General features: G+C 45.7%; 1 protein-coding gene across 2 annotated transcripts; it reads left to right on the top strand.

Annotated features, from left to right (window-relative positions):
* The first annotated feature begins 8,181 nt into the window (after positions 1-8,181).
* PTPRA (protein tyrosine phosphatase receptor type A) lies at positions 8,182-115,532 on the top strand. Of its 2 annotated transcripts, XM_044295421.1 has the most exons (24): positions 8,182-8,529; positions 47,873-47,958; positions 78,088-78,166; positions 80,440-80,817; positions 81,873-81,896; positions 83,101-83,185; positions 84,789-84,862; positions 85,064-85,200; positions 92,969-93,059; positions 93,577-93,653; positions 93,962-93,998; positions 94,118-94,215; positions 94,995-95,114; positions 95,565-95,731; positions 97,199-97,334; positions 97,525-97,674; positions 98,853-98,946; positions 99,181-99,257; positions 108,464-108,598; positions 109,707-109,832; positions 110,669-110,820; positions 110,909-111,044; positions 113,614-113,726; positions 114,349-115,532. In XM_044295421.1, exons 3-23 carry the CDS (start codon positions 78,094-78,096, stop codon positions 113,686-113,688), a joined length of 2,442 nt encoding a protein of 813 aa, XP_044151356.1. In that variant the 5' UTR covers positions 8,182-8,529; positions 47,873-47,958; positions 78,088-78,093; the 3' UTR covers positions 113,689-113,726; positions 114,349-115,532. The 2 variants fall into 2 exon arrangements, with proteins under 2 accessions (XP_044151356.1, XP_044151350.1); XM_044295415.1 differs by lacking the exon at positions 114,349-115,532 and having other exon boundaries at positions 113,614-114,158.
* The last annotated feature ends 28,647 nt before the right edge of the window (positions 115,533-144,179 follow it).

Consider the following 144,179-nt stretch of genomic DNA (forward strand, 5'->3'; position numbering starts at 1 on the left):
CACACAGTAGAATATCCTGCCAGATTGACAGGTATGGTAATCACCGGTGGAGAATAGAGACTGCCCTTTTACCATGGTACCCACCTATGGATAAACTTAGCAACCTGCCTATAGAGACTGTCCTGTTACTATTGATAACCGCCAAACTCTGTGCTACCATCCTGTGCGTAAGCATCAAGTATAGGTTCTCTCTGAGAGACTGTGTGCTCATTGCCTCAGCCTGAGTAAAACGGCTGTCCATGTCAGTCACTGCGCCATCCTAAAGCGGGGTACTGTGTAATGGTCATAGATCACGCCCATAAGTTTCTGACTCTCCTAAAGGAGTCCTCCCATCTCAGCCTTTATGTCGTCAGACGTCGTATTTGACGGTCAGAGGTGGAAACAATCAAGCGGTATGCTGTTTCCGTAACTTCCATAAAGGTATAAGGGAACTCCCAATTTACAGAGACAATGTAGCACAGACCACTGTGGTGTTTCTGTAACCCCTCGGCTTAGATGGGAATACCCCTTTAATTACAGGGTTTGTCCCACGATAAATATTCTACAGTTTTCAAACCAGTGCATTGATCTGAATACTTTTGTAATTGCATGTCATTATAAATTTAGCATAGCCACTGAGTTAATTAATTAAATCTATCTGTATGGCGCCACCTGCTGTTTGTTTTTTTTCTTATTTCTTTAAACTGCTCACAGAGATGGTCGCACATGCTCAGTTTCATCCGACAACTGCCTCCTGAGCTGTGATAGGTAGAGCATTGACACGCCTCCTGAGCTGTGATAGGGAGAGCATGGACACGCCCCCTTAGCTGCAGCAGAAAAGACACTCCCCTTGAGCTGTCAGCTTGATATAAATCTATCAGAACAATGAATGGGGAGATCTCTGGACGCATGTGAGGTACAGGGCTGGTTCTAGCTTTGTTAGAAGGAGATTGTCATGTCCTATATGATGTCTGATTTTCATTATTTACATTACTCATGGGAGAACCCCTTTAAAGACTTTTGGCCTCTGCAGCCAAAATGGTGGGATTCCTAGAAGGGGCTGCAGCTGCTATGTGATAGAGGTGATACTATTCACTGGCGGGGGCAAGACAGATCCGGATCGCTCTCCTTTCTAGATCCTGAGATATGTTGTGTTGCCTCCTGTGTTGTGTACACACAATGTAGCCTCTGTCGTGTGTGTGTGACCGCAATGATGACACAACAAGATCTCAAGTCTCAATATCAGGATGACACATCCATTACACTGGTGGTGATTATTTTTAAGTGTGCCGATATCTTCTACAAGGTGCGCTGGAAAAAGTATGACAAGTGTGGGGGTGCTCAGCTAAGCATGCCCACTACACAACCCCACTCAAGATGAGTTTGCTATCTCGTTGACACAGTATAACCATAAGACCACCAACCTCATCGACTGAGCAGATGGCAGCTAAGTGTCCTTCTATTGGGTGGTGTTCTCCTTTAAAAAGACACCTGCCTGACGACATATTACACATAGTTTAGATCGGTATGTATCGGGTCACGTTCATTGCTCTGTATAAAAATTATCAGAGAAAGCTTCCGAACTGGAAAGATCTGCTCAACCAACGGCACCATTACATACTCTGCCTGCCATGATATATGTATATACTATACTATGCATAGAATAATAATAATCTTATTTCTATAGCACCAACATATTCCGCAGCGCTTTACAGTTCACGCTTGGCGTGATATGTGTATATAGTATGTGTAGTATACAGGGATGTATAGTCTTATGCATTGTTTCATACCCCATGGGTAAGAATACTCTGCTGAAATAGCTCCGTGTCCACCATGCGTATTTCTAATCTTGATTTTTATTTTATTCACGTATATAGCGCCAGTATATATATTCTACAGCGATGTACAGAGATTGCCATCACTCCCACCTTGTTAAAAGGGCATTTCCATCTAGCCATATCTGTGTTTGGATTGGAAGTACATAGATGAGGTAAGCTAATGTATAGTAAGTGCCCAGACGGGCAAGGTGATTGGTTGTGTGTATGTCACGCACATGTGGATGCATAAAAGTGAGTAATGAACGCTCATGCCTCTGACTTGTGTTGGACGGAAAATAAAAACTGTTTGGACTTTTAATCCCTGAAATTTGGGAGCCTGTCATTGATGACCCCACCGTGGGCAAACGGACGGCGTAACTGTATCGGTGTAATATACCAAGCATGAAAATGCTCTCATTGACAAATAAAATCCTGCACCAAGAAGGAGTTGTTGGAATGAAATGAGACTTCCTATGTGTGATGTAATGATTACAATATAGAGGAAAAGAGGTTATTTCATATTGTATCCAGGCTACAGACCGTATATCTTCTTGTATCTAGGCTAGAGGCCGTATCTCATCGTGTATCAAGACTAGATCCTGTATCTCATATTGTATCCAGGCTACAGGCCGTATCTCATCTTGTATCCAGGCTAGATGCCGTATCTCATCTTGTATCCAGGAAAGAGGCCGTTTCTCATCTTGTATCCAGGCTAGAGGCCGTATCTCATCTTGTATCTAGGCTAGAGGCCGTATCTCATCTTGTATCTAGGCTAGAGGCCGTATCTCATCTTGTATCCAGGCTAGATGCCGTATCTCATCTTGTATCCAGGAAAGAGTCAGTTTCTCATCTTGTATCCAGGCTAGAGGCCGTATCTCATCTCGTATCCAGGCTAGAGGTCGTATCTCATCTTGTATCCAGGAAAGAGGCCGTATATCTTCTTGTATCTAGGCTAGAGGCCGTATCTCATCGTGTATCAAGACTAGATCCTGTATCTCATCTTGTATCCAGGCTAGAGGCCGTATCTCATCTCGTATCCAGGAAAGAGGCCGTATATCTTCTTGTATCTAGGCTAGAGGCCCTATCTCATCTTGTATCCAGGAAAGAGGCCGTATATCTTCTTGTATCCAGGCTACAGGCTGTATCTCATCTTGTATCCAGGCTAGATGCCGTATCTCATCTTGTATCCAGGAAAGAGGCCGTTTCTCATCTTGTATCCAGGCTAGAGGCCGTATCTCATCTTGTATCTAGGCTAGAGGCCGTATCTCATCTTGTATCTAGGCTAGAGGCCGTATCTCATCTTGTATCCAGGCTAGATGCCGTATCTCATCTTGTATCCAGGAAAGAGTCAGTTTCTCATCTTGTATCCAGGCTAGAGGCCGTATCTCATCTCGTATCCAGGCTAGAGGTCGTATCTCATCTTGTATCCAGGAAAGAGGCCGTATATCTTCTTGTATCTAGGCTAGAGGCCGTATCTCATCGTGTATCAAGACTAGATCCTGTATCTCATCTTGTATCCAGGCTAGAGGCCGTATCTCATCTCGTATCCAGGAAAGAGGCCGTATATCTTCTTGTATCTAGGCTAGAGGCCCTATCTCATCTTGTATCCAGGAAAGAGGCCGTATATCTTCTTGTATCTAGGCTAGAGGCCCTATCTCATCGTGTATCAAGACTAGATCCTGTATCTCATCTTGTATCCAGGCTAGATGCCGTATCTCATCTTGTATCCAGGTTAGAAGCTGTATCTCATCGTGTATCAAGACTAGATCCTGTATCTCATCTTGTATCCAGGCTAGATGCCGTATCTCATCTTGTATCCAGACTAGAGGCTGTATCTCATCTTGTATGCAGACTACATGCCGTATCTCATCTTGTATCCAGATGATGCTGTATCTCATCTTGTATCCAGACTAGATGCCGTATCTCATCTTGTATCCAGGCTAGAGGCCATATCTCATCTTGTATCAAGGCAAGATGCCGTATCTCATCTTGTATCCAGGCTAGAGGCCGTATCTCATCTTGTATTTAGGCTAGAGGCCGTATCTCATCTTGTATCCAGGCAAGATGCCGTATCTCATCTTGTATCCAGACTAGAGGCCGTATCTCACCTTGTATCCAGGCTAGAGGCCGTATCTCATCTTGTATCCAGGCAAGATGCCGTATCTCATCTTGTATCCAGGCTAGAGGCCGTATCTCACCTTGTATACAGGCTAGAGGCCGTATCTCACCTTGTATACAGGATAAAGGCTGTATCTCATCTTGTATCCAGGCTAGAGGCCATATCTCACCTTGTAGAGGTCCTAGACCAGTGATGGCTAACCTTGGCACTCCAGCTGTGGTGAAACTATGACTCCCAGCATGCTCCATTTATTTCTATAGAGTTCTGAGAGCAGCCAAGCAAGGGGGGCATCTTGGGAGTTGTAGTTTTACCACAGCTGGAGTGCCAAGGTTAGCCATCACTGTCCTAGAGCCTCCTTCCATTGTTCAGTTTTCCCCCAATAGTCTTCTCCTTTAATATTGTAATCTTTATAGTTATCATTACATCACACATAGGAAGTCTCATTCCATTCCAACAACTGCTTCTTGGTGCGGGATTTGTTCTCAGTGAGTGCATGTTCATGCTTGGTATGTTACACCTGTACAGTGCCGCGCATCTGTTTGCCCGCAGTGGGGCCTTCAATCACAGACTCCCAAATTTCAGTGATTAAAAGTCTAAACAGTTTTTATTTTCCATCCCACACAAGTCAGAGGCATGGGCGTTCATTACTCACTTTTATGCATCCACAGCTATGCACTTCCAGTACAACGACAGAGAGATCAGGCTTTGCACGGCCTCCACAGGTCATGCAGTTATCCCCACAGTATTCAGACTGGCAGCTACACCTGGGTTCATCTCTGGCTAGACGAAAGTGTGTACAGTCGTGGCCAAAAGTTTTGAGAATGACACAAATATTAGTTTTTACAAAGTTTGCTGCTAAACTGCTTTTAGATCTTTGTTTCAGTTGTTTCTGTGATGTAGTGAAATATAATTACACGCACTTCATACGTTTCAAAGGCTTTTATCGTGCTGGAAAATGCATTGTTCTTCACCAAACTGTTGGATTGTTGGAAGAAGTTGCTGTTGGAGGGTGTTTTGGTGTCATTCTTTATTCATGGCTGTGTTCTTGGGCAAAATGAGTGAGCCCACTCCCTTGGATGAGAAGCAACCCCACATGAATGGTCTCAGGATGCTTTACTGTTGGCATGACACAGGACTGATGGTAGCGCTCACCTTTTCTTCTCCGGACAAGCCTTTTTCCTGATGCCCCAAACAATCGGAAAGAGGCTTCATCGGAGAATATGACTTTGCCCCAGTCCTCAGCAGTCCATTCACCATATTTTCTGCAGAAGATAAATCTGTCCCTGATGGGTTTTTTTGGAGAGAAGTGGCTTCTTTGCTGCCCTTCTTGACACCAGGCCATCTTCCAAAAGTCTTCTCCTCACTGTGCGTGCAGATGCGCTCACACCTGCCTGCTGCCATTCCTGATCAAGCTCTGCACTGGTGGCACTCCGATCCCGCAGCTGAATCCTCTTTAGGAGACGATCCTGGCGCTTGCTGGACTTTCTTGGATGCCCTGAAGCCTTCTTAACAAGAATTGAACCTCTTTCCTTGAAGTTCTTGATGATCCTATAAATTGTTGATTGAGGTGCAATCTTAGTAGCCACAATATCCTTGCCTGTGAAGCCATTTTTATGCAACGCAATGATGGCTGCACGCGTTTCTTTGCAGGTCACCATGGTTAACAATGGAAGAACAATGATTTCAAGCATCACCCTCCTTTTAACAGGTCAAGTCTGCCATTTTAACCCAATCAGCCTGACATAATGATCTCCAGCCTTGTGCTCGTCAACATTCTCACCTGAGTTAACAAGACTATTACTGAAATGATCTCAGCAGGTCCTTTAATGACAGCAATGAAAGGCAGTGGAAAGTTTTTTTTGGGATTAAGTAAATTTTAATGGCAAAGAAGGACTATGCAATTCATCTGATCACTCTTTTATAACATTCTGGAGTATATGCAAATTGCTATTATAAAAACTTAAGCAGCAACTTTTCCAATTTCCAATATTTATGTGATTCTCAAAACTTTTGGCCACGACTGTACTGGAGTGGGGAGGGAATGACAAGTCCCTCTACCAAAACCTACCAAACATTTCATAAAAGTCCAGGCCGATACATACGTTAAACAAAAATGCCTTAGCAAACTACACTTTGCTGAAACCACCCGGCTTTCCTGGATTCTTGTACCTCACCCATCTGAGCATTGTGGGTGAGATATCCACCCCCTCCAGTACTTTACTATATATATATATATAGTTATTCTTCCTCCTGTATACGCCCTTGGTTCCTCCCTCATCCTCTTGATGCTATCGGTCATCTTAATAATGGGAATGTGATTTCCTCCATTGACTATAGGGGGCACGGTGTACCTCGCGCCTCACCGATGTGACTGTTTTCTATTACATTTCCTATGAAATGACGTCTCCATTGTTAGGGGGTGATGAGTGTGGCTCGATGTCATATAAATAGATGATCCACTCGCCGGCTCAGTGACTTCTCCTCCGCCGGCTCATGGTCGGCTGTAATATATTACATATTTCATGACTGTCAAGAAAAGCCCACCCTTATACTAATAGGCAGGAAATTGGACTTCCTCCTTAGGCCTCATGCACTCGACCGTTGTTGTGTCCCGTGTTCATTGTTTTGTTTTCCGTGATTTTCTGCGGACCCATTGACTTTCAATGGGTCCGTGGAAAACTCGGCTAATGCACCGTTTGTCATCCGCGTCCATGATCCGTGTTTCCAGTCCGTGAAAAAAATATGACCTGTCCTATTTTTTTCACGGACAACGGTTCGCGGACCCATTCAAGTCAATGGGTCCTTGAAAAAACACGGAGGCACACAAGATTGTCATCCGCGTCCGTTTTTTTCCTATCATTTGCATGGCAAACTTGACTTAGATTTTTTTTTACTTTCCTTCATGTCTGGTGATCCTCCAAAAATAAAGGAAGACACATGGAAACAAAAACGGAAACGAATCACGGAACAACGGAACCCCTTTTTGCGGACCGCAAAAAAATACTGTTGTGTGCATGAGGCCTTAAAGGAGAAGACCGGCCTCCCCACCTTTCTGCCACGTGGATGGTGAGCACGGTTTTATGCTGCTCCAGTCCTGAAACTACTGTAGTTTCATCTCCTGATCCACTGTCATCAGCACCTTCAAACTAATTTTTATTTTATTTTTTATCTCAATGTCTCTAAAATGATAAGTAAAGCAATGTTGTAATAGGTTTTCATTAAAAATTCCCTATCGTTTTTCTTGTACAGCCTCTAAAAGATTATTCATCTCCATGGCAACAGACTACAAACAAACCCTGTGTAGTCTGACCCTGCAGTCGTACCTCCTTCCATGTGTCCTCTACCTTAGAGTAGCGTCAGGGGTGCCTGAGGCGAAAACTGCAATGGCACCCCCCCCTCCCCAATGCCAATTTCCTAACCTAACCCCATGGCCCTTCCGCTGCCCCCAACTTGCCCCTACCGGGTGCTGCCTGAGGCGATCGCCTCACCTGGCCTCATGGGTGGTGCGCGCGCCCCTGAGTAGCGTATGACAGAGAGAAGTGGCTATGACTGCAGGAGCAGACTACACAGGGTTTGTTTGTTGTCTGTTACCATGGAGACACGCAGGTCTGTGTATGAGCTGTAGAGATCAGACAGCATGTTGTGGCCATCAGACGCCATAAACGTCAGGCTGGGTTCATACTGTGTTTTATCCTTCCTTATTCCAAAGTATACCCCCCCGGGGGGAGCTAAAATGCAGCGTGTACCCGGCCTAAAGGGGAATTTCACGCCGCCCGTCCGGCTTCCATCATGGTGTCCGTCGTTTTACTAGACAAAAGCGGCTTATGACCAGAAAGTTGTCTGTATAGACACGCGGTTTATAGCCGGCCTAGCCCACCATCGCTCCTTAGAGTTGCAGCTGCCAGCTGTGAAAGGGGGGGCACCTGTAGTGACCAGGGATGCCAGCGGGGGCGGTCACCACCTCACACACACATAAACTGCAGGATAAAACAGAACAGACTGGATCCACAGCAGAGCTGAGAGGAGCAAACAAGCTAGTGATTGTGACAGGATGCTGCTGATGTGTGGGAGTGCAGCTGGGGACGGGGGCGTGGTCGCAGGAGTGATTGACAAGCCGCGCAGCTGGGGAGAGGGGCGTGGCCGGGAGCGACTAGATGGGCCGCGCCGTTTAGGAGGGGCGTGGTCCGGAGCGGCTGGCGAAGCCTTGGAAAGGGCGTGGCCGGGAGTGATTGGGCGGCGAGAAGGCGTGTCGGGAGGGGGTGATTGACAGGCGCTGCTCCCAGGATCGCTGTGTGCACGGCTCGCCTCCCTTCCTCTTTTCTGTGCACAGGCATCATGGCGGATCACACAGGGCTGTAGCAAGCACACCCTCCCGCATACCCCCTTCCCACCCTACCCCACGGGCCCTAAGTGGGGGGCCACCATGAGGCTGCACTAGCTCTTTGCGCCGCCAGGATTCGGGTGTCGTTGCAGCCGCCCTTCCATTGCTGGATTGTAACTTCTCCGGGACGGGATCGCGTACACCACCCTGGAGGGAGGAAAACAAGGCGCCCCTGGATCCCCGCACCAGATCCCCGGATCGCTCGATCCCCTCCCGATACTGGATCCCCGAGGGTAAGATGCTGATCATGGAGGACGTGTTTTCTTGCAGTCATGATATTGGGGGGCGTCTAGAGATATTGGGGGGTGCAGAGTCCAGTCTGTTGTACATTGCATAGGCGACGACCTGTGCTGAGTTACAGATGTAGCAGAGCTGGATGTGTCATGTTGCATTATGTATCTGGTGCTCATGTTACTCTGTGCTGCTGGGAGGGAAAGAGCTTGGATTCTGCATGTCAACAAGGGGGAGACCCCTGCCCCCCCCCCCCCCCCCCCCCAAGGCCTGGGCTCTGTTAACCCCTTCCCTGCCTGCCCAGTCTTGCTCTTTCCACTTCTGCTCGCTGATCCCTGGGGTCATTTGCAGAGACGCCCTGTTTTCCGCCTGTACATTTTTTTCGCTTTACTTAATATTTTTTTAGTTTTTTTTTTTTTTTCTTTTTTCTTGTTCCATGCGGCGTCACCGTCCATTAAATGTTAAAGGACACTTCCCGGAAGAAATGTGTGGTGAGGATGATGATGCTGGATGAGCCCAAGTCATGATGTCCCTTTAATGTCCTTTATTTCTATGGTGCGAGCAAAAATATGGCCGGAGTGAGGAGGGTGAGGGAACCCTGACCCCTGCAGCTTACAATCTAACCCCCCATATAAATAATTCCCCAACCTTCCAAGCATGACCGGGATGATGGGTGTTGTCTTTTCCGCCGTCCTGTTGTGTAAAGGAATTGATAAGTAGATCTTCGAGCACATTCGTGTATTTGCCGCCTCCTCCTCCCCCGTGTTTTGGGTGATTAATTAAAGGGGCGCACTGCTTTCCTGGGAGTCCGAATAGCAAATCTGTCTTCTTTCTCCCATAGCACGGTGTAAGTAGTTGTATTATCTGGTCAGTGTTCCGGGAAAGTTGGGTGACTGATCTGACTAAGAAACGTAAACTGAGATACCCCCCCCCCTAATATAAATAACTTAACTAACTGGGGTCTTAATAAAGCTCATGCGTGTATTCGCTGTAGACACTTGCTCCGGCAATCTGTATGCAATCGGAAACTATTTGTAGACGAATCCGGATGCGGATCCGTCTCACACATGCATTGCAATACCGGATCCGTCTCTCCAGTGTCACCTGGAAAAACGGATCCGGTATTTATCTAGGTTTTTAAAGGTCTGCGCAGGCCGGAAGACCGGATCTGTCAATGCAGCAATTTTAATGCCGGATCCGCCACTAATACATTCCAATGGAAAAAAATGCGGCATTCCGGCAAGTGTTCAGGATTTTTTGTCGGAGAAAAAAATGCAGCATGCTGCGGTATTATCTCCGTCCAAATACCGTAAAAGGACTGAACTGAAGACGTCCTGATGCATCCTGAACGGATTGCTCTCCATTCAGAATGCATTAGGATAAAACTGATCATTTTTTTTCCCAGTATTGAGCCCCTAGGACGGAAATCGGTGCCGGAAAACTTTGACCCAAGTGTGAAAGTAGCCTCATCTGTGTTTCTGTTTCTTACTAAAAGAACTGTGTGAAAATTACAGGGGCACTCTGCTTTCCCAGGAGTCTGAATAGCAAATCTGCCTTCATTCTCCCATAACTTGGTGTAAATAGTCCAATTAGCAGTTTTGTATTCTGGGAAAGCTGGATGAGCCATATCAGCATGGCTTCGTGAGGGATCGGTCATGTCAAACTAATTTAATCAGTGTCTATAGGAGGTATCTTTAATATTTATTAATGATCTTGTAGAAGGCTTGCACAGTAAAATATCACTTTTTGCAGATGACACTAAACTGTGTAAAGTAATTAACATGAAAGAGGACAGTATACAATATATATATATATATATATATATATATATATATATATATATATATATACTACAGAGGACAGTATTCTGCATATATACTACAGAGGACAGTATACTGCTACAGAGGGGTCTGGATAGATTGGGGGTTTGGGCAGATAAGGTTTAACACTGACAAATGTAAGGTTATGCACATGGGAAGAAATAATGCAAGTCACCTGTACATACTAAATGGTAAAACACTTGGTTAGTCTACTTTCACACTGGTGTTTTGACTTTCTGTTTGTGAGATCCGTTCAGGGCTCTCGCAAGCGGTCCAAAACGGATCAGTTTGCATTCTGAATGGAATGGAAAAAGAGTTTGTCTCCATTCTGCTTTGGAGGCGGACACCAAAACGCTGCTTGGTTTTAGTGTCCGTCTGATGAAACTAAGACAAACGGATCCTTCCTGGCACACAATGTAAGTCAATGGGGGACGGATCCGTTTTCACTGACACAATCTGGCTCAATAGCCGTCTTGGCTATGTTAAAGATAATATAACCGGATCCGTTCTGAACAGATGCAGACGGTTGAATCATCTGAACGGATCCGTTCACGACGGATCCGCACGAAACGCGAGTGTGAAAGTAGCCTAAGGCCTCATGCACACGACCGTTCTGTTTTTTGCGGTCCGCAAATTACGGATCAGCAAAACACGAGTGCTGTCCACATCTTTTGCAGCCCCGTTGAAGTGAATGGGCCCGGCTCGGATGTGGACCAGCACAACGGTAGTGTGCATGAGGCCTAACACTGACATGGAAAAGGACCTAGGAATTTTAGTGAACAGCAAACTTAGGGCTCTTTCACACTTGCGTTGTTCTGTTCCGGCATAGAGTTCCGTCGTCGGGGCTCTATGCCGGAAGAATCCTGATCAGTTTTATCCCAATGCATTCTGAATGGAGTGAAATCCGTTCAGGATGCATCAGGATGTCTTCAGTTCAGGACCGGAACGTTTTTTGGCCGGAGAAAATACTGCAGCATGCTGCGCTTTTTGCTCCGGCCAAAAATCCTGAACACTTGCCGCAAGGCCGGATCCGGAATTAATGCCCATTGAAAGGCATTAATCCGGATCCGGCCTTAAGCTAAACGACGTTTCGGCGCATTGCCGGATCCGACGTTTAGCTTTTTCTGAATGGTTACCATGGCTACCAGGACGCTAAAGTCCTGTTTGCCATGGTAAAGTGTAGTGTGGAGCAGTATACTTACCATCCGTGCGGCTCCCGGGGCGCTTCAGAGTGACGTCAGGGCGCCCCACGCGCATGGATCACGTCATCCATGCGCATGGGGCGCTCTGACGTCACTCTGGAGCGCCCCGGGAGCCGCACGGACGGTAAGTATACTGCTCCCCCGCTCCCCACTACTACTATGGCAAGCAGGACTTTAATAGCATTCTGGCTGCCATAGTAACACTGAACGCATTTTGAAGACTGATTCGTCTTCAAATGCTTTTCAGTTTACTTGCGTTTTTCCGGATCCGGCGTGTAATTCCTGCAAATGGAGTACACGACGGATCCGGACAACGCAAGTGTGAAAGAGCCCTAAGCTGTAGAAACCAGTTTCAGGCAGCTGCTGCCAAGGCCAATAAGATAATGGGTTGTATCAAAAGGGGCATAGATGCCCGTGATGAGAACATAGTGCTACCACTTTACAAATCACTAGTCAGACCACACATGGAGTACTATGTACAGTTCTGGGCTCCTGTGAACAAGGCAGACATAGCAGAGCTGGAGAGGGTCCAGAGGAGGGCAACTAAAGTAATAACTGGAATGGGGCAACTACAGTACCCTGAAAGATTATAAAAATTAGGGCTATTGACTTTAGAAAAAAGACGACTGAGGGGAGATCTAATTACTATGTATAAATATATCAGGGGTCAGTACAGAGATCTCTCCCATCATCTATTTATCCCCAGGACTGTGACTGTGACGAGGGGACATCCTCTGCGTCTGGAGGAAAGAAGGTTTGTACACAAACATAGAAGAGGATTCTTTACGGTAAGAGCAGTGAGACTATGGAACTCTCTGCCTGAGGAGGTGGTGATGGTGAGTTCACTAAAAGTGTGCTGGAGTCCTCTCCTGCATAATGGAAACCGGACGGATCCGCTATGCAGGCCATAGACTTCTATCATAACGGAATACCTCTAAAGGCATTCTGTCATGTAATTGCTTTATGGTCCGTAGTAACGGAATCCATAGTGCAATTCAGTAAATACCACAACTCAAACACAAACTTCTAAATTTGAAATTCGCTCATCCCTAGTCTTGTGTATGGAAGCAGTCTCTGAATGTGGTTCCCATGTTGCCATAGCAACCAAAGAGCCCTGGTTGCTATGGTCCGCCGGGCCAGCGCCGAGGCCCTGGTTGCTATGGTCCGCCGGGCCAGCGCCGAGGCCCTGGTTGCTATGGTCCGCCGGGCCAGCGCCGAGGCCCTGGTTGCTATGGTCCGCCGGGCCAGCGCCGAGGCCCTGGTTGCTATGGTCCGCCGGGCCAGCGCCGAGGCCCTGGTTGCTATGGTCCGCCGGGCCAGCGCCGAGGCCCTGGTTGCTATGGTCCGCCGGGCCAGCGCCACTAAGCTTTGTTACATGGGTTTGACATGTCAAGGTACTTAGTAACTACATGGCTTCTAGGGCCCCATCACAGAAGAGTGAGACCCCACTATAGCCTTCATTATAGGCCATGGCTACCGGATTTTCTGCCATGACTACTTTTAAAATGGCGTTCAGATGTAAATCTTTCTAATATTTCCCTTAGGGCTCGTGCACCCAATAATAGGGCTGCCATAAGAATTCATGCTGTTCCATGTGAATATGACATTCAGTATTTTTTTTTAAAGCGCCTTACGGCCATGTTCACGCACGTCCGACGTGGAATCCGTGACAAACTTCTGTCTCTACCACAGGTTTGCGTCGGCCATGCCGATTTCTGTCACGCGGACGGCCAGTTATGTGAATTTTGTCACGGACTCCGCAGCGGGTGACATGGCGACCAGCCATAAAGTGATCACGGCGGGAACCTAGTCACTGTCTGATGTAAGAACTACTCTCTGGTAGTTGGGTAACATGCGGCTGAGAGGAGTTAGTTTCTCAATATTGTGCCGCTTCTCCATACGAAACATAAAGAAATATAGCCTGCGTCTGTTGTACTACAACACCCAGCAGACCATGACTGTTACCATTAGCCATGTATAGTCACTGTAAGGCCTCTTGCACGTGAACGTATGCGCCCCGTTGCCGTATTGCGTACCGCATTTGCGGATCCGCAATACACGGGTGCCGTTCCTTGGGCATTTTGCATTACAGATGCGGACCCATTCCCTTAAATGGGTCCGCAAATCGGAATGGTGCGGAACCGAAGCACAACGGAGTACTTCCGTGGGGTTTCGTCCCGTACTTCCGTTCCGAAAAAGATAGAACATGTCCTATCTTTTTGCGGAACGGCCGGATCACGGACCCATTAAAGTGAATGGGTCCGCTGCGGCTGCCCCATGGACTGTGCTCGTGCATTGCGGCCTGCTTTTTGCGGGCCGGAGCACGACCACGGGGCGCACACGTTCGTGTGCAAGAGGCCTAATATAGGTGGTGTTGCCCATAGCAACTGCGTGTCTCTGACAACTTGTTGCTATGGGCAACAGAAAAACCCCCACCCCCTCTCTGTGGTTTAACCAGCGTCATATGCGGCGGTCAATGTGATGGCGGAGATGGCGGCACTCTCCGTCACATCCCACATTGCATCAGTTTGTGGTTTATCAACAGGAAATGTCTTACTCAACCGTCGGCACCTCTGATGCATATCGATAAAGTTTTTTTGTATTTTTTTTTTTTTGTAATTCTAAGCATCTACGTCTCACAGCTGGATGTTTGTTACAGTGACGAACGGTCCGCAATACAGCGCCAGCCCGGATCGCTGTCCTGCTCTGATAACTTTGTTACAGTGTGTCAGTGGCGGTAAAAGTGTCTGACGTCCCGGCTGTTTAGCTGGCAGAAGACTGTCTAGTCTGGATGCACTTGTAGCAAACCCTCTGCTGTGAGCAGTTTTAACGGTACGTTTAGTGGCTGTGGAAAAAAAAAAAGATGCAATAAATCTTCCCCTAAAATGTGTAACCAGAAGTTCTGACCTGAGGTTTGGGGTGCTTTTACATGGATGTCGTTCGCTGCCAAAAGGGTGTTCCCTTCCACAGGATACAGCATAAATGATAGGTGCGGGCCCTATCTTAAGAATGGGGCCCCGTCTTACGGGAACGGAGAGGTGGTCGCGCATGTGCTTCTCTCTTCATTCAGTTCTATAGGACTTCCAGAAATATGAGCAGAGAGTTCAGAGGTCATAAGGAAGAGAATGGAGAGGTGGAGGGGCACGCCTCATTCAGAGAGGGGGCTTGCGGTCAGTCCCAGTGATCGGACGGGTATCGCTTATTGTGTGTTAAACATCTAGAGCAGGCATCCTCAAACTGCGGCCCTCCAGCTGTTGTAAAACTACAACTCCCACAATGCCCTGCTGTAGGCAGATACCTGTAGGCTGGTCAGGCATGCTGGGAGTTGTAGTTTTGCAACAGCTGGAGGGCCGTAGTTTGAGGATGCCTGATCTAGAGCATCTATTCTTATCTATGCTGTGCCATTCCTCTATTATTCCTCCTAGAAGATATGAATGCAGTACTAGCCCTTTTGAAAAGAAGGTCCAGCTGTTAAGGGCTGTGCGCCTGTACAGTCGGACACTGCCTGCACCGATTAGGTAGTGTCCGACTGTGCAGGGACACGCCCCTTAACCGGTAACGGCCTTCGCAGACTGCTAGTAATTCATTCATAATTTATAGCAGGAATAATAGAGGAACACAACATAGTTATATGAATAGATAAGGAGACATGTCAGGAGAGGCGACAGGTTCTCTTTAAGGAGAACCCCGCGGATAAAAAAAATAAAAATAATACGTTCCGGTTCTACCGCCCTCGTTACAGTGTGTCAGTCGGTATTTTCTTTTCAGGATTTTTCACAGCCTTTCTAGATTGAGGAACTGCTGTCTATGAAATGAAAGCCCTGGACCGTGCAGCAGCCTCGTCGTCTGCAGCAGTGACACTTCACCGGACTTCTCTGGGGGGGGTCTCTCTCTGGTGCGGTGGGCTTGTGGTGTGGAAAGCTGATGTGGCTGATAACAGCGAGCAGATAGCTGACGGCAGATACCGCCTATTTACAGACGCTGCTTCTGTTGGTCACATGAATGGCAGCTGACTGGCATTGTGTACATACAGTGTTCTCTCTAGATGGAGATAGGAATCCCCGGCACTTCTGACAATCAGCCTTTGGGTTGTCGCATCCCTCCCCCGCTCAGGGTGGTCTCTTCATCTGCCCCCATATAAGACGTCCTCTTCAGTTTGCCCCCATTGAAGTTTTTTTTTCCTTATTTCTGCTATACTTCGTGTTTCTATCTCTGCTAGCAGTCAGTGAATGGAAGCATCCTTGTTTTACATCCTCTTACGGACCCAATAGTTTGCTCAGCTGAGGGTCTGTTGCAGTTGTATCCTGTCTAACCAATCCAATGGCATGCACACAACCGTATATATTTTGCAGTCGCCAAATATGTACACCGACCGCGTTTGCTCAATATGAGAAATGCCCAGGACGTGTTACAGAATTTGCAGGGCAGGGTCACGTCTGTATTTTTTGCGCCCCCCAGAGAAATGAATGGATCTGTGTGCGGTCTGCAAAAAAAAATATGCGGATGGGTCGCGGATGAAAAATACTATTGTGTGAATGAGGCCTAAAGCAACAGAAATCAGAGTTTTGATCCAGCCAGCCTGGTGCTCTTGACTGGATACAATTGAAACAAACCCTCAGCTGTTCACATGGGTTTAGGCGCCATTTCCGTCCTGAAATCTGCGTTCCGTTCACACCTGGGGATTTTTTTTTCTCTGCAGATTTAATTCCACGTCAGGAGGGGGGGGGGGGGGTTACTTTTTGAAGTGGAAACCACCATCAGGTAGTCCTACGTAATTTATCACCGTTTAATCGATCTCATCCGCCGTTGAATTCGTGACCTGGTATTCTGTGAATGCGATTTCTGGCGCGGATTCCTTTGATTTTCTTCCAGCGAGTATTTTAGGCCGTGCGAACATGGCTTTAGTTGTGTCAGGTTTCTAAAGGTTTTCAGCCTCTGGATGTAGTCAAGAATGTTCCTATTGACTGACAGCAAGCAGTGATCTTGGAAACAGGGATCAATTGTAGCGCACAGTATCTAACTTTGTTATACAGTGATTTTCAATTTATTAAAATCCACAATGGCAAATCCGGGGCGTGTCCTCCATGTGCAGCTCGTCGGCCTGAGCTGCTTTCCTCCTGGGAGGAGTAGTAGTCGTCGCAGAACCACCAGTCTAGGCAGGAGGATTAGCTGAGGGGTTTCTGCGCAGGAGATGCAGCTTCACCAGGCGACGATCTGGTACAATAGAGGTCCGCTCCGCCGACTATTAACATGCGCAACGCGTTTCGTTGGAGGAGAACATTCCTGTTTCTATAGAGTGTGGATGTATGGACTCTTGTGTGCAGTGTCCTATGGTGTAACCAAGGGCATCACCGGGCCGGCGCGTCCACGTCAAAAGCCCATTCATCTCTGCTGCTATAAATCATGGAGGAGAAACGAGGGGATTAAAATATGGCGCGTAAAACAGAAGCAGTACTGGGCGTGAGCCGGGAGGCCACAAGTACCCTGGAATACGTGTTGTGTTTTTATGAAATTTTTTTGTGGACCGTATATGCAGAACCATTTATTTCAATGGGTCCGCACAAAAAACGGAAGTTACTCCTCATGCATTCCGTTTCCGTATGTCTGTTCCGCACAAAAGTGGAACATGTCCTATTATTGTCCGCTTTATGGACAAGGATAGGACTCTTCTATTAGGGGCCAGCTATTCCGCAAAATACGGAATGCACACGGACGTCTTCCATATATTTTGTAGATCCGTTTTTTGGGGGACCGCAAAACACATACGGTCGTGTGCGTGAGCCCTAAATTTTAGCTTCTAGACAACCCGTGGAAGGGAGATCGTTTCACTGTGGCTTACCGTTCTGTCGCGCCGCCGATTCTGCAATTTGGGCTTTGCTCATGTGACCTCTGTTCCGCCTCTTCTGCTGACATGTTGACCCGATCTGCTCATCCGCATAATGTACATACAGCTGAACAGGAAGACACAGGAGCAGATCCAGTCGAGACATCAGCGGAAGAGCCCAAAGCCAGCGTCTGGCGGTCATGTGAGCGCCGCCTACGGTGCAGAATTGGCGCAGTGACGGAACAGTAAGACGGGTAAGTGGTGGAGAAACGAGCTTCCTTCCAGAGCTTTTCTGAAGCTAGAATTTAGTCAAAGCCCGGAGAACCTTTTTTAATTATAGCTGAACTGCAATACCGCACACGACCCATGGACAGGGGCGGCGCTGTTTCCAGTCCTGGGTCCTGGACCACCCTTTCAAAGGCCAAGTCCAGTTACCACAAAATGTTTTGTTGAGCGGCCCGACCTGTCCTAATCTTAAAAATTTATATTCAAATTATTTTAATAAATGAAATAATGAAAAATCTATCAGGACCGTTTTATAAAAAAAAAAATTCCTAATTCTTTCCCATCATGCATCATTCTGGGTGAAGTTTAGTTGTGTCATCACCTGACAGCAGATGGGTTAATGGGGGGGCGGGGGGGAATTGTTGTCATGGAGATGACGGCCACGGCGTGGACACCGTACTGTTACAGGACTGCAGTTATTTGTTCACCTGGTTTTGTGTTTCTTTGAAATCCCTGACACGAGGCAGAATTATTGAGAAGCCATTTCTGGAATAGAGGCGGCTGAATGTAAGCGGGCAGTCAGCACTGCGGGCACGTTCTGGCTGGGCGGCCTGCACACCGCTCGGCTGGGGTTGTCACCTGGCGGTATTGCTCACACGCAGAGGAAATGTCTCCTTTGCTTCATACATTACCTACTGATATATAATGTACTAGAAAGAGCCCCCGACGCTGCCAGAGTCTGAAGTATCGGCCGGTTTGTGTGTTTATTACAATTGTTCAAAGGGTGCCCAGGAGGCCGATCCGTGCCCTCGTAAAATTGCTAGTAGTCCTGTATACCCTGGCGGTTACACACTGTTATTATTTTATGTTTAACTGTCCTCCTTAACGGGGACCTCCACAGCGCCTCGTCCCCATAACGGGCACCTCCACAGCGCCTCGTCCCCATAACGGGCACCTCCACAGCGCCTCGTCCCCATAACGGGCACCTCCACAGCGCCTCGTCCCCATAACGGGGACCTCCACAGCGCCTCGTCCCCATAACGGGGACCTCCACAGCGCCTCGTCCCCATAACGGGGACCTCCACAGCGCCTCGTCCCCATAACGGGGACCTCCACAGCAAATTTGTGGCGTTGTAATGGAAACCTGATGTAAAACTGTGTATGTCAAGACTGAAGGACCTGTGAGCTTCTTTTGGCCAATAAGGGTCATGAGACCATGTGTGATCAGTTAGGCTATGAGTGAAGGACCTGTGAGCTTCTTTTGGATAATGCAGGTCATGTGGTGATGCCATATTTGCATTTTTGGGGAATATCTCAAGAACGGTATGTCCTGGAGAGCTGAGAACTTCACGAAAACCTTCCCAGACACCCGATGTACCTATTTGCCACATATATGGTGTCTTCTGGCGTCTGGATGCCTATAGAGGACAGACAGATTGTGGGAGCCAAACCTTCTGATCATCAGTGGTCACCTTCTGGCTGACCATCTTACTTGTATGGGGGTGGAGCGCTTCCCGGTTCTTCCCTGACTGCAGATTTCAACATCCTGAGTGTGCATGTGGTGGCATGGGAAAAGATGGCGGCTCGCTGGCAACTGTGTAATGTGTAACTTAAACCTGTGACCCCATGCTTGTCAACGTTTGAGCTGGTAAATTTGTGTTGGAACACCCCAACCCACCCGTTAATGTGCGGGGCTTGCATTATCCCCGCCCATCTTTTGCCCCAGGACAGCCCGAATTTTCTAGGAGTCCCTGCAAATTTGGGACAGTTGGATGGAAACTATGGTGCGCAAATTTGGCGCATCTTCTTACAGTTTGTGCGTCGCGTCAGAGGATCAGAGTGACCTTACAGCGTTTTTGGACCATCACCACAGCGGAAATATGACCAAAGTCTTGGACCCTCCATAATAGGGGGGGTAATTAAGTATCAAGCGGCGGCCATTTTGAAGAATGAGGATGTCACACTTAGATGGATGATGGACGTGGTCTCCCAACCCCCAGGACCTCCATATCACTTAGTAGCGGAAGTGTACTGTATATTAGCATTTATCAGGACCTCTCAAGGACCCTCCTGCCTCCGTCTTGACCAGGGGTCACTGTGAGAAGTCTCTTTCAGACACGGTGCCCGTACTGATGGATCCTGTGTGGACAGAAGACTGGCACCCCGCGCCGGGCACAGACGTTCATAGCGATTGTTTGGGATGCGGCAAAGAATGGGAACTGTAGTAGGAAGGAAGGGAGTTTTTCTGTCTTGTACGCGGGGCTCTGCGGCCCGGCCGGGGGAATAACATCATCTGTGAACAGTTTTAGCCTATTCTGGATGACACCAGCTAGTAGGTCAGCGACTATGGTGGGGGGGGGCATGACTAAACATAGGCCGGGATCCCGTTTGAAGATGGCAGGCCTGTAATTTTCTGGTTACTCTGTGGTTACGTTAGCAGAAACACACACCACAATGACATGTTTGGTGGCCGCGTCCACAGCTCCGCTTTCCTACTTTCACGGTATGAGGAAGGAAAACACCGGTCCTGGTAAACATGATGGATAGCGCATGTATGAAAGTCAACTGGCGACCAGTCGCCCTGTTGCTTTTAATTAATTGGTTGTCATGGGCAACAATTTTTTTTTTGTATATGCTTTATAAAGCACATTCGAAGAAAAAAAAAATGTTGTCCCTGGCAACCGGAGTCTTTGAAGGATATCAACAAATGGGCCTTGGGTATGAACGTGGAGTGGTTTCCCTTGCTACCAATCAATCTCGGCTTTTATTTATTTTTTGGGCGGAGTTGATAGGCAAATGAAATATGATTGGTGTTGGTTGCTATGGGAAACCGGGCCTATTGAACCTGCTGCTGAAAAAAAGGCAAGGAATTTCCCATAGCAACCAAGTAGATTGAAGATTGTGGTGTTATAGGATGTGATTGGTTGCAATAAGTCTTATGTCTCAGGAAAAGATAGCCTTGTTGCCTATAGCAACAGGGATCTGACTGGTTGCTATGGACAGCCTTTTCATTTCTTTACATGTATAGGTTGCTATGGGCAACCAGGCCTGTTGAGCCTCAATAATAATAACTGACCGAAGGCGAGAGGTTTCCCATATAGCCAGCAACCTGATTGTAGATTGCATTGTTCATCGATTGGTTGCTGTGGACAATTCCTCTAATTTGTCAGCATTTTTTTATGGCTTGAGGTACAGTGGCCCAGATTTACGAATGTGTCAGCGCCAAAGTTTTGTCTGAAGTGGGGCAAATTGGCGGACCTGGAGTTTCTACACCTTTTTCTCCGATTGTAATCGGGAATTGCCGTTCATGCAGTTTTCTGATATATTTGTAGCAGTCTTATGTGCCACTTTTGAGACTACTGTTCGTTAGAAGTTTCTCACCGTTTTTCACCAGCTCCCTGTGTCTCCATGGTAACAGACAACGAGCTAGCCCTGCGTAGTCAGTTTTGTAGTCCTACTCGCTTCTTCCTAACGTGCAGCTGGTACAGGGGACAAATGGAAGGGAATGTGACCGCAGCATCAGACTGCACGGGGTTGGTCGTCTTTTATCATGTGGAGACACATTGACTTGCAGACCTAAAACGGGAGAAGTAAAAATAAAAAATTAGGCACATCACAACAACCTTCCCCCACTCCCCCTCCCCGATGCCAACCCGATGATCAACTGAGAAACCCCTGCGGTTCTTGACCACTTTCAGGTCCTGAGCATACCCCACTGTGTAACGCCCATGTGGAACGAGGTTGTCAGGATTATTCTAGATGTATTTCGAGGGACGTTACATTAGTTTTTGTGTAATAGTAAACTGTATGCTACGTCGGGGAGCGCACGTGGCGCCAGGTACAGAGGCGTTTCCGTAATCCATGAGCTCAGGTTTCCATAACTTGTCCCTTCTTAAAGTTGTTCCCTAAGGCAAAGGTAGTCGCTAAGTGTCGTAATTGCCTCTAAGAACTTAAGACGCTGAAATTAGTAAAGCTCCCCCCCCCCCCCCCCCCCTTAGGCCCACAGATCATAAGACGCCAGACAAGAACAGGTTGTGTGGCACAGAAAGAGCGTGTCCCCTTCAAGAGGAAAAAAAACTCCCTTTTATAGTAGTCCTCTTCTGTGTCTGTTTCTGAGAAAGCTGGGTGACAATCAATAGGGCTGTCCTCCAAGTGGACAGTGGTGGTCACCATTGGGATTAAGCCATGTTCACACGTAGGATTTTGAATGGAGCTAAACCGCCAATGGACACCCAACTGCGGCTTCCAGTGGCGCACGTCCTGACTCCGTGCCAACAAAGGACACGCCCAGTTGCAGCTTTAAATCGCCAGGAGCGCAATAGGACAGAACACTACATGTTTTGGCGCATTCCGTATTACGGATTCAATGTGGTTTCCATTCAACAAATCAAATATATATATCTAAGAAAAAAAAATCTAATAATAAAAACTTAAGACTAGATCTGAGTGCTGATGTTTCACCTCTGCTATTTTGTTTCTGCATGTGTTCCTCTACTCCGCAGCTGTGCGCGCGGATTCCGGCCTCGCCGCCGCTTTCCCCCGTTCCCTGTCATTTCCCATGTCTCTGGATTTACCGCATGCTTGCTGAGTTGTGCTCGCCTAGATGCGTACGGCTTTATCTGTCCGGACACGGAGCTCCCCGCTTCCAGGGTCTGACATTTGCTGCAAGTCGGAGAACAGACGCGCTGTCACAGCTAGTATTATCTGCACGCTCCATGGGCCTGTGAGCCTGGAGGTGCAGGAGCGTGGCCTGGAAACGCGCTGTGTGCGGAGAGCGACAAGTTTTAGTTTACATTGTTCGTATTGTCCAAAAAATTATCAGAATCATTCTTGTAGATAGGAGCAGTATTATAGTAGTTATATTCTTGTACATAGGAGGCAGTATTATAGTAGTTATATTCTTGTACATAGGAGCAGTATTATAGCAGTTATATTCTTGTACATAGGAGCAGTATTATAGTAGTTATATTCTTGTACATAGGAGCGGTATTATAGTAGTTATATTCTTGTACATAGGAGGCAGTATTATAGTGGTTATATTCTTGTACATAGGAGGCAGTATTATAGTAGTTATATTCTTGTACATAGGAGGCAGTATTATAGTAGTTATATTCCTGTACATAGGAGGCAGTATTATAGTAGTCATTATTGTACATAGGAGGCAGTATTATAGTAGTAATATTTTTGTACATAGGAGGCAGTATTATAGTAGTTATATTCTTGTACATAGGAGGCAGTATTATAGTAGTTATATTCTTGTATATAGGAGGCAGTATTATAGTAGTCATTATTGTACATAGGAGGCAGTATTATAGTAGTAATATTTTTGTACATAGGAGGCAGTATTATAGTGGTTATATTCTTGTACATAGGAGGCAGTATTATAGTAGTTATATTCTTGTATATAGGAGGCAGTATTATAGTAGTCATTATTGTACATAGGAGGCAGTATTATAGTAGTAATATTTTTGTACATAGGAGGCAGTATTATAGTAGTTATATTCTTGTACATAGGAGCAGTATTATAGTAGTTATATCCTTGTACATAGGAGGCAGTATTATAGTAGTTATATCCTTGTACATAGGAGGCAGTATTATAGTAGTTATATTCTTGTACATAGGAGGCAGTATTATAGTAGTTATATTCTTGTACATAGGAGCAGTATTATAGTAGTTATATTCTTGTACATAGGAGCAGTATTTATAGTAGTTATATTCTTGTACATAGGAGCAGTATTATAGTAGTTATGTTCTTGTACATAGGAGGCAGTATTATCGAAATGACTTAAAGGGAACCTGTCACATGGATTTTGTCTATAGAGCTGAGGACATGGGTTCCTAGATCGCCGCTAGCACATCCGCAATACCCAGTCCCCATAGCTCTGTGTGCTTTTATTGTGTAAAAAAAACGATTTAAGGCTACTTTCACACTATCGTTCGGGGCTCCGCTTGTGAGTTCCGTTTGAAGGTTCTCACAAGCGGCCCCGAACGGATCCTAATACATATGCAAATTAACCTGAGATGAGTCCTGTCCCTGACTCCTCTCACGTACAGGACTCATTTCAGGTTAATTTGCATATGTATAAAATCGTTTTTTTTACACAATAAAAGCACACAGAGCTATGGGGACTGGGTATTGCGGATGTGCTAGCTGCCATCTAGCAACCCATGTCCTCAGCTCTGTACACAAAATCCTGGTGACAGGTTCCCTTTAATAATTTGTCTTTACATTTCTTTTCACAAATGATCAGATTATATAAAACAGTTTTGACTGGTTTTCCTTTTCTTAGTTACCACCACTGTTTGCATACTGGGGCATGCTGAGACTTGTAGTGTCACCAGTCACTGCCTGCCTGAAGTGGTTAACCATATCTTTCTGCTTGATTACCGGCAGTCAGGACGGTTGCCAGACGTCTCTCTTTCTGCAAGATGTCTTTATCCAGTAATTACATAACCGCCGCTGTGCTGTTATGATGATCATATTGGAGCTGGTTGTTACCCACTTCCTCACCCACTCTCCAGTTATATACCCAGGCTTGATGCCAGCATGCTGACCACTAACCCCAGCATGCAGCGTGTGCTTTGCCTGTGCTGTTGGTTCGCTACTTGCTATTCCGTGTTTTATACACTTAGTCTCGCCGCCGCGGCCTTCTGACGGAAAGATGACTATAGTATAATGTATAGCTGGTAGATTGATTAATACAAATGAAGCTCAAATACCTACACCCTGTTGCAAAAGTCCTAGCACCGTCTCCTTTATGATGACTGATTGCCTAATGCTACACCATGTTGATTCATTTTTCCGTCACATTATACACTGCTCGTTTCCATGGGTATGACGACCCCGCCATCCAGCAGCGGCGGTCGTGTTTGCACAATATAGAAAAAAGCACCAGTTTATGTGAGCTCCCATGGTCCCGCCCACCAGAGAGGCTGGCGCTTTTTTCCTATAGTGTGCAAGCACGACCACCACTGATGGATTGCAGGGTGGTCGTAACTATGGAAACGACCGGTGTATAATGTGATGGGAAAAATGAATCCAACCAGCAAAGGAGGCAATATGGACAATCTCAATACATTAGACAGTGCTTTGAAATAACTTTCTCTACATGATAAATGCCATTTGCTGAAGTGAGTCGACCCTTTTAATTTTACTGAGTAGAATGCCGTAACTTCAGTTGAGACTGACACACATGAAGATCAGTAGGGGAAAGGCGTTGGGGATGAAGAGTCTTGTTGCCATACATATGTATTCAGATCCTGGAGCAAGTCTAGAATGTGTAGGCCCAATTGCAAAAGTTTTGGCTCCCCTTCTTCTTCTTTTTGGTTGCTAATTGTCGATTTTACATCTTTTTCTGCTAATTTTTGACACTGAAATTCCTAGGCCTGAGGAGGGAATGGCTTGGAGGTGCACAGGAAAGCTGACTGCCCCTGACAGCGGCCATGCTTCCATGTTGTGGGCGGTGTGTTACCCCCTCCCAGGTGCAGCAGTGATGGAGGGTAACACGTCCTAGACCTCATGTCCCTCTCGTTTGGAGAATTCGCCGTGGAAAATCTGTGCAGACGGCAGAGGAAGTATTTCATGTGCGAACACTTGTCCGGGGCTGGGGAGCAGATGCTGGCGGGAGGCATGAAAAGCCTCAGTGTGCGCCGGCAGCTGAATGTCTGGATGTGATGAGACGCCGCATGGTGATCATTCCTCTGGATATAGCGCAGTCTCCCACCGCCGGGCCTCTATACAGCCCCGGGAGTGAGAACTACAACTCCCAGCAGGCTGTTGCGTGTCTTTGTACGGGTTATTGTCACATTTCACTTGCTCCACGGATATAGAAGTGACGCCCCCCCCCCCCTTATCTTTTGTTGTATTTATGACCCCACAATACCCGTAAAAAAATATGTAGTTCTGTACCTGGCACGCCCGTCTGCCCGCACGCCCTTCCTGGCTTTGAGCAGTATTCTTCCAGGTCACATTATTTTTGTACTGCATTAGCGGGTAGAGGAGAGAGAGAGAGAGAGAGAGAGCTGGAAGTGGATGAAGAGGAAACCATCAGAAAGCAGGCACTTGAGTATCAGTCGTTTTTAGAATGGACGAGATGTAGGGATTTTCCGCCGCACATTTCGCCCTCTGCATCGCTGAAGAGTAAAATTCCCCACATAAATTGTCTGCGGGTTTGAACACCGCACTACAGGTCAACTTCCGCTTCCGCTTAGTAGGCCCAAGGGCGCATTCACACGACCGGGGTTTGGTTCCGCAAAAAGGTGCGGACCCATTGACGTAAATGGGGCCGCAAAAGATGCGGACGGCACACCGTGTGCTATCCGCATCCGTAAGTCAGTTCTGTGGCCCCGCAAAAATTTGCGGACAAGAATAGGCATTTCTATAATGGGCCGCCCGTTCCACGATTCGCGGACTGCAAAACGAGCCCTAAAGGGCTCATGCACACGACCGTATGCATGTTGCGGTCTATAAAACACGGATCCGCAAAAGATAAGGATGACATCCGTGTGTCACCCGTATTGAATCATTTTGTGGTACGGACATCCGGAAACGGAATGCACACAGTCCTTCCCGTTTTTTGTTTTTGCGGACCGATTGAAGTGAATGGTTCTGCATGTGGGCTGCAAAGAAAACTGAATGGAAATGGGAAAAAAAAATAAGTTGGTAAGAGCCTTGGGCCTTAGGGCCTGACCTCTCTATCCCCCCCCCCCCCTCGCACAGGAAGCCGCCCGCATCCTCGCTGGTCCCAATCAATATTCCTTTGCCATGTAAATTAGATTAGGGCCTTTCATATTTATAAGCAGCGGCTCCGGAGGTTCCTGCACAGATCTACTGCGTCCTCTGCCAGATGTTTAACCCTGGCGTACCACACACGAAAGGCTTAGATACACAGCAGCCGCAGACCTGGTGAAATATTGCTTAATGGAATTTACTAGTCGTACATGATGGGGACTGTAGTCATGTAGGGTCCTCTGAGACCGTATCGCATGTGCCAGCTTCGGATACGATCACATTTGACAGGCTTGGATTAATGAGCTCAGCGAGCTGTATCACACGGGATGGTTTGGGGTACACTGGGTCAGCTGACTGTATCACGTATTAGTGTCTTAGATACACTGGTCTGTATCACACATATGGGATTAGATGCACCAGCTCAGCTGACTGTATCATGCACGATGGGCTTGGATACTCTGGTTCAGCTGACTGTATTCTATATCATAGTCTTAGATACACCTAGAATATATGACATGTTACAGGCTTGGATACACCAGCTCAACTGACCATGTCACACGTGATGGGCTTGGATACAGCTGAGTGTATCGCATATGATGAGCTTGGATCTACTGGCTTACTGATAGTATCAAATACTCCTAAATAGTTTCACACAAACAGGCTTAGATACACCAGCTCACGAGCACCTCGACCCTGTAGGTTTTCTGCAGCAGACTGTATGGTGGGCTTGGATACATAGGATCTGCAACTGTATCACACATGATAGGCTTAGATATAGAGGCTCAGCAGACTGTATCACATATGATGGGCTTGGCTACACAGGCTCAGCAGACTGTATCAAATATATGCTTATATATGGGATCTCTGCAGACTGTATCCCACATCACATGAGCTTAGATATTGGAGCCCAGCAGACCGTATCACACATGATAGGCTTGGATACACAGGTTTAGCAGACCGTATCACACCGGGGCTTAGATATAGGTGCTCAGCAGACTGTATCACACATGATGGGCTTAGAGACTGTATCTCACTTGAGAAGCTTAGATTCTCCGGCTCAGCAGCACAGTGGCCATTAAAGGGTGGCGGCTGGGGACGTACAATGTTCCTATCCCTTTAAGAACACAGAACATTTCTTGGAAAGGTGCCGCTGAGTGGATCGTGACTAACGGAACGTTTTACGCCTCCAGATTAGTAACGTGGAACAAGTGATATACACAGCGCAGAGTGTCCATGTATTGCCTCCAGACTGAGAGATTTTACCTGCGCTGACACACTGTAGCAAATCCTCAGGACAGATTTCCTCTTCTGATATGTTTAGCTCACAGAATGTTGTCTGCACTGATGCATTGTAACAAAACCTCAGCTGTGTGAACAGAACTAGGTCAGTCTATTTCTGTTCGCTGACAGCTAGCAAACGTATTCCTTTATTTGGCTCCCACAGGGTTGCTTAGACTGTAAACAGTTGTAGCAAACCCTCAGCTGTGAGAAGTTTTAGGCCTGTACGGTATTTCAGACTCAATCATGGCGGCTTTTCTCCAGATTGCCCCTTGACAACCTATTTTAATGTGTTGTGGTTGCCGGTTGCCATGGAAACGCTGTGACTCACGCGTTGGGCCTCGAATCGAATAGTGAAGCAGCCTCACTGAAAAATGTCCTTGTTGCCCATAGCAACCAAATAGAGCGCACGTTTCAGTGAAATTGAAACTGAACTCTGGTTGCCGTGGGCAACAAGGACTTTTTGTTTTGATGCGTGAAACTTTATTTGTGTCTATGCTGACGTGGTGTCCGTGTGATTGGGGGATGTTGGTGGCATCTTCATTCAGGCTGATAGGCCCTGCGGCATCCATGAATCATCTCCCGGTGGACACTGACAGGGATTGCTCCTCTGTCCAGTCATTGTAGGATGTTATTCACTTCCCCCTCCTCGGGATGACGGGGCCGGAGCTGAGGAAAGCCCTGGTAGATGAGGCAGCCTGATTCACAGCGTGGGGCTGTAGGTGTCCATTATCGCATGGAGATGGCTCCTGTCATTACTGCAGGAAGTAAGTGCCCCCTCCGGTCACTGGAGGTCAGTGGCCTTGATTGAGGTCCCCGCTGACCACCTGGAAATATTCCTGGGGAAAGAATGCGTATGAATGGCGGAGGTGCGGTGGAACAGAAGAGGGATTGAGGCCGCGGCATCTAAAAATATTTACAGGTCCGGAAACGACATGTAGACCGGGGAAGTGGAAAGTAAGATGTGTAAGGTAAAAAAAATATCATTTCTGCATGGATGTTGTGGATTGAAAAAATGTATAGTAATATCTAAAAATATCGAATAATTATATAGTAAGGCCTCTTTCACACGGGCGAGATTTCCGCGCAGGTGTAGTGCGTGAGGTGAACGCATTGCACCCGCACTGAATCCGGACCCAATCATTTCTATAGGGCTGTGCACATGAGCGGTGATTTTCACGCATCACTTGTGCGTTGTGTGAAAATCGCAGCAAGCTCTATTTTGTGCGTTTTTCACGCAACACAGGCCCCATAGAAGTGAATGGGGCTATGTGAAAATGGCAAGCAAGTGCGATTTTTCTCGCATGGTTGCTAGGAGATGATCGGGATGGGGACCCGATCATTATTATTTTCCCTTAGAACATTGTTATAAGGGAAAAAAAATAGCATTCTGAATACTTAGTAAAATAGCGCTGCAGGGGTTAAATTTTTTTAATCTTTTTTTTAACTCCCCTTAAAGGGAGTCTGTCAGCAGATTTACCCCTTTTTAACAGTTGCCATTATGCTGTAGCCGCAAAACAGACGATTAACACAGTACCTTGATACGCTTTGGTGGACTTTTAAATCTGCCAAAAACGAACTTTGATGAGGGCTCGCAAGTGCCCAGGGCGGAGTCCACCGTGTTGGAGCCCAGGCAGCTCTGCCTCTTCGGCTCTTATCCCCGCCCAGCCTCCTCCTCTGCTCGCCTATCTGTTGTCTCTCCCCCTCAGCGAGATCCCGCGCCGATGCGATAACTTCCTTGGCCGGGGCATGCGCACTGCAATGCCCATTGCTGACACGGCATCGCAGTAGCTTATGCGCATGCCCCGACCAAGGAAGTCATCGCGTCGGCGCGGGATCTCGCTGAGGGGGAGAGACAACAGATAGGCGAGCAGAGGAGGAGGCTGGGCGGGGATAAGAGCCGAAGAGGCAGAGCTGCCTGGGCTCCAACACGGTGGACTCCGCCCTGGGCACTTGCGAGCCCTCATCAAAGTTCGTTTTTGGCAGATTTAAAAGTCCACCAAAGCGTATCAAGGTACTGTGTTAATCGTCTGTTTTGCGGCTACAGCATAATGGCAACTGTTAAAAAGGGGTAAATCTGCTGACAGACTCCCTTTAATCCACTTGCCCGGCTTCTCTTCTTTCTTCTTTGCTGTGCAGGAGGAAAAGGACCTGTGGTAACATCACTGCGCTCATCACATGGTCCGTCACATGATCCATCACCACAGGTCCTTTTCCTCCTGCACAGCAAAGAAGAAGAAAGAAGAGAAGCCGGGCTGCGCGAACAAGTGCATTAAGGTGAGTAAAATTAATTTTTTTAAACCCCTTCAGCCCTATTTTACTAAGCATTCTGTATTATTTTCCCTTTATAACCATGTTATAAGGGAAAATAATACAATCTACACAACACCGAACCCAAACCCGAACTTCTGTGAAGAACACCAAACATGCAGATTTTTCTCATGCACGTGCAAAGCGCATTAAAATGTTTTGCACTCGTGCGTAAAAATCTTGCATTTTCCCGCAACGCACCCCCATCTTTTCCAGCCCAAATCCATGACGCCCTTGTGAAAGAGGCCTAATTCATATAATTTTTTTGCTGCATTCGTCTTTGCTCGCCCCTTTTCCCTTTCCCCACTGACTGTCCAGGATTTCGATACTGATGGCTTATCCTTGAGTAGACCATTGATATACGTTGTGTAGTGGACAGAGCCGGTGACTGTAGCAGTGCTGCTCCTATTAAAGTGAATATGAGCGGTGCTGCAGTTACCAGCTCCGTCCACTACACAAAGTGTGGCGCTGTGTAGTTACAGCACCAGATCTACTTATCAGCAGGAGTGCGAGATTTTAGACCCCTGTCCATCTGATATTTCGATGGCCTATCCTTAGGATAAACCAACAGTGCCAAAATCCCGGACAACCCCTTAAACGGGTACTTTCAGAAAAGTTGGCAAAACTCCACCACAGACTTTGCAGCAAACCTGTGGCAACAACACAACCGTGAGATTGCTGCAGATTTCACACAAATCCAAATTGCCTTACGGCTCCTCTGGGGCGGTCACCCAGCTCTCCTGGTATCCTGATGGGGCTCTCTGCACCAGTCTCTCAGGAGTCGTTACTTTACGGAATTGCTTTTCGAGCAGTTTCCTGTTCTTCTCCTTCGTGGCCCATCACAAGCACCGTAGTTTAGATAGCTGTGCAGTTACTCATCATGTAATGGACCTGCCTTCTCCTCTTCCCACCGTGCTCAGCTGGCGTTGTGCCCACGTAGGAGTAGTCTCTGGCGGTGTGCTCACAGAGATACGCGGGCTGCGCTGCTCCGTCCCTGACCCTGCCTATACACATGTGCAGGAGCGGCCATATTCTGGAGGAGGTTGCAGCATATTCCAGGTATTAAAGGGGACAGGTCACCGCAGCCAAAAAATGCTAAGATTTAATTTTCTATTGGTAGAAGGTCTGGACTGCAGGCGGCCATTTCAGCCCTCTGACTATTCTTCAGTGCCGCCATCCTGTTGTGATGTTTACAGTATGCGGTTTAGCTTGGTCTTGCTAACATATGCAAGGCCTCTGCTGAACGAGACGGTTATATACTGTTTAGCGTTAATTGTGCCTTTCCAGATGTGTACACTGCCCACACCATAGGCAGTAATGCAGCCCATACCATCAGGCTTCTATACTGTGCGCTGATAACAAGCTGGATGGTCCCTCTCCTCTCGAGTCCGCAGTACACGGCAACCATGGTTTTTTAAAAATAATTTCAAATTTTGATGCATTTGACCACAGATCATTTCTCATTTTGCCTCAGTCCATTTTTAGTGATCTTTGGCCCAGAGAAGGCGGCACCGTTTCTGGCTTGTGCTCACACATGGCTGCCGCTTTACATCATACAGCTTTAAAGGGGCTCTCTAACTTTGGCATATAGCATTTATTATTACCAGGCAATTACTAATGTATTGTAATTCTCTATATTGCCTCCTTTGCTGGCTGGATTCATTTTTCCATCACATTATACACTCCTCGTTTCTATGGTTACGTCCACCCTGCAATCCATCAGCGGTGGCCGTGCCTACACACTATAGGAAAAAGCACTCCCACTGTCCCGGCCGCCAGAGAGGCCACCACTTTTTCCTACAGTGTGCAAGAATGACCACCGCTGATGGATTGCAGGGTGGTCGTAAACCATGGAAACGAGTAGCATATAATGTGATGGAAAAATGAATCCAGCCAGCAAAAGAAGCAATATGGACAATCACAATACATTAGTAAGTGCATTGTATTAACTTTTTGTACATAATAAATGCCATTTACTGAAGTGAGAGGACCCCTTTAACTTGCTTTTATGTGTTGCACGGTGTTCACAGACAACAGTTTCTGGAAGTGTTCCTGAGCCCCTGCAGTGATTTCCAGCCTGTTTAAAGGGGTTGTCTCATCATGGACAATCGCTAGTATATGCCCCCATTGTCTTATAGTTGCGGGTCCGCACCTATATCGAGAACGGAGCCTCGCAAGGTAGTGGCTGGAGGACTCCGGTCCGGCCACCACCAAGCCTGCTCCCCATAGAAGTGAAAAGGAGCGTACCGCGCATGCGCGGCCCCCGCTCCTATTCATTTCTATGAGGCCGGCGGAAGTAGCCTGGACAACACTCTGCTATTTTCACCGGCCCCATAGAAAATGAATGGAGGGCTTCTGCGCATGTACCTTTTACACAGCGTCCCTCTCAACTTGTACTGGATTTGGGGTTGTATATACCATGTACATCAGTGGCACACTGTGCTGATAGTTTGCTACAATGTATCAGTGCAGGTAGAATGTGTCTCTGGAGTCCGCGCTGTTTAGCTGAGGAGGCATGGCCCTGACTGGATGCAGAGGCTTGAGGTTGTCAGACAGAATGGGGGTCATTTGTTATGGCCGTCTGGCGTGAAATGAGTCCAAAGAGCGACTATTTTAACGCCCCTGCGACAGTACATTTTTACACCATGCTGGGGCCGGCCCGGACTACTTTACTACTTCAGGTGAAAGGGTAGACGAAACACTAGGCCAGCATGGGGCATAGACGGCTATGTATGCATATATAGGGCCTGGTTTATGACAAGGCGTATATTATATGCAATATAATATAGATATATGGCAGTGCAGGGGGCACAAAAATAGCCGCTCTATTCACAGACAGAAAGCAGAGATCTGCACCGCATTAACCCTCAAAATATATTAGTGTGCGAAACGATTAATTGTGTAATGATTCAGCTTTACAACCTCAGCTCTGCTACATATATTACAACTTTGAGGCCTGCATATAACAGCACCCCGCAGCATAGTGCTGCCCCCCCCCCCCCCCCCCCCGATATTTTCTCACCCTTGGTTGCCCCTGGATCCCGCACTGGTGGTCCCATCACGTACAGGTGGTCTGTAGGAGTACGGCAGCTGGGAGATATGACGCTTTCGCTGCAGCGACTGCCAATATTCCTGGAACACGGGCCCTTGTCTGTTCCCCGCCGCGCTCGGCGTCTTCCTGTTAACGCTTCAGTAGTGGGGGGATCGGGGGTGATATCATGTATCGTGTGAGATCCGCTGCATGTTATGTTGCTGTTGAATTTGGGAAATATTACCGCCACACAGTGCACAGCCTAGTCGTGTCTACTAGTTAACCCTATACTGTATCTTTCTGAATATAAGACGCCCCACAGGAAAACCGAAAGGGGTGAAAGGTGAGCCGGAGGGGTGAAAGGTCACCGACAACCGGGTTTGTTAATCTTAGAGCAGGAATCGGCAACCTTCTGCACTCCAGCTGCTGTGAAACTACAACTCCCAGCATGCAAACATGCTCTGCTGCTCTTCTAACCCCCACAGAAGTGAATGAAGCATTCTGGGAGTTGTAGTTTCTGAACAGCTGGAGAGCCGGAGGTTGCTGATCCCTACCTTAGTGTCACGAGACGGATAGCAGTGGAGCATGTCCTCATTACACGCACAGCTCTGCGGCGCCCACGTTGTACGCGCTCACAGCTCTGCGGCGCACACGTTGTACACGCGCACAGCTCACAGTCCCGTCCATGTTCTGAAGGTTCAGCCTCCATCCTGCTGGCAGTGGTCACATAGACCGGGGTCAGGCAGGGTGCAGATGTATGGGTGCTCTGCAGGACCATGACTGAAGCAGTCGGGGAGGTCTGGCACTGTCTTATAGTCCAAAAAATACGGTAATATTAGTTTTTTTTAATCCAGGGGCTGCTCTGTAGTACTAAGGAGGTAGATTGCTGCGGCAGAAACCTTCACATCTGTCAGCAATACAGACCATAGCTCCGCCCCTTGACCAAAACCCCGCCCCATCCATAAACGTGATCTACTAGTGGGGAGAACAGTAAACAATTGTGATGTGGCCTTTTTGAGTCTTTTGTGAGTTTTGGTGATTCATGTCTCTTTAGATAAATAAGATTTATTTATTTTCTTATTGATAGTATCCCTTTAAATGTCTCAACGTTACCTGTCATTTTTCTGAATCTCAGGACGGTGAGTGTTTTTGTATGGACTCCTTCAAAAATTGTATTCCTCGCCATTGCTGGCCCGTCGCCTTCAGAGCCTTTGTTTAGTCTGTGTGCAAATCCCAGAAAAGGAAAGGAAGCTTCAAAGAATCAGATGTATCTCCAGATGGATCAGGAGGTGGTCACACTGGTAATGGGGCGAGCGCTCAGCCCTCCTCGTTTCCTGCTGGTTTAGGCAAGACAAAATCTCATTCTCAGGCCCATATGATAGACATTTGAAGATTTGTAGGGGTATTTGGAGTTTCCCTTGGCAGCCGTACCCGCCCCCCACCCGACCGATCACTTCTCCAAGTCACGGAAAGATGTAAACAGGATCCCAGTTATCGCCATCCCCTGATGTATCCCATTCATTTCTACTGTATACTGCAATCCTCTGTAGTTCAGGACTGTATCACCTGAACTACTATAATACTGCTCCTATGTACAAGAATATAACTGCTATAATACTGCTCCTATATACAAGAATATAACTACTATAATACTACCTGCTATGTACAAGAATATAACTACTATAATACTGCTCCTATGTACAAGAATATAACTACTATAATACTGCTCCTATGTACAAGAATATAACTGCTATAATACTGCTCCTATATACAAGAATATAACTACTATAATACTGCTCCTATGTACAAGAATATAACTACTATAATACTGCCTCCTATGTACAAGAATATAACTACTATAATACTGCTCCTATGTACAAGAATATAACTACTATAATACTGCCTCCTATGTACAAGAATATAACTACTATAATACTGCCTCCTATGTACAAGAATATATCTACTATAATACTGCTCCTATGTACAAGAATATAACTACTATAATACTGCTCCTCTGTACAAGAATATAACTACTATAATACTGCTCCTATGTACAAGAATATAACTACTATAATACTGCTCCTATGTACAAGAATATAACTACTATAATACTGCTCCTATGTACAAGAATATAACTACTATAGTACTGCTCCTATGTACAAGAATATAGCTAGTATAATACTGCCTCCTATGTACAAGGATATAACTACTATAATACTGCTCCTGTGTACAAGAATATAACTACTATAGTACTGCCCCTATGTACAAGAATATAGCTAGTATAGTGCTCTTTCTAACCCATCTTCTACTAGTCACAGATTGAAGGATCTGATTGGCGGCGGTTCGTTACCTTTTATGATACCGTCTTTTGGTGCTGCGTGGTTAACCCCGCGCTCGTCCTTGTTTTTCTCGTCTATTGACACTGTTATGGTTTCCACACCCACGCTCCTCTCCTTCCTCTCTAGAAGTCCTTGGCTCTGTGTGCAGACAATAAGCAGATTGTTAGCCCGGACTGGCGTGATCGCTGTCAATGATGGGAAAGTGCACGGCTACTCTGTGTAATACGGTTCACTCTCTGTCATCCGCTCCCTTTCCTTCACAATTTCATCACTGACTCTTCAAAAAGAAAAAAAAAAATTCCTTTTGGTGCTGACGCCCAACCGCATCTTCCCCTATGTAATGTCTGTGTGATTGAGCAGTGCCCAAAGACCTGGGATCTAGGAGGGCTCCCTGGACGCCCATGCTGCAGGGATGAACTAGCAGCATCTGGTTCCTCTGCTTCTTAGCTGTGGAGCGTCTCCATGGTAACAGACTACAAACAAACTCTGTGCAGTCAGATCCTACACTTCATCTGTCTTCTACTTCTTGGAAACGTACATTTGGTAGATTAGCTAGAAGTAGGGTGCAGATACTGTGTCAGGGGATATCGCGACGGGATCAGACTACACAGGTTTGTTTGTAGTCTGTTACCATGGAGACGCATACGCCTGCCTAGTTTACTGGTACATGTAGATTGTGAATTGGGTGCAGAAACCGCACTGGAAATCTGCAGCACATCCATGAAGGTTGAATTCGTCCTGAAAGGTGTTGGCCAGGATTAGAGAAAAGACTCTGCTTTCTTCTCCCCCGAGAAGTAGCGCCACACTTTGTCCATTGGCTGTATCTGGTACTGCAGCGTATTTTCGTTCTATTAAATGGAGATGGACTGCAATACCGGACACAGAACATGGATAAGTCTAGCGCTATTTCTGGGGAAAAAAAATTAAAAATCCTGGTACACGCCTTTAAAATGGGTTCCAACCTTTATAATAAAAACTGTAAAAAAAAAAATTCAATTTTTACGCCCAGAAATTTATATTTTGGAATTCTATTTTAGGCGAGGAATGTCATGTAGGGGACCTTGGATATGCTACTCTCTTGTCCCCACCCTTCATTTGTGCCAGCATAGAACAAGATCTGTGTCTGACAGACTGGTTGCTAGAGACACCATGCTTAACAACCACAGTAATGTCAGTAGTCGTTAGGCAGCAGATCACTAGTAACTAGCGTCTTCATCTCTAAAAGAGGTTTTCTGGTAAAAAAAAAAACAGCAGCATGGCCTCTGTTTCATACTTAACTGCTCCAAGCCGCTCCAGTCCTCCATGCTGCCTCCGCTCTCCCCATCTACCAGTCCTCCATGCTGCCTCCGCTCTCCCCATCTTCCAGTCCTCCATGCTGCCTCCGCTCTCCCCATCTTCCAGTCCTCCATGCTGCCTCCGCTCTCCCCATCTACCAGTCCTCCATGCTGCCTCCGCTCTCCCCATCTACCAGTCCTCCATGCTGCCTCCGCTCTCCCCATCTACCAGTCCTCCATGCTGCCTCCGCTCTCCCCATCTACCAGTCCTCCATGCTGCCTCCGCTCTCCCCATCTACCAGTCCTCCATGCTGCCTCCGCTCTCCCCATCTACCAGTCCTCCATGCTGCCTCCGCTCTCCCCATCTACCAGTCCTCCATGCTGCCTCCGCTCTCCCCATCTACCAGTCCTCCATGCTGCCTCCGCTCTCCCCATCTACCAGTCCTCCATGCTGCCTCCGCTCTCCCCATCTACCAGTCCTCCATGCTGCCTCCGCTCTCCCCATCTACCAGTCCTCCATGCTGCCTCCGCTCTCCCCATCTACCAGTCCTCCATGCTGCCTCCGCTCTCCCCATCTACCAGTCCTCCATGCTGCCTCCGCTCTCCCCATCTACCAGTCCTCCATGCTGCCTCCGCTCTCCCCATCTACCAGTCCTCCATGCTGCCTCCGCTCTCCCCATCTACCAGTCCTCCATGCTGCCTCCGCTCTCCCCATCTACCAGTCCTCCATACATCTAGCTGGCTATGGACATGGTCGCATGGACCGTTCCAACCGATGACTGGCTTTGGCGGTGATGTGGCCACAAGCAGCATGTCACCGCTGTAGCCAATCATTGGCTGGAACAATGCATGTGACCATATCCATAGACAGCCGGATGTAAACCGTGCAGGGACCAGAAGACGGGGAGAGCAGAGGCAGCATGGAGGACTGGAGCGGTATGGAGCAGGTAAGCATTAATCTTCTGTTTTAGGGGCTGTGCTGCAGGATCTTGTTAAAATAATAATTTTTACCGCAAAACCCAATTAAAGGGTAGGAAAACCTTCAGGGTACTCTTTTTTTGGTATGATTGCATTTTACTCATTTTGGGCTCAAGTCATTTTTTCAATTGGTGTTTCTTAAAAAAAAAAAATCAGCAGTTTTTGCGATACATTCATTTAAAAATCTGTCTATTTGCAGACTGTCCCTCCTGAGTTCTTTCACCTGACTGCTCATGTGATGCCTCATTAACACTCGCTTAAGCCATCTTCTTATCAGTTTGATAAGTGTTTAGCTATAACATGAGGTCAGGAGATCAGAGGTAAGGGCTACACATGAGACGTCAGCTGACGGAACTCAGGAGGGACAGTCTACAAGTAGACTGATTTTTAACTGCATGTATCACAAAAACTGCGAAAAATGTTCATTAGAGCCCAATTAAACATTTTCAATAATTGCAATAGTAAAAAGATACTGCCCCAAAGGTGCCTTTTCAAGGCTTCCTCTCACTTCAGTAAGTGGCATTTATCATGTAGAGAACGTTAATACAAGGCACTTACTAATGTATTATTATCCATATTGCTTCCTTTGCTGGCTAGATAAATTTTTCCATCTTATTATACACTGTTCGTTTCCATGGTTACAGACCACCTTGCAATCCATCAGTGGTGGTCGTGCTTGCACACTATAGGAAAAAGCACCAGCCTATGTGTACTCCCACGGTCCCGGCCACCAGAGAGGCTGACGCTTTTTCCTAGTGTGCAAGCACGACCACCACTGATGGAATGCAGGGAGGTCTGTAACCATGGAAACGAGCAGTGTATAATGTGATGGAAAAATGAATCCAGCCAGCAAAGGAAGCAATATGGACAATCACAATACATTAGTAAGTGTCTTGTATTAACTTCCTCTACATGATAAATGCCACTTACTGAAGTGAGAGGACCCCTTTAAGCTGACCGTACACATTAGATTAATGTCGGCCGAACCCATTGACTGACCCACCGTGTAATATTTCTGTGGGCCTCCCGAATCGCCACCAGTCGCACGTGTCAAGCCAGAGAATGATCAGGCCTGGCGGCGGCATTCTTCTCATTCAGGACATGTGCCTGATTGGCCGAGCATGCATGTGTCATGAGAGATGGCCTTGGCCATCTGAAGTGTAGCCCCTCCTCAGTCATACTTGGTACTGCTGTGACGGTGGGTATAATTGGCCCTCTCGTGTCATCGCCCCAGATCCCTGGAGCTCCTCAAAAGGAAAATTTGATGAATTTGCGTACGAGGTGCAGTATGGATCCCATAGTGTTGTTTCATTGCTGCTGTAGACGAGCAGTCATCATTTCTGCCATCTGTCCCCTACTTCTTCTTAGCCTGTCTGAGTGCGTGGAAGGTCAGGGGTTAACTATCTTTTTCGGTTTTTGTTTTCAGTTAAATAGACAGAGTAACGGAGCTTCCGGCTTGTTAACCGCCGGCCGCACATTTCCTGGCAGTTAACGCACATGGCACTGCCACTTGGGATGTACTCTTCATTGCTCCTTGGTTTATCCTCTGTGACTAGAGGTCTCTTCTGTGGTCACAGCACGAAGACAAGTCCGTAACAAGGAGAGAACCGGACGTGACTTGCATCCCCCATGTAATAATAAGTCTGGAGCATCGATTCTTATGACTCCATGTTGTCATTCCTCTATTATTCCTTCTTGAAGTTACTAATGAATTGCCAGCAGTCTATAGAGGTCCAGGTGGGTGCTAGCGGCTGGGTGAGCGTCCCTGCACAGTCTGACCCTATCCTATCAGTGCTGCCAATGCTAGACTGTGCAGGGACACACATCCAGTTGGTAACGGCCAGATGAACCTTTATTGCAAACTGCTGAAAATCAGTTTGTGAACTTCTAGCAGGAATAATAGAGGAATGGCACATCGTTGTTATATGGAAACATTCTCCTGAATTTGTGTTACATGAGGTTACTCAGACAGACATGTCAGGGGAGGTGACAGATTAACTTTACTGTACTTACAGAAGCTTTTCACCCATATACTGATCCTTGGAGGAGCGCGTTGTGGGGCTTATTTTCAGTCCTTGCCGAGTAATGCAGCAAACTGCCGAAAGGAATATGGAAGAGGAAGTCCTTTCTGGTGAATATTATGGGGTCATTTAAGTCTACTTTCACACTGGCGTTTTGGCTTTCCGTTTGTGAGATCTGTTCTAATGCATTCTGAATGGAAAAGGATCCGCTCAGAATGCGTCCGTTCAGTCTCCATTCTGCTTTAGAGACGGACACCAAAACACTGCTTGGTGTCCGTCTGATGAAACTGAGCCAAAGGGATCCGTCCTGGCACACAATGTAAGTCAATGGGGACGGATCCGTTTTCACTGACACAATATGGCACAATAAAAAACGGATCCGTCCTCCATTGACTTTCCATGGTGTTCAAAACGTCTTGGCAATGTTAAAGATAATACAAACGGATCCGTTCTGAAGGGATGTAGACGGCTGTATTATCTGAACGGATCCGTCCATGATGGATGCGCACAAAACGCAAGTGTGAAAGTAGCCTAAAATCTATTTTTAGTATTTAACCCCTATGTACAGGTATAAAACTACTATAATACTGCTCCTATATATAAGAATATAACTACTATAATACTGCTCCTATATATAAGAATATAACTACTATAATACTGCTCCTATGTAGAAGAATATAACTACTATAATACTGCTCCTATGTACAACAGTATAACTGCTATAATACTGCCTCCTATGTACAAGAATATAACTGCTATAATACTGCCTCCTATGAACAAGAATATAACTACTATAATACTGCCTCCTATGTACAAGAATATAACTACTATAATACTGCCTCCTATGTACAACAATATAACTACTATAATACTGCCCCCCTATGTACAAGAATATAACTACTATAATACTGCCCCCCTATGTACAAGAATATAACTACTATAATACTGCCTCCTATGTACAAGAATATAACTACTATAATACTGCCTCCTATGTACAACAATATAACTACTATAATACTGCTCCTATGTACAAGAATATAACTACTATAATACTGCTCCTATGTACAAGAATATAACTACTATAATACTGCTCCTATGTACAAGAATATAACTACTATAATACTGCCTCCTATGAACAAGAATATAACTACTATAATACTGCCTCCTATGTACAAGTATATAACTACTATAATACTGCTGCTATGTACAGGAATATAACTACTATAATACTGCCTCCTATGTACAAGAATATAAATACTATAATACTGCCTCCTATGTACAAGAATATAAATACTATAATACTGCCTCCTATGTACAACAATATAACTACTATAATACTGCCCCCCTATGTACAAGAATATAACTACTATAATACTGCCTCCTATGTACAACAATATAACTACTATAATACTGCCCCCCTATGTACAAGAATATAACTACTATAATACCGTTCCTATGTACAAGAATATAACTACTATAATACTGCTCTTATGTACAAGAATATAACTACTATAATACTGCCTCCTATGTACAGGAATATAACTACTATAATACTGCTCCTATGTACAAGAATATAACTACTATAATACTGCCTCCTATGTACAAGAATATAACTACTATAATACTGCTCCTATGTACAAGAATATAACTACTATAATACTGCTCCTATGTACAAGAATATAACTACTATAATGCTGCCTCCTATGTATATGGGATAATAATTAAACATGTTTTTCTAGTTGTCACTGTAGCAGGTATGATAGTTTTAGGTTGGGCAGTGTATATTTTCCATCGTGTATAATGCCGCCACCTCCTGATGTTGCTTTGAACCTCCTGTCTACCTCATTTCCCAGAGGTGCCATCTTTGATGAAAGCTAAATCTGTAACGGTGCAGTAGCCGTGGGCTCAGGGGTCCGGCGCTTGTCACCATCCGGCTCTGTGACCTCGTTCCATGAATTAGTGACACCGCTCCAGTATGACTAATTGATTGCTTTATCTACCCCACCGCTCCGATCCCTCAGCCCCGATCTCTGGCTCTGTCACCAAATTCTGTATAAAAGGCATTGAAGAAAAAAATGAATGAAATTGATGGGATGTTAGAGGAAATTTAGTTGCTCTAGATCTAGACCCTATTCCAGGAGCCCCTGAATGATGCCCGTTGCCATATCTCCTGAATTGTGGCGGTATAATGTCCTGGTCCTAGCCTCGTACCGCCTGTACCTACGGTATATACGCTGTATAGGTATCTGTTTGAAGTGATTTCCTTTCATATATCTTGCTCCCAGAATAGCTGCAGGCGGATGTGGCCCCCGTCCAGCTGCGGCCAGAGCTGCATTGGGTTTTGAATAGCGACATTATTACATTATGAATCGCTGTTTCCTGCAGAGGATCTCATTGTGTTTGATGCTGTCCAGTTCATGCCTCTCCCTCCGAGAAGCCGCAGCCCGCCCATCCATCCTCTCTAGTCTTTGTGGGCCTATATGGATCCTCGGACACATCGCCATCTGGCAGATTACGGCGTGTAGTTAGTATGGGGAGTATCGGAATAGAGGGCGGGAGGGGGAAGATGGCTCAGCCTGCTAACAAGGGGACAGTGACATCACTAAGCGTGGAGCCAGTGGACAAGGGGGCAGTGACATCACTAAGCATGGAGCCAGTGGACAAGGGGGCAGTGACATCACTAAGCGTGGAGCCAGTGGACAGGGGGGCAGTGACATCACTAAGCGTGGAGCCAGTGGACAGGGGGGCAGTGACATCACTAAGCGTGGAGCCAGTGGACAGGGGGGCAGTGACATCACTAAGCGTGGAGCCAGTGGACAAGGGGCAGTGACATCACTAAGCATGGAGCCAGTGGACAAGGGGGCAGTGACATCACTAAGCGTGGAGCCAGTGGACAGGGGGGCAGTGACCTCACTAAGCGTGGAGCCAGTGGACAGGGGGGCAGTGACCTCACTAAGCGTGGAGCCAGTGGACAAGGGGGCAGTGACATCACTAAGCGTGGAGCCAGTGGACAGGGGGACAGTGACATCACTAAGCGTGGAGCCAGTGGACAGGGGGACAGTGACATAATTGCCAATATAGCCTATGAATTAAGAAGAGGCTGATGGTCTCACTGTGCAGACTTTGATATAAGGAGGCCGATGACATCACCGATTATGCAAGTAGATAACAATAGAACAATGACATCACTGATTATGCAACGTAGTAAATAACAGAGGACAGCGAATGACCTCACTGATTGTTCTCGTGTTATTTACTACTTTGCAGACTGACATCACTAATTGTGCAGTCTATGAAATAATGAAAGGACATTGACATCACTGATTTTGCAGGGGCTGATGACATCACTGACAGTGCAACCTCTGAATTAAGAAAGACTATGACATCACTGTTTGTCCAACCTGTATTTTAGCTATATGTTAGCCGGAGGTTGATGACATAAATGACTGCCGAAGCCGTGACCTCACTAGGTACACAGCCTATTAAATACCCAGGGTGAAATGACATCACTAACCATGCAGCCTGTTACATAGCAAAGGGGCAATGACCTCACTAACTGTGCAGCCAATTAAATACCTGGGGCAGTAACATTACTACTTGTGCAGTTCATAAAATGACAAGGAGAACGGTGATCTGGTTTAACCATGCAGCCTATTCAGTATCGAGGGACTGATGACATCACTGTGTGCAGTTTATGCATTACCAAGGGCAGAGTGACCTCATTAACCAGTCAGCCAGTTAACAGGTAGATATAATTGGCACTGCTGCTGCCTATGAATTTTAACAAGGGAACAATGACATCACGAACCATGCAACCTATTAAAAAGGGGATAATGACATCACTTGCTAACAAATAACAGGCTAATGAGGTAACAGTCTATCAATCAACAAGGGGAAGATGACATCACTGACAGTGCACTCCGTGACATAACTAACTGTGCAGCCAATCAATTGACAAGGGGAGGATGACATCACTTACAGCTCAGCCTATGAGTTAACAAGGAGCTGATGACATCACTGCTGCTCTTCCTAGGACAGTCTGGATGCTGTTGCTGTGCTGTGTCCCCTGCCTATAGGAACTGGAACCCAGCTTTCCCAGGCACGGATACACTTTAGAGGACACACTGCAGCCATTGGCCCATCTCGCCTTTGGCACGCGCTCCCTCTGCTAGCGTCAGTGAATTGATCTTTTTGGATCCTGAATGAGAAGCGTTTTTCAGCCTTTGTCTTAGATTGAATTCTAGGACTGAGATGACTAATTACCAGGAGGTAAAATCTATACCTCCCCTTGTCTCGCCACGTGGCCCCGTTCCAGCACTGGCATCCCTGCCAGGGATCTGCACCCGCTCTCTACAAAAGGTGCTTTATTGGGAAATTAAGCAATAATGTGGACGCTAAACTAATCTCCGCATTAACCCCGTCATCACCAAGGGTGGCAGCCAACATTCTGGCGTTGTTATGGGGGTAGGTGCCCTGACTGGCACTGTTGAGGTAATGAGGCATGGGCAGAGGCAGTGAGGTTTTGCTACTTCCTCTAATTTACTTTGTGTTCCGATTTTAATATCTCTGCTTGCTGTCTATGAATGAATCCAGAGGCCTGAAATCTGTACATATCTAATGAGCCTCACAGCTGAGGGTTTGTTACAGTGGAATCAAATCTAAACAAAGCAGGATTAATGCATTTTATCTGAACTGATACATTGTAACGGACTACCAGCCCCTGGAGCGAGAACTGACTTGATGGTGTATTTGTTACAGAACTGCAGCAGTGTGAGCAAGGCTAGGCAAAAGGATGCCCTTTCGGCGATGCTTCCGTGCACTGAAAGCAAGCAGAGATTTTGAAAAGGACCAGGGCTTATCATGGCAAATAAATTACACGTTTGCAGAATTTTACTTTTTATATAGATTTTTACTTTTTATATAGATTTGAAAAACATGGCTGCTTTCTTTAAAAAAAACAGCGCCACCCCTGTCCATGGGTCGTATCTGGTATTGCCGTTCGATGCCATTAGAGTCAATAGGGCAGAGCTGCAATACCACACACAGCCTGTGGACGGGGTTGGTGCTGTTTTTGGAAGAAGGCAGCCATGTTGTTCTAATCCTGGACAACCCCTTTAAGGAAGTGACGAGTTCCACTATTATTGCTGTATCCCGGTGAATTCCGCGTTGCTCTCTGTTATCAGCCATTTCGGTTTGGGTCGGGGTTTACGGTCGTGTTCTTCAGGGGGATGAGTTAGAGGAAGTCCAGGTCCTCTCCAGGGACGTGTGTGACTAATCCCACCTCGGCTGCACTGTTATGAGGTGCCAGCTCTTTAAGCATTTCCCGTGTCCTGGCAGAGAAGGGCATGTCAGCAGGCATGTGGATAGAAAGTGGCACAGCGGGGTAGGGCGTGACCTGCAGGGTGCGCGGGGCGGCCAGGATGTGAGAGCTGGTTATAAATAGAGCGCTGCGGAATTCCTGCTCGGAAATCCAGGCTCTACCTCTGACACGACGCAGACCCCCGGCTCTGTCGGGCTATGAAGCACAGTTGCAGAAAATGACGTCTGTACACACCGTGGAATCTGTACCGCTCTCTGATGATGTCATCGGCTTATAATAGTGCGGCAGTGATGGAAGAGGAGCGGCTGAGGTGTGGGGCAGAGTTTATGGCTTTCCTGTCAGTCATCCCATTGATGTATGGTATAGTTAACCGCTCCCCGTTCTAAAGTGGCTGATAACGAAGAGTCGTACATGAGTTATGATGGAGGTGAAGGTTACTGTCCCTTTAAATTGACTGTGTTAACAAGGGGGTAGTGACATCACTCACTGTGCAGCCTATTAAATAACAAGGGGGCAGTGACATCACTCACTGTGCAGCCTATTAAATAACAAGGGGGCAGTGACATCACTCACTGTGCAGCCTATTAAATAACAAGGGGGCAGTGACATCACTCACTGTGCAGCCTATTAAATAACAAGGGGGCAGTGACATCACTCACTGTGCAGCCTATTAAATAACAAGGGGGCAGTGACATCACTCACTGTGCAGCCTGGTAAATAACAGGGGGGAAGTGACATCACTCACTGTGCAGCCTATTAAATAACAAGGGGGCAGTGACATCACTCACTGTGCAGCCTATTAAATAACAAGGGGGCAGTGACATCACTCACTGTGCAGCCTGTTAAATAACAAGGGGGCAGTGACATCACTCACTGTGCAGCCCATTTGAGAACAATATCACTGAACATGCAATGTATTAAATCAAAGGGGAAGCAATGAAGTCCCTAACTGTGCAGCCTATTACATAACACGGGAGCAATGACATCACTGATTGCATCCTAATAAATGACCAGGTGGACACTGACATTGTTGCCTGTGAATTAGTAAGCGGCTGATGACATCACTGACGGTGCAGTCTGTGATATAACCAGCGGTCGATAGTATAAGTAACTGGGCAGCCTATCAATTAACAGGGGAGATGGCATCACTTACTACACAGCCAGTTAGTTGACAAGTAGCTTATGATATCACTAGAAGGAATTAGTGACATCATCAGAGAGCAGTACAGAGCGTGCCAGTGCAGTACTTCATTTCACCTGTGGTGGCGCTCAACAGTAATTAAACCCAGATTCACCTGCAGATCACCACTGACCAGTGATGGTTCCAACGATGGGGGAATCCTTTTGCTCACTTTATCATTTGGGATGGCGGGGGGGGGGGGGGTTTCCAGAGCATACAACCCCCTGTAATGTTGCACCCTATAATGCTCATGTTCACCCTTTCTATAGTTTACACCGTAAGATGGTTTTTAGTGCTGTATAGAAAATGTCAGGCGTTCGTGGAGTATGGGGGAATAGGTTTATTCTTCCTAAAGAAGTACTGCATTTTACCACTAGATTTCTTTCTTCTTCATTGGTGCGCCCTCTTGGCCTGATTAGATTGAACCGTACTGCAACTTTAGCTGTAATTTTGGCACCAGTTCCTTTTTGTAGGGTGACATAAAAAGCCCTTGCTGGGTGCGCTCCTCTCCTGAAGAAGGAACCCCTGGGATGACTCTGAAGCAGGACTGGCCGACCTGCGGCTCTCCAGCTGTATTCCCACTATGCCCTGCTGTAGGCTGATAGCTGAAGGCTGTCTGAGCATGCTGGGAGTTGTAGTTTTGCAACAGCTGGGGAGCCGCAGGTTGGCCATCCCTGCTCTGAAGGGTCGTCACGTGACTGAAGCGGTGCGAGCCCCTTCCTACCGTTTCCCGATACTGGCTGGAGGTTTTCCTGAAAGCCAGGAATGAGTCATGTGACCTTTTTGTTTTCTCTTTGAATCGGAGACAAAAAGTGAGCTGTTGGCTTCCTCTTTAAAGAAAGTGGACGTGGGCCCGTTCCAAAATCCCACCCGTCATCCCACGTATGGCAGAGCTTGTGTTTGATGGTTAACCCTTGACTTCTTGGGCAGGTAAAGATGGACTAGGGGGTCAGAGTGAATGCCAAAAATGTGTGACCCATTTCAGAACCTGATACTTGTATCAGAAAGTGTGAATGAGGAGCCCCACCTTATGTTACTATCCTAACCCTATGCAAAGGGCAGTATGGACCTACACAGTACGCCTACGCCCCTTCATATCCAAAAACGAGGGGGAAGGGGGGACAGCAGGGGCTTAAAGGACTTGTCCCCTCTGCAAGGAAAGAGGGTATGGCCGACCATAATGTTTGGCCAACAGCTCTCTCCCCCAATCCCTCCATACACATGCATGATCTGCCGGGCTGAGCATGCCTGTATCCTGATGGGGGAGGGGAGATAATCTGGCTGCGGCCTATGTCCCTGAGGGTAAAGGATTGGGCATATTGTAATCCAACTGCTCCATCCTTATCTAATCCACATCTGTTGTGGGAGGAAGTCGGAAGGCTGGTCCCACCTGAATCGGTGGGTTTGGCGGCCATTTTATGGTGGGGTCCTTAGATTATTATTTATTTTTTTTCCCTTTTAAGGACCTCCTAAATTTGAGGACCTGTTAAGTGTGTATTTTAGCAAATCTTTGTGTTCTTTATGAAATCACTTACCTCATTTTTCCTTAGCATTCAATGTTGTGATGTCCCTCTGTTATTCCTCCTAGAAATCGGTCAATTATTTGACAGCTGGGCGTTACTAGATGGGTTGTGTCATTGTCCAGTCAGCACTGAAACACCCCATGGTAATAATGAAATAGGAGGAATAACAGAGGAGCAGCACATTGAAGACTTAGTAGAAAAGATGCTCCTGAATTATTTTATGGGTAACAGAAGTATTTTCGAAGAAGGACATTAGGAGGCGCAGGACTCATGCTCTTCTTTCTTGCAGGTGAGAACAGCACGGGGTTCCTACAGATGATTCTTTATGGAATACAGCTTGTGAGGACTGACGGCTGACCGGACTCTTCTCATACGGTAAGGCCACGGTTACGTGGAACCTCCAGTATCTTTGATTGGAATGCAAGAACTTTGAGCAGTTGAGTTTGGGACTAATTTTGAAAGTTTTTGCCCCCTCAGTAGTCTACTGATGTGATTCTCCTAGATGTTAGGTTTCTGGCCGGTCTGATATATTCAGGGTCCGTGAATAACTGCCAGGGGTGACAAGGATGTGACCAGGTGGATTATTTTTGCCCAGATGTCTGTGGTCACTCCTTCAAGACGAAGATCACAATACCTACCTTATTTAGTGGCCAGGGTGGCCGGAGTGATGAGGTGGCTGGCTATTTGTCGTTACTGGGGAAAGCGGTGCAATCAAAGCTTTTGTGACACTTTTATCTGGAGCAGTGAGAATATGAAGCTGTATTCTGCTAGTTTCTGCTCCAGGAGGAGCTTCACTGTGAAGTGCTCCCTGCTCTGAGTGACAGCTGCAGTGGTCTCCTGGTTGGATGCTACAGCTGTCACACAGAGGGGAGGGGCTGTGAAGCAGCTCAATGCCGGGAGCACTTCACAGTAAAGCTCCGCCTCCTGGGCACTTGCAGGAGCAGAATCTGGCAGAACAAAGCGTCATATTCTCACTACTCCTGGGTAAGAAAAGCTCCACAAAAGGTGAGTTTGTCCAGCTCTCCCTGCCTAGTGCCTGTCAGCGATTTTAACATGGTCAAACTGCTGGCAGGTTCCTTTTCCTATCTACTGAATAGAGGACAGGTATCCAATCAATGAGACCTGCACCGATCACTAAAATGGGACTCCTGTGTCGCTCTCGTATGAATGCAGTTGTGCGCGAGCATGCACTCTGTCCCATGCATGAGACTGCCACAGAGAAGCAGAGTACAGCTATCTCTGGAAGACCCATGGGGGTGAATCAAGGGGCAGCGTGTGTGCTCAACCGCCCCTCCCTTCTTAGAACAACCTCTTTAAGGGATTGTACAGGATTAGAAAATCATGGCTGCTTTCTTAAAAAAAAAAAAAATTAAAAAAAATGGTCCAGGTGTTGGTATGCTAGCTCATCTGTATTGAAGTCAATGGGACAAGCTGCAGTACTGCACACAACCTATAGAGAGGTGTGGCGCTATTATTTGAGGAAAGCAGACGTTTTTTTTATCTAATCTTGCACAACCACTGTTAAATCAATTCACTTTAAACTCCTTTTCATATACACTATTCTGGATTAGTAGAGGGGGTCATCTCTTCTGGATACTCATCTCATGGCCACGTAGAAGAGTTGTTACAAAGAGTGTCTCTTGTACTGGAGGACCGGTCCTGTCCTGCATTACACACACAACCCATTTATATGAATGGACATGATGTAATGCTTCATTTCCCCTGTGGTGGCGCTGCAGGAGAATTGAACACTTACTGCCAGGTTTCCTCACAGATTACAGGTGATTGCTGGGAGGGCGTTTTGTGATCTTCTTATCAAGAGATTCTTCTAGCAGCTAGATTGTCCAAAGCGCAGAAGCCTTTTAAGGAGGTTCCTTGATATTGGGCATTGAGTTGGCTCTCTACGAAATCCCTTTAACAGGTGCTGGGACTTACTGAGAAGGTTACCGAATGACGTTACTGGTGGTGGTGGTGGGGGGGGGGATGTAATTTTGGGGAGATATCTACTGGGAAACGTAATGGTTGATGTCCCGAAGAAAAGAATGGTGATGTTTTTGGATGTTGGGTCTACTGGGAAGAATCATGGCCTTTCATTGCTCTTCTGTGATGGTTCGGTCAATGAGTTATGAGATCATGACTTAAGACTGCCATGACTTTTTTCTGGTGTGTGGTGACCGGCTATGCACCAAATAATATTGGACTCATTTACATTCAGTTTACATCAATGTATGAGTGTGGATATGACGTGTTATCCTGGTGATGTTTGTTACACCCATGTTCTGTCAAACTAACACTGCCCCTTTAAGGATGTCTACTAGACATCCAGTGCATGTAGCCTAACCCACTGTGGACCAGTTTGCTACATTGACACATAAGAGCCAGTGTAGGTGACTAGTAATGTGTATTCCACATCACTTGACTGGAATGTGTGTTCTTGGGTGTATGTTGACCCCATGGCGGTTCCCTCAGAGGCTGCATGTAAATCATAAAACGTATTGACATTCCTGAAAGATGCTGTATATGTATGCATGCTTTTTTTTATTTTTTAAAGGCATTTTACAGGACTAGAAAAACACCACTCCTTTCTTACAAAAACAATGCCACGCCTGTCCATGGGTGTATCTAGTAATGCAGCTCGGCTCCAGTGTAAATGGAGCTGAACTGCAAAGCCCCATATAACCTGGACAGGTGTGGAGCTGTTTTTGGAAGAAAGCAGACATGTTTTTCTTAGAGCTCATGCACACGAACGTGTGCCAGCCATGCCTGTGTTTCGGCCAGCAAACAGCGGGTTCGCAATGTACGGGCACTGGCCATGTGCGCATAGTAGCACGGATGCAGACCCATTCACTTGAATGGGTCCACAATCGGGAAGGTGCGGTGGGGAGCCGAGGCACGATTCGGAAGCCTACAGGAAGCACTATGGAGTGTTTTTGCATTTCAAGTGAATGGGTCAGCATCCACAAGCGGCGGGCACACAGCCGGTGCCCGTGCTTTGCGGACCGCACTTTGCAGTCCACAGCACGGCCGGCAACGTGTGCATGAGCCCTAATGCTGTATAACCCCTTTATAGCCTAACTTTGTCTTTTGCAATTGAACAATGACCGACCGACCACATGAGGTTAACCACTGAAGGTGGCAGACGTGTCTGGTTGCCCACACCATAAAAATAAAAAAACACTTGCGGTATGGGAATAAAATTGCAAGCTGGTTCTATGGGGTTGTTTTAGTAGTGGAAAAACGCCAGACCGAAATCATGCGAGTAGGGGACCTTACACTTTGTATCTTAAAGGGCTTTTAGGGCTGGAGAGGTTTCATCAGATCACAGTATGCCCTATTTATTATTGTTAGTTTTTTTTGGTATTTGTCGCCTCCTCCCCCTCCCCCAATGACAACGTGTGTGCGCTCGTGTTTTTTCCCTTGTGGTGCTGTGATGTGGTTTCCGAGAGAAATTCCTTAGAACTGCCTTTTCATACCAAAAAAGCAGTAAGAGCTAATAAAATCTATTCTAAGGTCACTAAGCCTCCGCCGTTCCCAATATATCTTCACTTTTGCACCCTTGGGATTGTCGTATTATGTCAGTCGATTTATGCAACTCTCTTCCGTCATGCATCTTGGTTGGGTAACTACCAAAAATGGCTTTCTCAATGCTCACATTTCCAAGTCGTGCTCCCCATACTACAGTGTGTCAGTTTTCACTGCGTTCTGGCATTCTATTCATGAACCAGGAAGCTGAGGCTGAACAGAACTGTAGGCGTATTGCAGGTTTCATGGGTTGGAGAATCCCCTTCAGATGTTTGTTCCTTTGTTCGGCTCCCTTCATTTATATTCCTCTCACCTCGTCATTTGGTGTGCTCTCTGGAGTGTGCCGCAGCCCTATTACCGCTCCTCATCTCGTCGGCCGAGAGCTGCTCGTCACGGAAGGCATTCTTGGACGCGCCTGAGCTCATTCTGATGACATTTCCAGCATTTTTTTTCCCTCTCTGTGTTTGGATCTTTATTTGGAAATTTTTGCATGAAAAGGAATTTCAAGGCGGATTTTTAGAAGGATTTTATGTGTTTTATTACTACGATTATTATTATTAAGAATAATAATAATAATTATTATTATTTATTCATTTTTAATCTATTTTTTCATCTATGAATTTTTCATGGTGGTCCAAAAAGTTAATTTGTGTCCATGTTATGGACTTCTCCTGTGCCACCAAATGGTGCCTATGTAAGGTCCACCTCCTAAGAGCAGGGCTTCTATGGGAGATTGTCTCCAGAATATGGTTTGTGATGTTTTTAGGCAATTTTTTGTCATGATATAGAATTGTGTGGATGTTGTGTTACAGTGTATTAAAGATGGATTCTGGTTAAAATAAGGTATCTGCTGAATTTGGGGGGGGGGGGGGGGGGTCTGACTGATGGGTAACCCGCTAATCAGGAAAACAGGGGTCTCATGTCTCCTTTAGAAAAGAGCTCTTGGTAGAACATGTCCACTGCCACTTGGTTCCATAGGAAACTATAGGAATAGGGGTGGGGGGCTTCAGTGGTGGAGACATTTCCATAGGTTCTTCCAGAGTAGTAGGCTGAGAATACCACTTTTAGAAGACCTAGTAGACTCTTCCCGGCAGGGCCTTTGCTTGCATCTTATGAAGTAGACATCGTCGTGTTGCCTGCATTTCATAAACATGCCACAACTTGAGCCGTATAGCTTTCTGTATGTGTATCTTGTGCATAACGAAACCACAAGACTGGCGGCTACCTGGGAGGCACACCACAGGAGTATCGAAAGGCAGAACATCAACTACAACCTTTCAAGAAGCTTACTCAGTCTATAATGCCGCTGGGAGTTTCTGGATACAACTAGGAGGTGAAGACCTCTAGGTGATGGAAGTTCCCTGGGTGGTGGAGACTTCCTATAATCCCACCCAGGGTATACCCTCTACTCATGGTCTCCTCTGTCAATTGGAGATGGGCAGGCTGGTAAGGAGGGCAGAAACCCTGAAGGGTAGGGACAAACTGATTACCAACTTAGTGCTCGGTGGCCATGGAGGTAGGGTTGCTCTTTGGCAGGCCAGAACCTATGTTTAGTTGCTGTCTCTGGACCTCCTGATAAACTTTCTCTTCATTTGAGATGAAGAATATGTTCCAGCAGAGACCATGGAGTGTTAGACTGAGAGATTACCATCTTGGTGCTTGGCAGTCATGGTGGTAGAGTTGATCTTTGGCACGCCAGGACTTATATGGAGTTTGTTTCTGGACCTCCTAATAAACTTTTTCTCTTCATCGGAGATGAAAAAGTTGAGGCTTTAGAAAATATCTGCCGTGGATCAGGCCATTATCTACTAAGAGTAGGGTATAGGTCAGGCATGCTCAACCTGCGACCCTCCAGCTGTTGTAAAACTACAACTCCCACAATGCCCAGCTGTAGGCTCTTCGGGCATGCTGGTAGTTGTAGTTTTGCAACAGCTGGAGGACTGCAGGTTGAGCATGCCTGGTTTAGGTCATCTGTGGTTCTGGGTCTGATTGCTCTGCCTCTGTTTTCGGGGTCTGCTCATGGGTGAGGGCTAACAAGTCCTGAAAAATCTGTAGTTGAAGAATCCATGTTCCTCTTGGCAGTACATCAGGCCACGCCACCAAATGATAGGTGTTTTTTGTTTTTTTTTTTAGTTTTTTTTTTTTCTCCACATGACTGGTTGTGATGTGTTTTCTCTGATACCTCTCGTGGTTTGGACGCTGACGGGGGTATACATAATTTAAGGGCGCGTGGTCTAAATTTAGGATCCTTTTAGCATCTCGGTCACCATGTGCTCCTCTCAGCCTCTGATTTGTAGTAATGACCCAATTTTTTTAAATTAGTTTTTTCTTTTGGTGGGGGATCCAGAAAGGAAGACATGGTGTTTGCCTCTCTTGGTTTCTTCAGGGAGGATTGATGTTATTTTCTTCTCGGCTCAGTGGGTAAGTGACACCAAAATAATCCTGCGGTTTGCTTTTAGCTTTGTTTAAATACATTTTTATTATACTTTTTCTTTTAGTAAAATTTCTCTGAGTTTTTTCTACACTTATCTTCTATCCAAAGGACTGAGGATGTGCCTGACTGGTGGAGGTCCAAACGTTGGGACTCACGCCAATCACGAGACGGAGTGTCTCCCAGAGCAGAGTATATCAGCAGTGGACTTTTAAAACCACAACTCCATTCCGATCGGCGACCTCAGGAGGCTTTCTGTTGGCGCATGGCCAAGGGTTGGATTTTCCATTTCAAATTTTGCCACAGTTCTGCGTTAGTCCCTCGTTTGGCACCTCCATTAATTTACCAGAGCAGGAATCGGCCACATGTAGTGTCTCTTGCTCTGGAGGACCCGCCATTTCCTTCCATTAACATCAACAGCCCATTGATTTGAGTGGGAATGTGCGCAATGCTTCATTTCTCCTGTGGTGGCGCTGCAGGGGAATTGTACACTTGCAACATAGAACAATAGCATGCCTATTTTACTGTTACCGACCCTTTAAGGGATGAAATTACGCAATTTTTGAAAAATCTAGATTTCTTATGGTTCTGATTTAAGTACATTTGACGTGTTGAAGTGTGCAAGACCTGATAGGAGAGGTCGGTAAATCGGAGCTTTCACGCCATTTATCCGATTTTGCCGGCCTCCGGAGCTTTCTCCATTGTGACGTGTCCTCGGTTGCTCTCCGCCTAATATTATCCCCTTAGATGATGGGATTTCAGCGTTTGATCTGTCTGACCTCCAGCCGCCGCTTCTTATTTTCTGCTTATCCTTTCACTGTCTCGCACTCGGAAGATTATGTTTGTGCTGCTGGGGAATTTCGTGTAAAGCCGTGTTCTCGGTGACATCCGGAGGAACAACAGCGTCCGCGCGTATAGCAGCCATATGGAGGGGGGGGGGGGGGTGCCGCAGCACCTCGTCCCCGTAGGGTTTCTAGACTTTTGTGGCAGATTTAATCCATGATTGCTCTACTTTTCTTTACACGCATGCAAAGAAAACTCAACTCCAATCACATCCAAAGTTAAATTCGGCTGTCACCATGAGAGCAGCGCACAGTGGGATCTGAAATGGGTAACAATTAGGTCACAAGTCCGTAAAATCTCCAGATTGACATTTCATGTAGAATCTTCGCTTTTGCTTTGGATGTGATTAGAGGATAGGACAGGACACAACTGTAACGTTGTTTAGAATAAGGGCTCATTCACATGAACATACTTTTTTTGTTAGTGTCTGTTATAGGGCTGAAACGATTACTCAAATTAATCTATTAACTCGACACAAAAAAAATCCTCGAATCGATGATTCGTTTGTGTCATGTGACCACAGAGTGAGAGTGAAGAGCTTGCTATTACTCACGCTCCGTGGTCACCCGCCTGCTCGCACAATGCTGCTCTGGGTCTTGACGTACACACATTTTAGTTCACTGGCACTGCGGCGAGGAGGGGCAGTGGGGGGAGCTGGTGGCACTGGGAGGGGGAGCAACTGATGACATGGGGGAGCTGATGGCACTGGGGTGGGGGGAGAGCTGGTGGCTCTGGGGTGGGGGGAGAGCTGGTGGCTCTGGGGTGGGGGGAGAGCTGGTGGCTCTGGGGTGGGGGGAGAGCTGGTGGCTCTGGGGTGGGGGAGAGCTGGTGGCTCTGGGGTGGGGAGAGCTGGTGGCTCTGGGGTGGCGGAGAGCTGGTGGCTCTGGGGTGGCGGAGAGCTGGTGGCTCTGGGGTGGGGGAGAGCTGGTGGCTCTGGGGTGGCGGAGAGCTGGTGGCTCTGGGGTGGCGGAGAGCTGGTGGCTCTGGGGTGGCGGAGAGCTGGTGGCTCTGGGGTGGGGGAGAGCTGGTGGCTATGGGGTGGCGGAGAGCTGGTGGCTCTGGGGGTGGGGGAGAGCTGGTGGCTCTGGGGTGGGGAGAGCTGGTGGCTCTGGGGTGGGGGAGAGCTGGTGGCACTGGGGTGGGGGAGAGCTGGTGGCTCTGGGGTGGGGGAGAGCTGGTGGCTCTGGGGTGGGGGAGAGCTGGTGGCTCTGGGGTGGGGGAGAGCTGGTGGCTCTGGGGTGGGGGAGAGCTGGTGGCTCTGGGGGGAAATGAACTTGGGCTGATGGCAGGGGGCTGAGTTTTTTTATAAAGGAAAACAGTCTATTAATTCATTTTTTCTTATTAGATTACTTGATTAATCGTAAACAATAGTCGGTAGAATACTCTATTTCTAAAATATTGTTTACTGCAGCCCTAGTCTGTTAAGTTGTTTTTTTTTTTGTGGCCTGTATGCGGAACCATTTATTTCAATTGGGCCATAAAAAAAACGGATACGACTCCGTGTGCATTCCATGTCCTCATGTCTATTCCGTCCTATTCTTGTCAGTTTTGCGGACAAGGACAGGCATTGTTACAATGGATCCGCAAAAACAAAAAAAAAGAAAGAAAAAAATGCAACACGGATATGTTTTTTTTTTCCGGTACCCTGTTTTGTGGACCGCAAACTACATCCGGTCGTGTGCATGAGCCCTAAACCTAATCCGACATTTATTTTACAGAAATACAAGGCCGGCAATACGATTCCTGGCGTGGATCCACATGGGATTGGGGATTACCCCGATTTGTCAATCGCAGCTTTTCCGTGTGGAAGCCGCGAAAAAATAACGAGCATCCTTACGTTAAAGGTTTCGGCGTGGATTTTCGTGCTGAAATCTATACACAACCCGCCTCGTAAGTGCTGGGAAAATGGTAGATTATCCTCTCTGACGGGTCCCATCGCCCTATATTCGCACTCATCCCTGCGGCCCCCTCCTAATTATCCTTACCCGGACTTTCTAATTAGCATCGTTCCCCAAGAGGCTCCCACCTTCTCCGCTACAATTGGGTCACGTTGCCCCTCGATAAATTGGAACGGATTGTTAGTCGCCAAGCGCCGGGGCGATTATAGAGAGAACCGTATCGGTGAGGGGCAAGAAGGGAAGCTGAACATGATGCTTTCTGATAGGACGACTCGGAGCACTCGATTGCTTGAGATTTGGCAGGTGAGTAAATTACCAGACCACCTCTTCTACCCTAGACCACCAGGGAACAAAATATCAATCTTATGTATTCACCCTAGACCACCAGGCATTCACTCAGCATTTTATCCTAGACCATTGGTAAAATATTACCCTAGACCACAAGACTAACTGTGTTATACCCCAGACCACCAGAGAGCAAATTAATAATAATGTCCCCTACATATCCTAGACCACCAGGGAGCATAGTAGTAATCTTATGGATACATCCAGAGGATAGGAGACTCCCAATTGTATCCTAGACCATTGGTAAAATATTACCCTAGACCACAAGACTAACTGTGTTATACCCCAGACCACCAGAGAGCAAAATAATAATAATGTCCCCTACATATCCTAGACCACCGGGGAGCAAAGTAGTAATCTTATGGATACATCCAGAGGATAGGAGAACTATCAGATAATCGGAGCTGCTGATCGCACATACACGCTGCCGTTCCATTCATTTCTATGCGAATTCCGGAGATAGGCGGGTACAGTGCTCACCTTTAACTCTATGCTACCCTAGACCACCAGGGAACAGAATATTAACCTCCTTTATAAACCCTAGATGATCACAAGTCATTAACCCTCTGTTCTACCCTAGCCACCACGAAACAAAATGTTACCCTGGTTTATGTGCCCTACACCATCCGGGGACAAGCTGTAGTGAGCCATAAACTCCCATTCATCACCTAGACCACCAGGGATACGCTGGTTGAGGATACAATTTATTGAATTCTGGGAGCCGCATGCTCGTTCACTAAATAAAACCGGGTGTATAAATCTATATCCTCCCGCCAAGCACCCCCCCACCTCTCAGTAAAGGCAAGAGGGCCCCCTCTAAAAAACAAAACAAAAACGTATTACTATTGTGTGTGAGAAGTACAAGTACTTGTCCCTCATTGCTTCCACCAACCCGTCTTATGTTCTCCTTCACTACTTGGCACTTGGTTGTTGTTACTCTTGTGCTTTGCGCCATGACCGTCACCATGGCAACTGGGGTCCGTTTTATAATGCCCGTAATGGCTGAAGTGAGCGCAGGATGGAAGAATTACAGTTCTGCTCCCCCCCCCCCCCCCATCTCATCAACTTTTTGTCATGAATATTTTTGTACATGTTCTGCCATTCAGAGCGACATCCGGTCATGTGATTCAAAGATGGCTGACGTGGTCACCATAATTAGGAGTTTTTGTTTTTATTTTACTAAATATTTTATTTTAACTTCAATTGTAATGTTCGTTTTTACAATATTTTCTCTTTCTCCTGACCATGTCGTACGACCTGAGGTACTTTAAAGGGGTTTATGCTTTCAATTTGCCATGTATGTCTTGTTCTTCTATTGCTCCTATCTCCTGTTCTGGGCTGTGGTCACATGACCATGTCCATGCAGCTCTTTCTTGTTTCCTGTGATGTCATGTTCATGGGCGGGGCAATGATAGACACTCCCCTATGTAACTAGCTGGGTGGGAGGAGCTATGAACTAGCGTGACCTTGTCAGGGGCGGTGCCAGAGCTGTGGCAGAGGAAGAAGTGCATCATGGGTTTGGTTGGATACAATAACAGGAAGTTATTGGTTTACATGGTGATAACCGGTCAGTACACGAGACAACTAGATAAGCATAGGTTAATTACCGTCATAATCCCGGACCCCCGAGGATCTCGTCTTCGATTTCCTCCCTCAGTATTACATCATATTCTCCTTCCGTTATGGTGTTGCGGTAATGCCGGCAGCTTTATCCAATCGTCTGTCGCCGCTGAGCTGCCTGACAGGGCAGGGGTTAATAGGTTTACTGCGTTTTGGCTGCGATTCTGTCCTTCCCTGCAGGTAATTCTCGGCTGTTTGGCTTTGTTCGTGTATTTTTTTTTTTTTTCTTTGTCTGGCTTTGTCAGTTGCCACGGCAACCTGTCCTACGCACCAATTTGGCTGCGTTCAAAATACCGAAAGTTTGTTAGGAGGCAGAGGTATACTTGTCACTGTACTTCTATCTCTGCGCAACGGGGAAAAACAGTCATCTGAAATACGCAAAAAAAAAACACGTCCTTTAATTTTAAAAAATTGTTGTAATAGAACGGTTCCGTTTGGTCCTGAAAAAATAAAAATTAAAAAAATAAAAACTTTCGCCGTGAGCGAATCATCCTGTTGCAGAAATGCAGCAGATTTCGCCCCTTCGGTGTACAGAGAGTAAAATCTACCGTCAGTCCGCAGCACAATCTGCGACTAATGCGGGTTCTGATGTGAAATCGCTGCGGCAGGAATATACCGTCTGGGCTTACCTGTCGGTGTATGCATCAACTCCAGTCGCTTCCAGATCAACTGAATTTGAATAAACTGTTATGTTGCTGTGTGAGCACGGCGCTCATACCGCCATATGGTGCACAAAATCAGTTGTCCCTATGGGCGACCGTTTCTTTAACCAGTTTTAAAGTGAAAATGACGCGGCTGTGAAGGTTTTGATTTGTCACTACATCCTATCTACAGCGCCTGTGCAGTACTATTGGTCTCCATGGTTACAGACTACAAACACGCTGTACACAGAGTCAATTCTGGGTGTTTTTTTTTTTTTTTTTTGCGGCCCCATTAAAATGAATGGTTCCGCATACGGACCTTAAAAAAAGATAAAAAATAAAAACGGACATGGACAAAAAATACATTCGTGTGCATGATCCTGTGCCCAGCTCAAGCCCACGCTCTGCCTTTGTGTCAGTCTTCACTGTAGTTCTGACATTCTATTCCTCCCCTCTGCTAAAGAGAAGATAATGAAGAGAGACAGAAAAATCTCCCCCAGCTCTTCCTATAAAGAAATCATCTTGTGTTCCCCATCTCCTCCGCACTACCCCGTGTCAGGCTGCAGCAGGAGCCTCCCCATCTGCTCAGCACTACCCCGTGTCAGGCTGCAGCAGGAGCCTCCGCACTACCCCGTGTCAGGCTGCAGCAGGAGCCTCCCCATCTGCTCAGCACTACCCCGTGTCAGGCTGCAGCAGGAGCCTCCCCATCTGCTCAGCACTACGCCGTGTCAGGCTGCAGCAGGAGCCTCCCCCATCTGCTCAGCACTACCCCGTGTCAGGCTGCAGCAGGAGCCTCCCCATCTGCTCAGCACTACCCCGTGTCAGGCTGCAGCAGGAGCCTCCCCATCTGCTCAGCACTACCCCGTGTCAGGCTGCAGCAGGAGCCTCCCCATCTCCTCCACACTACCCCGTGTCAGGTTGCAGCAGGAGCCTCGCCATCTCCTCCGCACTACCCCGTGTCAGGCTGCAGCAGGAGCCTCCCCATCTCCTCACTACCCCGTGTCAGGCAGCAGGAGCCTCCCATCTCTCCGCACTACCCCGTGTCAGGCTGCAGCAGGAGCCTCCCATCTCCTCCACTACCCTGTCAGGCTGCAGCAGGAGCCTCCCCATCTCCTCCGCACTACCCCGTGTCAGGCTGCAGCAGGAGCCTCCCCATCTCCTCCGCACTACCCCGTGTCAGGCTGCAGCAGGAGCCTCCCATCTCCTTCGCACTACCCCGTGTCAGGCTGCAGCAGGAGCCTCCCATCTCCTTTGCACTACCCCGTGTCAGGCTGCAGCAGGAGCCTCCCCATCTCCTCCGCACTATCCCGTGTCGGGCTGCAGCAGGAGCCTCCCCATCTGCTCCGCACTACCCCGTGTCAGGCTGCAGCAGGAGCCTCGCCATCTCCTCCGCACTACCCCGTGTCAGGCTGCAGCAGGAGCTTCCCCATCTCCTCAGCCCAGAATGGACCAGATCATCAGTATATTAAAGGGGGATTCCCACCTTAGGCATTTATTGGCACATCCATGCATGTTCTACCTGCCGTGTCTGCTGCTCTCGCCGGTGTCCTTTTTTGTCATCCGTATTCCACTGACTCTTCTAGGCTGAAAATTAAACTCTCCTATCAGTGGTCCATGAAAAATCACTGACGCAGCACGGATGACCCATAGATTATGATGTGCGTGATGGCTCCGTAAGCACTTACACAAATAGGGCACGCTTCTGTGGTGTAACGCTGGACCACGGATGTGTGAACTCGCACAGTAAAAGGCTATAGGTACGTGTGCGGTTTGTGGCGACGTCTGTGATTCACTGAAGTGTGAACAAGGCTTCATGCGCCCGACAGTAGCCGTTTTGCGGTCCACAAACCGCGGTGACGTCTGCCTCATATAACCGCCACAACCGTATATATTTTGTGGTCCGCAAATTGCCGATCCTCGGAATATGGATACCGCCTGTCTTGCATGGGCTTTTTTGGGGGGGACTCCTTGACTTGGGACCGTGGACTTCAGTGGGTTTTGCGGACATGTTTTATCTTTTTTGCAGAACGGACATACGGATGGAGAAAGTTCCAAAAAGATTTAACATGTCCTATACTCTGCTGCAAAGTGCAGACCGTGAAGTCAACAGGTCCGCCAAAAAAATGTGGAGGCAAAACGGACCGCAGAATACATACAATCGTGTGCACGAGGCCCTGGGCCTAACCTGGTGGAAGGTCTCTATCGGCTTCGCACAATTTGACTATTTTTCTTAGGTTTTGCAAAAAAGATTTCTGTCAACTATGTGGCTTGTCCTACAGTATGTTTGAGAACGTTGCAGTTCTCCTGCAGACGGCAGCAGGTTTTTCACCAGATTTCCCTGTATTTTACTGTTCCTTACGATGTAAGAAGCATCTAATGTTTTAGATTTAAGGCTGAACGTCTCATAATGCAGATAACCTAGGTTGGCTTCCTGAAGGCTCGCTGCCTCTTGTTGAGGAGGTCTGTCAGCCTTGTGGCCCCCCCACTCCGGGAAAAAAAAATGAGCACAGACTAATGAATCTGAATTAAACAGGGAAATGAGGACAGGAGCATTTCTCCAGTAGGGTTCCTTCATCTCTGTTACCTGAGAAGAATTAATCATTGCAATTAACCATCCAGCGTGTCCTCACACTGAGCATCTTCTATATGAACTTCTATCGAGGTTAGCTTGGCCAGATTCCCAAGTTTTCGCCCCGTATCAAGGACATTCCAGCCAAATAGAATTATGACATAGTTACAGTGAAACGCTCAGAAGTTCCTTTCTAATTAAAGTTCTCTTGATGGAAGCCATCAATGAAGGTGACCATGTCTTCCCAGACATGACGCCTCACAAATGGGGACATCTCCTGGAAGATCTAGCAAATCTATATATATTTTTTTAGGTTATCTGGTCTGAGGTCTGTATCTTTTAGGCAGTTCTTTCTGGTTTCTACATTTTTAGAATCTTCTGGGGTCTGTAACCTACACTTGACTGAGGTGACCTTCCTTTAAGGAATGTCACCTCAGTCAAGTGTCCGTTCCAAACATCGGAAATAGAAGTGTGAATGATAGGCAAATTAAGCTACAAAGTGCCCAACGGGACGAGACTATCTGAGCCCAAGCTGGATTTAGATATTTAGATTTGGTTTGGGTATACTCCTAAGGGCTTTGTCTAAGTGGCCCCTTCCCCGCTTACACAGTGATCTGGTCTCCGCAGCAGGGGAACCACCAGGCAGGTACCTCTCGGAGTAGTCTGTGTCCAAGTGACTGAAGAGACACTGGTTATGGGGCACTGAGGGAACAGGCAAAACCATAGGTAGGGAAAGGCCAAAGTCAGGGCAGGCAGAGTTTGTGCAATCCGTTAAACAGGCTAAGGTCAGGTCGGGCAGCTCATGGTCAAAACAGAGATCAGATAGCAAATTGTCAAATCTGGGAAACAGACTGTGCATGGGTAGATGAACTTAACTGGTACGCCTTTGCAGGAACCTAGCGTAGTAGAACCTATTTTGCGCAGGTGTTGGCTGGGGAAGATTAGGGTGCCTGCATGCTGGCTATTTTGGAACCAGATGCGCCCTATGATGGAGAGGCAGTTGCCTTCAAGGAGCATGCCACAACCTGTGTGGAGGGAACAAGCAGAGCTACTCCGGCGACCTGGCCCACCCGGAAGGAGAACAGAGACGCCTGTAAGTCCTAGCCATCGAAGCAGGTGAGCAGAGCAGCACAAAGGGGGCATGGACCACCGCCATGACATATATTCAAGTAATGTGCACCGATTTGACATTTTCAAGTCACAAGTTTCCAAAAGAGAAGGTGGTCAACCCTTGGCATGGTTGTCCATTCTGCAAGATCTTCCGACCACGTTCCAAAAACATAGTGGTAAAATAAAAAGCTGGCTTTGAAATCGGCCCCTTGAGGGACAGTAGAGGACGGATGTGGGTGATTGCAGTTGGTGCACAACCCCGTCGAAAATAATGTCCCTATGTAAACGTTGGTCAACAATTGGTTTTAGTGTATCTGTGCAATTAACAAGTAATTCCTATACCCACAATTCCGAACTTTCTACGTATGTCCAGATGTCCTACAAGACGTACACAATCCCTGTTCTTAATCTCTAGCGTCCCCTTATCTCAGCGGGATCAGCCCCCTGGGGTGTTCCATGTATTTTGCTTCAGGATAAGTAAAAATTACTTCTAATCCTCTTGTCCGGGGCCGATCATGGGATCAGTGACTACACGGATTTCCCTTATATTAAATTTGTCACAATGAATGTACGTGCCGGAACCTCTGCACCCGCCCGAGGGGGGGCAAATCTTTAGGAAGACTTGTCCTTAATTAAATATAGATTTATTTTCTATAAATCCCGTTTTAAGTTTCTTTGTTGCCTCCTTTATGGGATTATTAAAGGGTTGTTAAAGAGAGCCGTCATTCTTAACCCATTCATAGCATTTCCAGTCCTTTTCCAGGCATTATAACAATCTTGTTTTTTTTTTTTTTGTTTAGTTTTTCCTTCCAATTCTTTTGTATGGACGGTTCCTGGTATTGCAACTGAGACCAATTCATTGTATTTAGGCTAGGCTGCAGTACCACTCATCGCCCGTAGACATAAGTGGCGCAATTTCCAGGGAAAAAAGCAGTCCCTCCTGTAATATAGTACAACGCACCTTTTAGTTCACACGTGATGAGCGTCGCCCGCATCTATCACCCCATAGTTGACCTTGTGGGGGGGGGGGGTTCTGTCCCCTTCTACAATTTCAGGCATTTCCTGTAAAAGTTCATTTTCTTCATCGCAGATGTCTGTGAAGGGCAGAGCCGGGAGCTGCTTCCACTGATTACGATATCGCAGTGATGGCTCTGCCGGAGCCGGGCGACGCGAGCAGATATGTTTCTAGGGTGTGATGTAGATGTGAGCAGGGCGTGGATCAGCAGCTTGTCCGCTAGCAGTGAGCACAATCTGTAATGGGAATCAGTGTGATGTAATGCTGGGACCGCTAACCAGAGCCAGCGAGGCCTGCCAATAGAAACAGACCGCACAGAGGAAGACCGCGTTACATCGTGTTCCCGAAGAAAGGGGTAATAAAGGAGTATTTCTACAATCTGCTGCTCAACTCAAATCAACTAAATAGTTTGATCTGATTTCACTTAACGTTAATGTGATGCTGCCCCCCCGTGTGCATCAATGTAATACTGCCCCCCCGTGTGCATCAATGTAATACTGCCCCCCCGTGTGCATCAATGTAATACTGCCCCCCCGTGTGCATCAATGTAATACTGCCCCCCCGTGTGCATCAATGTAATACTGCCCCCCGTGTGCATCAATGTAATACTGCCCCCCCGTGTGCATCAATGTAATACTGCCCCCCCGTGTGCATCAATGTAATACTGCCCCCCCGTGTGCATCAATGTAATACTGCCCCCCCCCGTGTGCATCAATGTAATACTGCCCCCCGTGTGCATCAATGTAATACTGCCCCCCCCGTGTGCATAAATGTAATACTGCCCCCCCCCGTGTGCATCAATGTAATACCGGTGCCCCCCCCTGGTGCATAAATGTAAGACGCCCCCCCCCCGTGTGCATAAATGTAATACTTGCCCCCCCCCCTGTGTCATCAATTAATACTGCCCCCCCCGTGGTTGCATAATGTTAATACTGCCGTCCCCCGTGTGCATAAATTAATACTGCCCGCAACCACCCCGTTTGCATAAATGTAATACTAACTGCCCCCCCCCCGTGTGCATCAATGTAAACTTGCCCCCCCGTGTGCATCATGTAATACTGCCCCCCCCGTGTGCATCAATGTAATCTGCCCCCCCTTGTGCTCATGTAAATCGCCCCCCCGTGTGCATCAATGTTAATACTGCCCCCGTGTGCATCAGATGTAATACTGCCCGCCCCCCGTTTGCATCAATGTAATACTGCCCCCCCCGTGGCAATCAAGTAATACTGCCCCCCCCGTGTGCATCAATGTAATACTGCCCCCCCCGTTTGCATAATTTATACTGGGGGCCCCCCCCCCTGTGCTAAATGTAATACTTGCCCCCCCCTTGTGCTAATTAATACTGCCCCCCCCCCCCCGTTTGCATAAATGTAATACTTGCCCCCCCCCGTGTGCATAAATGTAATACTGCCCCCCCCCCGTGTGCATAAATGTAATACTGCCCCCCCCGTGTGCATAAATGTAATACTGCCCCCCCCCGTGTGCATCAATGTAATACTGCCCCCCCCCCCGTGTGCATCAATGTAATACTGCCCCCCCCCGTGTGCATCAATGTAATACTGCCCCCCCCCGTGTGCATCAATGTAATACTGCCCCGCCCCCCGTGTGCATCAATGTAATACTGCCCCCCCCGTGTGCATCAATGTAATACTGCCCCCCCGTGTGCATCAATGTAATACGGCCCCCCCCCCGGTGTGCATCAATGTAATACTGCCCCCCCCCCCGGTGTGCATCAATGTAATACTGCCCCCCCCCCGTGTGCATCAATGTAATACTGCCCCCCCACCGTGTGCATCAATGTAATACTGCCCCCCCCCCGTGTGCATCAATGTAATACGGCCCCCCCCCGTGTGCATAAATGTAATACTGCCCCCCCGTGTGCATCAATGTAATACTGCCCCCCCGTGTGCATCAATGTAATACTGCCCCCCCCCGTGTGCATCAATGTAATACTGGCCCCCCGTGTGCATCAATGTAATACTGCGCCCCCCCCGGTTGCATCAATGTAATACTGCCCCCCCGTGTGCATCAATGTAATACTGCCCCCCCCCCCGTGTGCATCAATGTAATACTGGGCCCCCCCCCCCCCCCGTGTGCATCAATGTAATACTGCCCCCCCCGTGTGCATCAATGTAATACTGCCCCCCCCCGTGTGCATCAATGTAATACTACTGCCCCCCCCGTGTGCATCAATGTAATACTGCCCCCCCCGTGTGCATCAATGTAATACTGCCCCCCCCCCGTGTGCATAAATGTAATACTGCCCCCCCCCCCGTGTGCATAAATGTAATACTTGCCCCCCCCCCGTGTGCATAAATGTAATACTGCCCCCCCCCCCGTGTGGCATAATGTAATACTGCCCCCCCCGTGTGCATAAATGTATACTGCCCCCCCCGTGTGCATCAATGTAATACTGCCCCCCCCGTGTGCATCAATGTAATACTGCCCCCCCGTGTGCATCAAGGTAATATACTGCCCCCCCCCGTGTGCATCAATGTAATACTGCCCCCCCCGTGTGCATCAATGTAATACTGCCCCCCCGTGTGCATAAATGTAATACTGCCCCCCCGTGTGCATAAATGTAATACTGCCCCCCCCGTGTGCATAAATGTAATACTGCCCCCCCGTGTGCAATAAATGTAATACTGCCCCCCCCGTGTGCATAAATGTAATACTGCCCCCCGTGTGCATAAATGTAATACTTGCCCCCCCGTGTGCATAAATGTAATACTGCCCCCCCCGTGTGCATAAATGTAATACTGCCCCCCCCGTGTGCATAATGTAATACTGCCCCCCCCGTGTGCATAAATGTAATACTGCCCCCCCGTTTCATCAATGTTACTACTGCCCCCCCCGTGTGCATCAATGTAATACTGCCCCCCCCCCCCCGTGTGCATCAATGTAATACTGCCCCCCCCCCCCCCGTGTGCATCAATGTAATACTGCCCCCCCCCCCGTGTGCATCAATGTAATACTGCCCCCCCCCCCGTGTGCATCAATGTAATACTGCCCCCCCCCCCGTGTGCATCAATGTAATACTGCCCCCCCCCGTGTGCATCATGTAATACTGCCCCCCCGTGTGCATCAATGTAATACTGCCCCCCCGTGTGCATCAATGTAATTACTGCCCCCCCGTGTGCATCAATGTAATACTGCCCCCCCCGTGTGCATAAATGTAATACTGCCCCCCCCGTGTGCATCAATGTAATACTGCCCCCCCCCGTGTGCATCAATGTAATACTGCCCCCCCCCCCGTGTGCATCAATGTATACTGCCCCCCCCCCGTGTGCATCAATGTAATACTGCCCCCCCCCCGTGTGCATCAATGTAATACTGCCACCCCCCGTGTGCATCAATGTAATACTGCCCCCCCCCCCGTGTGCATCAATGTAATACTGCCCCCCCCGTGTGCATCATGTAATACTGCCCCCCCGTGTGCATCAATGTAATACTGCCCCCCCGTGTGCATCAATGTAATACTGCCCCCCCCCCCCCCCCCGGTGTGCATCAATGTAATACTGCCCCCCCCCCCGTGTGCATCAATGTGATACTGCCCCCCCCGTGTGCATCAATGTAATACTGCCCCCCCCCGTGTGCATAAATGTAATACTGCCCCCCCGTGTGCATAAATGTAATACTGCCCCCCCCCGTGTGCATAAATGTAATACTGCCCCCCCCCCGTGTGCATAAATGTAATACTGCCCCCCCCCCCGTGTGCATAAATGTAATACTGCCCCCCCCCCCGTGTGCAATAAATGTAATACTGCCCCCCCCCGTGGCATCAATGTAATACCTGCCCCCCCGTGTGCATCAATGTAATACTGCCCCCCCCCGTGGTGCATCAATGTAATACTGCCCCCCCCCCCGTGTGCATCAATGTATACTGCCCCCCCCCCCGTGTGCAATCAATGTAATACTGCCCCCCCCGTGTGCATAAATTGTATGCTTGCCCCCCCCGTGTGCAAAAATGTAATACTGCCCCCCCGTGTGCATAAATGTAATACTGCCCCCCCCCGTGTGCATAAATGTAATACTGCCCCCCCCGTGTGCATAATGTATACTCTGCCCCCCCCGTGTGCATAAATTAATACTGCCCCCCCCCGTGTGCATCAATGTAATACTGCCCCCCCCCCCCCGGTTGCATCAATGTAATACTGCCCCCCCCCGTGTGCATCAATGTAATACCTGGCCCCCCCCCCCCGTGTGCATCAATGTAATACTGCCCCCCCCGTGTGCATCAATGTAATACTGCCCCCCCGTGTGCATCAATGTAATACTGCCCCCCCCCCCCCCCGGTGTGCATCAATGTAATACTGCCCCCCCCCCCCCCCCCCCGGTGTGCATCAATGTAATACTGCCCCCCCCCCGTGTGCATCAATGTAATACTGCCCCCCCCCGTGTGCATCAATGTAATACTGCCCCCCCCCGTGTGCATAAATGTAATACTGCCCCCCCGTGTGCATCAATGTAATACTGCCCCCCCGTGTGCATCAATGTAATACTGCCCCCCGCCGTGTGCATCAATGTAATACTGCCCCCCCCCGTGTGCATCAATGTAATATGGCCCCCGTGTGCATCAATGTAATACTGCGCCCCCCCCCGTGTGCATCAATGTAATACTGCCCCCCCGTGCATCAATGTAATACTGCCCCCCCCCCGTGTGCATCAATGTAATACTGCCCCCCCCCGTGTGCATCAATGTAATACTGCCCCCCCCGTGGCATCAATGTAATACTGCCCCCCCCGTGTGCATCAATGTATACTGCCCCCCCCCGTGTGCATAAATGTAATACTCTGCCCCCCCCCCTGTGCATAATGTAATACTGCCCCCCCCCCCGTGGTGCATAAATGTATACTGCCCCCCCCCGTGTGCATCAATGTAATACTGCCCCCCCCGTGTGCATCAATGTATCTGCCCCCCCCGTGTGCATCAATGTAATACTGCCCCCCCGTGTGCATCAATGTAATACTGCCCCCCCGTGTGCATCAATGTAATACTGCCCCCCCCGTGTGCATCAATGTAATACTGCCCCCCCCGTGTGCATAAATGTAATACTGCCCCCACGGTGGCATAATGTAATACTGCCCCCCCCGTGTGCATAAATGTAATACTGCCCCCCCCTGTGTGCATAAATGTTAATACTGCCCCCCCCGTGTGCATCAATGTAATACTGCCCCCCCCGTGTGCATCAATGTAATACTGCCCCCCCCCGTGTGCATCAATGTATACTGCCACCACCACGTGTGCATCACTGTAAACTGCCCCCCCGTGTGCATCAATGTAATACTGCCCCCCCCACCCCCCCAGTGTGCATCAATGTAATACTGCCCCCCCCCCCCCGGTGTGCATCAATGTAATACTGCCCCCCCCCCCGTGTGCATCAATGTAATACTGCCCCCCCCCGTGTGCATCAATGTAATACTGGCCCCCCGTGTGCATCAATGTAATACTGGCCCCCCGTGTGCATCAATGTAATACTGCCCCCCCGTGTGCATCAATGTAATACTGCCCCCCCCCGTGTGCATCAATGTAATACTGCCCCCCCCCGTGTGCATCAATGTAATACTGCCCCCCCCCCGTGTGCATCAATACTGCCACCCCCCACCCCCCCCCCCCCCCCCCCCCCGTGTGCATCGGTGTAATACTGCCCCCGGAATACAAGAATCTAACTGCTATAGTGCTGCCTCCTACAGTTGTGTTCAAAATAATAGCAGTGAGTTTAAAAAAGTGAATAAAGCTCCAAATCCTTCTAATAGCTTTTATTTCCATCCACACAAATGCATTGGAAACACTACACATTCTATTCCAAATAAAACATGAAGAAAAATATATCAAATTTGTGTTGTTGCTCTAAAAAAATTTAAGAAAAGTGAATATTTGACTGTTCAAAAAAATAGCAGTGTTTGTATTCTTCTTTACAAACTCAGACACTCACTATATAAACTGAGAAATGTTTGAAGATTTAGCTTTTCCTCTGAATCCCGTCACTAATACTTAGTTGTATGACCGCTGTCTCTGAGAACTGCTGGACGTCTGTGCTGCTCGGAGTCACCACCTTCTGCCCCTGTGGACAGGTTCTCCAGCCCAGGATGATTGGACTACATTCCACTGTTCTTCTCTATTTCTTGGTTTTGCCTCAGAAACGGCATTTTTGATGTCACCCCACAAGTTTTCTATTGGATTAAGATCCGGGGATTGGGCCGGCCGCTCCATAACGTCAATCTTGTTGGTCTGGAACCAAGATGTTGCCCGTTTACTGGTGTGTTTGGGGTCGTTGTCTTGTTGGAAGACCCATTTCAAGGGCATTTCCTCTTCAGCATAAGGCAGCATAACCTCTTCCAGTATTCTGATGTATTCACACTGATCCATGATCCCTGGTCTGCGATAAATAGGCCCCACACCGTAGTCTGAGAACATCCCCATATCATGATGCTGGTCCACCATGCTTCCCTGTCTTCACAGTGCACTGTGGCTGGAATTCAGTGTTTGGGGGTCGTCTGACAAACTGTCTCCGGCCACTAGGCCCAAAAAGAACAATCTTACTTCCATCAGTCCACAGAATGTCTCTTTAGACCGTCAATGTGCTCTGTGGCAGATTGTAACCTCTTCAGCGCATGTCTTTATTCTAACAGTGGGACTTTGCGGGGGCTTCTTGCAGATCGCTCGGCTTCACAGAGGCGTCTTCTACTTGTAACAGGACTCACAGGGAACTTTACACCTTCTTTCATCTTCCTGGAGCCGATTGTTGAGTCCTTGCCATTTTGGCTATTCTTCTATTCATTCGAATGGTAGTTTTTCGCTTTCTTCCACATCTATCAGGTTTTGGTTGCCATTTTAAAGCATTTGTGATCATTTTAGCTGAGCAGCCTATCACTTTCTGCACTTCTTTATATGTTTTCCCCTTTCCAATCAACTTTTTAATCAAGGTACGCTGTTCTTCTGAACAATGTCTGGAACGACCCATTTTCCTCAGAATTTCAGAGAGAAATGCACTGTAACCAGCAAGTACAACATTCGCTGCCATCCTTCCTTAAATGAGGGCAATAATTGCCACCTGTTTTTCAAAGAATGAATGACCTCACTCATTGAACTCCACACTGCTATTATTTTGAACATGTCCCTTGATTTAATTACACAGAATGAGCAGCATGCATGTCATGACTGTTGCGTCTGTTGGGTTTCTATTACTCTACTACACCTGCTGGTAAATCATTTGCCATGTAGAAATATCATTTCTACCAAAAACAGCGATTGATCAGGTTAGTGATGTCTGACTGCTATTATTTTGAACTCAACTGTATTTACAAGAATATAACTACTATAATACTGCCTCCTATGTACAAGAATATAACTACTATAATACTGCCTCCTATGTACAAGAATATAACTACTATAATACTGCTCCTATGTACAAGAATATAACTACTATAATACTGCTCCTATGTACAAGAATATAACTACTATAATACTGCTCCTATGTACAAGAATATAACTACTATAATACTGCTCCTATGTACAAGAATATAACTACTATAATACTGCTCCTATATACAAGAATATAACTACTATAATACTGCTCCTATATACAAGAATATAACTACTATAATACTGCCTCCTATGTACAAGAATATAACTACTATAATACTGCCTCCTATGTACAAGAATATAACTACTATAATACTGCCTCCTATGTACAAGAATATAACTACTATAATACTGCCTCCTATGTACAGAATATAACTACTATAATACTGCCTCCTATGTACAAGAATATAACTACTATAATACTGCTCCTATGTACAGAATATAACTACTATAATACTGCTCCTATGTACAAGAATATAACTACTATAATACTGCTCCTATGTACAAGAATATAACTACTATAATACTGCTCCTATGTACAAGAATATAACTACTATAATACTGCTCCTATGTACAAGAATATAACTACTATATACTGCTCCTATATACAAGAATATAACTACTATAATACTGCCTCCTATGTACAAGAATATAACTACTATAATACTGCCTCCTATGTACAAGAATATAACTACTATAATACTGCCTCCTATGTACCAAGAATATAAACTACTATAATACTGCCTCCTATGTACAAGAATATAACTACTATAATACTGCCTCCTATGTACAAGAATAGAAACTACTATAATACTGCCTCCTATGTACAAGAATATAACTACTATAATACTGCTCCTATGTACAAGAATATAACTACTATATACTGCCTCCTATGTACAAGATATAACTACTATTAATACGCTCCTATGTACAAGGAATATAACTAATATAATACTGCTCCTATGTACAAGAATATAACTACTATAATACTGCTCCTATGTACAAGAATATAACTACTATAATACTGCCTCCTATGTACAAGAATATAACTACTATAATACTGCCCTCCTATGTACAATAATATAACTACTATAATACTGCTACTATGTACAAGAATATAACTACTATAATACTGCCTCCTATGTACAAGAATATAACTGCTATAATACTGCCTCCTATGTACAAGAATATAACTACTAAATAACTGCCTCCTATGTAAAATAATATAACTACTATAATACTGCTCCTATGTACAAGAATATAACTACTATAATACTGCCTCCTATGTACAAGAATATAACTACTATAATACTGCCTCCTATGTACAAGAATATAACTACTATAATACTGCCTCCTATGTACAAGAATATAACTACTATAATACTGCCTCCTATGTACAAGAATATAACTACTATAATACTGCTCCTATGTACAAGGATATAACTACTATAATACTGCCCCTATGTACAAGAATATAACTGCTTTAATACTGCTCCTATGTACAAGAATATAACTACTATAATACTGCTCCTATGTAACAGAATATATATGTAATGTTTCCGCCCGCAGCATATGATGTCGTGTCCCTTGCGGTATCGCGGTTTGTTGCTTTGTATATAAGTGTATCTTGATGTGCGGTGGCGCAGTGCAGTGGTTTGCAGTATATTTTTGTTTTTTACTAGATATCTCTCCAGTACTGAACATTACATATAATAGGAAAACCGTCTCTTTCTTCAGTACAGTTTGCGGTGGTTTCCACAGTTATCTGCTCTCCGTGGCGTCGCCGGAGCCTCCGCTGTGTTGACATTCAGGCCACATCTACAGAAAATGCGTTTTCTACTCATTGAATATAATTTTTTATTTTTTTATTTTTTTTTAACACTTGGGCAAAAATGAAGAAAAAAAAAGTAAAGGGACGTCGAAGGCTGAAATATTTAATTAAGAAAAATAATCCGCTTTACTGGAGCAGAGCGTTGCCATGGTAACTGGGATTTAAGTTGTGATAGCGCTGCCCTTCACTGCAGAGCTGGACTTCCTGCTCCATACATGGAGATTACCGGCGCGCTGCCTCCCCCTGCTGGGCACGGCGATGACTGCAAGGGTCCATTCATAAGGAAATACATGTATAGCTGCATCGATTCATTCAGAGGTTGTGACTCCCACAGGTGGATGATGGGAGTACAGGAGGGGGTGTAGCGTAATGACGCTTGTTTTTTCTTTCTTCGAAGTCTTAAAGGGACAGTAACCCCACGGCATATTCTTTGCCTAGAACAGAAACCTAGCCTGTAGCATTTCCATGATGATATTTGAATCAATCCTCATTCATTGACAGCAAGCAGAACTCTACAAAACTGCTTCAGCTTTATTTTTGTAGAATCCTGTTTGCTGTCAGTGAATGGGAACATTCTTCTTTGCATCCAATGACCTGCTATTACTCGCAGCTGGAGGTTTGTCACAGTTGTCTCCAGCCTAGATCATACTCTGTGATTTAAATATTTAATCAGCTCAAATTGCTCCCCTGTTTGTTACAATGTATCGGTGCAGGTAAAGCGTACCACTCCGGACTCCCCATCGATGGCGTCACTGGGGGTCTCTGAGCATCCATTTGGGTAGTGAAAAATTAAAGGAATTGTTGAGAATTAGATGAACCTCTTTTAAAACGGCGCCACACGCGCCTGCAGCTTGTGTGCGGTATTGCAGCTCCATCCCATTCACTGCAGTCCGTTAACAGACGCGGGCGCTATTTTTTAAAGAAATAAACCGCAGGAATGACGGTAGACTGGCATTTAATATGGCGTAAATTTAAAATCCTGCATGAATCAAAATTAGCCCCACCCCCTACCCATTAACCCCACCCACTTTTTTTTTTTTGTCAAGAGCCGCGAAAAAAGGAATAAGTCCCATATTTTTATTTATTTTTTATTTTATTTTTTCGCATCTGTGGCTTGCCGCAGTATTTTGCAATTGAAAACGTACAATTCACACAATGAATTACCCCACCCTCATTTTTCAGTTTCTGACTGGACCCTTTGAAAAGGGATCCTCAGGGGTCCACGGCTCTGATTCTGTCATTTTCCAGTATTTTCCTGCAGTCATATAAATGTAGGACGCAGCAGCCGCCATTATTATGTGAGGTCTGTATTCTATATGTCATACTGCAGAGGTTTCCTGAGTCCTCTCCATTCAGCAGCAGAGCAGTGCCATCTAGTGGCGGATCAGGAGAAGTGTGGACATGGGAGACTAGAATACTAGCGTCCCTAGAATAAGAATTCTATTATGTCGATCCATGGGATTTATTGGACACAAAGGGGGAGGTATAGCAAAACATACATTTACCTTGCCGATCTTTATATCCTCTGTGCTACTGGAGGATGCACTTAATTTATAATGAATCACACTCCGCATCATAAAATAAGTGCATCCTCCTGGAGTCCATGAGACTAGCTCGTAGCTGGCTTAGATTTCCATCATTTACACCAGAAAACCTACATACAACAATATAAGTACTGTAATACTGCTATCATATGTACGGAAATAGAACTACTATAATACTGATCTTATGTACAAGTATATAATTACTGTAATACTGCTCTATGTAAAGAAAATAACTACTATAATACTGCCTCCTATATACAAGAATATAACTACTAGAATACTGCCTCCTATGTACAAGAATATAACTACTATAATACTGCCTCCTATGTACAAGAATATAACTACTATAATACTGCTCCTATGTACAAGAATATAACTACTATAATACTGCTCCTATGTACAAGAATATAACTACTATAATACTGCTCCTATGTACAAGAATATAACTGCTATAATACTGCTCCTATGTACAAGAATATAACTACTATAATACTGCTCCTATGTACAAGAATATATCTACTATAATACTGCTCCTACATACAAGAATATAACTACTGTAATACTGCTCCTATGTACAAGAATGCAACTACTATAATACTGCTCCTATGTACAAGAATATAACTACTATAATACTGCTCCTATGTACAAGAATATAACTACTATAATACTGCTCCTATGTACAAGAATATAACTACTATAATACTGCTCCTATGTACAAGAATATAACTACTATAATACTGCTCCTGTGTACAAGAATATGACTACTATAATACTGCTCCTGTGTACAAGAATATAACTACTATAATACTGCCCCTATGTACAAGAATATAACTACTATAATACTGCACCTATGTACAAGAATGCAACTACTATAATACTGCTCCTATGTACAAGAATGCAACTACTATAATACTGCTCCTATGTACAAGAATGCAACTACTATAATACCGCCTGTACATTTCTAGTTTGAATTCTGTACCCATATTAGATGTGACAGGATTGAGATGCGTACAAGCCCCTCTTGTGCTGACATCCCCCAGTAGGGTCTGCCCGGCTCCTGTGAGATTTTCAATCGCCCCTCTGACATCTTTGTAAGGTGCCTGCAATTTGCTGGTCCCTCGGCAGTGTAATCACTGGGAGGAATAAATGAGTCTCCCACAGACGCAGAGAATGGGGCCGTCATTCCCACAATCAGCAGCCATTATTCTAATATTCACGCCATGGTTTCTTAGTTGATCAGATGTTGTCGGGTACACAATACAAGGCGTCTTGGAGACTGCGGCTCTCCTGTACCATGTGACTCATTTACATATAAATGAGATTTATTACTTCAGAGAAAATGATTCTTCCTGGAGAATAGCATCCACCGTTACAGTGTCAAGCACATTCATCTGCATAAATTAGGCTTTTGTTTCAAAAGGTTCAGATTAGACTCAAAAGAGATTAACAGTGTATTATTACACCCACCGCTCAAAGAATCACCGCTACACCGAACCAGGAGCAAGCTCACTGCAAGGGGACGGAAACGGCAGTGTTTCTATTTGAAAAAACCACCATAGACCCCTCAGTATTAATCATAGGAGGCAGTATTATAGTAGTTATATTCTTGTACATAGGAGCAGTATTATAGTAGTTATATTCTTGTACATAGGAGCAGTATTATAGTAGTTTTATTCTTGTACATAGGAGGCAGTATTATAGTAGTTATATTCTTGTACATAGGAGGCAGTATTATAGTAGTTATATTCTTGTACATAGGAGCAGTATTATAGTAGTTATATTCTTGTACATAGGAGGCAGTATTATAGTAGTTATATTCTTGTACATAGGAGGCAGTATTATAGTAGTTATATTCTTATACACAGGAGCAGTATTATAGTAGTTATATTCTTGTACATAGGAGCAGTATTATAGTAGTTATATTCTTGTACATAGGAGCAGTATTATAGTAGTTATATTCTTGTACATAGGAGGCAGTATTATAGTAGTTATATTCCTGTACATAGGAGCAGTATTATAGTAGTTATATTCTTGTACATAGGAGCAGTATTATAGTAGTTATATTCTTGTACATAGGAGCAGTATTATAGTAGTTATATTCTTGTACATAGGAGCAGTATTATAGTAGTTATACTCTTGTACATAGGGGGCAGTATTATAGTAGTTATATTCTTGTACATAGGAGCAGTATTATAGTAGTTATATTCTTGTACATAGGAGGCAGTATTATAGTAGTTATATTCCTGTACATAGGAGCAGTATTATAGTAGTTATATTCTTGTACATAGGAGCAGTATTATAGTAGTTATATTCTTGTACATAGGAGCAGTATTATAGTAGTTATATTCTTGTACATAGGAGCAGTATTATAGTAGTTATATTCTTGTACATAGGAGCAGTATTATAGTAGTTATATTCTTGTACATAGGAGGCAGTATTATAGTAGTTATATTCTTGTACATAGGAGCGGTATTATAGTAGTTATATTCCTGTACATAGGAGCAGTATTATACTAGTTATATTCTTGTACATAGGAGCAGTATTATACTAGTTATATTCTTGTACATAGGAGGCAGTATTATAGTAGTTATATTCTTGTACATAGGAGGCAGTATTATAGTAGTTATATTATTGTACATAGGAGCAGTATTATAGTAGTTATATTCTTGTACATAGGAGGCAGTATTATAGTAGTTATATTCCTGTACATAGGAGCAGTATTATAGTAGTTATATTCTTGTACATAGGAGGCAGTATTATAGTAGTTATATTCTTGTACATAGGAGGCAGTATTATAGTAGTTATATTCTTGTACATAGGAGGCAGTATTATAGTAGTTATATTATTGTACATAGGAGCAGTATTATAGTAGTTATATTCTTGTACATAGGAGGCAGTATTATAGTAGTTATATTCCTGTACATAGGAGCAGTATTATAGTAGTTATATTCTTGTACATAGGAGGCAGTATTATAGTAGTTATATTCTTGTACATAGGAGGCAGTATTATAGTAGTTATATTCTTGTACATGTGTTTTTTAGCGGTCCCATTGACTTGAATGGGTCCGCGAACCGTTTTCCGCGAAAATAATAGGACAGGTTATATTTTTTTTGACTGAGGCGGATGAAAAACGGTGCATTAGCCGAGTTTTCAACGGACCCATTGAAAGTTAATGGGTCCGCAGAAAATCACGTAAAAAACTGCACAACGGACACGGAATAAAACAACGGTCGTGTGCATGAGGCCTAATAGACAGGGAAATCCTCATCACACCTGTCCCTGTCAATCAAAATGGAAAGGGCGCAGCACTTGCAGAGAGATCAGAGCTTCTAGGTGTAACAGCAACGCCCCCGTTGCTCCTAGAGGCTCATTTGCATATACTAAATCATAATTTTTCTCAGCAATGCGGGCACATATGAACATGGGACCAATACAGATGTCTTCAGCTGCCAAGCGCACATGTAATGGGTCAGCCAGTGTCATAGGTACAAAACTGCTGACAGATGCCCTTTTAAGGAGCTCCTCTGCTTGCAGTTCTTCACGCGGTTCCTCTCCCATTCTGTCACCATATTCTGGGACACCATGTTAACATGTTACTATCCTTATATATATACATGTTCATACCTGACATGTATGTAAGTGGTCAGTAGTGCTTAGCCCTAGAGATTCCCTTTAAGCTGACCCTCAAGTCAGTCATCTGTGGTCTGTATCTGCAGGACTTGGTTGGAGGCCTCCAGTGTTCATCTTTCCCTCTTGTATGTTTTGCAGAGTATCATGACTTCCTGGCATGTCCTCCTCCTGCTGGTCTGCTCCGTGGCCTGCATGGTGGCTGAGAACTTCACCCTCGGTGAGTAGCGAACACTGCCGTCATTTTGGGTTCTACCTAATCCCCAAATGTCCAGAACTTGACGGAGCCTCCTTTTCAAAGACCTGCAACCAACAGAGAAGGAATGGCATGCCTGAGCAAGAGTTGACTTTTCATGTTGATCGCTCATCTGAGTTTATCCTGGTAGAGTTGATCTAAAGTATTATGCCTCCAACAGAACATATTTTACTAGGAAACTATCAGCAAGCTGCTGTTGACAGATCTGTTGGGTGCAATATGATGCCCTGCAGTGAATGACCTGTGGGTCTCCACCCTGGCTCATGAGCTAAGCATGTTACTCGAGCTGTATTTAGAATAAAAGAAAGACCCTCTAAAATCTCAAAGATCTGTCAGCAGCAACTATCCTTCTTGCTGACTGTTTCCTTGCACAGAGCATGTTGCATTCACAGCCAGTAATGGTATAAGATGGAGATTCTGGACTGGTGAATAGAAGTGGGATATCGCCACCTCTAAACACTGTGAGCTGGGTATCTGCATAGAAGGAAACTCACATGGTACCTGCTGGTCGGCCTCTGAGTACCTGCTCCTTCTCGAAGGAGGACCTGAGGCTATGGATACGACGCAGCAAATATTTGACCCTGCTTGACTGAAGCTTCTAGCCTGGAGGTGACAGGGGTCGGCGTTCAGCCCAGTGGAATATTTCCCCGTCATGTAAATGCTGAGGAAGTATGGGACTTAAAGGAGCCGCATCGTTTAACGCAATTCACAAAATGTTGGATTAATATATTTAATTCGGGTGGTACCATCCCTCCTTATGGAGATCGCTTTAATTGGCGTGAGGACTCTTATAGGCCATACATTCTCCTCTGGGATTCTGGGAAGAAAGGGATGCAAATGAGCTCCTAACCAGCTCTGTCTCTGTCACCAGATGTAACGCAGCTTTCCTAGAAGTCAGTGTTCAACCCTTTAAACAGGCCTTGAGACATGACTCTGATATTAAATAAGCCAGCATCTCATCTGCAGACAGCTGTTTCGATTGCCCCTTGTTACTTTTATACTTTCTTCGAGAGGAGCATGTATGGCCTATAAAAGTCCTCACACCGATTTAAGGCGCTCTCCGTAAGGACATAGTACCCCCGAAATCCTGACCTCAGCCTCTCACCTAGTTAAGCCAGTACTATCTGCTCTGGACAAAGGCCGAGGTTGCCAAGAGCTCATTTGCATATCTTCTTTCTAGATTTCATCCTAAACTCTAAATTAAAATGTCACCTTTTATATCATGACTGTCCACTCTACAGTCTTAGGGGAACAAGTCGTGTGCCAGTTCACCCCTCTGATTTGAAGCCACCAATGTTTAATTGAAAGCGGGATACAGAGCTCCAATCTGCTGCCGAGATGAAGTTAAAAGAATTCTCACTTCCATGGACCACCACTAGAGGGAGCTCCTTGCAAGTTGTTTTAACCCCTTTGCCACCTCCACCGTATATGTATGGTGGAAGCTGGCACCATGGGCGTGGAAGCTGACAGATTTCTGCTGTTTAAAACAGCAGACACCTGTGGCTGATCGCACACATTTAAATGTGGCCACAGCGCACCCGTAACAGCGTTCCCCGGCTGAGATCGGGGAACCTGTTACATTATAGTAAAAGAAAACCCATTAAAAAGTGTCAGAATTGGGTTTCCACCCCATTTAGAATTTGTTTCACACTACATTGTATGAGACCATAAATGGTGCCAATAGAAAGTACAATTTGTCCCGCAAAAAATAAGCCATCATAAGGCCATGTGAATGGAAAAAGAAAAAAGTGATGACTCTGCGAAGGCGGGGAGTGAAAAATAAAAGCTCAAAAAACTGAAAATCTCAATGTCCTCTAAGTGTCAACGTTCTGTATGAATGGTATGTAGTGAGCTCCCTCTAGTGGTGGCTGCAGGAAGTTAGGTTTTATTATTAGTTCTGTAGCTGTGCTGGGTGTTTAGAGGTCTGTATGACAGTATCGAAGCTCCGACCGCTATTAAGATGTAAGAAAATATTCTGCACAGAATTTTTAGCTGCTTAGGCTGAAAAACTAAAAACAAATGGGGTTGAAAAGGGAACACAAAGAAGGAAGGAGTATCCTGAACATCTCCCTTCTATCAGCCATGCCCAGCTGCTGCTGTCTGCTAGAGGTCAATGGACGCCCCCCCGATGGGGACCAGCAAAATATAGAGGATTCGTCCAACCCTTTTAAACAATTTCTCAGATCAGTTGTGTTGCATTTTTCGGTTCATTTATTCCATTCTTCTTTTTTCCTTAGTTACCCCCACTGCAGACCTTCTGAATGCTACGTCCAGCGCCACGCAACAGATCCCCCGGGTGCTGCCGAGCACAGGCAGCGGTGCCAGCCCTGATGGTACAAACCCTAAGTTGGACCCCTTCATCGCTACAACCACTGCCGCAATCATCGTCGCCCCTACCTCCAATGTTACCCACAACATCCCCACCATCAACGACACAGACTCCAGTAACCACACAGTGTTTGATAATGTCACTGCTCATGCCACCACCGTCAGCCCCGTCAGTGGAACAAGCACTCCAGTCATCCCCATCATTGATGAAAGAACAACTTTGGAGAACATCCCAGAATCAAGTCCAACCTGGAAATTCTCAACCGATGAAGGCTTCACAGCCACAGGTAACAACTGGAAAGTGTAATGATTTCCTGCAGTTACATCCTGTATTATACCCCAGAGCTGCACTCACTATTCTGCTGGTGGAGTCACTGTGTACATACATTACATTACTTATCCTGTAATGATCCTAAGTTACATCCTGTATTATACTCCAGAGCTGCACTCACTATTCTGCTGGTGCAGTCACCGTGTACATTACATTACTTATCCTGTACTGATTCTGAGTTACATCCTGTATTATACTCCAGAGCTGCACTCACTATTCTGCTGGTGGAGTCACTGTGTACATACATTACATTACTTATCCTGTACTGATCCGGAGTTAGATCCTGTATTATACTCCAGAGCTGCACTCATTATTCTGCTGGTGGAGTCACTGTGTACATACATTACATTACTTATCCTGTACTGATCCTGAGTTAGATCCTGTATTATACTCCAGAGCTGCACTCACTATTCTGCTGGTGGAGTCACTGTGTACATACATTACATTACTTATCCTGTACTGATCCTGAGTTACATCCTGTATTATACTCCAGAGCTGCACTCACTATTCTGCTGGTGGAGTTACTGTGTACATACATTACATTACTTATCCTGTACTGATCCTCAGTTACATCCTGTATTATACCCCAGAGCTGCACTCACTATTCTGCTGGTGCAGTCACTGTGTACATACATTACATTACTTATCCTGTACTGATCCTGAGTTACATCCTGTATTATACTCCAGAGCTGCACTCACTATTCTGCTGGAGGAGTCACTGTGTACATACATTACATTACTTATCCTGTACTGATCCTGAGTTACATCCTGTATTATACTCCAGAGCAGCACTCACTATTCTGCTGGTGCAGTCACTGTGTACATACATTACATTACTGAGTAACACCCCACTCCACCTCCTTCCCCGGTTCCCGGTATATGAGCTCCCGGCCCCTATAGATGAGTGACTTCTGTGTGTGGTTGGTATTAGTTTGTGTTGTGAACCGTCAGATATTTGCCATTATCTGTCCCAATATCTGATTGTTCCTTTCTTGCAATTTCTTTTCTCAGGCTCCCCGGAGGAAGAAGGTCAAGGTAAGTCCCAATTAGTTAAAGAAGCAGGCAGTGTGAATGGCTCTGCAAGGGGGGCATTTTCTTGGTTCCCTTTAAAATACAGCGTGTTATAGAGCAGGGGGAGCTGAGCAGATTGATATATAGTTTTATGGGAAAAGATTCAGTAAAACTTGTAATTTACCCATTTAAACTCCTGCTGATTCTGGGCTTTGGAGTCCAGGAGGCGGAGCTATCAGTGATTGACAGCCTTCCCTCTGACTGTGCATACACAGCTGTCAGTCACCGATAGCTCCGCCTCCTGGACGCCAAAGCCCAGAATCAGCAGGAGTTTAAATGGGTAAATTACAAGTTAGGCCTCATGCACAAGAATGTATCTGTTTTACGTTCTGCAAATTACAGATCCACAATATACGGATGCTTTTTTGTTTTTTTTTGCAGTCCCATAGACTTCAGGTGGTTCGCATTTTTGGGATATATTTAATCTTTTTGCAGAACGGACACACGGGTGTAGAAGGCACACAGATGTTGTGAGATTTCCGCATCCGTATGTCCGTTCTGCAAAAATGATAGAACATGGCCACAAAATGTGGACCACGGACCCATCGAAGTCAGTGGGTCAAGAAAAAAAATGCTGATGCAACAAGGACAGTATCTGTATTTTTTGCGGATCCTAAATTTGAGGACTGCAAAATGCATATTGGTGCATGCCTGAGGCCTAATACTGTACCTTTTCCCGTGAAACTAAATATCTGCCTACTCGGCTCTTCCTGCTCTATAATACGCTGCCCGCAGCTGAGACGCCATGTTCAACGTGACTGGTTCCCTTTAACTGAAATCAAAAGAGCTTCAAAATCCAGTGCTGATGAGTTTCCTGATATTTAGTCAGTGATCAGATCACCATTGCACTGTTGCAGAGCTCCACACCCCTTGCATAGACTCAGTAATAGGTTAACATTCTGCCTACCTGCAGTCACCGCTAGGGGGAGCTTGTGAGCTGATTGCGTACTGTAATAAGACAGTATACATTAAGCTCCTGAGCTCCCTCTGGTGGTGTCTTCAGGTAGCTAGCACAGTATTTTGGACCTAAAAGTGACAACTAGATTCAGTTTATGGTGAAAGCAGAGGAGTTGGGTCTAAGAAGATGGGGTAGACAAGGAGGCCATTGTGTCTGCCATGTTTATACCACACGTCCTAGTCTGTTTATGGACATTTTTTCTTGTTTCAGATGAGACCCCCATTATAGCCGTCATGGTGGCGCTGTCATCTCTCCTCGTCATCGTCTTCATCATCATAGTGCTGTATATGCTGCGGTAAGTGTTGGCGTTTTTATGATGTATCACCTGTAGGCCAGTGACCTGACCCAATGGTCCAGTGGTGGACCCCAAGATCTTAGTCCAGGGGTCATCTCTTATTACTCGCATCACAATTCTTTGTCACACACACAGCTCCAGATAGTTTGCCTATCATAAAACTCTTTCTGCTGGCAGCCACCACCAGGGGGAGCTCACCGTTTATACAGCTACTGTTCCATTTTGTTGCAGCTGTAAAATCTCTGTGCAGTGAGCACCCCCTAGTGGTAGATACAAGAAAGCTAAGTCTGAGGAGGAAGCAAGAAGAGCAGTTTGGTGTTGGCCTCCCTCTTACCCCAGGCTTCGTAGCTGTCATGTGCTCTGTCTTTCTAAAAAATATTAGATGTAAATTCATGTAAGAAGCAGCCAGAAAATGATTGACTTCACAGGCGGCTGCGCCTCCCGACCTTGTAAATGTCCTTTAATTTGACAGAGGATCAGATTTTCTTTTCTCCCCTTGAAATCTATGTTGCCATCTGTAATTCTCCGGGTCTGACTCACTAAAGGTTTATCTAATGTCTCCCACTAATTACATTTCTGCTTCTTTTGTATCAGTCAGAGCAGCAGAAAGCACAGAAGCTGCATGTTTCTATTGTAATTCAGCTTAAAGGGGACCTGGCATTGCTTAACTTGTACAGCTAGCGAGTTATATCCTGTATTATACTCCAGAGCTGCACTCACTATTCTGCTGGTGGAGTCACTGTGTACACACATTACATTACTTATCCTGTACTGATCCTGAGTTACATCCTGCATTATACTCCAGAGCTGCACTCACTATTCTGCTGGTGCAGTCACTGTGTACATACATTGCATTACTTATCCTGTACTGATCCTGAGTTATATCCTGCATTATACTCCAGAGCTGCACTCACTATTCTGCTGGAGGAGTCACTGTGTACATACATTACATTACTTATTCTTTACTGATCCTGAGTTACATACTGTATTATACTCCAGAGCTGCACTCACTATTCTGCTGGTGGAGTCACTGTGTACATACATTACTTATCCTGTACTGATCCTGAGTTACATCCTGTATTATACTCCAGAGCTGCACTCACTATTCTGCTGGTGGAGTCACTGTGTACATACATTACATTACTTATTCTTTACTGATCCTGAGTTACATACTGTATTATACTCCAGAGCTGCACTCACTATTCTGCTGGTGGAGTCACTGTGTACACACATTACTTATCCTGTACTGATCCTGAGTTACAGCCTGTATTATACTCCAGAGCTGCACTCACTATTCTGCTGGTGCAGTCACTGTGTACATACATTACATTACTTATCCTGTACTGATCCCCAGTTACATCCTGCATTATACTCCAGAGCTGCACTCACTATTCTAGCACTCCGATGGAAATCCATCATCAAGGTGTCTGTTATCTCCTGGGAAGATGATGCAAGGTTCTGGTATAGTGTGAATACAGCGCAGTCTGCCCTGCCACCTAGTGTCCAGTGCAGAGTATAACATCTGTATCACTTTAGAATTTTACGACTTTTTGCAATATTTCTTTGAGCCAAATATTTATGTGATAATTTTTTTTTCTTTTAGGTTTAAAAAATATAAACAAGCGGGAAGTCACTCCAATTCTTTCCGGCTGTCGAATGGCAGGGCTGATGACATGGGTAAGTAATGTGTTAATGTTCATCATGTTGGTCATTCTGTCTTCATAAGGCAGAGTGGGCATGCTCAGTACAGGGGGGGAGGGGGTGGGGGGGTCCATGGCCACCAAATGTTGATTATGAGCATATCCGATGTGCTGCGGGGTGCCGTTATCGTTGGCACTTTTAGTTTTGGGGTTTTGTAAATGTTTCATTGTTTGGCAGAACCTCAGAGCATGCCGCTGTTGGCCAGATCTCCAAGCACCAACCGCAAGTACCCGCCTCTTCCCGTCGAGAAGCTGGAGGAGGAGATAAACCGCAGGATGGCCGACGACAACAAGCTCTTCCGGGAAGAGTTCAATGTGAGTGTTTGGGATTACATCTGATTGGTGCGGATCCCAGTGATCAGACAAAATCTACTGCCCCTTTAAATGTAACATCTGCTGCACCCACTGGGGGACTCCTGCAAACCGCTGAATTTTTCAGCAGTCGCCAGGCAAGTAATTTTTCACATTCGCTGGCCTAATAAGACATGGAGGTTACTGACGAAGCGTGCACATCTTATCTTTTTTACCAAAGCATCCCCCCTTATACTGCAGGTGTGGCCCCTGTAATCAGAGGAAGTCCACATAAAGTGGCCGCACCGCACCATGTGAGCACCTTCATTACAGATCGTGTATATGTGGCTATCAGCCAACACGTGAAATAATCTCTGGCCAGCACCACATTCCACTTCCTTTATAAATGTGGGGTATGAACCGATAGTATTTGCCATCATTCGTACCCCATTCTTTTTCTGTCTATTTTTACATTGCTGAGGATTTGCTGCCATCTAGTGGACTTCCTTAGGTACAGCAACTACTTCTCAAAGCCAGTCTGTCACCACATCCCCCTTCGGGACTTTTACATCTATATTGTTTTAGTTTTTTTTTTACTAATTTTCCACATTAAAACCATTTTTATTTTTTGACATTTTTACTTTTCCCACTATGGGATCTCTGATAGCAAAACTCCTGTCCCTCACAACCTCTGTTAACCACGAAGATGCCAAGATCTTTATTGACTACACCAAGATGTGCAGAGAGTTGTAGTGCCGTGTTGGATGTCCCCTATTACATTAATGCTATCATCTGGATAGGTCATCAGTATCTGATCGGTGGGGGTCCTACCCGGGACCGCTGCTGATCAGCTGTTCGAGAAGGCATCGGGACTCACAGTAGCACCGTGGCCTTCTCTCAGCTTTCCCTAGGCCATGTGACATCACGTTTATCAGTCACGTGGTCTAGAGCGCATAGAAGTGAATTGGGCTGAGCTGCGACCGGTCACTATACAATGTACGGCGCTGTGACTGGTAAGCTGAGGAGGTAGCGGTGCTACTGCGAGCACCAGTGTCCTATCAAACAGCTGATCGGCCGGGGTCCCTGATTTCAAACCACCACTGGACACAGGATAGGTCATCAATATAAAAGTCCTGGAAAACCCCTTTAAAGAGCCTCGGTCAGCATGATTAACCCTATTAAACAAGGCATGCTCTCTGGTAGGGTTGATCATGCTGATACCTTTCTTTTATATGTGCGTTTATATTTATATCTGCGTTTTTTATTCATATGCGAATAAGTATGTTGGAGCACCAGGAGGTGGGGCTGAATCCTTGGAGCACTGCATGTGTAACACCTCTGTGGAGTGAGGACAGAGCTGTGTGCTAGCATGTACATATAGAAACTATTCACTGTAGCCTTTCCATGTTGAGAATGCAGGTTTTCTATGTTTAGAAAGCTAATGCATATTACTGGTGTAAAAATAGTGGTACAGTGGCTCACTGGTTATGGACAGAGGCGCACGGTCGTCGGCACACCCAAAGCCGTTCAGTAGATGCAGGTAAGTATGAAGGGCGCACTCACATCTGATGCTGCGCGGAACAAATGGCGATAAGTTGGTTACATGTTTAGCTTATTTATTGAAACAGCTCCTTATAGGTCGCTGAGTATCAAGTACTACACAACCTCTCAACATATGCAAGTTAAAATTTAAGCTAAATCCCCCCCAAAAACATACAAAATAAAAAATATTGAATTATATTAATCAAACATGGGTATCTATGGATATATGAACATATGATAAAAGTGGCGCTGGTTGTAGGATAAATAGTAACAAATACCGGTAAATGTAACGCTTCCTAAAAACACCAATCATAAGCAGATAGTAAATGTGTTAAAAATGCTAAGAAAAACGCATATGCATAAAGCAGATGTGTTTTTGGGGGTTTTCTTAGCATTTTTTATACATTTAATATCTGCTTATGTCCATAATTCCAAACTAGTGAGCCACTGTACCACTATTTTGATTTTCTATTACGTACACCCATCAGTCGAGCTCCTAGTAGGGAAAATATGGACATTTGGAGCTGTATGGAGGGCGAATGTAAGAAGATGGACCTTTATACACATTTGATGAACACAATATTGGTGACACTGCACCAGCTATATCCAATACAGAGGTTTTCAAAGAATTCAAGAAACTACTACACAAACAACCGAGTCACAGATGGGAAATAAAATCTCTCACTCAATATTTGGAGAGGGACCGAATACCAAAAGGGTTGACACTGATTAAAGACCCAGCACAAGATTTATATAGTGAGGAATTCATAAAGGAGTGGGACCCTTTTTTGAAAACACAATTGCGTACACTGGTACAATTAATAATAGAGACGCACACAATTGTTGGATGAAATTATGACTCTGATTGATAAATTTAGGGAAACGCCAGATAAAATTCCACAAGATGAGGATTATACTATGTGGCAAGATGGAATCTGTAGGGGATTAGACACATTGGAACGAGAAATAATATATAAAAAGACGAAAAAATTAAAACCTAACGCACAATTAGATATACTGAACACATGGTCAATAATACACAAGATTTTTCACATGATAGGGATTCAAGCAAAGAAAAAGAAAAAAATTAACATAGGAAAGAGAGAAATAAACACAAACACTAATGTAAACACTCCCCTTTCTCAGTATAATATTCCATCTACAAACCGGTATGAATCGCTTGCTACTCCTCCTTTTTTGGATCAGACTCCACCGCACCTCAGATCCAAACACAAACTAACATCTCCACGTCCTTTAGGGAGGAAACCTGGTCAGACACATCCCGCTACTCACGACTACAATTTGAGACACAGACACAACAATACACACGTGAACCAAAGAAGGGATCGGCCAATGAGATACTAACAAAGACGACAGTCGCCACCAATGGGATTATCCACCGCAAGAAACTTGGATCTCACCCAGACCACACACATACCAAGGAAGAGAAAGATACGAAGGGGTAGGAGAAGAAAGCTATTCATTCAGACAACACAAAAGATAGAACAAGAGGATAGAGTTGTTAACTTAAGTCGAGTTACACTATCAACAGACCAAAATAACTTCATAAAGAAAGGACTAAAATTTGCACCAACAGCCAATATGAATACATTTGCCACTTACATAGGTGTAGAGAAATTCATCAGAAAATTATGTCTGAAAAAATATTGTATAAAAACCCTCATCACTATCAGAACCTGGAGAATATATACATACAGAATTAAAAAATAAATCTAAAAAAATTTCCTAGAAAGGAAATCGGTCAAGAAATCGCAGCATTCCGCAAATGTTGAGCTAGATATTAGGAAACTTAAGAAGAATCCAACTATTAATAATTTAACACAAAAAAAGAAGGAATGAAACAATTACAATCAATGGAAGAGATCACAAGAAGACCTGCTGATAAAGGAGGGGCCATCGTTATTTTGTATTTTGAGGATGACGATCAAGAATGTAGACATCAACTCTCAGATAAATAAAGGTATTCTGTTAGAAAGAGTGTAAATTCTTCACGTCAACACAAGAGATTACCTGCCTTTTATTGCTTACCCAAAATCCACAAGAATCCAAATAAGCCACCTGGAAGACCAATTATTTCTGGGATTGGTTCCGTAACATCCAAGTTGTCCCAATATATTGATAATCTACAACAGTTTGTGAAATCCTCCTATATAAAAGACACTACTGATATTATCACCACACTTGAAGCATTAGAATACCAACAAAATTGGATCATAGGAACATTGGATGTAAAGTCTCTTTACCCCGTTCTAGACCATGAACAAGGCATAAATGCACTCAAAAAATACTTAGCAAATACCACACAACTAAGAAGAACAAATTAATTTTACTCTTGCAGAAGTTCATCAGATACTAACACATAACTATTTCATTTATGAATCGGAATATTATTTACAACAATAAGGGACCGCCATGGGCACCAGATTCGCCCCCAGTTATGCCAACATGGGAAGAGGATGTTGTGCAACCTTTAGGCCTCTTTCACACGGGCGTGAGTTTTTTTGCCCGGATAAGAGCCGGGTGCGTTGCAGGAAAATGCGCGATTTTTTTCTGCGCAAGTGCAAAACATTGTCATGCGTTTTGCACTCGCGTGAGAAAAATCGCGCATGTTTGGTACCCAAACCCAAACTTCTTCATAGAAGTTCGGGCTTGGGATTGATGTTCTGAAGATTGTATTATTTTCCCTTATAACATGGTTATAAGGGAAAATAATAGCATTCTGAATACAGAATGCATAGTAAACCAGCGCTAGAGGGGTTAAAAAAAATTTTAAAAAAATTTTACTCACCTTAGTCCACTTGCTCGCGAAGCTGGCATCTCCTTGTGTCTCCGCTGCTGATGAACAGGACCTGGGGTGAGCTGCTCCATTAAATACAGGTTAAGGACCTTCGATGACGTCACTCCGGTCATCACATGGTACGTCACATGATCTTTTACCATGGTGATTCACCATGGTAAAAGACCATGTGATGACCGGAGTGACGTCATCAAAGGTCCTTAACCTGTATTTAATGGAGCAGCTCACCCCAGGTCCTGTTCAGCGCAGGGGAGACACAAGGAGATGCCGGCTTCGCGAGCAAGTGGACTAAGGTGAGTTAAATTTTTTTTTATTTTTTTTTAACCCCTCTAGCGCTGGTTTACTATGCATTCTGTATTCAGAATGCTATTATTTTCCCTTATAACCATGTTATAAGGGAAAATAATAATGATCGGGTCTCCATCCCGATGGTCTCCTAGCAACCATGCGTGCAAATCGCACGGCATCCGTACTTTCTTGCGGATGCCATCCGATTTTCACACACCCCATTCACTTCTATGGGGCCTGCGTCACTTCAAAATCGGAAAATATAGAGCATGCTGCGATTTCAACTGAACGCACAAGTGATGCGTTAAAAACATCGCTCATGTGCACAGCCCCATAGAAATGAATGGGTCAGGATTTAGTGCGGGTGCCATACGTTCGCCGCACGGATCGCACCCGCACGGAAAACTCGCCCTTGTGAAAGGGGCCTTACTGGGGAAGAGCCTGATGCTCTGGAGGCGATACATTGACGATGTCCTATTTATCTGGCAAGATGCTGAAATAGCTTGAGGGTACTTTCACACTAGCGTTTTTCTTTTACGCTGGGTTCAGACCTGAGCGTTCGCGATGGAGCGCTCTGTATGCGCGATTGTACGGGCGTTTGCAATCGCGCATACAGAGACAAGCGAATGCCCATTGTCGCGCGTTCCCGCTGAAGTCTATGTACGGGAACGCGCGACAAGACGCCCCAAAGAAGCTTATGTACTTCTTGGGGCGTCGGACGTTTTACAGCGCGATCGTACGCGCTGTAAAACGCTCAGGTGAGAACCCAGCCTTACGGCATAGAGTTCCGTCCTAGGGGCTCTATACCAGGAAAAGAACTGATCAGGCATAGCCTAATGCATTCTGAATGGAGAGCAATCCGTTCAGGATGTCTTCAGTTCAGTCAGGCAAAAGATAAAACCGCAGCATGCTACGGTTTTATCTCCGGCCCAAAAAAAAAAACGGAAGACTTGCCTGAATGCCGGATTCAGCATTTTTTTTCCATAGGAATGCCGAAGTAAAGAAAAAAAAATTGCACAACAAAATGACACAATGAGACTGATCCTTCCGTATAATATTGGCAGAGATTTAATCTCAATATCCTGGATGGATGGAGCAACAATGATGTCATCAGGATAGTTTGCTGAACAACTAACCCGGCCCACAAATCTAACACGTGGGACGCCGGGGAACACGTGTCGCTCTGAAACCAGGCGATCCACCGAGATAAGGTAATATCCATCTCTGACGGGGAGTGGAATACAAAGCTGAAGCCAACAATACGGTAAAACCGAACTAATTGGGGTAGAAGAGATATAACTCTCCCGATTATATTAGACTATACGTATTGGGACCAACCATCTAACCATCGTCTGAGCACCCGGTTATTATACGTTATCTTCGCACTACCAGCGTTATTCCATCTTGGAGCAACGCCCCTATTTTTGCTATTTATAAGGAATCGGTAGTTTGATACCTCCCCTAACGCCATCTAACTGGGTGAATCGGACTCTACTTGGGACGAAATAGACACTTACCGCAATGAAGCTACTTGTATGATTTCAGCGCAATTGATCTATAATGTAATTTGTCTTTTCTATTCTTATTTTTTACTCTATGCTGTAGGTGATTCGCAAATTCGCTCTATGTCTGGGGATTTGATATTAAGTTCCCCTGAACCGCCGTGATATCCATATACTACCACTTTTTGGTAATTGGAGATACGCGAATCTTCCAAAAATAAACAAAACACGAGAAATGCATATAAAATGCAGATGCGTTTTTGAGGTTTTTCTTAGCATTTTTCATACATTTACTATCTGCTTATGTTTGGTGTTTTTTAGGAAGCGTTACATTTACCGGTATTTGTTACTATTTATCCTACAACCAGCGACACTTTTATCGTATGTTCATATATCCAGAGATACCCAAGTTTGATTAATATATTTTTATTTTGTATGTTTTTGGGGGAATTTAGGTTAAATTTTAACTTGAATATGTTGAGGTTGTGTAGTACTTGATACTCAGTGACCTATAAGGAGCTGTTTTAATTAATAAGCTAAACATGTAACCAACTTATCGCCATTTGTTCCGTGCAGCATCAGATGTGAGTGCGCCTTTCATATTACTGGTGCAAGGTTATAGTAAGTAGTGTATATGATATGTACACGCTACTAGTGTTTTTATCTCTTTTTCTGGGACACCTTCCCTTGGTTTCCTTTTGACAGATATCGCCCCCCATATCTGCTATGTCAGAGAATTCCACTAGATGGCAGCAAACTCCATGAAATTTTCTAAGGAAAATAAACATGTGAATTCCTTTTAAAGGGTTTCTACCACTTCGGTGTCACATATTTAGCTGTCAGACGCTAGCGATCCGCTAGTGTCTGCTCTGCCCAATCATCCTAATATAATTGCTTTTGGGGCAGCCGTTTTGCTAAAAAAAGAACTTATATTAATATGCTAATGAGCCTCTAGGTGCTATGGGGGCGTCATTAGCACCTAGAGGCTCCGTCTACCTTCAGAAACTGCCGCCGCCCAGCGCGTCCCTCCAGCCCGCCCATCTCCTGAATGCGATCCTCCTTGTGAGCGTATGTATTCTGCGCATGCGCAGTGAATGTCTGACCGCTTCCTTGCTCAGACATCTCCACTGCGCCTGTGCGATGACGCCATAGTGCTCCGAGGAACTGGCGCAGTGGAGATGTCTGAGCAGGGAAGCAGTCAGACATTCACTGCGCATGCGCAGAATACATACGCTCACAAGGAGGATCGCATTCAGGAGGAGATGGGCGGGCTGGAGGGACGCGCTGGGCAGCGGCAGTTTCTGAAGGTAGACGGAGCCTCTAGGTGCTAATGACGCCCCCATAGCACCTAGAGGCTCATTAGCATATTAATATAAGTTCTTTTTTTAGCAAAACGGCTGCCCCAAAAGCAATTATATTAGGATGATTGGGCAGAGCAGACACTAGCGGATCGCTAGCGTCTGACAGCTAAATATGTGACACCGAAGTGGTAGAAACCCTTTAAATATACGTCCATGGATCCTGCCTGCAATCTAATTTTGTATGTGGTCCCTCTGACAGATGTAGGGGGGGGGTCCTCCTTAAAGTTCCTACTGTATGCAAAACGTCTGTTTTCTTTTATTTATTTTCTCCAATTGTCTAGGCTCTGCCGGCCTGTCCCATCCAAGCGACCTGTGAAGCTGCCTCGAAGGAAGAGAACAAGGAGAAGAACCGATACGTGAACATCTTACCTTGTGAGTGCTCATTAGCCCTTACAAGACTGAGCCAAGTGTGGCGGCAGAATCTTCGGCGGTCGCTACTGACTGTGGCATCTGAGGGTTTAAACAGCCAAGAGGATGAAAAGTTCTGCAAATTCTAATAAATAGTTTGAATTCTTTGTGATATTCAAGTCCTCCGCTTGCTGTCAGTGATTGCAAACATTTTGCATTACACCCAAAAGCTGGAGACCTGTATAGACCTAATACTTCTCACAGCTGAGAGTTTGCTGCAGTTGTATCCAGTGTAGACATTTGTCTGCGAGCTGTACAGTCTGCTACCTTTTCATGTGCGCTGATTTCCAAAATCGGGAGAGAGATTTGTCTTTAGCTCACAGTGGATTCTCTAGGCTGGTTACGGCCAGGGCTGGTTTTCAGCCTTCGAATGGTTAACAAGAATGTTTCCATTCAGTGACGGCAAGCAGTGATCTTTATAACTGCAGAGAATACGACCCAGCCGATTGACCTCCTGTCTTTTTTATTTTTCCCATTCTAGATGATCATTCCAGACTTCACTTGAGTCCCATCGAAGGAGTCCCAGATTCCGACTACATTAACGCCTCCTTCATCAATGTAAGTCCTAGCCTGTAGTCCGACATGTCCTTAAAGGGGCTATCCATGATAAATGTAATAAAAGAGAATCAGACATCATATAGGACATGACAATCTCTTTCTAACAAAGCTAGAACCAGCCCTGTACCTCACATGGATCCAGAGATCTCCCCATTCATTGCTCTAGTTGTTATGCTAGGTTTAGTTCAGAGGACGTGTCCTTTCCGCTGCAGCTCAGGGGACATGGTCATGTTGCTGTTCTGAAAGTATTGCTCTTGCTTTAATTGCTGTTTCTTTTGGGTCTTTTATGTTTGTTCTCTGTCCTTCAGGGTTACCAAGAGAAGAACAAGTTTATAGCGGCACAGGGTGAGACTGACGTTTTCTCCCTGTTCTATATTTCTGTTAAAGGCACAGTACAGGCAAAATTAAAAACCTACTTTCTTTTTGTTTTGCCCCTTCTCCGTTTGCATGCTAATGGTTTCTAGGTCCAAAAGAGGAAACTGTGAACGATTTCTGGAGGATGATTTGGGAACAGAATACGGCCACCATCGTCATGGTGACAAACCTGAAAGAAAGGAAGGAGGTGAGGCTTGTACGCCCCCCAGTAAGTAATACTACTCGCCTCACTGGTTTCCCATTGCTCCCGTTCCCGCGGAGCGCACAGGATATCACCTCTCAGCCAATCACTGACTAAGGAGGGTCAGCACGGTGGCCTGTGATTGGCTATGTCTGCATACTTCCTGTGTGTCGGAACGGGAGCAGCAGTCAGGTGCTATTAGTGTTTTTGGTTTTTTACTATTAAGTTATTTTGCTGTTTTTTATTTCCCAAAAAAATAAAAGTTCAATATACAATTTTTTTATTTTTTTTTTAGATTTCTTGCTTGCTGTCATTGAATGGGAACTATGTTTCTTTTTAGTCAGCAGATCTCTATAGGTCTTGCTTTGATAATCCAAAATGTCTAATAGTCCAACCCCATCAGGCCCCGTTCCTGCTGGATGGAAGATATTTTGCAGTACATTATAACACACCCTTAGCTCTGTGAGGAAAGAAAAATCTTCCTATTTATTGACAGCCAGCAGAGATCCTGTTGAGCCCTTTGAGATTTCGACTCATTGGTATTGAGGGGGATTCGTTCACATAACTCCATCCACTTCCCGTTTTTCTGCTCTGCGCTAGCTTTCCTTCTGGAAACAGCGCCCCCCCTTGCTCATAGGTTGTGCCTGGTATAGCGTTTCATTCCTATTCCAGTGACTAGGGCCGAGCTGTACTACAGCCTGGGAAGAAAGGGGTCACCATTTTTGAGAGTAAAAGATGTTCTGTCCCCTCCATATTGTGCATTGATCATGTCTTGTGTTTCCCAGTGTAAATGTGCCCAGTACTGGCCGGACCAGGGCTGCTGGACCTACGGAAATATCCGGGTGTCGGTAGAAGATATGACCGTCTTGGTGGATTACACTGTGCGCAAGTTCTGCATCCAGCAGGTACTAGAACCAGTGGACTGTTATATGACGTTATGGCCGCTAGAGGGCGATGGCGTACAACACGTCTCGCTGTACAGGGCTGTAGGCCGACCTTTGTGGCTTTGTTTATTCTGCCTCTCTGGCGGGTTAAAGGGATTGTCCTATAGGACACATGGACTTCATAGAGAAGGTCCCCCACTGTAGATGCCCTTTTATTAGCCAAACCTCAAGTCTCAAGCACTGAGGAGGGCAATGTTATACGTGAAAGGCCGTCAATTTGAATGGGCACCGTGTAATACCATACTTCTCCTGCAGAGGGTGCTGCATCAGAATTGTGTAGCTACCCACAGCTTCTCTAGCAATCACAAGAAGTGATCACTGGAGGTTTTGCTAAAATGGAGAAATCCCCAGTAAAAGATCCTTCAGAGGTGATGACGATGTGTGTAAGATTAATGATCCGTCTCCTTCCAGGTCGGTGATGTCACTAATAAGAAACCTCAGCGCCTTGTCACTCAGTTCCACTTCACCAGCTGGCCTGATTTTGGGGTGCCTTTTACTCCCATAGGGATGTTAAAATTTCTAAAAAAAGTGAAAACCTGCAACCCGCAGTATGCCGGACCCATCGTTGTGCATTGCAGGTAAGAGACTGAAAATACTGCCCCCCCCCCCATCTGTGACCTAGAAAAATGCTGTGATGCCATACTAAGTTCAGTCCAAAAGAGGGCGACCTCTACAAAGTTCCCTTCCATCTGCCTTCCTCATTTGCGCTAGCTGCCAATGCCTGCCTTTCCTTGCTCCCACCCTTGTGTGCCAGCTGTTGCCACCCCTCCTCCTTGTGTGCCAGCTGTTGCCACCCCTCCTCCTTGTGTGCCAGCTGTTGCCACCCCTCCTCCTTGTGTGCCAGCTGTTGCCACCCCTCCTCCTTGTGTGCCAGCTGTTGCCACCCCTCCTCCTTGTGTGCCAGCTGTTGCCACCCCTCCTCCTTGTGTGCCAGCTGTTGCCACCCCTCCTCCTTGTGTGCCAGCTGTTGCCACCCCTCCTCCTTGTGTGCCAGCTGTTGCCACCCCCTCCTCCTTGTGTGCCAGCTGTTGCCACCCCTCCTCCTTGTGTGCCAGCTGTTGCCACCCCTCCTCCTTGTGTGCCAAGCCGTTGCCACCCCTCCTCCTTGTGTGCCAGCCGTTGCCACCCCTCCTCCTTGTGTGCCAGCCGTTGCACCCCTCCTCCTTGTGTGCCAGCCGTTGCCACCCCTCCTCCTTGTGTGCCAGCCGCTGCCACCCCTCCTCCTTGTGCGCTCGCCGCTGCCACCCCTCCTCCTTGTGCGCTCGCCGCTGCCACCCCTCCTCCTTGTGCGCCTCGGCCGCTGCCACCCCTCCTCCTTGTGCGCTCGCCGCTGCCACCCATCCTCCTTGTGCGCTCGCCGCTGCCACCCCTCCTCCTTGTGCGCTCGCCGCTGCCACCCCTCCTCCTTGTGCGCTCGCCGCTGCCACCCCTCCTCCTTGTGCGCTCGCCGCTGCCACCCCCTCCTCCTTGTGCGCTCGCCGCTGCCACCCCTCCTCCTTGTGCGCTCGCCGCTGCCACCCCTCCTCCTTGTGCGCTCGCCGCTGCCACCCCTCCTCCTTGTGCGCTCGCCGCTGCCACCCCTCCTCCTTGTGCGCTCGCCGCTGCCACCCCTCCTCCTTGTGCGCTCGCCGCTGCCACCCTCCTCCTTGTGCGCTCGCCGCTGCCACCCCTCCTCCTTGTGCGCTCGCCGCTGCCACCCCTCCTCCTTGTGCGCTCGCCGCTGCCACCCCTCCTCCTTGTGCGCTCGCCGCTGCCACCCCTCCTCCTTGTGCGCTCGCCGCTGCCACCCCTCCTCCTTGTGCGCTCGCCGCTGCCACCCCTCCTCCTTGTGCGCTCGCCGCTGCCACCCCTCCTCCTTGTGCGCTCGCCGCTGCCACCCCTCCTCCTTGTGCGCTCGCCGCTGCCACCCCTCCTCCTTGTGCGCTCGCCATATTGTCACTTTCCTAGATGCCTCCTCTGTAATCCATACTTGTAACCAGGATAGCAGGTAGGTAGCACCAGTAGTAGACCACCTTAATAATCCTATGTTTTCATGTGTTTTTAAGCGCTGGGGTGGGCCGCACCGGGACTTTCATCGTCATAGACGCCATGCTGGATATGATGAACGCAGAGAAGAAGGTGGATGTGTACGGATTTGTTGGTCGGATCCGGGCTCAGCGCTGTCAGATGGTACAAACAGACGTACGTACTGAAGACAAGATCTTCTTTGGGGGTCTCACTGCTGCTAATTATATGTGAACAATCTGATGATCGGATGTCTGATTTTATCCTGATGGGCAATCCTGTTGTTGGTGGAGTTCCCCTTTAAGAGTAGCTAATGCTGTGTGCTGGTTACTTCCATAGTGATGGATTTTCTCTATGTGTGACACAGATGCAGTACGTCTTCATCTATCAAGCGCTGCTGGAACATTTCCTGTACGGAGACACGGAGCTGGAGGTCACCTCTCTAGAAACCCATCTCCAGAAGCTGTACAACAAAATCCTGGGGACCAGCAGCAACGGCCTGGAGGAAGAGTTCAAGGTCAGAACGGATCCGTCCAGTGCTCAGGGCTGGGACCGGAGACCTAGTTTAAATCCCCATTTGTTGCCCCATCCACAAACGCTCCCTCTGTATATCCTAGTAATGCCCATTTTGTCCCAGCCCCTCTTGGTTTCATTTAGGGGTGGTAGGAAGGTATGACAACCTTGGTACTCCTGCAGTGTTTTTGTAACCGTCACATAAACCGCACCCCTTCATATGAGTGTAAAACATAATAGGATCCTTAAAGGGGAGGTCCAGCAGGGTCTGAGTCCCAGCCCCCCCTCTGCTCAGCTGTTTCGGGAAGCTGCGACCCTCTGGTGAACGCGACAGCCTCCAGGGTGCTTACTAAGCACAGCGCCGTACATTGTATAGTGGCTGTGCTTGGTATTGCAGCTGAGCCCTATTGACTTGAAGGGGGATCAGCTGCAACTAGGCCACGTGACCGATGTACGGCGCCAACACTTTCCCTGGACGAGGCCACAGAGCGCCCAGCCGCTCCTGATCTTATTGATGACCTATACTGAGCGTAGGCCATCAATATTAATTCCCGGAGAACCCCTTTAAAGAGTCAGTAAGATGGAAACCCCACCATATAGAAGCATTAATGTTTTCTTAAATACAGACACCACGTGGCAGATCTACTAAGGCTACATTCTCACAATCATATGTATTTTGCGTTTCGCAAAACCTCGGATCTGCAATATACGGATACAGTGCATCCTGCACTTTCCTCGGTCCCCATTATAGAAATGCCGCCTCTTGTCTGTAAAACAGACAGGAATAGGACATATTCTGTCATTTGTGTAACAGCCGCACGGATGCGGGCGGCACGTGGATCCGATCTGTGTGCTGGCCGCATTTCTTGCTACCTTCATAGCAATGAATGGGTCTGTGTGCGATCAGCATGGAAGGCTATGAATGTAGCCTAAGGGTCCATTCACGTGACCGGTCTGAAAAATGTGAGTCCACAAAATACGGATGACGTCAGTGCGATGTCCGTTGTTGCATCCGTTTTTGTTAATATGGATGCAACATGGCCGGCATCTGCGTTTTGCAGAAATGCAAAATACATATGGTCATGTGAATCCCGTTTCTGGCGTGAGTGATAGTAAATGTGCCAGGCGATCCGCGCCCACTCCACTGACCGTATCTATTCTGATCCTGTTTACTCATCACAGAAATTAACGTCCATTAAAATCCAGAACGACAAGATGAGGACGGGTAACCTGCCGGCCAACATGAAGAAAAACCGGGTGCTCCAGATAATTCCGTGTAAGTCTCGTAACCACTGATCTTCTGAGTATTGGGTGTTGCGGGGCCGGTTTTAGAAGGTGGCAAACTGGGCAGTTGCACAAGAATTTTGGACTAAAAGGGTGCAATTCACTTTAAGCTGGGTCAGATGCTGGTGACATGCCGCCATATCACGTCTTCTTCCGTGCAGGTGTCGGGGGAGGGGAACGACCTGTACCCCGGGAGTTCATTATACCTCTTTTTTTATTTTACTAGATGAATTCAACAGAGTCATTATTCCAGTGAAGAGAGGAGAAGAGAACACTGACTACGTGAACGCCTCCTTCATCGATGTAGGTGCCTCCTGTGGACTGTACTGTAGAGTGTATGTGAAGTATGGATGGGTGGCGGATCATGATCCAGTAGGTCCCGCCACTTACATCACCTATGGGAGATGCGTCTCCTGTCCGTGGTGGATCGTCTCTTCTTGTAGACGGTGTATATATATATGAGAACGGTGCATGCTGCTCAGCTTCTGTTGCTTTTCTGTAGAGCCAGGTTGATTGATCTCATGGGTTTACTGGTAAGTGGATACTGATGACCTATCCTGAGGCCAGGTCACCAATAACTAATCGGTGGGGTGCTGACTCCTGGTACCCCCATTCGACAGATGCCTGTGGAAGTTGTTGGGAGGCTCCATCCATTGGGTAGTGTCTGTGCTGAAGGTGAATGGTAGCCGAGCTGCAGTACCCCGCACGGCCACTACACGATGGTTGGAGTCTTCTGCAGTACAGATTCCAGCTGATTGGCGGGGGGTGCCAAGTATTGAGCTCCCAATAATCCGATATTGATAACCTATCAGCTCAACAGCACCAAGTCCTGGAAAAGTCCTTTGAAGGCTATGTACACCTTTTTGGGAGATTTTTTTTTTTCATTATTGCATTGTACTCATTTTGAGCAAACAATTGTTTTAAAATTGGTCTTTATTAAGAATATGGCATCCTTTTTTCTGTACAGAGCTGAGATGCTCTTGAAGCAGCCTTTGGATTTTCTGTCTTTTCCGTCAGACCAGCAGCTGACAGGCTCCTTATCTCGGCTCTCTGATGTTATAAAAACTCATGATAACTCCGTTCTGATCTTACTGATAGGAATGTGGTGTAAAGGGGTATTTCCATCTGAGAACAATGGCGGTGCCTACACAAAGAATGGAGCAGGGAATGTGGTGGCCGGAGGACCTCTGGTTTGGCCACCACCAAGTGCTCTCCCTATAGTACTGATTGAGAGCGCACCACGCTTGCGCGGCCACCGTTTCCATTCATTTCTATGGGGCTGACGGAAATAGCTGAGCCAGCGCTCTGCTGTTTTCGATGCTCCCATAGAAATTATTGGAGCGCGTCTGCGCATGCGTAGTGCGCCCTCCACAACTTTCAGGGCTCCGTTCTCGGTGTAGGTGTGAGTCAAAGCAGTGGGACCTGCACCTATCAGACAATGGGGGCATATCCTAGCCATATGCCCCCCCATTGTCTAAGATGGAAAAACCCCTTTAACCACTTCAACCCCCCTAGCTGAAACCCCCTTAATGACCAGGCCACTTTTTACACTTCTGCACTACACTACTTTCACCGTTTATTGCTCGGTCATGCAACTTACCACCCAAATGAATTTTACCTCCTTTTCTTCTCACTACTAGAGCTTTCATTTGGTGGTATTTCATTGCTGCTGACATTTTTACTTTGTTTGTTATTAATCGAAATTTAACGATTTTTTTTGCAAAAAAAAAATGAAATTTTTCACTTTCCGTTGTAAAACAAAACGACATCCATATATAAATTTTTCGCTAAATTTATTGTTCTACATGTCTTTGATTAAAAAAAAATGTTTGGGTAAAAGTTATAGCGTTTACAAACTATGGTACAAAAATGTGAATTTCCGCTTTTTGAAGCAGCTCTGACTTTCTGAGCACCTGTCGTGTTTCCTGAGGTTCTACAATGCCCTGACAGTAGAAAACCCCCAAAAATGACCCCATTTCGGAAAGTAGACACCCTAAGATATTCACTGATGGGCATAGTGAGTTCATAGAACTTTTTATTTTTTGTCACAAGTTAGCGGAAAATGATGATTTTTTTTTTTTCTTTTTTTTTTTTTCTTACAAAGTCTCATATTCCACTAACTTGTGACAAAAAATAAAAACTTCCATGAACTCACTATGCCCATCACGAAATACCTTGGGGTGTCTTCTTTCCGAAATGGGGTCACATGTGGGGTAGTTATACTGCCCTGGCATTTTTGGGGCCCAGATGCGTGAGAAGTAGTTTGAAATCAAAATCTGTAAAAAATGACCAGTGAAATCCGAAAGGTGCTCTTTGGAATGTGGGTCCCTTTGCCCACCTAGGCTGCGAAAAAGTGTCACACATGTGGTATCGCCGTACTCAGGAGAAGTTGGGGAATGTGTTTTGGGGTGTCATTTTACATATACTGAGTACGGCGATACCAGATGTGTGACACTTTTTTTTGCAGCCTAGATGCGCAAAGCGGCCCAAATTCCTTCTAGGAGGGCATTTTTAGACATTTGGATCCCAGACTTCTTCTCACGCTTTTGGGCCCCTAAAATGCCAGGGCAGTATAAATACCCCACATGTGACCCCATTTTGGAAAGAAGACACCCCAAGGTATTCAATGAGGGGCATGGCGAGTTCATAGAAATTTTTTTTTTTGGGCACAAGTTAGCGGAAATTGATTTATTTTTTGGTATTTTCTCACAAAGTCTCCCTTTCCACTAACTTGAGACACAAATTTCAATCTTTCATGGACTCAATATGCCCCTCACGGAATACCTTGGGGTGTCTTCTTTCCGAAATGGGGTCACATGTGGGGTATTTATACTTCCCTGGCATTTTAGGGGCCCTAAAGCGTGAGAAGTCTGGAATATAAATGTCTAAAAAATGTTACGCATTTGGATTCTGTGAGGGGTATGGTGAGTTCATGTGAGATTTTATTTTTTGACACAAGTTAGTGGAATATGAGACTTTGTAAGAAAAAAAACCAAAAAACAATTTCCGCTAACTTGGGCCAAATAAATGTCTGAATGGAGCCTGACAGGGGGGTGATCACCTATATAGACTCCCTGATCACCCCCCCTGTCATTGATCACCCCCCTGTTAGGCTCCATTCAGACATCTGTATGTGTTTTGCGGATCCGATCCATGTATCCGTGGATCTGTAAAAATCATACGGACGTCTGAATGGAGCCTTACAGGGGGGTGATCAATGACAGGGGGGTGATCAGGGGTTAATAAGGGGTTAATAAGTGACAGGGGAGTGTAGTGTAGTGGTGTTTGGTGCTACTTTCCTGAGCTGCCTGTGTCCTCTGGTGGTCGATCCAAACAAAAGGGACCACCAGAGGACCAGGTAGCAGGTATATTAGACGCTGTTATCAAAACAGCGTCTAATATACCTGTTAGGGGTTAAAAAAATCGCATCTCCAGCCTGCCAGCGAACGATCGCCGCTGGCAGGCTGGAGATCTACTCGCTTACCTTCCGTTCCTGTGTGCGCGCGTTCACAGGAAATCTCGGCTCTCGCGAGAGGACGCGTATATGCGTCCACCCAGAAGAGCAGGGCCGCCGCCAGGACGCAATCCTGCGTACGGCGGTCCTGAGGCAGTTATATAAGAGTTCATGACCTCTCAGTAGTTTAGAGATGAGGTTTATTAGATGACACAAAGTGAAAGTACCGGTCACACAGCTAGAAAAACGGTTAACCCTTTGTGACAGAACGGCTCAATATTTTTAATAAAGGCCAATAAAAAAAATGATTTTTAGCCAAAAATGAGTAACATGGAATCATGAAAAATAAAAAATTGCCCCCGAAAGTGTACATAGCCTTTAAAGGGCTTCTGTCACCCCACTAAAGTGATTTTTTTTTTTTGGGCTTCTTTTTTTAAGAAACGGCCGCATGAAAGTAAGTAACACCATTATATTCTCATATATCGCACTATAACGAATGTAACTAGCCCAAAAAAAAAAAAAATCACTTTAGTGGGGTGACAGAAGCCCTTAAAGAGAAACTTTCCGAAACTGGCATATCCTAGGTGGCAAAGGAGGCCATGGTGAATCCTTTGGGGCTCCTCCTGTCACCGACATAGATCGCTTGAAGAGTTGATACGAGTCCTGAAAAGATGACGACCTCTCCCCAGTCCTGGAATAAGGATTGCTATTGGGTGGGATAGGTCATCGTAGGTGAGGATCGGCATAGACGGGGTTAAGCGTGCTCTCTTAATCCGTTCTGCTGACCGCTCTGGTGTTAAGGCCTCCAAGCTGCATTATCTTCATATTTTTGTTTCATCCCTCCGTTCCCCTGCGGCTCAGGGCTGATTGCTGCATTGAGTAAGAATACGGGGTGCCCCATTTACGGCAGTCGAGTTGGTGATTGCCCCCTTTTCGGGGTCAGTTGTGTGCGCTTGTTCTGAGCGGGGGGCATGTTTGCTGGTTTTAAGTTGTTTACAGCTCGGAAATAGAAATGTAATGTGTTCATCAGCGCGGCTTGTAGTTCTCTGCTGGGGGCGATGGCTTCTGTGTACGCAGACAATAAGCGGGTGAGGGGCATGTCCTCTACCACTTAGAGGTGTTTGTTCTGGAATTGGTCGCAGTCCTCCATATTTATCCAAATGTGACCCCAATTCCCTATATAAATAAAGATGGGCACCCAACAGAGGTCAATTGATATTTGCTGTTTCCATAAGGATACAGCTCAGTGACTCCATCTTGGCTGCATTGTCTATTGTAGTCTGAAGTACTACTGAGAGCACCTGGAAGGGGCTTCCTGGTGCTCCGAGCGCTGGCTCGGCTATTTCCGTCGGCCCCATAGAAATGAATGGAAACGGTGGCCGCGCAAGTATGTGGCTTTTTAGAAACAGAAAACGAACAACCCCTTTAAGCTATCCATACACATTAGAGAAAGGCGCTGATTTTGGCAGCACGCACCGACCCTCTCCTATGGACGTGGGGCCCCCCAATCTGTTTGTTCTTGGGTAGAGGTGTCTGGCCCTGACTTTGTACCTTCGCCCCACTTAGGTCACATGCATGCTACACATGATTACGGATGAGCGAGTTGACTTCGGATGCTTCATCCGAAGTCAGTTTGCGTAAAACTCGTATTAGAATGTAGAATTTCCCAAACCTCAGTGACCCTTTAAATGCTTTTTCATCTCCTCTTCGTTGAATTTCTACGTTGTCATTTACCTTTTTCGCACAAGATCCCAGCGTTCACTCCTTATCCCACATTGATGTGTAATGGCGGGCCCCTGTGCTCCGCTGACTAGCGTTGTTCCATCCATTGTTCAGGTTCTTGCACCATCTATATTATTCTATTTTCGAGCGTCGGAGGTTCGCTCCCCGGGGAGCTCCCAGGCGGAGGATTAAACGATGACGGCAGTAGCATTTACCTCGTGGGGCTTTACCTTTTCCATCCTATTTGTTTATGGTAAATCGTACATTTGCTTCTATGACTATATATTAAAATGTTAGCAGAGGATTAATATCCAGAATATGAGGGGGAGGGGGGGGTCTCTGCGGTAAACTGTCTGGAAATAGTAAAGGAATGAACTCGCCGATGATTCCCCTAGAGCCATTTAATAACGCAGTCATGTGACCCGTGGACCCGCAGTCATGTGACGTCAGCGTGGCGCATTCATATTGTATATGGCCTTGAACTGAAGACCGCAGCCATGATCACAACTAAGCTGTGGCTGTAATTGATGTTGGGGGTTATAGTCCAACAAGTTTTTTATAATTGTATATTTATTATTAAGTAAACAGATGAAAATACACTTTTACAGTAGAATAATGCACAGAAGTACAAAGTAAGGGTGATGCACTGAATACATCACTTACATATTGAATGGGCATATGTAACACTTAAAGGGATTCTGTCACCAGTTTCTGACCCCCCCACTTTTAAAAATATGGTTCTGTGCATGGAACCCTTGTGATTCCTATTGTGGTCTTATAAGCTAAATCTGCAGGCTCATTTAGTTAAAAAAACGTTTTATCTAACCTGTCAGTCATCTTGTTAAGGTGCCCAGGGCGTTGCTCATGGCTTGAAGATGCCGCCCGCCGCCGCCGTTCGTGTCCAGCTCCTCCTCTGCTCTCATCAGCGCCGCCTGAAAATACTTAGATACGCCTCCGGCTCTCCCTCACTCCCCCCTCCTTCTTTTCTAAGATCCCGCGTGTGCAAAAAAATGAGGTGGGAATAGACCAATATAATCGAATCCTCCGGTGGGTCTTGGAAAAGGGCCTCGGCGCAGACGTGCTGCTCCGGACAGCTCTTCGCAGGCTCTGACTGGCTGGCGGTAGTGTTCGCGTTATCGGGAGGTTGAGTGAAGTGCCCGCGCATGCGCACTTCGCTCAATGAGGCTGAACGGAAAAGTCTGCACGGGCGCATCAGGCACAGGCCTGTGCGCACGCGCGGGATCTTAGAAAAGAAAGAGGGGGGAGTGAGGGAGAGCCGGAGGCGTATCTAAGTATTTTCAGGCGGCGCTGATGAGAGCAGAGGAGGAGCTGGGCACGAACGGCGGCGGCGGGCGGCATCTTCAAGCCATGAGCAACGCCCTGGGCACCTTAACAAGATGACTGACAGGTTAGATAAAACTTTTTTTAACTAAATGAGCCTGCAGATTTAGCTTATAAGACCACAATAGGAATCACAAGGGCTCCATGCACAGAACCATATTTTTAAAAGTGGGGGGTCAGAAACTGGTGACAGAATCCCTTTAATAATAATCAGTGATGAAGAATGGAAGACTAATCAAAAATAAAGCAATAACATGGACTAACGGAGACCGTGTCTATCTGAAATCGGTCTGAGCAAGGACTACTATGCAATGTATCTTAAACCACACACACACAAAAAAAAAAACATCAGGTTGTAGCGGGAGAGCCTTAAAGACCCAAAAGCCCGGAGCTTCTCAGCCAATAATGTCTAACCCAACAAATAACCAACAGACAAGACAAAAGACAAAGACATAATGGGGGGGAGGAGACATTCCTTTCGCATGAGATCATCAAGGTTGCCTAGTGGCCCAGTAATTATCCCATAGGTCCCATATGGTGTTGAAGAGTGCCATTTTGTCCTGAGACATAGCAGTGGAATACTCCATTGTTCGGACCTCCATCACCCTAGCATATAAATCGGAGACCCGTGGTGGTTCGGGGCTTTTCCAAGCTCGGGAGACTAGACAACGAGCTGCTGTTAGTATCAGTAGCAATAGCTTGAGTGCGTGTTTTTTAACTTGGATGGGGACCACATTTAGCAGGAAGGACATAGGATCCGGTCGGATTTCAAATCCAAAGATATCACTCAGGAGATCCTTGGCTGGCAGGGTCTCATCCGGTCCGGACCATAGCATGGAATTAGGATGTACAGGAGCCAGCCAGAGTCTTTCTACCTGCATCCAGACAGAATATGGGTGCAAGGAAGCCCAGGCTGTCCCAGTAATATTTGGACAGATTCGGGACCCCTAGACCGCCCTGGTGCCTACTAGATAGGAGGACTGACCGCGGGATTCTGTGCCACCTTCCCACCCATATGAATCTAAGTAGGTGAGATTGAGTGGATCTCAGATCCTTAAGGGGGACTTTATTCGGCAAGGTCTCAAAAAGGTACAGAAGCTTGGGCAAGATCGTCATTTTAGTCGCAGCAATACGCCCCATGAGAGCGAGTGGGAGAGGATGCCGCCTCTCTAGAAGACCCCTAATCTCTGCATATATACGTGGGAAATTAGCTTTGTAAAGCTCTCCATATCGGGGAGTGAGGTCAACACCCAAGTATCGCAGGGAATCAGTCTTCCAATGGAAAGGAAAGGTAAACCCTGAGAGAGCCCAGGGCCGTCTGAGAAATAATAAGAGGGAGGGCCTCAGTTTTATGGGTGTTGACCTTATACCCCGAGAGACGACCAAACTCCCGTAGGATGGAGTCGAGGTTAGGTAGAGAAATGTGAAGCTTGGTAAGGGTAAGGAGGATATCGTCAGCATATAGCGATAACTTAAACTCCCTGTCCTTGACCGTGACACCTCTGATGTCCAGGCAGGCCCTGATCTTGGCCGCCAGGGGTTCGACACACATGGCAAAGAGTAGGGGAGATAGGGGCAACCCTGTCTCGTTCCGTTAGCAATGCTTATGGGTCGAAATTGAGCATGAGGTAATCTGATCGTCCCCTTGGGGGAGGAGTATAGACTATGAATGGCTCTAACAAAGGGACCAGAAAGGCCGTAAGCCTCCTCACCCGAGCGAGATATGACATCTATCAAGTCAATGTTTCTTCGTGTGTTGTCGGCCCCCTGACGGCCCGGGACAAATCCCACTTGGTCTTTATATGAATCAGGGAAGGGAGGAAGACGTTTAGTCAGGTAGCTAGGGTTTTGGTGAAAATCTTAAGATCTGAGTTAAGTAGGGCAATGGGCCTATAGTTAGGGCAATCATGCGGATCTTTCCCAGGTTTCGGAATCATTGTGAGATACGAGTGAGACATTAGGGAAGGTACCGCGTTGCCAGCTAGAAAATGATTGAATAGGGTTACTAAGTGGGGGATTAGTTCAGTCTTAAAGGTCTTATAGTATTTGTACGAAAAGCCATCAGGCTCCGGGGATTTACCCTCAGGAAGATGTTCTACCACCTTCCCAATCTCCTCCGGCGTAATCGGACTATTAAGGGCGGCAAGGTCTGAAGTCGATAGGGTAGGAAGGTGACGGGATGCCAAATAAGACTGGAGTGTACTATCTCTCAGTCTCTCATCTGTGGGAAGATCGGAGGGCAAGTTATACAGGGAAGAGTAATAGGCCGAGAACCTCTCCGCTATCTCCTGGGGGTCATAGTGGATTGTACCGTCAGCCCCCCTAATAGCACTCGGGCCCGTTTGGGAACTATGATTCCTGAGTTGTCTGGCCAGAAAAGTGTGGGGCTTGTTCCCCCAAGCATAATAACGCTGTCGTGTGCAAAGTAATAACTTGCTGACACGACCTAAAGCTAGACTCTTCAATTGGGCCCTAGTATCTACAATTCGCGTCAGTGTGCAGCGTGAGGGATGAGCAGCCATCTTGTCTTCTAGTGATTGTAGGCGGGACGCTAGGGTCTTGACTAAGGCAGTCGAGTCCTTCTTTAATTTTGAGCTTATTGCAATACAATGACCCCCCATGACCGCTTTATGTGCTTCCCACAAAGGACGGACATCCCCTACAGATCCCTCATTTAGGTCAAAGTACGTTTTCAGATGTTCGCGTAGTTCTTCCCTAGTGGTAGGTTGTTTCAGGAGGGAGTCATTAAGTCTCCAGTGGCAATGGCGAACATGGCCCGACTCACTACTAATATCAACTAGTACCGGAGCATGATCTGACCAGGTGATTCGGCTCATGTCCGCTCCCTCCAGCAATCTGAGGGTCAAAATGGTACCAATAGTCCAACAAGTTAACTACTGCTTTCTATCATATGATATGACCCCTCCTATTTACAGTCTACACTAGGGGGTGCTCTAAACCGCTCTCATGCATTTCTTTTTCTTTCTTTCAGGGCTATAGACAGAAGGACTCTTACATTGCGAGCCAGGGCCCGTTACGTCACACCATGGAAGATTTCTGGAGGATGATTTGGGAGTGGAAATCCTGTTCTATCGTAATGTTGACCGAGCTGGAGGAAAGAGGACAGGTAGGGGTTAAAAATGACATCCTCTTTCCACGGATGTCCTTCTCGGAGGAGGTTAAGCACCGTTGGAGGACTTGCATTTTAGGGTTGTCTGTGAAGATTGGAGATATAACCGTTATGTAATGGAAGGTTTTGCCACTTTGTAATAATTTTCAAGATCTGTGCTTGCTGTCAAGATATGGCTATGTTCTTATTAACACCCAGAGGTTTAAAACCTCTGCTGATCATGTCCTGCTTACACTTGTGCACAGCCCATGACTAGGGATGAGCGAACTTCATATTTTGAAGGTCAGGTTGGGGTATATGCTGAATTGCGTTATGGATTCTGGATGACGGAATGCATAGCGGAATGCCTTTAGAGACAGTACCTTTCAGTCTATACAATGGTACCGTGCAGTGGTCCCCATTTGACAGAGAGATTACATAAAATAGCGGCACTTAAAGGGAACCCGTCACCGGGATTTTGTATATAGAGCTGAGGATATGGGTTGCTAGATGGCTGCTAGCACATCTGCAATATCCAGTCCCCATAGCTCTGTGTGCTTTTATTGTGTAAAAAAAAACGATTTGATACATATGCAAATTACCCTGAGATGGGTCCTGTTTCAGGGACAGGACTCATCTCAGGTTAATTTGCATATGTATCAAATCAGTTTGTTTACACAATAAAAGCACACAGAGCTATGGGGACTGGGTATTGCGGATGTGCTAGCGGCAATCTAGCAACCCATGTCCTCAGCTCTATACCCAAAATCCCGGTGACAGGTTACCTTTAAGAAATACTGTACATGTATGTATAATATTTTTACTACACTATAATAGTGCCATGTAGCATACTGCCCAGCATCACACTCAACTTATAGGTATATAATGCCGCCATATAGTCACATCCATTCCCTGTATAGTAGAGATGGTGGCACAGTGTTTTTACCATTACCCAGCCATCTGCAATGTTATTTTAGTTGTGTGCTCACCAGATTAATCATGAATGGTAATGGACCTTTTAATGATCCTCCTCCTAGGGGCGCAGTCTTGGGACCAAGAGCAGCAATTTGGAAACATTTCAAGTTACTGTAGTTCATTGTTTTTGTAATCCTTTCTTTCCATACAGGAGAAGTGTGCACAGTACTGGCCGTCAGAAGGAATCATGTCTTTTGGGGACATCACTATAGAACTGAAGAAGGAGGAGGAATGTGAGAGCTACACAGTGCGAGATCTACTGGTCACCAACACCAGGGTGAGTACTTCCCTGAAGCGTACCTAACCTTTCAACAGACTTGGCTTTAATCAGTAGTACAGTGTGTGTACATGAGAAATATCTTGTAGTTTTCTCATCTGTATGCTATGTTTAGTTTGCAGTTGGTTTTGTGGAGACTAGCTCCCATCCAATGCGCACAGAAAGTAGAGGAGAATCTGCTTCCTAACTTTGACCTGTATGGATATGAATAAAGCACTTGAGCTGAGATAGAAACTGTTTATCTGGAGCAGTCTCTTTATGTGTTATCTCCTGCCTTACTCATCTCTTGCTCACTCCTTACTTCTCCATAGACTTGTATGGGATAATGTAATCTGATCCTTCCGTGAGCAGGCAGTCAACTTGGTCTCACCAAGACTGATTTCTCATAAATTTCAGAGACAACGTTATTTTAGAAAAGTGTGGGAGAGGGAGAAATGACTCATTATTCTACGGCACGGTTTTATTTTTTTCTCTGATAAGATATATTACAAAGTTACTTATGGTCATGTCTAATATTGATTATGCAAAGTTGTGTGAAAAAGTTGGTGACCATTTTAGGGGTCATTGGGTTCCAAGCAACAGCGATAGTCATTGGAAACTAAGCATTGTCATTTAGGACCCCAGCAAAAGAACTTCACTTGTCTTTGGGGCCTTAGCATGTGGACTCTAGTTGTCTTTTGGCACCTCAGGAGGTAGACTTCACTTAGGGCCCTCAATGATGGACTCCTCTTGTCTATGGGGCCTCGGCCAGGACGACTCCTCTTGTCTATGGGGCCTCTTTTTGGGATCCCGGTTCTCATTTTAAAAGCTCTGTATGATAGATGATTTATTTTTAGGAAAACAAAGCCCGACAGATCCGACAGTTCCACTTTCACGGGTGGCCGGAGGTTGGTATCCCAACTGATGGGAAAGGCATGATCAATATCATCGCAGCTGTACAAAAACAACAACAACAATCTGGGAACCACCCGATCACTGTACACTGCAGGTGAGGAGAAATGATGCATGACTCGAAGTGGTGCCTACTAGGAAATGTCCTCTGTGAGGGTTAACACCAATGGTGTTTGTGTTCTCAGTGCTGGAGCAGGGAGGACGGGAACATTCTGCGCCCTGAGTACAGTACTGGAGAGGGTGAAAGCAGAGGGAATTCTAGACGTCTTTCAGACCGTGAAAAGCTTGAGGTTACAGCGGCCACACATGGTCCAGACACTGGTAGGTCTCTGCTTTCTTCCACCATGTTCCATTTTCTGCATAATTGAAAGTATTTCAACCAATGTTTGATAGTTCCTTGTATTCCTAACACTGGTTGAAACTACAGAAAGATATGACGTAGAAGATACTAGCTCAATTTTTTGTTGTTGTTGCCTGCTATATCGTATTAATGCGCTATCCAGAAAAACTTCAAGGGGCTGCTGACCAGTGAGAATTTAGGGAAGCACCCATGGCCGCCAGTAGTTCTTTACTAGTGTTGAGCGAACTTCTGTTTTTAATTTTGGCGTACAAGGTTCGGGTCATCTAAGAATTCCAATATGGATTCCGCTACCACGGACCATAATTTAGCAGAATCCATAATGGAACCTTGAACGTCGAGCTTGAAAACAGAAGTTCGCTCATCCCTATTCTTCACTCTTTAGTCAGTTCTGGGATTTCTTAAAGAGGTATTACAACATATGTTTGACCCTAATGGTTGGTTAGGGTTATGACTTTTCATGTCTGGTGGGCCCAAAAAACTGCCAGCCCCATTCCATGTAGAAAGATGGTTTCAGAAAATGTGTTTGAATTGAATTGTACTGGCATTTTGTAATGTAGCCACCATAAGGTACCATACTTGCATAGTGCATCGCCATCTGGTAGTGCATTATCAATACAGAGGATAGTCTGGCGGCAGTAAACTGTAACTCCATGACAGATGGCCTGGAAGCTTACAGTGGCATGCAAAAGCTTGGGCACCTCTGGTCAAAAATAATGTTACTGTGAACAGTTAAGCAAGCTGAAGATGAAATGATCTCCAAAAGTGACAAACTTAAACACACTTTTTAACATTTTAAGCAAAATCTGTGAATTGTTTTGGTTTTGTACAATTTTTGAGTGAAAAAAAAGGGAAGGAGTGCCTTACAAAAATATAGGAACCCAAGAAGATTTGAGAAATTAGATAACTTTGACTGAGGTCTCAGACCTTAAATAGACTGTTAGGGTTAAGGCTTGATCACAATCATAGTTAAGAAAGGCCAGGTGATGCAAATTTCAAAGCTTTATAAATACCGAGACTCCTCCAACCTTGTCCCAAAAAAAAAACCAGCCATGGGTTCTTCTAAGCAGCTGCCCAACATTGATAATGAAAATGTTTGAGGCCCACAAAGCAGGAGACGGCTTTAGATCGCGAAGCGTTTACAGGTTACCATATCCTCAGTTCGAAATATAATTACAGAGGGGCAGTTAGCATGTAGAGTCAGAGGTCTGGAAGATTGAGAAAAAAATTTCGAGACCGCAGAAGAAAACCTCTCCTGCATCCTCGCCACAAAATTCAGCATCAGTAGTTTGCAAAAGAACGTCTAAAGCCTGATGCATTTTAGAAACAAGTCCTGTGGACCGATGAGGAATAGAATAGAACTCTTTGGCAACAATGAGCAAAGGTATGTTTTAGAGAAAAAAGGGTACAGAATTTCATGAAAAGAACACATCTCCAACCATTAAGCATAGAGTGGATCAATTATGCTTTGGGATTGTGTTGCAGCCAATGACTCGGGGAACATTTCACGGGTAGAGGGGAGAATGGATTCAATGAAATTCCAGTAAATTCTGGAAGCACACATAACACCAACTGTAAAAAAGCTGACGTTGAAAAAGAAGATGGCTTCTACAAATGGATAATGATCCTAAACGCACCTCAAAATCCACACTAAAAAGGCACAAGCTGAAGGTTTCACCATGGACCTCACAGTCCACTGACCTGAACATCATTGAAAATCTGTGGACAGACCTCAGAAGAGCAGGGCATGCAAGACAGCCCAGAAATCTCACAGAACTTGGAAGACTTTTGCAAAGAAGAATGGATGAAATCCCTCAAAAAAAGAAAGGCTCTTGACTGGCTACAAAAAGTGTTTACAAGCTGTGATACTTGCCAAATTGGCTACTACTAGGTACTGACCATGCAGGGTGCCCAAAGTTTTGCTTTCTTATGATGAAAATGCTTAAAAGCTTTTGCTTAAAATACAAAGGGAATGTGTCCTCTTTAAAAGGGTTTTCCAAGATGGGTGTCAGTATTTGATCAGTGGGGATCCAACGCCCGGGACCCCCACCGATCAGCTGTTTGAGAAGGCCTTCTCGCAGTTTACCAAGCACATTGTATAGCGGCTGTGCTTGGTATCCTGCTCAACCCCATTCACTTCAATAGGGCTGAGCTGCTTCTAGGCAACGTGACCGATGAACGTTTTGTCACTCAGCCTAGGGAGAGCAGGGAGAAGGCCACGGTGCCACTGCCTTCTCAAACATCTGAACGGCGGGAGTCCTGGGTGTCACAGTCCCCACTGATCAGATACTGATGATCTATGCTGAGGATAGGGTATTAGTATTTAACTTTATGCCTTTTGGAGATCATTTCCTCTACAACTTGCATAACTGTTCACAGTATAACAGTCATTTTGACCAGGGGTGCCCAAACTTTTACATGCCACTGTAGATATTGGGGAGGTTGTTTTCTGGGGTCTTGTAGCTGTATTGCACTTTTTGCTGCATTTTTTAAAGAATTGAATTAAGACTCTCCCGTTTCTCTCGTGCGCAGGAGCAGTACGAGTTCTGCTACAGAGTGGTGCAAGAATACATCGACGCATTCTCAGACTACGCCAATTTCAAATGAAACCAAGAGGAGGACGCGACTGTGGCCTTTAATATTTTGTAATATTCTATTTGTTAATATCTAGATCAGTGTATATATCTTAACTGTTTTAGAGGATTGGTACAATGTGCTTTATATTAGCTGGACATTTTATATGTAGCAAAGTGATTAGTGCCGATTTAGCCATTTAGGTTTGTTTTCTTTTTTATTTGAAGACAATAGCTTGATGTTTGGATTCATTTTTTTAATTTTTTAATCCCATCCCCCCCATTCATTCATTCATTCATTTGCATTGACCCAAGCGTCATCTCTTAACGTCACAGGAAAAAGCCTTTGGAAACCATTTTATTTCAAAGAGACTTATGGGAAACACAGCAGCATGACTGTCGCATTTACTGCCGTTGCAAATGCGTTTCGGAAACTTATTCTGTAAATAATTATATAAATAGAAATTATATCATAGATTTTGTATTAAAAAAAATTAAGATAAACCTATTAGTCTTGAGATTATTGCTACTCAACTCAAAGCATTTTCGATGCTGGAGAAGCCTCCATTTATGACAGGCTCATGGGGTATGACTTGTAAGGGTTGGGGGGGGGGGGGGGGGGGTTCGGTCGCCAGTCGTAACCTAAATATGCTGCTTTGTATCACATAGGGCTAATTCTTATTGTACATTCCAGGCATTAAAGATTCCCAACCTTGTAATCAAGTCAAGTTCTGAGGAACATGGCTCCAACATCTACACACAACATAGGCAGCCATTTTGTCTGCTCTAGTTATGATGACAAGACTATAGCTTCTAGTATGTTCTTACCTAGGACAAGGTTTGAAATGCGTTAGCAGTTAATCTTGAACCTGTAGGAGGCATCGTCCTGGACATCTATCATCGACCTTCAGCGGTGGTTCCGTATCGGAACTGATGGCCATCATTCTCACGGACATTAAGCTTGCAAAATGGCTGACCTATGGCAGGGTTATGTCACTAAAATGAAGGGCTGTGATCTAGACCATGTCGGTTGAGTCAAAAAACCATCCATGAATTAACAACCCACTTTACTGGCTGAGTAACATGGCTGCCGCCACTCTTCTTGGCCAGATCTTGTATTCTAAAGATGGACTCTTTACAGTCTCCTGGCTGAATGGACAGACTTGTGGTGGAACCTAGATTCTTCATCTTTTTTGTTTCAGCCCTACGTTCCTGGTCCATTGATGTAACCCACCAGTTCTATGAACTTTCCACAAGTCGTATGCAGAACTCTAAACCAAAGGCATTCCTCATACTAATGTCATTAGAGTTAACGACATGGACTGTAAAAACTTGATGGTTCTGTTTATTACTATGGTTTGCTGGCACAAAAAAATTCCATTTAAAGGGCAACTCCAGTCATACACGCACATTCAACACATGAAGGTACATATTCTTGCCCATAGGGGGTGGTGTTACAGTAATTAGTGCTGGTGTGGGAAAGATACGCCACTTAGTTTAATACGTTTGGAAAGTGTCAACGATTTTGGTGGTCAATCACTTCCCTCACCAGGGGGCGACAAAGGCCCCTCCTTGCAAAACTGAGCTCAATCTTGAGGCGAAATCAGAGATGTAAATAACACAATTTAACCCGTTCATCACTTTATTTTATTTTTTTCCAGTTTATTAATTTTTACTGGAAGCCTTGATGTTATTAGCAATTGTAATTGGAGTTGCCCTTTAACGTGCCCCACAGTGAAGATATTTTACCTGAAAACTTTTTGTGGCACCTTATGTTTATTTTATTTTTTATTTTTTAATTGACTTAAAGTATCAGTGATGATAATAAAAAGAGAACCTGCTGCCAATGTACAGAACCATGGCTGCGGTTCCTAATGTCTGTATGCCGATTCATTGCTTTTATACAATTGACACAATCCTGCTCGTGAAACCTTTTAAAAATGACTGGCATCCAAGGTTTTATGCTGAATTGGATACAACCTGGAGAAATAGAAGAGATTTCCAATCTGTTAAGATTCTTCATTTGATCCTTGTCCAGTTTGGCATAAGTTTGCTTACATCCTGCCGAGACCGCCAAGTTGTAACTCAAACCATCGTGATTCCTATGGCTTCCTCCCATAGTGTCCTGAGCTGATTGAGCTTTTTTTAAAACCACTTTTGCTGCTTTCTCCTTGAGGGGCTCACTACAAGACGCTGTTTACTTTGCATCATATAGGGACATGTAAATAGATGGGAAAATGCAGCTTTAATCATCCACCTGAGGCCTCATGCACACAACTGTATGAAGTGGTAGTATCAGTTTTATATTACGCAGTAATGTTATCTTATGAAGGTTTCTGTACCTCCCTATGTCGCTGTGTTTTTACAGAGATCTTCCGGATACTCTTCATCTTTCATTGGTTACCATATCAGTAATTTTTTCTCCCCATACTAGAGGTTCTTCTACACACAAAATCATACAGAATTTCCCAAGTGCATCCTTCAGAGTAGGGGTTGGTGCCGAATTCTTCATAACATCATGTACATGGGCCCGAAATATATCCCTGAAAGTCCTGCAAGTGTTCTCTATGACTGCAGTAATAACTGAAGAATTGTAGTCATCACCAGTATCCTTGAGGGGAGCTTAAGATTAAAAGTACTGTACAGCAAATCTTATCAGATAACCTGACTATTTTCCAGGAGGCTAAAGAATCCCTTTAAAGGCTAAACGCCTTCAAAGGCGGTTTTTTTTTATTACTGTATTCTTCTTATTTAGGGCTACAGATCTTTTTGTTGCAATTGGTCTTTATAAAAAAAATTTTTTTTTATGTTTTTGTGATACAGGGGTTACATTTCAGTCTACAGACTGTCACTTTACTCTGTCACATATAACTCTTCTCTCTGATTTCCTTACACATTTTTTTAACCTTATTCTTATCTGTTTGGTAACAATTTAGCTATAATTTAAGGTCAGGAAATCAGGGATAAGAGCTATACATGAGACATCATCTAATGGGACAGTATGCAAATAGACTGAAATTTTAACCCCTGTATCACAAAACCTGCTGAAAATTTTTAATAAAGGCCAATAGCAAAAATGATTTTTAGCCCAAAATCATAAAAAATTTGCCCTGAATGTGTCCATAGCCTTAGTAATCAGTTGGCTGTAACCAATCCTATACCGTACGGTGAACATAGCAGCTAATAGGCTCAATGTCAGAAACACAAGCCCTTTTTTCTAAAGTAAATAAAACTGAACTGATAGCACTTACTGTATTTTTCGCTCTTTAAGATGCACTTTTTTCCCCCCTAAAGTGGGGGGGCGGGGGGGAAGTTAGTGCGTCTTATAAAGCGAACCTGCCCAGAAACATGGCTGCAGTACGGGCAGGCTGAGTGAGGACCCAGCGTGCGGCGCAGGAACCGCACTGCACATATCAAGAGGCGGGGCCTGGCCCACTGTTGAAAAAGCAGGCTGGCGGCACATTGCTGGCTGATAACCAGGAGCGCACCACCAGCAAGTGAAGCTGCGCCCTCTAGGAGAAGTGTGGGGCAGGTGGCAGCCATTGAAGCTGAATGCCACCAACCTCCATGTCTTGTCCTCTGCAGCTGGGATCCTCTTCAGTGCCAATCGGCTTAGTCCGTCTCCCGCCCGGCCACTCGCCGCTGTCGTAGGATAAGAGGAAGACTGAGGGAGTGTTACTGACCCTCCGATCCCCCAGCAGCAGTGCTATCCTTTGGGACTCCTGGACTGTCTACACCTGAAGTTCCTGGGTAAGTGACAGCCAGGATATGAAGGGAGCTCAGGAGCCTAAATATGCATGAAATAAGACTATTAAGCCTCTCATTCATAGGAATAAACCCATGTACTGAGGGAGGTTATAGTCATTAAAAAAAAAAAAACACTGTCCAGGGATTGTACTGTAATTGGCCTGTGTTTCATATTAAATGTGACCATAACCTCCTTCATCCATAGGAATACACCCATGTATTATTATTTTTTCCTTCTCTAAACCCTAGGTGCGTCTTATAAAGCGAAAAATACGGTAGATATGATATGGTCATTCTGCACAATTTTTTTTTTTTCTTTTGTTCTTTAGCTCTTTTTTTTTATATAATCTTTTTTATTCTTTTCCCCAAGCCCCTTTTTTCTACATTGTTTGGGATGTATCTGACCTAATTTTGCAATTTTTTTCATCATTTTATGGAGGGAGTTTACAAAGATTTGCACGGTATGGCATCAGTTAGGGCAGACAGGGCCGGTGCAAGGATTTTTGCCAACACAAGCGAAGCTACATTTTGGTGCCCCCCCCCCCCCCCCCCTCACAGCTCACCTGGCCCTGGTCCCGTCTGCAGCAGCTGGCTTCTCCTCTGTGTGGTCCTGGTATCTTCTCTCTGCTTCAGACAATCGCTGGTTTGAGGACCGTATTTTTTGCCCTCTAAGACGCACTGGACGATATGACGCACCTAGGTTTTAGAGGATAATAAGAAAAAAATATTTTCCATTGCACCTCAGGTCAGAACAGCAATCAGACCCCCAATGTTAATCAGACCTCAGATCAGACCCCCAAGTTGGGCATCATGCCCCCCCATGTCAGCCATCAATCATGCCCCCCCCATGTCAGCCATCAATCATGCCCCCCCTCCCCATGTCGGCCATCAGCGCAAATAAAAAAAATAACTTGCCTCTCCTGCTCCTGGACGCCGCCGCTCCTCACCACCAGCGCTCTCTCTCTCTCTTCTTCCTGGTTCTTGGCTGTCAGCTGTGAAGACTGCGCACAGTGAGGCCACATGGTGCACAGCAGACAGCTGAGCGGAGGACCAGGAAGCGGTGAGTACAGATCCTTCACCGATTCCCGGTCCTCTGGTACTAATGAAGCGCTTCCAAAATGGAAACGCTTTATTAGTATTTTCCCCCTAAGACCCATGGGTAAAAAAATACAGGGTATTTAAAAAAAATGAATAAAAAAGTTGGAAAAAGAGATGTGAATTTACCGGTACCTCAGAAGGGGACGAGGGATCATTTCTAGGGGAGGCTATATAAAATTTTTAAAGTGCCATACTTTTTTTTTTTTTTTGTACACTGATCTGGATATACCAAATGTATAAATCCATAAAACGCCACCTATAGAAACCTACGGACTCATTCTATACCTTCACGTGCCTCCTTTATTCAAAGATGTGCAGATTTTTCTCTATCGCATGCAGTATTATTGAGGCATTCTCCCCTTGATGCATTGCAGCTCTGGCCGTTACATGCGGTGGAGGACAAGGAGTGCTGCAGATTTTCTTTGCTGCTTAAGTCCTGAATCGAGGGACCACCGCGGGCACCTCACAGCTACAGCTGTATAACTAACAGGAGTGCTGCCTGACTTTTTCTATGGATCTATTTATATATACATATATACACACACACAAAACTTCAGGTTGCGGCTATCTCCAGTTCCGTTCTACCATCTTTGAGACATCGCAATCAAACCTTGATGTGTAAATCTTGCGTTCTGCACTTGGTCAATATAACCTCACATTTGTCGGATCAATTTACATCACGTCCACCTCCGACCATTCTTTGACAATGAGATTGCTGTGTCACCCAAGCAGTCGTATTGACAAAGCGTCACCAAAATTCGATTGCTCATCTGCCAGCTTAACACGTCCTCATCGGCAAACACATCAATATAATTATCATGATATGTAGGGGATGAGCAGAACGGTGTAGTGAGGTCATCGCTTAAGTCTCCAAAACACGTTCTCTGCATTACCTAGAAAGGTTATTTTCACCTGATGTAAATTTAACTTTATATTTTTTTTGTTTTGAATTTAATTTTATATTTTTTTTTTAAAAAAATTCCAATGACACAAATTTCGTTTGATCAGAATATTTGTTTTTATTTTTTTAGTTGCTGTTACCTTTGATATTACAAATGCTTAATTCGTTTTTTTCCCTACTATAATTTCCCAAGCGCCTCCACAGCGGCACAGATTCACAGGAGGTTACCCCTCCTCCCCTAGGGACAGGAAACAATGTGGAGATCTTTATATAGCCCCCTCCCCTTACCTGCTCCAGTAGTTTCCTGTCCCTCCTGGGATGTGTGGAGATCCGCCTGTAAAGGGCACGCACCAGGAGTTTTCTTGTACGCCCAGCTTAAGATTCCGAAGAGCACTTCCTAGTTGGCTGGGCGGAGAACAGGGCCGCGGGGCTGCCCCTCCTGCCAGGGGCGTAGCGGGGGGGGGGGGGGCGTTGCCCCGGGCACCAAATTGCAGGGGGCGCCCGGCAGCAGGCATTTTCTAAAGGAGGAAAGCAGGCATTTCCATTCTGCCTCATAGGTTCAGGACAGGTCTAGAATGTATTGGCTTCTTAGAGGGAATGATGTCATAAGATCATGTGACCGCTTCCTCCCGCCCCTTACAGACTGAGCCAGATGCAGGAAAAGGGCTGTAAGGAGAAGCAGAGCAGCGTCCGGAGCAGGGAGAGGGCAGGCACTTACAGTACAGTATGCTGTGCTCAGTGATTTCTGGTGAGGGGTTTGGGGGCTGTATTTCTATGTAGATTGTAGTGGAGTATATGAGGGGTGTGAGAGCTGCTAGAAGCTTTTATAAAGTCACCCACAGTTACATTGCTCACCATACAGTACATCCCCTTACATTAGGTATTTTAAAGGGAGTCTGTCATCAAAGTTTCACCTTTTTAACCCTTCCCATAGCTTTCTAGCAGCCTTACAGTTAGTAAAAACGTTACCTTTATGAGCAATCCTGGACTTATAAAACCGGCAAAAAACAACTTGGTAGCATATGCAAATGAGGGCTCGCAAGTGCCCAGGGGCGGCGTTACCCTCGTAGGTGCCCAGCTAACTCAGCCTTATCGTCGCTTCCCCCCACCCTGTCTTTCCCTCTGCTCGCCCATCCTTTCCCTCTGACCGCCCATCTACTTACTTCTTGTTTCGCCGACATCCCGCGCCTGCGCACTAAGTCTGTCGGCCTGCGCACTGCGATGCCCATTCCTTGTACGGCATCACAGTAATTAATGGACTAAGTGCGCAGGGGCGGCGTTACCCTCGTAGGTGCCCAGCTAACTCAGCCTTATTGTCGTTTCACCCTGCCCATCCTTTCCCTCTGACCGTCCATCTACTTACTTCTTGTTTCGCCGACATCCCGCGCCTGCGCACTAAGTCTGTCGGCCGGCGCATGCGCACTGCGATGCCCATTCCTTGTACGGCATCACAGTAATTAATGGACTAAGTGCGCAGGCGCAGGATCTCTGCGAAGCAAGAGGTAAGTAGATGGGCGGTCAGAGGGAAAGAATGGGCGGGGGGAAGCGACAATAAGGCTGTGTTAGCTGGGCACCTACGAGGGTAACGCCGCCCCTGGGCACTTGCGAGCCCTCACTTGCATATACTACTAAGTTGTTTTTTGCCGGTTTTATAAGTCCAGGATTGCTCATAAAAGGTAATGTTTTTATTAACTGCAAGGCTGCTAGAAAGCTATGGGAAGGGTTAAAAAGGTGAAACTTTGATGACAGACTCCCTTTAACTCCATAAGGTGCTTTTGCCTCGTCTGTGCGCTCTCCACACTGTGGGGTTTGTCTCCTCTGTGCCCCCTCCACACAGTGGTAAAGATGAGCGAATTTCAGATTTTGAAATTTGTTTACGCTTCGTTTGGTGGTAGAAGCAGAGTTGCATTATGGATTCCGTTACCACAGACCATAACGCAATTCTATGACGTAGAATGCATAACGGAATGCCTTTAGAGACATTCCGTTATTCCTTCCGTCATAATAGAAGTCTATGGGCTGCATAACGGATCCGTCCCGTTTCCGTTATGTAGGGGAGTCCTCTCCTGCATAACGGAAACGGAACAGATCCGTTATGCAGCCCATAGACTTCTATTATGACGGAAGGAATAACGGAATGTCTCTAAAGGCATTCCGTTATGCATTCTACGTCATAGAATTGCGTTATGGTCTGTGGTAACGGAATCCATATTGCAACTCTGCTTCTACCACCAAACGAAGCACAAACAAATTTTATAACAAAATCCCTACACAGTAGTTTTGCCTCCTCCTATGCCCCCTCCACACGGATTAGAATATATAATGGCCGCCTCTGTATTATTAGTATATATAATAGCCCCCTATGTATTATTATAATATATAATAGCCCCCTATGTATTATTATAATATATAATAGCCCCCTATGAATTATTATAATATATAATAGCCCCCTATGTATTATTATAATATATAATAGCCCCCTATGTATTATTATAATATATAATAGCCCCCTATGTATTATTATAATATATAATGGCCCCTCTGTAATATTAGTATATATGAGTGTGCATCAACTCTGGTCCTCCTATCTGTCTGGCTCTACCACAGTATTGGGGGGCAGCAGGATAACAGTGTTGAGGTACAAGGAGGGGAGGATGATAGTAAAGTAAGGAATCTAAAAATGCTTTCTGTGAAACTGTAGAGGCGCAGCTGAAAGAAGGTGTCATGGCGGTCTTATCTCCGAATAAAGACGTTAAGGAAAGTCTACATCACAGGAGACGTCACTGGATGGATGAGGTATGTGGTGCTGTATTATACTGTATATTTTGTAGTGATGTATGTAATGTCCAAATACATATTTGTTTCATGGTAGGGTTCAGTGGGTGGATTGAGAATTTGGCCCACCCTGCTGCATCCTGGCCCCAGACTTCAGCTCACACTGTGCGTGTTCTGAATTCTGGGGCCTTATACCCATCTACTACATCATCTGTACTTAGAGAGTTACCACCATGTTATTTGTGGTGTTATATAGGACAGCTACATTATCTGTAAAAGGGGTGTGTCCACAGATTGGGAGGGCGCAATACATGGCTCGCCCCGGGTGCTGGCACGCTACACCACTGCCTCCTGCTTCTCTGGCATAAGTCCTCCGGTGGAGGAAGCGTCCGTGCACGTTATCGCGATAGGACGGGCGGGTCACGTGTTCGCAGATAAGATCTAGGTGGGCTCGAGATCTCAGGAGCCGCTGTAGCTGACATACTTCCCCTAGGCAACGATTGCTTTAAAAAGCGAGGGAAGAAATAATTCCCAGGGTCTTTGCTGGGAGAAAGAAGCACTTGGAAGACGTCTACTCCAGGTGACTCAGACAGCATCCGGAGGTCTCCAGACCTGACCAAAGCCCTCAGCCTGGTAAGGCTGTGTTTCACTTGGAGGTGGCAGGGAAACATTCTGTTTCACCACGGATGAGGGGATTTATGTATTTTCTTTTATGGCTAAGGGCTGCTTCCTTCTGAATATGTATTTTAATATATTCCCCTAGGTCAGGGATGTGCAAAAATCGTCTGAAACGTCTCAGCGTACCAAAAAATGTTCAATTTGCAAAAAGGGACCGCATTCCGTTCATAAATCCCTCTGTGTAAAAGGTTTGGAAAAAATTGTGTCAAAAGAATCTCCTTCCCTTCTGCATAATATCAAAAACATTATCAAAGAGGAAGTGAGCAGCGCTGTGGACTGTAAATTGGCATCCACATCTCCAAATCCTTCCACCTCCTATGGCAGCAATATCTGCCCCTTCTTAAATAGATCTGCAGGAGGAAGATTTTGATAAAGGGGAGTTACTTTTTCGGATCTGACTGATTTCTCTGAAGACGAGTCCGGTCGTCCCCTTTGCGCCATTGAAGAGACAGATTCTCTTTTAAAAACCATAAGGGCAACCTTAAATCTGGAAGACTCAGGGGAAAAAGGGTTTTCCCCCTGCATTCTAATATTATCAGACTTTATTAATAAAGAATGGACTGACTCCGAGAAAAAGCCTGAGGTCTTCAGGATTTTTAAAAGGAAGTATCCGTTTTCGAAGAGGATACTACCCTTTGGGATAAAAGTCCTAAAGTTGATGCTCCGGTAGCAAAAAAACAAAAAAAATCTGCTCTCCTTTTGAGGATGTAGGTCTTCTAAAAGACCCCATGGATAAAAAAAGTGAAGCTCTTTTAAAATGATCTTTGGAAGCGTCTATGGCCATTTTAAGACCAAGTGTAGTGGCCACTTATACTGACAGGTCCATGGCCATTTGGATTAACCAAATGGAGGAGCATTTAGTGGCAGGAACCCCAAGAGAAGATATTGCTTCCTTTCCCATGTTTAAACAGGCAGCAAATTTTCTGGCGGATGCCTCTGTAGATGCTGTATAACTGGCGGCCAGATCTGCAGCTCTCTTTAATGCCACTGGAAGAGCGGTGTGGCTGAGGTCATGGTCAAGGGGATTCAGCCACTAAAAATAAATGATGCGGTATCCCCTGTGAGGGAGACAGAGTATTCGGGTCTGTACTCGATGATATCCTTAAAAAAGCCACAAATAGGAAAAAAGATTTTCCGTTAGAACCCAAACATTTTCGTCAAAGACGAAAGTTAGGCTCCTCCACAAGGGGCAGGCAGACAGGTAGGGGTAGAGGTTTTCTATTTAACCCAGCAAATTTGTCTCAAAAACCTAGCAATCAATGACGCCAGAAGTGCAGTAGGAGGAAGGCTAAAAAAAAAAAATTCCCTCCTGGGAAAAAATCTCTAGATCACCCTGGGTATTAGATATAATATCGTCAGGTCTAAAAATAGAATTTTCCTCCCCTCCTCAAGATGTTTTTTGCATTACCAAGGAGCTAAAAAAAAATATCAGTCAGTGCTCCTAAATCAACTGATGATTCTGCTTCAGAAAAAAGCCATCGTTCCTGTTCCACCTGGAGAAGAAGAGACAGGCTTTTATTCCCCAATTTTCTTAGTGAGAAAACCAAATGGCTCTCACAGAGCAATTATAAATTTAAAGGGCCTAAATCATGAGGTCCAGTACAAGCATTTCAAAATGGAAACGATAAAATCTACAATAAATTTCTCTGGAAAGACGTTTATATGGCAACCTTAGATCTGACCGATGCATATTATCATATCCCTATATGCAGCGGTCATCACAAATATCTAAGGTTTGAGGTTCAGTTGGGAAAAATGGTTTTCCATTTTCAATTCCAGGTCCTACCCTTTGGCCTAATGTCAGCCCTCAGAGTGTTCTCAAAGATAATGTCAGAGGTAGTAGCAAGTCTACATCAGAAAGGGATACTTGTTATCCCTTATCCGGATGATTTCCTCATTGCCGCAGAGTCAAAAGAAAAATTGGAGAATCACTTGAACATAGTACAGCAGGATCTGAAAGACCTAGGCTGGATTGTAAATCTAGAAGAATCAGGTCTTCGTCCCAAAAGAGGAAGGTTTTTCTTGGCATGTTGTTGGACTGACATCTTATGAAGACTTTCCTACCAGTAGAAAAGCTATCAAAAATCAACCAGGAATTTTTCGGAGCAGGAGAAAAGTGGCTATTCGGGTAGTGATGAAGGTGCTGGGCATCTTCAATCCCTGCAGTAAGATGGGCACAAGCACACTCTCGGGTCCTACAAGCGTTCATGTTAAAAAACTGGGACAAAAGCATATTCTCGTTAGAAAAGAAAGTGAGAGTCCCTCAGCAGGTAAGACTCCTTAATATGGTGGCTAGACAAAAGAAACCTATGCGACGGAGTATCATGGCGACAAATAGACCCTATAACAATAACAGACGCCAGCAGATCTGGTTGGGGGGCTCATTCAGACCTGTCTGTAGTACAGAGGACGTGGTGTCAAAATCTAAGCCTGTCCTTCTCAAATCTAAGGAGGTTATCAGAAGTGTGGGAAGCCCTAAAAGCTCTTCATTTGGAAGTAAAAGGAAGAGATATAAAAATCCTATCGGACAAAATAACTACGGTCACCTACCTGAACAAAAAGTGCATCCTTAGCAAAGGTATCAAGAAAAATCTTTCAATGGGCAGAAAGGAATATACAGTCAATTACGGCAGTCCATATAAAGGGAAAAGACCACAGGATCGCAGATTTTCTAAGCAGAGATACTTTGAAAGAAGGAGAATGAAGTTTAAATTTATGGGTTTTTCTATAGATAACAAAGAGGTGGTCGATACCACACCTAGACCTGTTTGCGACCTGGCAGAACAAACAAACGGAGACATTTTGTTCCCTATCCTACAAAGACCGCCCTGTATTCGTAAATGCAATCTCCCATCCTTGGCCGAATTAGATCCTGTACGCATTTCCCCCGTTTGCCCTAGTACCCAAAATTCTCTCAAAAGTTTTACAAGAAAAGTCCAAACTAATCCTAGTCGCTCCATATTGGCCAAGAAGATCTTGGTTTCCCCTACTATTGAACATGTCAGCAGGGGATTATTGGATCCTGCTGCCTCTCCCAGACCCTCTTCATGAAGGTCCAGGTTGTCTTAAAATGTCACTGTCTACAAGAAGTTTCGTTGCCATCATTCAGTTCTCCAGCAGGTTGTCCGGAAGAGAGGCGTTTTCATAATCTGCATGTTTGCAGATGTGTGTTAGCTTGCCTTAAGGCAACAGAAATTTTCAGGAAGACAGACAGACTCTTCATTTAGTTTGCTGGGCCAAATAGAGGACAACCATCGTAAGATGGATCAGATCGGCAATCCTTTTTTGCTACAACTTCAAAGATGTCATTCCTCCAAAGGGACTAAAAGCTCATTCAATTCGATGAGTCACAGTTTCCTGGGCAGAGTCAGCGGACGTCTTTCTGGAACAAATATGCCAGGCAGCCACCCGGTCTTCGCCTTCTACTTTTTTTCGACATTATCAATTAGATGTGTTAAAAAATAGGGACTTATAGTTTTCTTGCAGAGTGTTATCTGCAGTGGTCCCACCCCAGTTATTTAATTTCTCTGTTATTCCGCCTGTAAATCTGTGCTGCTGTGGAGGCGTTTGGAAAGATTACAATTACTTACCGGTAATCTGTTTTTTACTCTAGCCTCCACAGTGGCACAGGAAATTCCCCCCATATTTATGTAATAATTTAATGCTGTATTCTGGTATTTTGTTTTGTTATTTGAAAAATAGATAAATAACATTATGTTGCATCGATTTCAGAGATTCTCGGTTATTTACTGGAGCAGGTAAGGGGGAGGGGGTTATTTAAAGATATCCACATTGTTTCCTGTCCCTAGGGGAGACTGGGTAACCTCCTGTGAATCCGTGCCGCTGTGGAGCCTAGAGGAAAAAAACTATTACCTGTAAGTAATTGTAATGTTTTTTTCCTTTTTAATTTTTAGATAATTTTTTTAATACTTTTTTGTATTGTTTTATATCGTTTCCTCCACTCCTCTGTAAAGAAAGACAAAGGCATTTTTACCAAAGTCCTTATCTTTAAGGGTACACTGCCACACTCGCCATAACCCTGGAAAGGAAATTAAACACATCTCTAGTAAGGGGACAATTATTTGATTTTGTAAAAAATTATTACATAAAAAAATGTGGATGACTAAAGAATTTGACTTAAAAATTAGATTAGTTGGTGTCTGACCCGCACCACATTTTCAAGACTTTGAACTTTTTGTAAATGCAGTAATTTGAAGAAATGCAACAGGTTTTACATAATTAGAAAAGCATATCTGTATATATTTTTTTCTCCTCCAAAACCTGCGCCAAACATGTTACCAGGTTGTGTGTGATATTGTAACCCATCTCCTTCCACTTCGATGGGTACCTGCAGGGGCGTAGCTATAGGGGGTGCACTGAGGGAAGGGGGGGCCCCCAAGCTGAACTTTTGTACCAGGGCCTATGAGCATTTAGCTACACCCCTGGGTACCTGCAATGCCAGGCACACACCTTAGACAAGGGCGGTTCTCTTTCCTTTTTGATCCTATCTGGTAGGTGTTTTTTAATTTAAATGTTTAGCTTTTTTAATTTATAAAACCTTTTTCTAGACCTTTTATGTAAACTTTTTATGTTTAATTTTTTTAATCTCCTTTCTTTATTTTTTTGCGGGTGGGGGGCTTGCGGTTTAAAATGACTCACATTTTACCCAACAAATCCTAAGTTAGGCAGTATATTATATCCCGGTCCAGTACTAATGACATTATCAGCCAATCGGGTCAATGTGATTTATCCTAAACCTATAGAAAAAGTAAGTGTGTGTGTATGTATGTATGTATGTATGTATATATATATATATATATATATATATATATATATATATCTATCTATCTATCTATCTATCTATATAAATTTGCATAAGGTCTAGAAAGAAAACCCCCTTGAGTACATAGTGGTACAGATAGAATAATTTTTTTATTGTAAACTTCAGTAGACCTTATCAGCACCATATGATCTTCCAATCTTATCTATGTATTAGCTTCCTACATTATACGCGGTGGTTAGTCACCACTTTACATTTCACCAAAAATACAATTTTGAGTAAAAAAAAATATGGACCAAATATTTATTTTCCCTCAGTCTGTTCATTTCCATTTTTCTCCTTTTAGGGATGGGCTGGTGGGGGATAATATTTGATTCCTGTACCTTGTGAGCCGCAGCTGGGGTTTTATACTGTGGTTTTGACCTTTCCATTCCCTGCTCATTGATCCTAACATCAGTTCATGCTATTAATGGTGTAAATAGGCTTGTCCACTCCCAGATTTTTGGGAAGTTGCTCAAGCGACAAGTTTTGCTCTGAAATAAATGTGCTCATTCCAAAAAGATTTGTGTGTGTGTGAGGTTCTTTAATCAGCAGATATCTGGAGGAGGTTTGGAGGACTATTTTGGGCATTATGGCAGCACAGAGCCTGTACAGAGCCTCTAGATTTGTGCCTTAGGAACTAAATTTTTCTCTGTATGGGTTGTATTATGGAGACATTCTCCCGTAAAATTAATAATACCTCCATAATTTGGCAGTCGGTGGAGTATGACATAATTTTTGCCTCCATATGAAACTGAAGTGTCTGGGTACAATATGGCCAGTAATATTGTCATACTTCCTTAAAGGGCATCTGTCAGCAGCTTTGTGCTTATGAAACTGGCTGACCTGTTACATGTGCACTTGGCAGCTGAAGGCATCTGTGTTGGTCTCATGTTCATATGTGCCCACATTGCTGAGAAAAATGAAGTTTCAATATATGCAAATGAGCACCTAGGAGCTCTGCTCTCTCTGCAAATGCTGCGCCCTCTGCACTTTCATTGACAGGGTCAGGCAGTGTAAACATCATCTCTGGTCCCGTCAAAGTGCAGAGAGAGGGTGGCAGTTGCAGAAAAAGTGGACCCTCTTGGTGAAACGGCAGTGCCCCTGTTGCTCCTAGAGGCTCATTTGCATATATTGAAACTTTATTTTTCTCAGCAATGCGGGCACATATGAACATGGGACCAACACAGATGTCTTCAGCTGTCAAGTGCACATGTAACAGGTCAGCCAGTTTCATAAGCACAAAGCTGCTGACAGATGCCCTTTAAGGAAGTATGACCATATTACTGACCGTATTGTACCCAGACACTTCAGTTTCATATGGATTCATAATTGCTGCTAATGCAAAATTTCAATGAGGTAGAAGGGTTGAACCTGTCAGGAGAACAGGGGTCCCATGCCTGCTAATCTGCAAGTTAAGACGGTGGCAGGTCTGTAAATGGAGAAGAGTGAATCCTGAGGTAACCCATGTTTTCCGTGAATTTTGTAGACTGCCACTGAGAGATGTGCACGTGTCTGCCCACCAGTCTATGTCTCCGCCGTCTTGGCGTTCCAAATGGATCAAGAACCCCCTTGTTCTGCAGATCAAATTCCAGAGAAGACCATGGTGGCAGGCCCAGAAATATGACCGTCCACAAACAAATAGGACATTTCCATCCCATATGACGATGGGGCTGGAATATTGGTGGATTTTGCACATGGTAGAGCAGTACACAAGATTCCAAGATGTTCCGTGTGCCGTTATCAACTGCCGCCCTATGGCTCTATTTTAGGAAGTAATTCTTCAAGGTGGGGGACTATATACATAAAACCTCATCTGACAGCGCTAGCCCCTTCGTTTTCTGTTGGAATTATTTGGAAAAACCTCCATGTGAAATCAGTGACCCATAGGTACAATGCAGCAGGGCACCATCGATGGTTATACATGATGTAATATGGTGGTGTACAATCAACTAGAGCACATCTTCATTCCCTAAACTGTTCTAGAAAACTATAAGCTACGCTGTGTGCAGTATGGTCAGTTTTGATAAATGTGGACCTGCGATTCCAATGGGCCCTAGCTTTTGGAAGCCACCAATTGACCTTTAAAAGGGATGGCCACTTTGTAAACATCTTTGCATCAGAAGGTGATCATAGTACGTCTTACAGCTGGGAACCCACTATCCAGTGCCACCACAGACAGAATTAAGTATTACTGTCACTGGGAAGGGGAAAACACCTGTCAGCCTCACGTGAAGCAAGTCTGGGGAAGGGGAAAGATAGACTTGCTTCACGTGAGGCTATCAGATCTTCTCCCCTCTGTTACAGGAGGGACCGTGACAGTACCCCCCCCCCTCCTTCTACGGGTGACCTCTGGACACCCAGGAGCGAACTTATCAGGATGCGCCCTGTGAAAGGCCTTCACAAGGCGACTAGCATTCATGTCGGTCGCCGGAACCCACATTCTTTCCTCTGGACCGTAACCCTTCCAGTGCACAAGATACTGAGGACAATACGTGAGTTCACTATTCTGGCAATCTGAAACTCAAGATTACCATCCACCATGATGGGGGGGGGGGGGGGTGGCAGGGAGGACAGTTCAGCAGGTTTGACATATCTCTTCAGCAATGACTTGTGAAACACATTATGAACTTTTAAAGTCTGCGGAAGTTCAAGACGAAAAGCCACCGTATTCATAATGGCCCGATAAACCTTGGTCCCAACTTCTAAGAGGGTACCTTCAACTTAATGTTTATTGTGGACATCCACACAGAATCACCCACTCTAAGGTTTGGACCACTCATACGTCTTGTCAGCAATACGTTTATACTTTTTGCTCATTTTATTTAAATTGTTTAGAATTTTCTGCCAAATAGATGACAACGAAGAGGAGAATCTTAACTCTTCAGGTATAACAGAAGTCTCAGTACCATGAAATGGTCCAAACTGCGGGTGGAACCCACATGCACCAAAAAACTTCGACTTATCAGTGGACTCCTGTCTACGGTTATTTATGGAAAACTCGGCCAACGACAAAAATGAAGACCACACTTTTTTTTGATTCTCGGAGACAAAACATCTCAAATAAGTCTCCAGAGTCTTGTTAGTGTGCTCAGTCTGCCTGTTCGACTTAGGTATAAGGTAGAAGAGAAGGACAATTTGACTACCAGACGAGTACAGAACACCTTCTAGAATCTGGAAACAAATTGAGTCCCTCTATCAGACACCACATCAGAGGGAATGCCGTGTAGTTTCACTACAGTCCCTGACAAAAGTCTTGTCGCTTCTCTATTTTGTAGAAACTCCTGCTATTAACCTGACTTTTAATTAATCAATTGGTGTTAGAAATGGCTCATATGAAAAGCTAAAGCCCTCCCAAATGATGTTTAATGCACTGAAATAAATTAGTTTCACTGAAAAAAGATTTATCATTTAATCAAGACAGGTCAAATTTTGGCAAGACAAAAGTTTTGTCGCCTATACAGAAATTGAACAACTTTACTGCAAATCCAAAAATATGTCAGCAAATTAAGTAGTGGTGCTGTGAGATCCAAATGTAATATCTTGTATGACTTCCATGAGCTTGAAGGACAGCATCCATGCGTACGGCATACATATTAGGCCATCGTCAGACGACATCCACAACTCCATCCTCTGTCAGGCAAAACTCCCTCCTACCTCAGACTTTAGCCAAAACTCCGTCCACCCTCATCCAAAACTCCGTCCTCCCTCATCCAAAACGCCGTCCTTCCTCATCCAAAACGCCATCCTCCCTCAGACATCAGTCAAAACTCCGTCCTCCCTCATCAAAAACTCTGTCCTCCCTCGGACATCAGCCAAAACGCCGTCCTCCCTCAGACATCAGCCAAAACTCCGTCCTCCCTCATCCAAAACGCCATCAGACCTCAGACAAAAACGCCGTCCTCCCTCATCCAAAACTCCATCCTCCCTCAGACATCAGCCAAAACTCCGTCCTCCCTCATCCAAAACTCCGTCCTCCCTCAGACATCAGCCAAAACTCCGTCCTCCCTCAGACATCAGCCAAAACTCCGTCCTCCCTCATCCAAAACTCCGTCCTCCCTCAGACATCAGCCAAAACTCCGTCCTCCCTCAGACATCAGCCAAAACTCCGTCCTCCCTCAGACATCAGCCAAAACTCCGTCCTCCCTCAGACATCAGCCAAAACTCCGTCCTCCCTCATCCAAAACTCCGTCCTCCCTCAGACATCAGCCAAAACTCTGTCCTCCCTCATCCAAAACTCCTTCCTCCCTCAGACATCAGCCAAAACTCCGTCCTCCCTCATCCAAAACTCCGTCCTCCCTCATCCAAAACTCCGTCCTCCCTCACTCAAAATACGCCCTACTACACACACTCTTCACCTGACGGAGCTGCTAAAGAGGCAAAGCACCTGTGATGACGTCGTGACCATGTGACGAGTCACGTGTGTGGGAGGGGTCAGATGTGCACAGCAGCTGGTAGAGTGTACAGAACTGTAGCCATCAAATAGAGCAGTGTACTAAAGATGTGTGTGTAACCTGCATGTAGCAGTGCTGTGTAGCAGAGCTGCATGTGTAACCTGCATGTAGCAGAGCTGTGTACTGTGTAGCAGAGCTGCATGTGTAACCTGCATGTAGCAGAGCTGTGTACTGTGTAGCAGAGCTGTATGTGTAACCTGCATGTAGCAGTGATGTGTACTGTGTAGCAGAGCTGTATGTGTAACCTGCAGGTAGCAGTGCTGTGTAGCAGAGCTGTATGTGTAACCTGCATGTAGCAGAGCTGTATGTGTAACTTGCATGTAGCAGAGCTGTGTACTGTGTAGAAGAGCTGTATGTGTAACCTGCATGTAGCAGAGCTGTGTACTGTGTAGCAGAGCTGTATGTGTAACCTGCATGTAGCAGAGCTGTATGTGTAACCTGCATGTAGCAGAGCTGTGTACCGTGTAGCAGAGCTGTATGTGTAACCTGCATGTAGCAGAGCTGTGTACTGTGTAGCAGAGCTGTATGTGTAACCTGCATGTAGCAGAGCTGTATGTGTAACCTGCATGTAGAAGAGCTGTGTACTGTGTAGCAGAGCTGTATGTGTAACCTGCATGTAGCATAGCTGTATGTGTAACCTGCATGTAGCAGAGCTGTGTAGCAGACCAGTATGTGTAACCTGCATGTAGCAGTGCTGTGTACTGTGTTACAGAGATGTATGTGCAACATGCAGGTAGCAGTGCTGTGTACTGTGTAGCAGAGATGTGTACTGTGTTACAGAGATGTGTGTGTAACCTGCATGTAGCAGAGCAGTGTACTGTGTATATAGAGCAGTGTGTGCAACCGCATGTAGCAGAGCTGTGTACTGTGTTACAGAGATGTGTGTGTAACCTTGGAACTATAAAAAAGTGTAAAAAAAAGAAAAATTCAGATCGCCCCCCCTTTTCCCAAAATGAAAATAAAAGAACTAAAAAAATACACATCATGGGTGTTGCAATGTGTAAAAACACCCATTGTATAAAAATATATTCCCCATACGGCAAACAGCAAAACAGAAAAAAAAAGAGTCCAAAAGTCCGATTCGCCGTTTTTGGTCGCTTCATTTGCTACAAAAATTTTAATAAAAAGTAATCAAAAAGTCTTAAACACCCCAGAATGATATTAGTAAAAAGTTCCGATTGCCCCTCAAAAAATGAGCCCCCAACCCAGCTCCGTACACATAATTACAAAAAAGTTATAGGGGTCAAAATATGGCGACAAAAAAATAAATCAGATTAAAAAAAAATATATATGTTATCACTATAAAGCCTCATGCACACGACCGTTGTGTGCATCCGTGTCCGTTGTTCCGTTTTCCGTGATTTTCTGCGGACCCATTGACTTTCATCATTTAATGCTGGTGAGGGGGGGGGGGCCCGCACTTGCCACCAATGAATTTAAAACTGGGGAGGGAGGGGGGTCTGCCCCCTGCTGCCTGGCAGGATCCGATCTCTTACAGGGGGCTGTGATCCGCACAATTAACCCCTCATTGGTGGCAGTGGAGAGTTCCGATCGGAGTCCCAGTTTAATCGCTGGTGCTCCGATCGGTAACCATGGCAACGCTACTGCAGTCCTGGCTGCCATGGTTACTTAGCAATTTTAGAAGCATTATACTTACCTGCGCTGTCTGTGACCGGCCGGGCGCTCCTCTTACTGCTAAGTGAAAGGTCTGTGCGGCACATTGCTTATAGCACAGACCTGTCACTTACCAGTAGGAGGAGCGCCCGGCCGGTCACAGACAGCGCAGGTAAGTATAATGCTTCTAAAATTGCTAAGTAACCATGGCAGCCAGGACTGCAGTAGCGTTGCCATGGTTACCGATCGGAGCGCCAGTGATTAAACTGGGACTCCGATCGGAACTCTCCGCTGCCACCAATGATCGGGGGGGGGGGGGGGGAGAGGGGAGGCCGCACTGGCCACCAATGAATTTAATACAGGGGAGGGAGGGGGAGTCAATGGGGGACGGATCCGTTTGCAATTGCACCATATTGTGTCAACGTCAAACGGATCCGTCCCCATTGACTTGCATTGTAAGTCAGGACGGATCCGTTTGGCTCCGCACGGCCAGGCAGACACCAAAACGACTTTTTTTTTTTACTTTCCTTCAAATCTGTGGATCCTCCAAAAATCACAGAAGACACACGGAAGAAAAAACGGACACGGATCACGGAACAACGGAACCCCGTACTGTCGTGTGCATGAGGCCTTAAAATGCAAGGAAAACTATACATATAAGGTATCGCCGGATTCGATCTGACCTGTAGAATAAAAGTAAAGTCAGTTTTATGGCACATCGAATGTCGTAAATAAAAATCCCGTAAAACTGTGGTGGAATTGCTTTTTTTTTTTCAACAGGAAGAATGGGCAGTTTTACCATCTTAGAAAATAAAGAGCCTCATCCACAACTACCACAAAAGACTTCAAGCTGTCATTGATGTTAAAGGGGGCAATACATGGCATTAAGAACTGGGGTGTGTAAACTTCTGATCAGGGTCATTTGGGGAGTTTGTGTTGTGATTATGATTTATAAAGAGTAAACACCGTTGTTTGACATAAATGGCTTCAGCCGACCACTAACCATGAGCGAGAGAAAAGTGTCCGTGTTATCATTCATATCTCTGCACAATGGTAAAGGGGTATTCTCATCTTAATGATCACTGTTACATCTGTTAATGATTTGACAGTGATAATTTTTCTAAATACATTTTATTACCCAATTCCCACTCTTTTTTAGAAAATAAGTCCCCTCTTACCTGATGTTGTCTTTGGTCTCCCCTGGTTACGGCCACCTCTCCTGTCGAATCCCGCCGGGCCGCGCTTGCGCAGAAGACTGAAGATTCTCTCCCGGCCGGGCCGCGCAATGTCCTGAACGCGCATGCGCCATGATGACGTCTTCCTGGCCAGTATAGTACAGAGCCGCGAACGCGCACGCCGACTCTGTACTATACAGGCCAGGAATAAGTCACCATGGCACATGCGCGGCGGTGCGCGCGTTCAGGACATTGCACGGCCCGGCCGGGAGAAAATCTTCAGTCTTCTGCGCAAGCGCGGCCCGGCCGGGAGAAGAATCCAGGAAGTGATTGTCACGCTCAAGGAAGGTAAGTATGAAAAGGGAAGATGAGAATACCCCTTTAAGAAATTATAAATTCTGCAAGGGTATGTAAACTTATCAGCACAACTGTAAGTAGCTGTGTGATATAAATCTGTGGAATATGGGAAGCATAAGAGGATGTGCACCATAAATCCCATCTTTGTAAGGCCTCTTGCACATGGCCGCTGTGTGCCTGTGGTCGTATTGTGGACCACATACGGCGGTTCCGCAATACCCAGGGCACCAGCCGTGTGCATCCCGCATCCGTGATGTTGACCCATTCACTTGAACGGAACAGAAACACGGATCGGATCCCCACAGAAGCACTACAGAGTGCTTCCGTGGTGTTTCTGGCCATGCCTCCACACAGCAAAAAAGTAGAACATGTTCACGGACCCATTCAACTTGATCTGTCCCGGCCGCTGCACGCACGTTGCCCGTGCATTGGGGACTGCAAATTGCTCTCCCCAGTGCACGGAATTGACCAACAATGTTCATGTGCACATGCAGCTCTGCTACACAGTATATAGCGCTGCTACATGCAGGTTACACATACAGCTATGCTACACAGTGCACAGCTCTGCTACACTTGTGATGTAGTTTTGTGTAAAGCGGCATATATGCATTCATGTTACATGTATTTATTAATTAGGGCCACCAATTCTGAGTAACTCGGAGTGACAGGAGATTTCCAGAATCTGATTTATTTTTTTGTCGCCATATTTTGATCCCTATAATTTTTTTGTAATTATGTGTACGGACCTGGTTGGGGGCTCACTTTTTTGTGGGGCACTGATACCATTCTGGGGTGTTTAAGAGTTTTTGATCACTTTTTATTTAAATTTTTGTAGCAAATGAAGCGACCAAAAACGGCGAATCGGACATTTGGACTCTTTTTTCTTCTTCTTCTGTTTTGCTGTTTGCCGTATGGGGAATATATTTTTATACAATGGGTGTTTTTACACATTGCGACACCCATGATGTGTATTTTTTTAGTTCTTTTATTTTCATTTTGGGAAAAGGGGGGTGATCTGAATTATTATTTATTTATTTTTTATAGTTCCCAGGTTACACACACATCTCTGTAACACAGTACATAGCTCTGCTACATGCGGTTACACACACTGCTCTATATACACAGTACACAGCTCTGCTACATGCAGGTTACACACACATCTCTGCTACACAGTACACAGCACTGCTACCTGCAGGTTGCACATACATCTCTGTAACACAGTATGCAGCTCTGCTACATGCAGGTTACACATACAGCTCTGCTACACAGTGCACAGTACTGCTACATGCAGGTTACACATACAGATCTGCTACATGCAGGTTACACATACAGCTCTGCTACACAGTACACAGCTCTGCTACATGCAGGTTACACATACAGCTCTACTACACAGTGCAGAGCTCTGCTACATGCAGGTTACACATACAGCTCTGCTACACAGTACACAGCACTGCTACATGCAGGTTACACACACATCTCTAGTACACAGCTCTATCTGATGGCTACAGTTCTGTACACTCTACCAGCTGCTGTGCACATCTGACCCCTCCCACACACGTGACTCGTCACATGGTCATGACGTCATCACAGGTCTTTTGCCTCTTTAGCAGCTCCGTCAGGTGAAGAGTGTGTGTAGTAGGGCGTATTTTGAGTTGTGGATGAGGGAGGACGGAGTTTTGGCTGATGTCTGAGGGAGGACGGAGTTTTGGCTGATGTCTGAGGGAGGACGGAGTTTTGGCTGATGTCTGAGGGAGGACGGAGTTTTGGCTGATGTCTGAGGGAGGACAGAGTTTTGGATGAGGGAGGACAGAGTTTTGGATGAGGGAGAACGGAGTTTTGGCTGATGTCTGAGGGAGGACAGAGTTTTAGCTGATGTCTGAGGGAGGACAGAGTTTTAGCTGATGTCTGAGGGAGGACGGAGTTTTGGCTGAGGGAGGACGGAGTTTTGGCTGAGGGAGGACGGAGTTTTGGCTGAGGGAGGACGGAGTTTTGGCTGATGTCTGAGGGAGGACGGAGTTTTGGATGAGGGAGGACGTAGTTTTGGATGAGGCGGGACGGAGTTTTGGATGAGAGAGGACGGCGTTTTGGCTGATGTCTGAGGGAGGAAGGAGTTTTGGCTGAGGGAGGACGGAGTTTTAGCTGATGGATGAGGGAGGACAGAGTTTTAGCTGATGGATGAGGGAGGACAGAGTTTTAGCTGATGGATGAGGGAGGACAGAGTTTTGGCTGATGGATGAGGGAGGACAGAGTTTTGGCTGATGTCTGAGGGAGGACGGAGTTTTGGCTGATGTCTGAGGGAAGACAGAGTTTTGGATGAGGGAGGACGGAGTTTTGTCTGAGGTCTGATGGAGTTTTGGATGAGGGAGGACGGAGTTTTGTCTAAAGTCTGAGGTAGGAGGGAGTTTTGCCTGACGGAGGATGGAGTTGTGGATGATGTCTGACGATGTCCTAATATGTATGCCGTCCATGCGGTTTGGCAAGGATCCATACAATTTATTGATGAAGTCATCAGGAATAGCAAAGAAAACAGTCTTGCATGCCTCCCAGAGTTCATCAATATTCTTTGGTTTCGTCTTCAATGCTTCCTCTTTCATCCTACACCACATATGCTCAATGATGTTCATGTCTGCTGACTGGGCTGGCCAATCCTGGAGCATCTTGATCTTCGCCTTAAGGAACTTTGATGTGGAGATGGAAGTATGTGATGGAGCACTATCCTGCTGCAGAATGTGGCCTTTTTTATGGTTGGGAATATAAGAGGTAGCTATGATTTCTTGGTATTTTAGACTATTGATGTTGCCTTCCACCCTGCAGATCCCTCGCACACCCCCATACTGGATGTAACCCCAGACCATGATTTTGCCTCTACCAAACTTCACTGTTTTCTGGGTAAATCTCTGCTCCATGCGGGTTCCAGTAGGTCTCCTGCAATATTTGCAGTGACTGTGGTGTAATTCAACAGAAGATTCATCTGAAAAATCCACCTTCTGCCACTTTTCCAGCTTCCAGCCTTTTAGCAGGCTGTGGGCCTTGGCAAATGCCAAACGGTTTTTCAATTGTCTTTTGTTTAGTGCTGGCTTATGGGCACTGATTCGACCATGGAGGCCATTTCGAAACAGAATCCATCAAACTGTTCTGGTTGACACAGGGACTTCAGGTGACCAGGTCTCGTGGAGCTCTGCTGCAGTGGAAAATGGTCTGGCCTTGGATTTTCGAGCCAACAAACAGTCCTCTCGAGCAGTTGTCTTGTGGGGTTGGCCTGACCTGACCTGGCCTTGTACAAAACGTCTCCAGTCTCTTCAAATCTTTTTTTTATCCTCTGAACTTGACGCTGAGACACATTGAAGGTGTCTACCACATCAGCAGTGGCTCTGGTCTTCAGCCTCTTGATAATCAACACTTTTGTCTCCGGGTGAATTTCAGGCATGTTTTCAGAGGTCTAGTTGCAGTTGATGTGAAGGTCTAGTGTACTGGGGTTCTTTTTATACACACCTGAGACCTAATTGATCCGTTATTAGTCACAGATGAAGCTCATATGACAAGGCGACAACACTTATGTCTTGGCAAAACATGACTCAATGGGCTTTACCAAGCTGTGAATATTAGAATACTTTTTGTCAGTTTCGTTTTGCACTGAAACATTATTACAAAAGCTGTTGGGATTAAAATGACCCATTTCTTGTAACAAAATCTTGATTAGAAATATATTTTAGCGGCACTTCAGGTCAATTTGTACACAAGTGACAAGACTTTTGTCAGGGACTGTATAAACACAAACACTTGAGCGAGAGTTTTGGCATTAGGTACACCAGATAATGGTATAAAGTGCCCTATCTTGCTGAAGTGGTCAACAACCACCAGAATCAAATGAGTCCAGGGTCGGGATGGAATAGACCAGGGAAGTAGAGATACTGAAGGCTGAGTATGAGTCACCTTAGCACGCGCACAAGTCTCACAAGCTGCCACATAGCCCTCAACACCTTTACGTAACCCTGGCCACCAGAATCTCCGGCAAATGAGATCCACAGTGGATCTGCTCCCAGGGTATCCCGTAAGACCAGTATCGTGATGTTCCTTAAAGAGAACCTGTCGCCTAAAAAACGTCTCCCAAACCACCATCATGACCTTAAAGTAGCCAGCAGTATGTTTCTAAATGTCCTTTTCTTCCTCCGACCAGATGCACCAAAATCTTGAAAAATGAACTTTAATCCCCTGCATGCGCTATGTAACAGCAGAGTTTGAAGTCAAGGGGGCAGCGGCCTCCTCTCCAAGTCAGGATAACTACACCCCCTTTCCTTGCCTCTTCACCTCTGATTGACAGCCGCGTACGTGATCGTTCTGATGCGCACTCACCCGGGAGCCTGCGAATTAAGCCGCTGAAAACTACCTAACAGCGGTATACAGCAATGTGCAGGCACTTTAATAGAGACGTCAGGGCTTATGTGTTAGGCTTCGGCCGGCTTTGCTGTACAGCTGAAAACTATCTGCTGGCTGTCAATAAAAAGCGATGGGGTAGGGAAAGGGGGTGTGGGTATCTTGACCTGAAGCGAGGAGGCCGCTGCTCCCTTGACTTCAAACTCTGCTGTTTGATAGCGCATGCAGGGGATTAAAGTTTGTTTTTCAAGATTTTGGTGCATCTGGCCGGAGGAAGAAAAGGATCTTTAGAAACATACTGCCGGCTACTTTAAGGTAATGCTGGTGGTTTGGGAGGCGTTTTTTTAGGTGACAGGTTCCCTTTAAACACCTTGTGTCGTAGTTCCTAAGGGACAAACAACTACCCTGGAGGACAGGAATCGGGTGTCTCTCCCTGGGCCTCCAACACCTCTGCCTTAAGTTCAGGATAAAGGGCGGATACAACCAACCCATTAGCCAATATCGGAGCAGGATCATCCGAATCCCTCCCCCTTCCCCGGGAAAGCCACGCGACAAGGCACCCGCTTTGAGGTTTTTAATCCCAGGGCGAGAAGTAAAAATTAAATTAAATCTAGTAAAAAACTACGACCATCTGGCCTGCCTTGGGTTCAGACGTTTAGCCAACTCCAGGTAAGCCAGATTTTTGTGATCAGTAATGGGATGAATCGCTCCTTCCAACCAATGACGCCATTCCTCAAAAGCCAATTTAATGGCCAACAACTCTCTATTACCTACATCATAATTTCTAACGGCAGAAGAGAGTTTTTTAGAGAAAAAAGCACAAGGGTGCCATTTGCTAAGAGAAGGACCCTGCGACAAGACTTCTCCAACCCTTACCTCTGATGCGTCAACTTCCGCAATGAATGGTTGTGACACATCAGGTTGCACCAGAATAGGAGCAGAAGCAAAACATTCCTTTATCGCTGAAAAAGCCTGTAATGCTTCTTCAGACCAGACTGAGAAATCTGCGCCTTTCTTATATCAGTTAATGGTTTAACAACAGTTGAGTAATTCAAGATAAATTTACAGTAGTAGTTGGTAAACCCCAAAAATTGCATGAGTGCCTTCAGATCTTCGGGTCAATCCCAGTCCAACACAGCACGGACTTTTTCTGGATCCATACGAAAACCAGAAGATGAGATTAGGTACCCCAGGAATGGCAGTTCTGTGACCGCAAACACACACTTCTCCATCTTAGCATACAATTTATTCTCTCTTAGGATCTGTAAGACCTGTCTCACGTGATCCTCATGCGTCTCCATATCAGGGGAATAAATTAAAATATCATCCAGATAAACCACCACAAACCTGCCCACCAGATGATGAAAGATGTCATTGATGAAGTGTTGAAAAACAGCAGGAGCATTGGTTAAACCAGGCATGTCCAAACTGCGGCCCTCCATCTGTTGCAAAACTACAACTCCCAGCATGCCCTAATAGCTGTAAGCTATCCAGGCATGCTGGGAGTTGTAGTTTTGCAACAGCTGGATGGCCGCAGTTTGGACATGCCTGGGTTAAACCAAAAGGCATGACCAAATTCTCAAAATGACCCTCAGGAGTCTTAAAGGCCGTTTTCCATTCGTCCCCTTCCTTGACTCTTAGCAGATTATATGTCCCCCTCAAATCCAACTTAGAGAACATCTTGGCGCAGAAAATTTGATTGAATAAATCTGGGATCAAAGGAAGGGGATGCACGGAAGTTCAAACATGGCCTAAGAGTTCCATCCTTATTTTTTAACAAAGAAGAACCCTGCATCCACTGGTGATTTGGATGGTCTAATATGACCTTTTAAGCCATACTCTCTGTGATATACTCTCGCATGGCTACTCTTTTGGGTTCAGAAAGATTATACAACCGAGACTTTGGCAATATAGCTCCGGGTATAAGGTTGACGGGGCAATCATACACCCGATGAGGAGGGAACTCCTGGTCTCCACTCTCAGAGAAAACATCAGAAAAATCTAAAAGGAAAGGAGGTAACATTTTAGCAGTTACAACAGAAAATGACATACTGAGACAGTTGTTAAGGCAGTAATCACTCCAATCGAGAATCTGTCTCGCTTGCCAATCAATAGTAGGATTATGTTTGGTTAACCATGGTAAACCTAGCACCAGAGGAGCAGGCAAACCCTCCAGCACAAAACATGAAATGGATTGAATATGAGAATCTCCCACCTTTAGGCGAATGTCCTGCACCATTTGAGAAATACACTTTTGAGAGAGAGGGGCAGAATCAATAGCAAACACAGAAATATTTTTGTCTAATGCGCTTGTTGTCAAACCATGCATACGGACAAACTGACCATCCACTAGGTTAACCCCTGCCCCACTGTCAATAAATACTTCCATTTCCACTGTTTTGGTGTCTAGCGCCACCTTGGCAGGCAGGAGAAATCGGGTACTACCGGTAAATGACAAAAGTACATTCTCAGATTCCCCACCCACACTACCAAGAGTGAGAAGAGGACTAAACACATTAGTTTTTTTTCCCCTTTTCACCTTGATGTTTAACATAAGGACATATGTTAACAAAAGTTCCTCCATTACCACAAAAAAAGCAAACTCTTTTCTTAACCCTAAACCCTAAAGGAAATGACCTGCCCCAATTGCATTGGCTCATCACCAGACATGAGCTCGAGTGTCTCTTTACCCAGAGTGTCAGAAAAGACTGCTTCCCCATATGATAGTACGTATCGGGCGAGAGGAACTTTAGATCTCTCCCTAAGGCGTCTATCAATACGTACAGCTAGAAACATGGCCGCCTCCAATGATTCTGGATTTTCGTGAAATAGCAAGGCGTCCTTCAGGTTCTCAGACAGCCCTCGACAGAATTGACTATGGCGAGCTGGGTCATTCCACTCCATATCAGTTGCCCACCTCCTGAAATTCAGAGCAATAGGATTCTGCAGAACGCTCTCCCTGCCGCAAACCACCCAACTTAGATTCGGCCAGGGAAACCCGATCTGGGTCATCGTAAATAAGTCCCAGAGCTCTGAAAAATTCCTCTACCGACCGGAGGGATTGTGATCCGGTTTTTTAAGGAGAAAGCCCAAGACTGAGCGTCACCTTTAAGTGATGAAATAATAATCCCCACTCTTTGACTCTCGTCCCCAGAAGAGTTAGGAAGTAGTCTAAAATATAATTTGCACGACTCCCTGAACCAAATAAAGTTGTCACTTCCCCCGGAAAACCTATCCAGAAGAGCAACCTTAGGTTCAGAGCAGGCTTGGTTCCCGCTGCCGGAACCGACCGCCTGTTGTCTCTGAAATTGTGCAATGGCCGTACGGAGGTCAGCTACCTCCAAAGACAGCCCCTGCATATGATCAACCAGTCCAGAAACAGTATCCATAGCTGCACTGAAAAACACAAAGAATAACTGTTTTTTGGGCAGTTGATACTGTCACGGGTAATGGGGAGGGGAAAACACCAAATACACACAAAAGGAAATAGACAACAGTCTAGGCCTCAAAAGCTAAGGAAGAGGGATGGTGACCTCCTAGTAATCCCTAGGACTTTCCCTAACTCCTGCCAGTATGAGCAGATTCTGATGGTGGAAATGCTCATACGCCGGATACCTATGCCCTGCTAAAACTGACAAGCCCTAGGATAGGTATCAGGAGTTGAGACCGCTGTTTCCTTCCCAGATGTAGAAACCTGCGTCTCCCTGAGGCCTAGAACCAAAACACACCAGAGAACAACAAACAGAAAAGGCAACTTGTACTTAGCTTAGAGATGTATGGAGAAGGAGGAGATCCAAGACAAACAAGCTCTAGCACCTCCAAGAGGAAATATCAATCGCATGGTCAGCAGTGTGAGGCCGACCTAAATCGTGCCTCATCACTAATAACAAGCAGCACCTGAGGAGAGGTGAGATCCTGTCAAACAACAACATACAAAGAGGAAAACAGAGAGACTCACGTGCAGCAAGTCTACCCGATCTTCTCACCTCTGTCACGGGAGGGACTGTGACAATTACATGGTGGCCGTTGAGTTCATTAAGCTAATCTGCATGGACATACTGAGTGTTCCAGAGACCCTGATAGATGGAGATCTCCCACTATTAATTTTTTTAATTACTGGAGAAAACTTTAATTTCTTCTAGTCTCCGACATGTCGCCTGCATAGACTTTCCTAAACTTCCTCTGAACTGATTGAGTTCTAGGAGTGAGGCGGATGAAGCCACAGTCAATCACATACGTGTAATTGGTAACAATTCATCCTCGCTGTTTGCCCAGCTAAAAATAAGCTGTCTCCAGATAGCTGTTGTCAATTTGCGACCCTACAGCAAACTGGGAATTATAGGCTGCGTGTGAACGGTGTAACAGATATTGACGATTCTATGTCTTGGGTCTGATGCGCGTAAAGCCACATCTGCCGCCGGCCGCTCCCATTGGCTCGGATAAAAGAATAGTAAATATCAACAGAATAATCCATCACCTCTTCAAACAAACTTGTAATGTAGCAATAAACCAGGGAGGTCCCCGGGGAGGGCA

Source organism: Bufo gargarizans, chromosome 1, assembly GCF_014858855.1.
Source record: "Bufo gargarizans isolate SCDJY-AF-19 chromosome 1, ASM1485885v1, whole genome shotgun sequence".
Lineage (NCBI taxonomy): Eukaryota > Metazoa > Chordata > Amphibia > Anura > Bufonidae > Bufo > Bufo gargarizans.

Bases quoted from the DNA above. Each gene is read 5' to 3' on its own strand.
- PTPRA (XM_044295421.1), top strand. From the start codon at position 78,094: ATGACTTCCTGGCATGTCCTCCTCCTGCTGGTCTGCTCCGTGGCCTGC. The intron at 81,897-83,100 runs GTAAGTCCCAAT...TTCTTGTTTCAG, and splicing joins CCCGGAGGAAGAAGGTCAAG to ATGAGACCCCCATTATAGCC. The intron at 95,732-97,198 runs GTAAGAGACTGA...TGTGTTTTTAAG, and splicing joins CCCATCGTTGTGCATTGCAG to CGCTGGGGTGGGCCGCACCG.